Below are 113,933 nucleotides of genomic sequence, written 5' to 3' on the forward strand. Positions count from 1 at the left end.
TTAATATTAAAATTGACGAGGAAAAAACAATGATAACAAGAAAAAAATATCAAAATTCAAATTCAAAAGATTTTAAGGTGGTAAGAAATGTTTTCCATTTTATATGACTTTCGTGCCCAACCGTTAAACAGAGAAATGATGCTCTAGGGAATGAAATGAGGTCAGATGGGAAAACATTACTCCCCGCTACGAGGTAAAGAAGTTTGTTTGTTGAATGGTACTGAGATATCTTCTCTACTTGGTACGTACTTGTCGATTATGAACTGGTTCGAAGAAGCATCTCAAACACCTTCACCTTACCAGGGAGCCATAGCGCGACACGAGCTTCAAATTTACGTAGGGGAACTATGAATTGATTCTTAACTATCTGTTATCATTTAATTCCAAAACTCATAGGAAAGAAAAAATAATTACTGATCATACCGGACCAAGTATGTTAAAAATTATTAAAACTCGTGAAAACATGACTTTACAAAAACCAAAATTCGTTTGTAGGCATTGAGAAAGCTATGATTATGTTTTCCGTAAAAACATTACTCGCTAGTTTTGAACTTATTTTTGTCAAACGTCACCCTTTTACCGATCAGCTTTGGTAGTTTTGTGTTACGTTTTAGCTGTTAAGAGTTCATCATGCGCAAAAGGAGACTGACGTCCGGTTTTCCATCATAAAATCGATGTTAAGATCTATCCTGATGCTCTAATGACATTTCCGTTCGAGAGAGTTCGAAACTGAAATGGTGGAATATTGACATGTGCCCACTCTATAGCAATAACGTGAGAATGGCTTGCGCTGATTTTATTTAAGCGTAACTTCTTCCTTCCCTCCTTCAAGATAGGAGGTCAAACGTGAGGAACTGTGCACGTTTAGATGCAAATTCGACAGACGTACGGTTTTTGTTTATCAAACTATAGCTTAGCTTAGCCTTAGGGGAAAAGGTACTTCCTTTATCGGGCTGAGAGGGATTTGCAGTAAACGTTTTTAAAATGGTTGTAGCCCTCGATAAATCCATGACCCTCCTATTGTCAACAAGGGAAATAAGCTCAGTCAAAATAAAGATAAAATATTTTTTTGGCAGTTTTCGGATTTGATATCGTAAAATATAAAATATTCTCTCTTGGCCGTTTTATCCTGAACTTAGCCTACGGCTTCGGTAGATAACACGACCTTGGTCTTGATAATTTACGATCACTCCTCGCTCAATTTCATCATGATAATTGTTCATTACTAATGGACACACTGGCCAGGGAAATGGGATAAAGTAATTAAAAACCGTAAGTATAAATGCTAAATGTGAGAAAGAGATAAAAAACGAAAATCCTCCTCCTCCAATTTTTTTTTTACTCCTCCTCTCTTCCCGACCTTCCCCTACTCCCTCCCCCTTCCCTCCCCTTCCCTCCCCCCTAAATTTAGCTTTGCTAAAACTTAAACATTTAGTGACCACTGAATTCACGAGACAGCTATTTTTAGACGATTGTAACATTTACGAAAAACATCTCAAAAACGAATTCCAGATGATAAATATTGAAATATTTGATCAGGAGACACCACACGACGAGAATGAACCAATCACATCTATTCCTGGTGCCCAGTCTCCCGCACTTGTTTATAATGTTCAATGTCCATTTTAGAACATTGCTAACTTCTTGAGATGAGACTCTTTCTTTCTAATCTATCTTTTCCGCGACGTTTCACATGCATCTAACCACTTATCAAAGATCCATACGAAAAAATCTTGTTGGCAAGTCAAGCTAAGTTACGTTTTTCCCGATCAGACTCACACTTATTATGTGTTTTCATTCAATTAAGATGATAAATTTATTCACTTTTTAAGAGGTTGTTTTGATGGTTTTAAGTTTCAGAGTCGTGGGTAATAGACAGCCACCCACGTAATACGAAAAGGTTGAACTGCTGAGTCAAATCGGTGATGACGAAACGTGATATGGTATTCACGTGGCTTATTTCAAACGTTTCACAATATGAATGGTCTATCTTCATCAGTAACCTGCTAAAAGATCACTTGTTCCCAATACATCAGGGACGGCAGCACTATGATTTGAAGGGGAACTAAGGGGCACCTTTTAAAGACCGGGGAGGGGGGGGGGGGGGTGGTTTCCTTCGTAACTCAACTAAACCTTAGACAACAAACAATTTCATTCTCGTAAAAAAGGGGGGCTATTAAAATGAGTCAGTTTTAGCAAAGCATAAATTTAAAGTGCCGATAAATCAACAACCATGATATAGCAAATGACAATCTGCTTTACTCGGACATTTAGTTCTCTTGTGTCTTTTCATGGTTTGATGTTAAAGATTTTAAAATTAATCCATCTTTTTTGGCCGAATTTTGAGCACAATTTGCACGAGCTAGCAGGCCCCCAAGGAGGTTAATCACGTGATACTTTTGACCAATCAAAAACGCTCATTTTTTTGCAATATGGCGAACACAAAGACAGAAATATTCGTAAGTTCCGAGGAAGTAAAGAGTTGGTGCTATTATTCAATCTCGTTTCCAGAATGTGATGACTTTGCACGTCTGTGTGCGTTAGAAAAAATGTGTCCAGGATGAGGTTAGATAAAAAGTATCTTAATCAATCACACAACTGAAAAGTTCGATCAGGTTGTAACCTTTTATTAATAGTCCTGTTCCAGTTTTAAGCTTACATATTACTTTCTTAATTCTTGTTATAAAACTGTTAATATTTCTTTTATTAGCATTATCGTTATCTTACTAGCCAATGGCTAGGGGGTCTTTCATGAGGTCCTTACTTATAACATGAACTTAGCATACACATTCACACAAACACGACCATGGTTGTCTGATTCAGAGCTTCCAATGAGATCCTCTCCGTACCAGATCCTCATCTGCTTGTACTTGGGGAAGTAGAAAGGCTGGGCAAAGTCGGTAAAGGTGATTTCTTTGGAAGAGGCGGTGTCAGCGAAGGGAACTCGATACCAGTATCTTGGACCACTACATACAACAAATTAAAATCAAATAAGAAAAATCCCTTAGGCTTACATAGCATAAATTATAAGAGAGAATTCTTTTCGTATTCAAGCGGTGAGCGCCAAAAACTATTTTCTTGAAGAAAGGCTATTGTACAAAGCTAAAATCTTGTTATTCAGAAAGTTTAACTTGTTTGGAAATGGAGATGACCGATGAAAGTGGAATCAAAGTGTTCTGACCCAAAGCAAAAATTTGAATCGAAAATGAGGTTTAGGCCTTCATTTGCTTATTTCCTATACATGATTTTCTATAAAAAAGCCTGACAAAGCTACATTCTAACACAAATGCAACAAAACATCTTTGTACAATTGAAAATACCGACTTCAAACAAGGATTTTATCATAGTACATCAGTTTCTAACTGTTAAAAAAAGGTTTTGAGTGTTAACCCAAAACGAAAATTGGGAACAAAACTCATACGAAGGTCTAGTTTTTGGCGCTTTTTGCCATTATTGTTCGTTATTGAAAAACATTTCCTCATAATGTGTAAGTAGTTTCAAGGATAAGCATACCCGATGTATTGTTTCTTTGGAAAGATGATTTGGTTGAGCTCATCTGTTACCACCGCATTGAAGGCATTGACTTTGAAAATACTGCCGATATTGGCGCATCCCCAGTAACTATTGTGGGATGAACCGAAAGTGCATGCGATGTTGCCAGAAACGTGCTTTAGTTTGATCGCTGCTACCAAACCAGACCTTACGTAGTTATGGAAAGAGCCGAAGTGGTCACCTCGGGTCTTGAAACAAACGACGCGTCGATTCATCTTAACCCAACCACTGATGCAGGAGTTTTGGATACCTGAGTAAATAACCACGTTGTGCGTCGTCATCAAAATATTAATCGAGTAAGAAGTTATTTGGAAGGGGGAAAAACTACTTTATTTAAGGTGACTGGCTGCTTTTGGGCAAAAAAACGTTTTCAAATTACGATCTTTTAACGTGAAATTTAATGTTGATTCCAAATATGAAAAGAAAAATGGGGTGTCCCTAGCTTGTTTTCGAGATAATCAGCATTTAATGGATGCCTACGCGGAAGGTTTTGGAAGAAAAATTGCGCCACGGGAAGTAATCGCAGGAAAAAAAGCTGAAGTTTTTTCAACTAAGCTCATAAAAAGTATAAAATTTCAGAGTTTTGCTCTCTTGAAGTTCAAAACGGGTAAAGTAGACAGTCACCTTAAAGGATTTCAAAGCTTTGATCCCCTAAATAAAACGCATGACTTTTGCTTCATCGTAGTTATCATCGTTGTTTTAAAAAAATAAAAGTAATTTATTGCAAGTCAGTTGAAAAGATATACATATGAAGTTACATATACACGCGCCCAATTGCAACTGGACCATTTTGGGCGCTGACTCTCCAGTTAAAGAAATAAAAACACGTAATGATCCATCCATCTCCAGTACTGAAAACATCACTATAAGTTTCCAGTAATTATCTTGTTTATCTCGTACTTACCCTCCAGTGAAAGGAAAACAGAGGACAAAATCAAACCAAGACAAAGAACACGGCACGAAAACATGTCGTTATCAGTAAGATTGTAGGAGCTGATCTGATATGACGATCACGAAATTCAGTATTATTTTATAAACCTAAATTAACTACTATCAACAAAAAACATATTCTATGAAATATTTTATTTGTTTAACACTATGCAACACGTCTTTACTTGAAAATGTGTCAAGGTTCATTTTCTTTTTTCCTCTTACTACGTACTGTTTAATAAACGAGCAGGAGTGTTTTATCGGGTATAAAACACGAGGCGTAGCCGAGTGGTTTTAGACCCGATAAAACACGATATCTGCGAGTTTATTAAACGGCTTAAAAAACTCCTGATGTATGTTCTCATACTGTACCGAATTCTTTACGAAATGAACCAAGTTTGATAGAGAAAATCCAAGTTAAAGTTTATGCAAATGAAGACGAATCTATATCAGATATAAAACCTCCTTCATGGTCATGATTTCTATTGTGTTTCCTTCATGAATTATTAATGAGTTTTTTGTGCTGTGCCTAAGTGTGGAATACTTCTATGGGAGAGTATACGTAGCGACTATATGACATTCTACCATGAAATACATCCCTTCCAAGGAAAACAAACACTTGATCGATCGATAAAAGTCAATAAAATACACAAACTGGACGACAAACTCGATGGAGATTCAATGTTTTGGCTGGTTTCAGGTGCTTTCAAGATGGTTTCAGGTCGTTTCAGGTCGTTTCAGGTCGGTTTAGGTGGTTTCAGGTGGTTTCAGGCCGTTCCTTGTTTTAGTAACAGTACCCGCACGAGTTATATGTTATTGTATTAACTAAAGTAATAATTTTTGTTTTGGTTAGCTAAACGTATCTATTTCTAGTCGAATATTTTTATGAAAAAGGGATTTTCATGCCGAAACCTTCAACGAGTGGGTGGACGAGGAATTTACTGCGTCATAATTTACATAGAGTACTCACACGAGTTTTATATTAGTTTATTTATAGTTCCTTTCACGGTTTCCGACGCCATATTGTTTGGGCAGAAGTGTAGGGAAAGAGATACGTTTTTCGTACTATTTCCATTCTGAGGTTACCCTGCGAGCAAAGTCTCCTTTACCTTCCCCCGAGTGAGAGAAAGGAAAGAGTCTTCTTTCCTTTCTCTCACTCGGGGGAAGGTAAAGGAGACTCTGCTCGCAGGGTATTCTGAGGTAAATTTTCGAGACCAAACTTTTTCTGTAGATGGAGAATCTTCTGTTCAATAATGTTTTGTGTGGTGTTTTTGAGCCGATGGAGCCACCATAACACTGGTTCTCAGAGAGACGGAGGCTTGCTTTGGGGTTTGCGAACAAGACTCGTTTATGCTGGTTCAATTTGACCGTAAAAAATATTCAAACCGAATCCACGGACTTTCTTCCGTTTTACAATGACTAAATCCCAAATAGTCTTGTACTCTATTCAAAGTATCCAATGTGCACAGCACATTTGACACGTTTTCCCGTGTCAAAACTTGTCAATATTATTAAACATCTTTTTCGTTGAAGGGAAGAAAACAGTAGTCTTAATGGGCCCTTTTTAATTTTGTCTTGAATGCGAAGCTAACATGAAAATACAAAAGAAATGCCACAGATTCCAGCATCGAGAAAAAAGCGTAATTTCTTTTGTATTTCCACGTTAGCCTATGGTTTTAATACTGATAAAAACCTGGCTAAGTACTAGTGGTTAGAGTGGTTTTCATAAACCCGTGAAGTACGTCATGTACACTCCCTAGCATATTAAGCACTACTTCACTCTTGTTCTTTTGCTTTTTATTGTACTTGCTGACTATTTATACACTTAAAGTATACACTAGTATAAAATAGTGCTAATGAAATATATGAAATATATGTTTTATTAATTCTATTAGATTGTGTTTATTCATTTTAAGCTTGTTTTTTCTTGAATTGTTTAATTATTCGCTAGGTAGATCTTCTTCAGTTGACTTAATTCACTTCTATTTTTACATTGTTTAGTCTATTACGATCACTAATTAGACCCTAAACACCCCATTCACACCTAAACGAGTTTAGTTAAAATATGTTTTCATTAGGAAAAAAATTGAGAAACTGCAAACCTACAATATAATGAAACTTTCTAAAATATTGTCAGAGCAAGACAAAGAATAGTTTACATGCATTATTTCACCAAATATTGTGCAGTGTTCGTAGATAGTTTTCCAAACCTGTTTAGTTAAACCACTTTAAAACATGTTTAAGCCTTGGTGTGAATGGGGTATAAGTTTAATATACACGTCAATATATTCAAGTCTGTTCTCAAAATCACAATATTGTGGCAAAATTAAAGCTGAAATGAAAATGATCGAAAATTAAATAAATAGAAAGACGGTGATAGGCATTATTTGTCAGCTTGAACGGAATTTAATAAGTGAAAACGAAAATAGGATACACCGTTCTCATAATGGCTGAAAATGGCACGAAAACGATGTCAGCCAGTCATTTAGTTCACAATACAAGATATAAAAGTACATTAAATGCGTTTATAGAAGAAAAGTATGGAAATTTACCTGTTGTTTTGAACTGCACGAGCAGCCTTGCTCAGCCTTGCAAGTCAGCCATTATGAGAACAGTGTATATGAAAAATAATCCTTTGAAAGGTAAAAAAAAACCGGGATATATAGCTCGATCCATTATCGTCATAAGTACCTGGTGAGGAGGGCATGAAAGACTGAATAGGTGGTGTACGATGACGTAATTTGTTTTGATCAAGGACATGAAATTCTTGGAAATTCAAGCAATAAACAAACAAATGTCAAAAGTGGCAAGATCCTATCGCTTTGGAAGATATCTGAGAATTTGAGGACAAATTTCTTGATGGTTTCCAAGTTAACATCGTGAAATTTGACAGTAAATGTATGTTGGTTGGCAAGATATTGCCAACCAACATGGCATTTACTGCAAAATTTAGCAACTTTAATTTATTATATCTCCTGAACTAATGAAGCAACTGCTCTCAAATTGATAAATATTATCAACAGTTATGACTTCTTTATATTTCTTAAGTCCAATCGTTTATGGCTCAAAAGCTGATTTTTGGAAATGTAAACAGTACGGACGCCTATACAGTCGACTTACATTTACTTAATAGTATACACCTATTTCGAAAATCGTTGTCGCACCAAGAGCCTCATGTAACAAGCCGAGGTTCCAGAGAACTGATTTATTCTTGGTTCATGCAAGTGACTATAGCTCTCCACTAATTATCATCTCAAGCAGCCTTGCTTGGAGCAATGTATGAAGTCAATAAATGAAAATGCACCGCATGAATAAACTAATTACAGCTAAAAGTACCGGCGTTCTCTGCGGTCTTGGCTTGTTGCTTGAGGCTTTTGGTGCGACAACGATTTCCGAAATAGGTATATATAACATACAAATCAATGTCAAGAGCTAAACAGTTTGATTCTGCATGACATTTTCTAATTTTATTTTATTTCTCTTTTTCTTTTTCTTTTTCTTTTTCTTTTTCTTTTTCTTTTTCTTTTTCTTTTTCTTTTTCTTTTTCTTTTTCTTTTTCTTCCTCTTCTTCTTCTTCTTCTTCTTTTTTCTTAATTTACACAATTGTAATAGTCGAATTTTCAAGACTGTGAACTTACTTCAAGTCGGCCACTTTCTCTTCGGTTCACTTCCATATTCGATTACTCTGAAGATGAAATTTGAGGTGAAAAAGACAAATTGGACTTGAAGCCAGAAGCTGCGTTCGACTTTAGTCAAGAAAAAGATAGTTGAGTGGTTCAGTCTCGTTTTATACAATTGTGACATAGGTTAATACCATGCATCTAGGTGCAATTCATTTCGTAAGAGTAAGCTTTGTTTTTTCAACTCGGTTGGATATCATAGGTTAATACCATCTATGACAAGATAATATAATATTTATTAATACTTAATTGGCAATATGAAATTGAAAATCTTAAGTTTACACGAAATAAATATATACATATAAGGACATACAAATATATAAAAATGAAAATATATATAAAGAAATAAATGCACTATATATGATAAAATCTATTAAAAATTTAAGGATCAGCGTCCCAAGTCCTAATACAATAAGGTAAAAAGCTATTTTGAAAACGTTTGGTATTGCATTTCATCAGTGGAATAGACCTAGGGTATCTTAAAGCATACCTATGATGAAAAATATTTGGTAACAGGTCCTGAATACGATCTGAGTTAGAAAAAAAATAGAAGCATAAAATTTACGTGTGAGTAATTCCCTACGTTCATTAAGAGTAACAAGACCAAGCTCATGCAAACGTTCATTATATGAGAAAATTGGTAAGATGATCTTGGTTGCTCTCCTTTGAATCTGTTTAGCCTGCGTAGCGGCCCTCTGGTAGGGAATTTTGGGCGAGAGGAGAAGGGAGAGGGAGAGGGGACTGGGGAGGGGAAAAGGGGAGGGGAGGGGGACTGGGGAAGAGGGGGAGGGGAGCTAGGATCTGTTCGACTTGATCCTTTAGCTTTTTCTAGAAGGACAAATTCATTTGTGAGAGTAAGCTTTTTCCTTTCAACCGGTAGGATATCATTAATACCATCTAGAAGGACAATTCAGTCAGCTTTGTCCTTTCGGAGACATGGGAAAACATTCAAGTAGACAGGAATCAATTTATCCGTTTCTCGGTTCCCGCGCAAATAAACCCTTCCGGACCCTGATTTAGGTTGCAAATTTTTATCAACAGTTCTCAACTAATTTTTTAATTATTGCCTATATTTCTTGATGGAAGCGTAGAGTAAGTAATGTACGTATGTATACAATTCATTTATAGCTGTTGTATGCGGTATATTTTAATTATTGATTTTATTAGCCAACATGATGTAACCTCTTCCTTACTTATAACATAAACTTGGCATACACATTCACACACACACGACCATGGTTGTCTGATTCAGTGATGCCCTTCAGATCCTCTCCGTACCAAATTCTCATCTGCTTGTACTTGGGGAAGTAGAAAGGCTGGGCAAAGTCGGTGAAGACGATTTCTTTGGAAGAGGTTGTGTCAGCGAAGGGAACTCGATACCAGATAGAAGGAGCATATCTGCAAGATATATAAAATCCGGTCGCATATAGTAGTGCTCAGCTTTTCATATTAGGCTGAATTATTTGTCTACATAATATTACCCAATCTGGTTTGTCTTTGGAAAGATGACTTGGTTGTGTTGATCGGTCACTACGGCATTAAAAGGGTTTGGGGCTAAACCCTTATGGTTTGCACATCCCCAGTAACTATTGTAGGCTTGACCGGTAGCGCATGCGATGTGGCCAGACACGTGCTCTAGTTTGATCGCTGCTACCAAACCAGATCTTACGTAGTTCCGGAAAGAACCGAAGTGGTCACCGCTGCCTTGGAAACAAATGTTGTGATCGTTCATTTTCACCCAATCACTGACGCAGTAAGCTTGTACCCCTTAAAAAGAGATATTTTGCCGATGTTAAAAAAAAAACAACACTTATTGGGATTCAAGAAAAGTTGAAGGTAGATCGTTTTAGTTAAATCCAACCACAGGGAGCTCAAATTAGATAAAAGTGAAAAGATAAATGAAATCGGAAAAATGGAATAACTTTATTTCTTGCAGGGAAACCGCAACAGCTAATGCCAATTACTGCGGACCCTTATCAAAATAATAAAAGTCAGTGTCTTGTCATGATCAATACATTTAGGAGCAGCACGTTAAAGGACTAAGGAGATAACGAGCAAAATTACGTTTTTAAAACAAATTGATTTCCATGAGCGAGGATCGTCTGGGTTGTATGAGCACAGAAGAAGGGCTGAGATGCAGTACTGGAAAATGTGTCTTTTAAAGAAAGATAGTGGTAGTGTTAGCTGACGTAATTCCTGTGGTAATATGTTCCAGACTCTAGTGACCCTAATCAAATGATCTCTGATATGTTGAGGTTTTTTTACAAAACGGTTTGTGGAATTTGGTGCCACTGTTGTTGTTTCTTTTTTAATTTGATAGAGCAAGAAATCAATTGCTAAATAACTGCTTTATATATAATCAAACACTTGGGTATCTCGGACCTACAATTCTTTTACTTCTGCTCAACTTTGATATATACTTACCTATTCCATAAAGAAACAATGCATTCAAACTGATCCAGACAAACCTGCGGAACAAGAACATACTGGACATTATAGCAGAAGCAGAACTCAGTATCTTTTCTGAAGGAACTGATCACTGGTAGACTTTAGACTCCGTTTTAGGTACTGCAGTTATCAGTCCCAAAACATAACATGTTTTTTTTCTTGTCAAGGTGTACGCGTCAACCGAACCTGCGTTAATGGCAATACAATCAATTTATTTATTGTCATTGTTAAAACGTTTTGAGCCTAGAGAGTTGAATATCGTAAAAACTTGTTTTTTCTTGTCTATGAGTAGTCTGTGAGTCCACTCCACTCCACTATGTCCTCGTAATAAAGTGGGCTTTTGGGCTAGCTCCCTTAGCTAATTTTTTAAGTTTTGTCGTAACACTTTGCGGGGAGGGGGAAGAGGGAATGAAAAAATAAAACCCCCGCACTTAGGAGGGTCCCAATGGGGTCAGTAGTTAACTGACAATTGGCTCAAACAAAAAGTAAACCGACAAAATTATTAGTATTATTTAATTCTTTTGGTTAGTATTGTGGCCAGCGCTCGTAAAATAGACCGCCGTTTTCTTAAGGTGCGTGCGCGTCCAATTTGACGGGCCACAAAACTGAAAAACGCAAATCAGTAAAATTGAGAAGCCAGTCTTATATTTAAAGAGGAGAATAATCGATTCGATAATTTTTTTATTGAAAATGTAATAGAAATGTATGATAATTCTCATTATAAAGCTCCTGTTCTGGTGTAGTCTCCCTCGCATCCGTTTTTAGTGTCGGTCGTCACGCAACGCTCGAGAGAGCGTTGCGTGACGACCGACACTAAAAACGGATGCGAGGGAGACTAGTTCTGGTATCGTGGCCCGTCAAGTCCCTTAAATTTGGATGCGCACGCAACCTTGAGAAAACGGTCTTTTCCCTGGATGTGAAATAGTCATGGTCTAATGGAGTTCACATCCAGTGAAAGGACCTTTTAGATTATGAAAAAGGTCCTTTCAATGGATGTGAAATAGTCATGGTCTAATGGAGTTCACATCCAGTGAAAGGACCTTTTGGATTACATATTCAACTGGATAGTAAACATGCGTTGACATCCCGCCTCGATATCATTACGAATTACTGCATATCAGATCTAACTTCTTCAACTTTTTTTGAAACCAAAGTAATCTCCTGTGAGTCTGCCTTGAAGCGCAGTTACAAGTGGCATATTTGTTCCAACATTTCCAACAGTTCCAACATTTGATGATTTGACAGTCCAAATTGGCCTTCGATTTCGTACTGGCATACCACTTCTAGTTCTCGATCTTGGACAGAAGCGATCATCTTATCTGTAGGATCGCATATTCATTTCATTACCACGACGTATTCATACAAGTCATTTTTAAAGCTTTACAAAGTTTTAAATGTCGAGTGTCTTTCACCTGATAGGAACGTGTCTTACACAGATATCTAAAAAAATCAAAAAATAAATAAATAAATAAATAAAATAAAAAAAGAGAGAGAGAGAGAGAGAGAGAAAATTTGGGGAAATAAAATAGAAAACAAAAGAAAACAAAAGAAAATAATAATGACAATAATGAATAAAAGAATTGAAAACGAAAATAACCAAAAATATTTTAATGAAACTGGAAAAAAAAAAGAAGATATTTTTTGAAAAAAAAAGAGAAAAAAACACTTGAAGAAAAAAAAAGAAAGAAAGAAAATTTACAAATAGAAAAAACAAAGAGAAAAAGAAAAAATAAAGGAAAAAAAGGAAAAATTTATAACAATGTCTAGAATAACACTATGGCTTCAATGGGCCACCATACAGATCTTTCAGCTTGCGCTTTTTTTCTAGGAAATTTTGTCTTTTTAGTGAACCATCAAAAAAATTACTTGAACAGTGTTGGGAACAAGCCAGTCAAGCAAAAAATGAAATAAAAAAATTGTATGATACACAGGATACGATGCTTTTGTCTGATAGCCTGTGTGTCTACTCCCTCTCCACGTGGACGTCAATGTCGGGCTCCCTGTGGTTATATAGTTTGACCTAGTTCACAGGGCCCTATCCACATATCCACATTGAGACGAAGGCCCTAGGAACGAGATTGTTTGGTTTTGTCAGTTTGCTTTCTTGTCTGCTGCTTGTGGGTACAGGGTTTTGCAGAACCAAGAATTATATTTTATCTGGGAATTTTTGATCGAATTTTCAACTGCTGATAAACTCAATCCATACTTAGCATGTCTTTGCAAAAGATTTCTCATTTTTTTGATAAAATTCGAGGTCAAAACGACAAACAACTTGAGGAACTGCGTATCCGTGTTCGACAACTCGCCAAAACCTGTTCACTTCGTAAGTTTATTGAAAATTTCTCAAACAATACTCTTACAGAAGAAGAAACTATAGTCTTATCTAACTATTTAACTTGTGGTTTTTTCTTTTCAGAAACAGATTTATCTAGAGAGAATTTGGTGGTTTTTATCCAGGATATTTTCTCTGGTATCACCTCATGGTTCGCCTTACAAGAAGACCAAGTTGACCAGATACTGGACCAGCTACGACGAAGTTTGGTAAGAATGAAATAAAATATTCTTAATCCCTATTTCCCGAGAAAATGATTGGATTTTTATAAGTATATTTACAATTTATAATTTATTTATTTAAACTCTACTAGTTTATGACAGTACTATTTTCATTGCAGGAAGGCCACGCATTTGACATGGATGTCTTTATTGCATGCTGGGAATTCTGGCTGAGGAAGGTACAAAAAATTTTGAATTGGTTTCTGAGAAATTTTGCCGTAAAGAAGTGAAAATGGGTGTTCTTTATATTTAGAGCATCAAAACATTAGAATGATGCCATTACAATGACTGGCCTGTGCTAAACTCATGCATAGAAAGGCTGCTTGTGTGTGTCTACCCCAAACTTATTGCACGCAACGTTGCATGCAACAAATCTGAAATTGAATTGCGCTCTACTCTTACAACATTGAGTGCAACAAATTTCATCATGTGAACATTGCTGCAACATTACCTGCAACATTTTGAAATTTCCAGCCAATCAGCTTGCATAAAATTTATAACTGCTGACCAAATATCTTAACATAGCAGACTGACGCAAGCATGTAACATTGATTTTGTTGCAATGTGTGTCACCCCAATTAAAATTTGCTGCTTGCAATGTTGTGTGCAATGCTGCACCGTGTGTCAGTACTGTCAGGAGTTTAGAAAACATTTACACAAAACTTGTAACTGAATTTGCATTCAATATTTTTTAAGCTACAGTGTACAAAAATACATGGGTCTCTAATAGTATTTTATTTGATATAGGATGGCACTAGAAAAACAGCTCTTATTGTGGTAGACATACAAAATGACTTCATTACTGGTAGTTTAGCACTCAAGAACTGTCCAGCAGGACAAGATGGCTATGAGGTCGTTCCCATCATTAACGACATCCTTAAACAGGAACGCTTCGATTTAGTAGTCTATACATTAGATTGGCACCTGCCTGACCATTGCTCATTTATTGACAATGTGTCTCTGTATCCACTGGATCCATCTAGTCCTGTATCGGCTGAAGATGCAAAGATATATGATACAGTAATCTACTCAAAACCAATAGTGTTGAAACAGAAGCTCTGGCCATCTCATTGTGTGCAGAACTCTTGGGGTTCAGAACTACATAAAGATTTGAAGGTACCTCATAATCATTTAATGGGGACCTTTATGGGGACACATAAAAACAATGGCTTAAGTACGTTTTCAGAATGGTTCTTTGTGTGCATGCCACCCGGGGGGGGGGGGGGGGGGGGGGGGTGGGGTATTCCCCTATATTCACTATACGGGTACATGCCACCAAACAGGGTATAGTTTTTAGTGATTCTACTATAGCTCTGGAACAGGGTATATGAAATCATGCTCTCTCTTCTCTGGAACAGGGTATCCATTTTCGCAATACAGGAACAGGTTATGGTTTTCAACAATCTTGCTCTGGAACAGGCTGGGTATGAATTTCAGCGATTTTACTCTGGAACAGGGTCAGGGCTCAGCGGCACATCCCTACCCTAAATGGGCAAGAGAACTCCCCCCCCCGGGGCATGCCATTGTCCTTAGTGTTGCCCTTCTTTCAAAAGCTAGGATGGCGAAAAGTTTCTACCAATATTCTAACCAGGACAGGGACTCCAAAGATGATGGCTTGCACACAAAGAACCATTTTGAATACTCTAGCGTCATCCTTTTGGCTTCTTTGCCCTCGATGCTTAACAATGCTTAAGGTGTCTAATATTGCTGACAGTCAATAATAAGTTACATGTATTTAGACGGCCCTAAAGTTGGTCAGGATATGAACAAAAGAGCATGAACAAGCCAAAGCCTCTTTTTTTGGAAAGATTATTTTGTCACTGGTTTCCTCTATAGGAAAAGATGTCAGTGTATTTTTTTAGAAATACCTGTTAATATTAAGCTTATCTACAATTTATTCATAATGATATGATTCTATTATAGCCTCCAGAGAAGAGTACTATTGTGGTTAAGAAAGGCGATTTATCATATGTTGACAGCTACTCTGCATTCTGGAGCAATGGACACTACTGTACGACAGAACTGTTTGGGATTCTTCTTAAGCATGGTATTACAGACGTCTATGTCTGTGGCTTAGCCCTGGATTATTGTGTGGAGTTCACTTCAAGGGATGCGACACAACATGGATTCAATACCTTCGTAGTGGAAGATGCTTGTTGTTTTATTTGTGAAAAGATGTGTGGTGATACCAAAATGGAGTTCAAGAAGGCTGGAATAAAATTGATGAAAAAAACAGATGTAAGTTTGTTGGCTCTCCCCCCACCCTCACCCCCACCCCTCTTTTGTTACTTCTCTTTCTCCCTCCCTTCCTATTTCCCTCCCTTTCTATTTCATCCCTCCCTTTCTTCCCTCCTACCATTCCTGCATTCCTTTTGCTCAACATTGACCAGGTTTGGTTAATAAATCTTTAATTCCCTTTGATGTTGAAGAAGCTTTTTTTAACAGTGTGCAACATTTTGTGATTAATGCATATTTAGTGTCAAAATTACTTTTTGTTTTAATTTGTATTTCAGCTTAAAAGCCACTTAAAACAGAGTTAATCTGAAATTCAAATACGTGTTATTCAAAAATGGTAAGTAAATTCATGTAATTTAAGGATTAAATACACTGTGTATAGTGACCCTAACCTATACACATCTAGTTTGCAAAATAGACTTTTACTGAATTTGCTTTTATCACAAAGCAGGCTCCAGAATCAAATTAAGTTTAGACTTGATGTGTTCATACATTTACTGTATTTTATGAAATAGAGGCTTTGCACCATCACGTGATGGCAGCCATGACAGGGGGTATAACAATAGAGTCTTTCTCCCCTGGGAAACTGAATTCTTTCTCATGTAAATCAGATTAGACCAGAATCAATTGTTCCTGTCATGGCTGCCATCATGTGATGGTGCAAACCCTCTATTCAACCTTGACTTGGAACTATTGTTTTGTGGTCACTGTGTGAATTCGAAAAAAAGTTTATTGCTTAGGATACATAGCTATAGAGTACATATAGCCTGAGCCATTATAATCCGATTAAATCCCCCCACCCCTTTCTTCCTATTACCCTTTTGATGTTATTAAATGTATATTCCATGAACCATTCTAATTATAGGCTTTCTTTAGATGGCAAATAAATGATGGTTTTTCATCAAAAATTTATTAATCATGTAGAGTAAGTTGTACACAAGCCGAGTAAGTTGGTTGCATTTGATCTTGACACTGTCTTAGAATTACTTAAATGAATAGTTTTGCTTTTAGAATAATTGGTTCACTAAGCTAGGGGCACCCCCTATATTGTGAAACAAAATCAAAGATGTATACTGTATAATCACTGGGGCAGAACAAGGAGAACTAATTAAAGCATATTAAAGGGCTACATACAAATAACAGCTGGTCAGTCGCCAGTAATGATGACCGGCCAAATTAGTTTTAGCGCAGCCATACCTCATTTCTGGTTCTTCAATGCTACTGGTCAAAATGACCGAAAAGGTAAAGATTTGACCAGACAAGTTCCAATTCAGGCTGGACAGATGACCAGCTGTTATTTCAAGCCCTGTATTACACTCTTAGTTAGCAATTGTTTCACTGATATACAGTCTGTATGACGCACTGCACTCTACAGTCCTTATCAGCTGGTGATTGCAACTAGAGTCAAAACCAAACTGGTGTCCAGAGTATCCTATAGAGTAACTCACAATATCATGGGGAAATACTGTAGCAAAGGCATGCAATATTCAATGGCTTTGCTGGTATCGCAACAAAAAGAAAAGAAAAAAAAGAAAAACCACTTGTTGATACTATAGAAATAACCAAACTGTGGAACAGGCTAAAGTGTTAATTTTTATGACAATTGCCTATTTTTGTATGATTTCCCCACCATTGTCATTGATAAATTCAAAAAAATTCCACATGCCTGTGATCAAATTGGAGCCAAATTGTTGGCATTACAGAAACTTCACCTGGGCTGCTTGGAATTTATTAATGAAAATGGGCTGGACAATCATACTAAAGTGGGCATGACTATCATACATGTAAGAAAACTTGGGCCAATAGACCAGTTTCAAATTCCAAATTACCGCTGTGTTCCTTGATTACAGACTCATTTGCACAGGGTTAGCCTCGAATCAGTGTTTAAATATTCACAAGTACCAACAGAAAAGTAAAGAATGCACAACTTCAACAATACAAACATTTTGAAACTCGATGGACCTTGACTGGAACACGTGAATATTCTGCACAAACTCGAGGCTAACCCTGTGCAAATGAGTCTGTAATCAAGAAACACAGCGGTAAATTTGGAATTCGAAAGGGGTCTATTCCACAGTTCCGTGATATTCTTAGTACTTACTAAAACATAAAATGACCATGCATAAAAGAAAAGGCAAGAAGAGACTATGTTCTTGTACTAAAAAGATTACTGGATTGCAAGGTTATAATTTATAATTAATTTATTATATTAAATTAGATGGAAAATGCTTACAAGAATGTTGTTAGACTGATAATGACGATGGAATTACTGAAAATCTTCTAATATTAGTCTTATCAACATTTTTTGTTATTTAAATTTGGTATCCCATAAATGTTTAGTACTACAGCTAAATATCAATCATAGTCTGATGTCTTTTCAAATACAAATACAATTAAATAATGTATTAAATAATATTTTGTTGAGTGTATTATAAACGAAAAACTGCACAATCTTCTCATACAATCCAAAATTTATAGATATTTGTGATGTTTTGAAAGTACCCAGATTGGACTCTCCTAATATAATAAAGGCTAGTCCAATTTTAAAAACTTTCAAATTGTACTCCAGATCATGACATTTCCTATACAAGCTTTGCTGGTTTGATTAAGAATCATCTAACATGGCTGCTAGAACATCTTCATGATTACGATGTAGAGTGCTCACACTAAATCTGTGAAACAAATACTAATTTTTAGCACTACATAGTGATAATTAAACAATAGGAAACAAAGGATTCTGTATGAAATAGTACTAATTAGTACTATTTAATGTTCACCGTTTTAGTAAGTGCACTCTACAAAGCCATTCATTAATAAATATACTACAGTGTATTTACAAATTAACTTTCATCATTAATTATTAGTATAAATAATTAATAATATCAGTTTTCAAATATTTAATTTTTGAAATGTTGTGAATTAAAAAAACGTGTTGTAGCATTCTGCCTTATTTTCAGCTTATCACTATAATGCTAATATATATTTTCATGAAATAAAAGCTTATTCTTGTAAATAAGTGACTTAATAGTAAGGTGCATACATTATCTAACAGTTTCTTTCCTCTGGTTCTCTGTATGTGAGATTCAAGGCTGCAAAGATATCTCTCTCATTGGTAGCTTCAATTGACTGTGGAGGCTTTAAAGGGATAGTTCAAGGGTTAATACATTTATTATGTCAACTTAACATGCAGGGAATGATTGTAGGCTCTCAGCCAATAAGCCTTTTCATAGTTTAAGAATCGATTCCACTGCGCATGCGATTTTATCCCAAATTTCTCACCTTCTTTTGTCTAAACCTTCTTTTGTTCTTAATTAAACAAAAGAAGGTGAGAAATTCAGGATAAAATTGCATGTGCAGTGGAATCGATTCTTAAACTATGAAAAGGCTTATCAGAAAAATTGTGAGTAAAAGGTAATAACAGACTGGGATAATAGATATTTTCTCCATTGGACTATAATTATTATATATAAACAAGTAAGTTTAGTTTCATGGTTTAATAAATAAAAATAATTCTACATGGTTGGGGTATTACTAAGAGCAACTGACGATAGAGATATGTGAATAATTGTCCAAGGTCTCTATTATGATTGCAAGATAACTGCTGTAACCTTTCAAAATGTCACAGGAAACTTGTAAGGCAAAGTAATTTTAGAGCAATCCTCAACTGCTAGAGTGCAAACAATATATCCGTAAAACACTAATTACTAAATTGTTCAAAATAGTGCTAGTTAAACAAAAGAAAACAATATAATAATTATATATTATATTAGCATAAAATAGTGTAACTAGTTAGTTTTACTAATATTTCACAGATGTATTGTTTGCACCCTAGTATTGCCACACCCTGTAAAACACTGGAGCCCTCCTCCAAATAAGATCACCGAATAAATTTAATACATTCAATCTACCACTGATCATGAAAACTAACCGTTTTGCTTCTATCCCAGGCTCCATGATTTGAGACTGCAATATTGAGTTCTTTCGTTGCATACAGTCTTAGAGATCTGTTAAATTGCTGGAAAGGATGGATTGGTGATCCAATAACTGTATTAATACTGTGTGACTAGTGCAGGGAAATTCACCATTACTATACCCACAGGGAGCCCACTTTGGATAAATGTAATAGACAATAATAAAATGCTAAGAAAGTATTGATAATACAAGTGAATGTGTCCCAAGGGCAGATCCAGCCAAAATTTTAGGGGAGGGGGGCTAATTGAGCAACACAATGGAAAACAAAAAAAAAGCATCTGATTCTTCAGTTTTGTTTTGTTTTGTTTTCTGAAGGGGGTTTCAGCCCCCCTTTGCCCCCCCCCCCCCCCCCCCTGGATCTGCCCTTTTTTCCTTCTGTCCTATGTTATACCTGAGGACATGAAAATGTTCTGTAGCTAATGTTAGTGCATACCTTAGATCCTGTCCAACCCAGGAGAGTCCAGGGGTACTGTGACATAGGTGCAACAATAAGGTCCACACGCCTGACCAGGTCAGGTGTAACCTCTTTCTTTTCATCACTAGTGTCCATTTTGAACATACAAAAACAATGATCATGCTGGTCCATTACACCTCCAACACTAAAATACAAAAGATAAGCCAATGACAATAGGTTGAGAAGAAAATAACAAAACTTAAAGCCATAGACATTCAGGAAAACAAAAGAAAAACACTGTAAAGAAATTCTATACCTACGTTTTCTTTTTGTCATCTGTCCTGTGAATGGGAGTTTTACCAACAGAGATATCTTTATGGACAATGTGACCCTTTTTTGAAAAAAAACGAAATGAAAATAAGATAAGAATGGAAGAGAATAGAAGAGAGATGAGAAGGGAAGTGATGGGAGAGAAGAAAAGGAAAGGATGAATTAAGCTAGAGAAAAAAGAAGGAATGTGATGCAGAACATATTAAATGAAAACAAATAAGAAAAATGTTCACAAATAGCAATTAAATTCGTTTACTATGAATTTCTCTTTCAGAGTTGCATTCTCTACTAATATATGGTTATGGCATATTTTTTCATTTCTAAATCAGATCACGTCACTCTTGAAAATAAGATTCTTTGTTTGAGTTGTATCCATATTCATGTGTCTTCTGATGCATAACCATTAAACAAAGAAATTATACTCTAGAGAATGACACTGGTTTGAAATGGGAAAACAGTGGATAATTTCCAATTTTATGCACTCACCAGGTGTTCTAGTCTATCGACCAGTTTCACTAACAAATGTGAGATTTTGTTATCATCTGGATGTGTGATTAGAAGGTCAACATCATGACCTGAAGTCTTTCCTCTGTAAGCAAACAAAATGGAATCAGATGAATGCTATGGGTGTCAACGATCTAGGCTTTCATTTCAGAAAAACATGCCTTGGTCATGCTTCCAAATGTCAAACATCCTTTTGGTCTTCATTCCTTTCTTCACATTTCAGCTTCCTTGTGATAATTTTCTTTCCCACAAATTATCAAAATGATGCCGAAACATGAAAAAAGGAATGCAGACTAAAAGGTTGATGCTTATCAGCAGAGTCTTAAGCATTTGGAAGCATAACTGAGGCATGCTTTTCTGGCGTGAAAACCCAGATTGGTGAAATCCACGATAGTAGAATCAGTCCTAGAATAGGAGAATGACACATGATTTTGATTTTCTAATCATTCTGCTCAAGCTAAATGGGTTTATTATAATTCAAGAAATTAATTTTACCTTCTGTATCCACCGACAAGTTGAATTGTACACCCTGGCTCCAAGTCATCCAGCTACAGAAGAAAAAAGAAACAAAACAAAAAAATTATGAAACATTTGCTAGTCCTGTAATATACATTTTTGAACTATCTCTTACAACAAGAAAGATTTTAGTTTTTAAAGATTGTAGTATTTCTTTTTTTCTGAGTTCCTTTCAGAGACCATGAATGATAAAACATTTCTATGAGGATTAATATTTCGACATAAATTTCAAGTATTAATAATGGATCCATTACTTGAGTCGTTACTAATTGTGTTATGGCATCTGCTTCTGATCTGGAAACACCATTGACCACACTCTCGTAAAATCGAATACCTACAAGTTAGAAGTATCTGGCTGTTATTGACAAAATGAAAGCAAATCCAACCTTATAGCAGAGTTTCATATGCAGAATCCAAATACGGCGTTCGATCAATTTGAATAACTATTGTTCTGGACTCTGACTAGCAAAAACGATTTTCACATTTATGAGAGGCTAGTCAGTCCAGAACTGTATAACAATATTATAGTTATTCAAATTGGGTGTCATATTTTGATTTGTTGTATAGCATCCATATTGTAGTGCAAATATTACTGCACTTTGATAACATGGACAATTTGAAATGCACTTGCAGTTAACATAACAAAGGCTACCAAGGCGATAAAAAAATCGAAACTGGTTCGTAGCATCTATATAGCTTTAGTTCTGCCAGACAAAACTCAACATTGCCTGGACATGGTCACCTGCAACAAGATTACAGAAGGCTCCCACAAAGCTCTTTTGCCAGCAACACTTTCAGGGGCAGATCCACTCACACAAACAAAAAGATGTGCTAATGACCAAAATCATTTGATATCTAGATAAACTTTCACTTGGTTTATCAAACATTTGTATCAAAATGCATAAACTCTGAGGGTTTTCAGCTTTGTATCATTGACACGGCCATAGTTTACCTGTACTTGTCATGAGTTTAGCCTAGACCTTTACCTTGGGCATAATGTTTTCCCATTTCAGACCATGTGTCATTCTCTAGAGTATCATTTCTTTGTTGAACAGTCATCCATGATAAGACACAACCCAAACAAAGAATCTTATTCTCAAGAGAATACCTGACACATGGTCACTGAAATGGAAACACTGCTATACGCCCAAGCTGAAAAGTTCTAATATATCCCACTTAGAGATATCCTACCTACAAGCTGTTGGTTAGTGACTTTCAGCGTCTTGTCTTTTAAGGCTTGTCTAACATCTTCGATTGATCTGTAACCTTGTTCAAACCATTTACGACCAGTGGCTGGACCACACCCATATACAGGAGAGAAATTCTAAAAAAAATTTGATTTAAAGACAAATTATTTGCAGAAAACAATACAGGAAATATATAGAATGAATTTGGTTCCACTAACCCAATTAAATGATATAATACAAAGTTGGAGAACTTTTAGAAAATTTAAAAACGAACCTCCATTGCATGAAAAAAGTCACTTTTTCGTATTTCTTCCACCTCATCACAAACGCCTTTCTCAAGTATTTCCTATGCAAAAAGCAATAACCTTTAAATAATTTTAAACGTCTATGAATTAACGGTTTTCTTCTTACACATATGAATGGCAGTTATGCACTAGTCAACTGAAATCCACGACCCCAGGAAAAAGGGATGGATTTACTGTATAATTAACGCGGCAAGACAGGGCTTACTGTCAAACCAGCTCATGCGTTCCTGCCAAGGTTCAAACATTTTGATGATGTTTTGAGCTTCAAAGCGAGATGGAAATCAAGCTTGTAATAATAAAATGAATCTTTGAACCTTGAGTAGGAAGGTATGAGCTGGTTTGACTGTAATGTGCATTTAACAGCGTGAATGCAAGGGGATACGGTTTCAACAGCAAATCTTTCTCCTGTGGTCGGGAGAAGTGTTAAATTTCGAGTTTATTTTTTCTTTTAGAACAAAAAATGCTATTAAGTTAAAGTGTTATAACATACCTGAATAACTTTTCGGCTGTGATTTCCTAAGTGACTAAGCTTTGCTACCTCGACCATCTTTTCCACCTTTCTAAACAGGTGAGAGAAAACAGTTCGCTTTTATGTTTTTGTAGTTGAACTAATTTATCAGCCATGTTGGATAGCACACTGTGCTGAAAGATGATTTCGTATGAGAAACGATACGGAAAATTAGCAGCCTTAACGTATCTTACCATATAGCGGTAACTACGCGTTGTGATTGGATGAATAAAAGCGGTTTTCGTATGAGGAGGGAACGTGATAGGAAAATTCGTAGCCGTAACATATCTTACGTATCCGTAACTACGCGTCGTCACGCGTGGTTGGATGAATTAGAGTGGTTTTTATTCGTACGAGTCGGTGCTGCAGCACCGTGACTGTGCTTTCTGATTGGATGAATTACTGGTTGACAATGGGAAGGCATTTTAATGTTATCGTGTACGCGTTGTAACGGACCGCAATGCCGTACGTTTTCCACTCATACATTAACCATTCTTATGGGAAGTTGTCTTAATGTTCCGTCATGTTGTAATAGGAAGAATAAAAACAATTTCACTTTACCGCCACGTTTGCTTGGTTCTCTTTTTAAGCTCCAAAAATGCTTAGGGCCGGTTATTTTATCCTCATGCTTTGCGCGCCGCGCTCACCGTTCAGCTGGAAAGTATTTTTTATTTCTTTTTTAAAATACAAATTACCATAACCGTTGTTTTGGATAGCTATGGCACCCCATGCGTGCTGTGTGCTCTCATGAAGCACGCGCCTTTAATCAAACAAAATGCGAGATTTATAACAATTATTGTATCTTATATCTATAAATATAAATGAAAATTGACATACTTTGGTAAAGATTTCAAACTACAAGCTGCTCTTCGGAATGCTAAGGCACGGATATCCCTCTGACTGCTGTCTTTATAAATTGCATGACGTTCAAGGACTTCTAAAGCATCCTGCATCAATGCATAACATTAATTAAGAGGATCACAGTTTTCAGAATTGGGATGCATTGTGTGCATTGCGAATGATCTGCCTTTGGCAAAGGTGAATTATTATATATGATAATAGAATACTACTTACTGTGAATATCTTATTTGGATGATTCAGAGGGGCAGGTCTCTGGCAAATATACTTCACATCCTGAACAAAACGTAAAATAGCTGACACCAGTTATTTTCATTTGAAATGTACACTATAAATGGTGTTGATACATGATGATGATGAATGAGGGTGATTAAATGGTGATGATACATGATGAATGTGGGTGATTAAATGATGATGATGGCAGTGACATGATGATGATACCTGATGTTGATACATGATGGTGATACCTGATTATGATGATACATGATGATACATGATGATGATACATGATGATGATATGTGATGATGATACATGATGATACATGATGATGATACATGATGATGATGATACCTGATGTTGATACATGATGGTGATACCTGATTATGATGATACATATGCACGATGATACACGATAATACATGTGCATGATGATCATACGTAATCATGAGCGGCAGGGCTATACAATCAAGAGCCAGAGGCAAGTGATTGTATGGGCAATACAACATACAACAATTTTGAATTCAATATATGCTAATTAGATACGACCACTAGTGCTGTATCAGAACAGTATAGATCCACTAGTGGTTGTATCTAATTAGCATTTTCATTGTAAGGTTTGTATCAGGTTTACATGATATTCATGTGACCCGATTTCTGTGTTGCTGGATTGGCTTCAACCCTCATTAATTTTCCATGAAATTTACAAATGATAATACATGAAGATGATGATACATACACACAATGATACATATGCCCTATGAACATGATGTATATTACAGACTGCAAACAACATACTGTCATTGTAGCCAATGTATCTTACCTTATTACTTGATGGCTGTTGATCTGAGGGTTTATATTCTTCTTTTGGATTTGAATATTTGATTCTGTAACTTTCTGTAATGGTGACAGGCTTTCCCTTGGTGTTGCATGCTGTTAGCCCTGAAATGTAACAATTACAAGAGCCTAAAAGGTTAGGTTCAAGAATAGTTAGTTATTCTAGACTAGAATATCGGCATATGTTATACGATTTAAACTATGAAATCAATTTAAACAGAACTTACAGTTTACATTCACTAGTTCCACATTTTCTACACTTTTTCTGTGAAAATAGAGTGTGATCAAAATTACCAATCATTGATTATATAACCATCTATTGAGTTCCTTAACAAGCAATATACCTTTTTAGCTTTAAACATTCCAAGTTTGAGTTAGCAGTGCCCCTGCTTAGGTATAGATCCAAGCCCAGAGTTTGGTTGCATGGCATGGTTTGATCTGTAAGTTTTAGTCATGCCCTTATGTTAGCCTTACATTTTACTTTTGTTTGATCGTGCATAGACATGCAGGATTGATAATATCACTCAGTCTTATTTAATAGCCAGATGAAGCTTCCATTTTTAACTACATGTAGTAGAGGGCACTGGCCAGTTCGGACACAATTTAGCCATAGATTTTATTTTTTGATTTTGCAGCTGGTTTTTAGGGGTGGTATTACCCGATTAAAATATTGCCTAGATATTATTAACGACTAAAAGATGGAACCCAAACGAAGCTCTGATAATTGATTTATGTTTTTAATGTTATCAAGGATAATATTTGTCGATTGAGGGATGGTTATTTTAATCGCCCCACATCCTAGGTTTCCTATGCTAGGTTTCCGATGCTAGGTTTCCGATGCTAGGTTCACACCCTAGGTTCACACCCTAGACTCACATCCTAGGTTTCCTATGCTAGGTTCACATCCTAGGTTTAAAAAAAATAATTATATGTGAAAGTGGCTTAAAGAAATAGTTATATTATATATTAGAAATGTTCTCGGAAAACAGATATAAGGAAAAAGCTATAAATAATAATAATATGACAAATAATAATATGTTGAATAGTATAATGGACGAATCAGTACCAGAAATTGATCTACCAATTTTAAAACCGGTAAAAGCTACAAATATATCTAACAAAAATATGATCAAAACAGTTACAGACAGTGTTCAGAAGCAATTAAATGAGTTTGCTGACTGGATCATATCATATGTTCCACCAGATGTTAAGAAACCAGCCAATAAACGTTTGGATGATTTGAAAAACGAGGTTAATAATATTTATAAAAGTATGAAAAATACAGGTGATGTGCAAAAGGAAATGAATATTGCATACAAGAAAGAGTCAGCAATGAAGGGTTTTTTATCGTCTTACAGGATCAAAGGTGAGGAAAAGATTGATCCTAAATCGTTTATAGAAAAGTATAAGACCACAGTTATTAGAACGGTTGAAAAACATCAAAAACCAATAAAAATGAAATTAGTACTAGAGTGTGTATTTTATAAAGAGGAGCATAAAGAGATTGTATACACATATGGATATTTTCATAGTAATATAGTTATTATTGTACAAGCTACGAATATAGAAGATGTTTATGAAACATTGACAGGTGATATATTAGAAAAGATTAGTAATTTCCAAAATAGTGGATCGGGTTGGATATTCAATAAAGTGGAGAATTTAGATATTCATATAGATAAATATAAGCCTATGACAGCAAAATCTTATATCCCATTACCAGGAAAATTGAAGAGTAAAGAGGCTATTGTTAATCCTATTAATAAGGATAATGAATGCTTCAAATGGGCAGTTACAACAGCTTTATTTCCTTCTCATAAGAATCCAAATAGGATAACTAAAGCTCTTAGGAATAATAGTGAAAAACTATGTTGGGATGATATCGAATTTCCTGTTCAGCTGGATAAGATTACTAAATTTGAGAGTAATAATCCAGGATATCGAGTAAATGTGTATAGATATATTAATGAGTCTGTACCTATTAGGATAAGTGAGGTTGAAAATGAAGATAGTAAGAAAACGATAAATCTACTATTAATATCGAATGAAGAGACTAATCACTATTGCTGGATAAAAAATATGAGTAGGTTAATATCATCTCAAATAACTAAAAATGGTCATTGTAGGTATTATTGTGAAAGGTGTCTCAACTCGTTTAAAACTAAAAAGGCTTTAGGCATACACTATGAGTATTGTAAGAACCACGAGGCGGTTAAAATTACATTACCAAAAAAGGGATCAACGATCTCGTTTAATAATTATAGGCACTCTATGCGAGTCCCATTTGTCATATATGCAGATTTTGAATGCTTAACAGAGAGTATCGATACATGCCAACGAAATGATGAAAGATCATATACTCAACAATACCAAAAACATAAACCATCTGGTTATTGTTATATGGTAAAATGTTATGATGATAGTATATATAAACCAAAATTGTATAAATATACTGCTAAGTCAGAGGATGAGGATATTAGTCAAAAATTTGTAGAATCGATAGAAAATACTATTAAAAATGTTTATAAAAGATATCATTACAATAAGAAGGTTAATATGACGGACAAGGATAATATGAATTATGATAAAGCTACACGATGTCATATTTGTGATGAGGAGTTGAATGGTGATAAGGTATTAGATCATGACCATCTTACAGGTAAGTATCGAGGTGCAGCACATAACGAGTGTAATTTGAATTACAAGATACCGAAGCATATACCGGTGATATTCCATAATTTAGCAGGTTATGATGCGCATTTATTTATCAAAAATCTAGGTTCTACAGAAGGGAAAATAGATTGTATTCCCAACAACGAAGAAAAGTATATTAGTTTCAAAAAGGAGATAATAGTAGATACATTTGAAGACAAGAGTGGTAAGGTTGTTAACATTAAACGTGAGATTAGATTCATTGACAGTTTAAAATTTATGGCCTCGAGTCTAGATTCATTAGTTAGCAATCTAGAGAAGAAACAGTGTAAGAATATGAATTTTTTCTATGAGGGTAAAAAGCTTGATCTATTACTTAGAAAAGGTGTTTATCCATATGACTATGTTAGTACATTAGATAAATTAAATGAAACATCTCTACCCCCGATAGAAGCATTTTTTAACAAGTTGAATAATACACCAACTACCATAACTGATTACGAACATGCACAAGAAATATGGAAAACATTCAAAATAAAATCTATGAAAGAGTATCATGATTTATATCTTAAGAGTGATGTCATCCTATTAGCTGACGTGTTTGAGACGTTCAGAGATGTGTGTATGGAGAATTATAAGTTAGACCCATGTTGGTATTACACAGCTCCGGGACTATCTTGGGATGCTATGCTGAAAAAGACAAAAATTAATCTTGAGTTGTTGTCAGATAGTGAAATGCTATTAATGATAGAATCTGGAATAAGAGGAGGGATCTCAATGATTAGTAAACGTTATGCACAAGCTAATAACAAATACATGAAATCGTTCAATAATAAGGAAAAGTCGAAATTCATCAAATACCTAGATGCTAATAATTTATACGGATGGGCTATGTCGCAGAAGTTACCATCCCGCGGGTTCAAATGGATGAATAAACTAGAGCTCAAGAATTGGAGAAAACACCCATGCATACTAGAAGTAGATTTAGGTTATCCAGTTGAATTACATGATCTTCATAATGAGTATCCATTAGCACCTGAGAGACTAGTTATTAATAGAGTAGAAAAACTTATTCCTAACCTAGCTGATAAGACGAAATATGTAGTACATCATGAGACGTTGAAATTGTATGAAAGTCTTGGATTGAAAATAACGAATATCCACAGAGGTGTTACATTTCATGAGTCTGAGTGGTTGAAACAATATATTAGTCTTAACACAGAACTCCGTACGAAGGCTAAAAATGATTTCGAAAAAGACTTTTTCAAACTGATGAACAATAGCGTTTTTGGGAAGACAATGGAGAACATACGTAACAGACAAGACATTAGGCTGACAACGAATGAAAAGCAGACAGCAAAATTGATTAATATGCCTAATTATAAGAAAAGAACGATATTCTCAGAAAATTTAGCTGCTGTTCATATGGGTAAAACAGAGTTAGTATTCGACAAACCCATATATGTAGGTATGTCAATACTCGATCTTTCGAAGAATTTGATGTACGACTTTCATTATAATTATATAAAACCAAAATATGGTTATAAAGCAAATCTACTATTCACAGATACTGACAGTCTTATGTATGAGATTGAAACAGATGATTTTTATAAAGATATTGAGAAAGATATAGAGACAAAGTTTGATACAAGTAATTATCCAGAAGATCACCAAGGAGTAAAACAAAGGGTTAATAAAAAGGTTATTGGTATGATGAAAGATGAGACAGCAGGTCAAGAGATTACTGAATTTGTAGGTCTTAGAGCTAAGTTATACGCTTATAAAACAGATATTGAAGAAGCAAAACGTTGTAAGGGTGTTAAAAGGTCTGTCGTTAAAAGGGAGATATCATTCGATGACTATAAGGAATGTCTATTTGAGGGGCAACAAATTATGAGGAAGATGAATGTAATCAGGAGTCATAAGCATCAAATATATACGGAAACTGTTAACAAAGTAGCATTATCGAGGGATGATGATAAAAGAGAAATAGAATCAGATGGTATCAGTACTAAGGCTATAGGCTATAGAAATATTGATGAATGACTATATGATCGTGAAAAAGGTGAACTAATAAAACGTTATGAGGGTGTAATTGATAATTATGATAGAATAGCTTCACAGAAAGTCGATAAACCAAGTAAGACAAGCAAATTATATTAAAAAATTTGATATACAAACATTTATTTTTAAAAAGTTGGTATACAAAAGTTGGTAATGAAAAAATTATCGAAGTAAGATCTCAAAAGTTGTGACGTCACGGCACAGCTGTGCCGGTCTACAATACATTACTATAGATGGATAGGTGGGAGCATAGTATCTTCAGGTACGACTTGTAATTCTTCTCTGACGAAATTTCTTTTCGGTGCACCATCAGAGAGGTAATATAATACAGGTTGATTAGCTGACACAACAGTTCTCGATATGTCATATATTTTTAATGACCATACAGGGTCTGTTGCTCTTTTACCACCACCTTCCAACTCACCAGGTTGATAAAGATATCTAACTTTCACACCTGCTGGTAATCTTTGTTCTAATAATCCAACAGGTCTTTCGTAATTCACATGATTTTCATGTACTTCTTTCAGCTTTATTCCTTCGATAGGGGCTTTTCCAGTTATTCTCTTTACACCACTGTTTATACCACGTATGACAGCTGGTAGTCTTTCGACCCATTCGCGAGATCTTTCATTCTTATCCATTAACATTTCTTTTGCATACTGGTGACTAAATAGTTTCTCTGCAATGGTTCGATTAGCACGCTCGACTAATGCTTGGGATCTATGGTTATTAGCTTCTGATCTTTGTACTTTAACAGATTTATTTTTCATTATTCTCGTAACTTCACCCATGAATTCAGTGCCTGGATCAACGATAATTGTTTCAGGATATTTCAAACGTCTGGAGTATATCTTTTCAAACCCTCTGGACAACTCTGTTGAGTACTATATCAACAACCACAAGAGCATATTTGTATATCTTTCGTTTCACTGTATCATGAGGTAGAAATAGTAAGTCTGCCTGATGTATTTGATTAACTTTCTCAACATTCCAATGGTATCTAGGAATATACTGTGGTTTAGGTAAATATATCTGCCATAATGCTTGCTTTTCCAACCATTTTTTCACAACTTGTTTTTCAATATTAGTGACGTCGACTAGTTTATCAATAGCTTCATAACCCTTCCAGTAACCTTGTGGGCTGTAATAATGGTTTGATAATTTTTTATTATCCATATAAGTTATATAAAATAATAATCTTTTATAATATTATATAATGAGTCAATCAATAAGCGAGGTCCTTGATATTAATAGAGAGACAAAGAAGGCATTTGCTCTAAAAGCCGAACGAACACTTCACCGTGTAACCTTTAATCCGAGCAGCGCAAATCCAGGGGAAACGTTGTACGTTCACATCCCAAAATTGAGCGAAAATATGGTCTATATACCTGGAAGTGTAGGTCTTATTTTTAATCTTACCTTAACTATGGGGCATGCAAACAACACTTTGGTTAATAACATTTCCAGAAACTTAGTGTCGCGTATGAGAGTGCTTTATGGGGGTGAAATCTTACAGGATACGAACCGCATGGACTTATACCAAACTTACCATGATTTATTCCTGATGAAAAGGGATCGTGAAAATATGCTAAGAGAGGGAATTTCCTCTGCGAATATGAGAAAGCTAAGAACAGCCGCGGGGGATAAATCATCCACAGATCCAAAGGAGGTTGCATTAGCTGGCATCTACAGCAAAAAATATCGTTTAGCCATTAATCATCCTATCTTAGACGACCACGGTGCTTTTTATCCTAGGGCGTTATCCAACACCATAACATTCGAAATTACCCTGGTAGAGAGTAAGAATATTGCTATCACCAGTGACAATTCGAAAGAACACAATTATAGCCTTTCTAATATTGAATTGGAGTATGAGTGCATTCATAGTGATTACCTTGCCAAAGAGGCGCTGTCCAACTATCAGGTAGGAAAAGGATTCTACTATGAAAACGTGCTACTGCATAAGACACTTACTATTACCAAAGCCAAAGATTCCGTGATTAATGAGCATGTTAATATTCCAAGACGGTCTATGACGGGAATTCTAATGTTGTTTACAGAACCTTATGTCGTTGGTGCAAGAGACTCGGAAAAGTTTGTTTATCCAGCTCTTACTGGTGTGAATATCAACGTAGATGGCATGCCTAATAAGCTATTTAGCAAAGGAATGCTAGAGACAGACTTTTGGCCTGCAATAGTGAAAAAGATGGGTGTAACTGATAATATCACCCAAAAAGACTTTTATAATGACAAGTTTGCTCTATGGATTGATCTAAGAACGTATTACGATAAGGAGCTTCATGGCTCCGGCCTATTGTTGAACTCTACAAAAGATGGAGTTAAACTAGAGCTCAATAGAACAGCTGCAGGAACTGGCAATATTAATTGTCACATGTTTGTCGTTGCTGATGCTGTTATGGAGGTTCGACATCCAAATTTGAAATTATTAATGGAGGCTCAACATTCAAATTCGAAATCAATAATGGTGGATCAACAGGCAGATTTGAAATCAATTATGTATTAAAAATTAAATTACTATTAATAATATATGGAAGAGTTAATAGATAAATTACCGTTTCACTGTATCATAACAGGGCCTACGAACTCAGGAAAGACTAAATACCTGATAAGTCAATTAAGAGGTGTATATAGAAATGTTTTTGAATATATAGTATTAGTTTGCCCAACTTATATAAAAAATAAGACGTATCAAGGGTTTGGTAACAACGACCCAAGGTTTATTATTATAACACCAGACGCTAGTAATGTTGATGAGATTAATGATATTTTATCAGATATAACAACTGTTTTTTCAGGTTATAAGACATTAGTTATTCTTGACGATTGTGCATTTAGTAAAGATCTCAAACAAATTTCGAATAAATTTATTGAATCTAGCATTTAGCGGAAGGCATGAGAATATATCAGTATGGGTTCTTACACAACAGCTGACAGCAATTGCCAAACCATTTCGTGAAAACGTTGGATGCATCATTAGTTTCTTTTCTCCAAACAGGTTATCAAATCAGACATTATTCGACGAATATGGTAGTGGATTAGATACAGAGCATAGAAAACATTTTATGGAAATACTAAAATCGGAAAAATATGCTAGAATTTGTTTCTGTCTTCGTCACCCATTTCATACATATGTGGATATACCAAATAGCATAAAAAGGTAAAATATTAATATAATATATATAACATGGAATCAATCCTGGATCAGTTTGCAGATAATAAACTAGAAACAATACCCGAGGAACCAGAAGTAAAACCTATCGAGGAAAAGAAACCTGGTAAGAAGAGGAAAACAGCTGATAAGAAAGATAATAATAGCGCAGAGATAGAGGAAAAACGTGAACAATTATCTATTTTATCAGTGCTCGGTACAATCGAGGCATACACAGGTCAGAAGATGAGTCTAGGAGATGTTAAAAGATTACCATCCAAGGATGTTGAGAGGTATTACAACCGATATCAAGTTATAATGGGTAATCAAGTTACTGGATCATTAATTGACACAAGCATTGAGGTTGCTGCTGAGATAGCTAGTTATGCACTACCAATCGATGATAAGGAATCACTATGTTCTGATCTTAAGGGTAATCCAATGGTTAGACAAGAGCTTTCTAATGTAGCAGGGTATATCGTTTTAAAAGGCGGGCGATTTGTGGCTCTTGGAAGTGGGTTACTCCAAATTATAAAACACATAGATTATAAAACTTTGGTTAAAAAGGAGGAAGGACCAACTGATGAAATTGATATGGATAAGTATATTAATGAAACTGTTGAGAAAACTCTTGAGCATTGTTGAGCATTGTTGAGCATCTCTTGAGCATTTGTTGAGCATTTGTTGAGCATTTGTTGAGCATTGTTGAGCATTGTTAAGAAGTCTGTTGAGCATTTGTTGAGCATTGTTGAGCATTGTTAAGAAGTCTGTTGAGCATTTGTTGAGCATTTGTTAAAACTATATATAAATATATAAATATAATTATATATTATAGCAAATGTCTGAAACTGATAGTGAAAAAATTGATCAAATTACAAAACAACCAGAACAGAAACTAGAACGTACCAAGGACCCTAAAAGGGTAGCCGCTGGTAAACGCCTAGCAGCATATCATAAAAAGGCTAAACAAGCTCTTAAACAAGAGAAGGGATTGGAACCTGTTGATGATGAAGATGTGGAATCTTCTAAATGGATGCCGGAAATATCACTAACAACAGCATTAACAATGGTTGGTATCGGACTAACAGGTTTGGATTTATATCTTAGATATCGAAAGCATAATAATTATGAGGTTAATACACCACCTACTAATCTAGACGAAAAGCCTAAATTACCAGCTCCTTCATCGATGAATGAATTACAATTATCCCCTAAACCAACAAAGCCATCCAAAATCCCAGTACCTAGAATAGGTATGGAATAAATTCATATAAAAATAAAAATAGTTATTAATATTATAAAATAATGTCAAGTTCAACTGAAAACAAATTAGTGAAAACCACCATGGATGCTGCAGTAACCGTAGGGATTGCTGCTGGAATTGGGTATGTAGGTAAGAAAGTCATGAAAGAATCTTTTATTAATGACCCATCAAGTTCCTTGTCTAACTATGGGAAATGGGTTTTGGTTCTTGCTGGTTCTATGTATTTGAAGGACTATCTCGAGACTAAAAAGATTATTCCAACAAATTTGTAATACTGGTATAAGAATAATATACTATATAAGAATATATATATAGATGGCAACAATAGCTGTAATGATAGCTGGAGCTGTATTAAACGCTACAGCATTTGTGGGTGGTTCTTATTTAGCTAAGTCAATTGAAGGAGGCTCATCAAAAGTTGATGATGAGAAAATAAGACATGACAAGGCTCTCGAAGAATATCAAAGACAAATGGGTGAGTATGAAAAGAAAAGACAGGCATACCAAGACTGGTTAAATAAGGAGTATATCGATAAGAAAAACGCTGATGAAGTTTTGGATAATGCAGATATGGCGTTTAAACTATATAGTAAAGCTCATCCAGATGTTAAATTCGATATCGAGGATAAGCCTACGTTTAGTGATTATTATAAACCAAGTAATAAACAAAAACAGTATGAGATGATATATGTTGGTGGCGGTATGTTGGGTGCTGGTTATCTAGCATCGAAATTCTTGTAAATTTATATAAAAAACTATTTAGTATATTAATATATATTAAATGGAAGCAGGTGGAATTGACTTTGATCCATTAACCCTAGAAGGGGAAGCGGATATAAATAAGACAATCGTTGATGAATATGATCAATTGATACCAAGTGAGGATGAAGGCGGCGAAAGTTTCTTTTCTAGAATGAAACAAAAATTTGGTAAAAATTATAGGTATGCTATCGAACGTATTAATGATATTTTTCAGCTCAAAAACAAAGGAGAGGATATTCCAGCCTATATGGAGCTTAAGAATATAGAGGAGTTTGAAGAAAACCAAAATAAGATTAGAGAAGGTGAAGTTAGAATTACAGAAGCTGAAAATAGAATAAAAGAGTTGTATCCCAACTGGGATCCTAAAAAAACTCCATTCCTTTTCGATTTAGATGAATTTGGTCGAGTAGAAATAAGATTAAAAAATAGAATAGACTCTAAAATATACTATCTAAATGACCTAAGCAAAGCACCCAAAACAATAACTGATAATCTAGGACCATATATTACCTATATTGAAGAGTATAAGATGATTAAAACTCAAATTGATGGATTATTTCCTGAAAATACTATCGATGATGATACATTTAATCTTCGATATGGTAATAATAATAGGATTGAAATTAGTGTAAAGGGTAGTGTAAAGGGTAAGGACTCTTGGCATAGCATTTATAAAAATGATGGAACATTAAACAAAAATATGCCTAATATAACCAAGAACGCCTTAGGAAAGGAAGCAGATACATTATTAAAAGAGAATAATGATAATATTGATAAAAAAGTTGAACTAATATCCAAGTTGGAGGAAAATATAGTTGATATTAATGAAGATGATACTACATCAGTTATCACAACAAAAGAGAAGACAAATGAAGTGATAAACCAAAAAATCAATGAATTGCAAGAAGAAATAGAACAATTACAAGAACAGAATGAAACAATAGAGGAAAAATTGCCATTAAGAGAACATGTAAAACAAATAATAAAACGCTATGGACTTACCGTTACTGGTATCGCTTTAGCGGTTGGTACCATCATTGGTGTTATAATTAATAGTTTGAAAAGTGGATTAACTACTGTTGCTAAAGGTGTTGGTAATGGTTTGAAGACTATTGGCAAGAAACTAGCTCAAATACTACCCGGCATGGTTGGAGCAATAGCCTCTTTTTTATTTAGAACAGCTGGGGAGGGTTGGCTTTCTTGCTAAGAATGCATGGCTGCTCATAGTTGCTGTTGTGGTGTATATTGTAGAATCATATAAAAAGAAAAGATAATTATATATTATATATAAATGACAATATTACACATTGATAAAACAGTAGCTGATAACACTATTTGGTTTGATACCCTGATTCAAAAAAGTAAGCAGATATCACTAATATCTTGTAATTTCGTAAATAAGATGATGAATCTTAGTAGTGAAGGAACCATCTCAGATTCAGAAGGTAATGTACTATTAAGAATTCCGAAAGGTAATTACTCTAATGTTACTCAAGTAAAGAGTATAATTGATAAAGTGTTGTTTATTGGTGAAAAACCTGCTAGCATAGAGGGAAACTATCTTATCCCAAGCGTTGATATTAAACTGAATGATTCATTAGCAAAGCTATTAAATCTCAACACTAATCTCAAAGCAAAATCGAGAAATGAAGTAAAAATATCTAAAACCCCAATTGCTATATATATACATTGTGGCGCTATTGATTCAAAACAGGTAATATGTAGCAATAAATATTCCCAGGTGTTGGCTTATATCAATACAAAAAGCCTCAATGATACAATAAGCTACAATCCAGAGCAGTTGTACATACCTATGCTAATCATGGCTATATCAATAGTATAAGAGTATGGGTTACTGACACTAATAATCAATTAATCAAGGATGGTTTATATCCAATGCATCTAGTATTGGAAATCATATAAAAATAAAATAGTAATTATAATTATATAATGACTGATTATGATACGATTTATCCTGAGATTCCTCAACCATCTGGGGAAAACTTTCGACTTCATAAAGTAAATATGGTTCTATCTCAGCTTGGTAGTGAGCTTAAGCATTATGAACATGTTAGAAAAAAATATTCAAGAGTAAGATCATTCTTTCATTCAACAGCTATAACTACAGGAACCCTAAGCGGATTATTCACAGCTTCTGGAATAGGTACTACCCTAACAGGGCCTGGTGTTGTTGTTGGAGCGCCTCTAAGTGCTGTTGGGGGTGTTCTAGGACTGGTTTCAGCTGGTTGTGGTGTTATGACGAAAAAACTCACTAAAAAGATCTCAAAACATGAAAAGACTATTCAACTCATCAAATCGAAGGAAAATAGTATAAATGATCTCGTGTCAAAAGCATTACATAACAATCATATAGATGAGAAAGAATTCGAACTTATCATGACTGAGCTCACTAAATACGAAAAACTCAAATCGAGTATCAGACGGAAGAAAAACGAAAATCTTTTAAAAAACGATGTGGATGTGAACAAGTTGAGAGAGGAATTGAAAAAGGAGCTTGTAGACCAACTCGTAAATCAAAGGAAATAACGATTTCCTTCAACAGAGATCCATTTGGGGGGTATATGTATAAGGTCAGATATGATAAAAATATAAACGTATAAAAGTTTATCTCTTATATAAATTATAAGAGATGAAGTGGGTTGAATTTCAAAAAAGATATCCAAACAATATCGATCAGCGTTTCATAGAAGACAAGAATGATGATGTTCGCTTTTTATTCAATGGTGATTATTATGACCCTTTTAATAAAGATGGTAGTCTAGTAAAGACTCTTTACCAATACCCCCAGTATAAAGGCCACCGCCATGAACCGGAAAACATAAATGATTTCCTAGGTTCTAGATTCCCAAAGGCGTTTCTAACTACTAAAAAGACCTATCCAATTCCAGCTGTTGGGTTATATGATAAAGCATATGATATTAAGAAAATAATAGATCCTCTAAAAATATATGTAACTTCTTCACAAAGCTTCTCTGCTAATATTAACGATGTGTTTCAATTAACACCCCCGACAGTACAAAATGTGAGCGATTACACTACATGGGCGGAAGAGCCGAATTTTAAATATTGGTCTCAACAGCTTAATTTCGCATGTTGGTGTGCAACGAGTGGTTGCGGTATTAGCTATGATATCATAGAACCTGATACTCAAATTGGTTCTATCCTAAGGTTTCATGTGATATATACAATAAGATGCATTCTAAATGATCTCAAAGTTCCACTACCGTGGGATAACACATTTGTATGGTATGGTACTAGATATGATAAGAGTGCTTTAATGACACTGTGTAATGAGTTTGGTATAGATCCATCCAACCCAGATTTCAGATTCAAAGGTAAATCCACAAATGAAGATATGTTCAATTTCCATTATAGGAGCCCTTATAAAGATAGTTTAACAGCATATTATACATCTACTCATAAGGATAGAAGCCAATATAACTGGTTCGTGCCTAAAAATGGACATGGTATAACAAAAGCTGGATTGTCACGATTGAACCAGAGTATAGAAGCATTCGTTTATTGCGTTCTTGGTTCGCAGGTCAATACTAGATCGTCGATCATTGGCGATTCAGGTTCAGCCAAAGAAACTCAAGATGTATTCTTAAAACTGTTTCAAGACTCAATAATCGAAAAGGATATTTCCAAAAGTATTCAGAGATATCAGTTCGCTATTCAAGAGGCAAAAGTAAAACTAGATTTAGCTATATCACCAGGTTGTTGGTTGTTACCATCTATTTTAGTAATAAATACTGAATCCACTGTTGGGTATAATAATAAATTACAGAGAGCTACAAACAATATGAGTTTCGGTATAAATAATATAAATAACGAAACTAAATCAGTTGGTATAAAAAAGCATAATATGGGTGATTCAAAGGTTAAATTACCACATCAAACCAATAAACCTGAAACTAATAATAAAAAACCAGATACAACTGATAATTTCGATAAACCTGTTATAAAACCAACCCCATCTATCAAACCAAAACCATCTTCACAAACACATGATACTAACCTAACAGCTATTACTATCGTCATTGCTGGTTTAGCTTGGTATATGTTCCGTTAGCCTGAAATGGTTTAAAGTAATGACTATTTATTTATAATGTCCCTAATAGGCACAGTATAAATATTATGCTGTCTTTACTATCCTATGATAGTCAAATATATGAATTATTTCTGACTATTAGTATTCTTCTTTTTTGGACGTTTGTTAGCAGACTTATTATAATCTTCTGGTAATTGCTCTTTTTCTATATACTCAAATTTATATCTATGGTTATCTCTTTTTGAAATACCAGATTTACAATTATTTAATCCTTCACATACCATCTTAACAATTCCAACATTTATCCCTAAATACTGTTGCACTGCATACATACTACCATAAAACGATTCCTTATTATCATCATCGATATCAATAGCTTTAACATATTTCTTATTCCTATGATTATTCTTAACAAATGAATAATCTCTACCTTTAGCAGATTTCATGCAATTCTGTTGTTGTGTTACTAGTTGTAAATTACGCAAACGGTTATCTTGTTTATCACTATTAATATGATCAATAACTTTACCATCTTCGATTAACTCATTATAACATTCCCATATAAATCGGTGTGAATAATATAATTTTTGAACAGTTTCTCCATTCTTCCTAACAGCTACTCGTAAATATTCGTTATTCCCAATTAACTCTTTCATAGTATTCATCCTAATTATATTGAAAATCTCACCATCTTCACTACCAGCATACCTATCATAAACTGGATGCATATTATATGATTTTCCATCGATAATAATTTTATCTCTCAATTTTTCAGTCATAATTAATATATGTTTTATTTCTTTAAGCCACTTTTATATATAATTTTTTTCTTTTTACTCAGCATAGGAAACCTAGGATGTGAACCTAGCATAGGAAATAAGTTTTTAACAAGCATAGGAAACCTAGCATAGGAAACCTTAAGTCTTTAACCTAGAACAATTTGGATTCCATTTTTGTCTCCCATTTTTGGATTCCATCTTTTAGTCGTTAATAATAACCAGACAATATTTTAATCGGGTAATACCACCCCTAAAAACCAGCTGGAAAATCAAAAAATAAAATCTATGGCTAAATTGTGTCCGAACTGGCCAGTGCCCTCTACTCATGTACATCTTGTCATTGTTACTACCTTTTGAGTGCTTCTAAGATCTTTTCGGCACTGTCATACTGACTGACAACATGGGTGACACTTCCACTGGAGAGTAAAACAAAACAAATAAATATAAGATGAGTGTTATTTTTGAAAAAAAAAAGGGAAAACATTTATGCCCAAGCTAAAGAGGTCTATTGGCCAGTGGCGGACCCAGAATGATTTGTAGGGGGGTAACTGTTACGTAGAAAGGCATTACACAGTGTCCTTTTTAGATCCTACCTTTTATACTTTATTCTTATATTATTCGACTCCAAAGGGGGTATCTAGTCACCCAATTCAACCCCCCTGGATCCACCCTTGTTTGCACTTAAGCATATGTACACAACAATAAATCATATATAGTCACGCAATAATTAAGGCAATCCTTTCCCTTGTATTTCAGGTTCATTTTGTAGAATGTGTGGTCCCAGAAAATATCCATATGCCACCATGGAAGGAATCGGAAATTCTCAGAGGGTGGGGGGGTCAGAGGAAAAACGAAATTAAAAGGTTGGTTTATAAGGAAGAAAATTAGATATTCCAGAGGCCAATGGGGGAAACTTTTTTTCAATTTTCCTCCATGGTGGCAGTGTACGTGTGTATGGGTATTTTTTGGAACCACACAATTAAAGAAAGTGTAGTGAATTAAGCCCAAGCCTCATCATGCAAAATTCGTCGATGCTCGCTAACAGGGATATACAAAACAAATCAGACTTTTTCTCGAGAGAAATTGTGGCATTTCTTTTGTATTTTCATGTTATATCGTAATAAGGTCAATTTTAAGAAGAGTCTATTGAGCCCATGCAACCACTAAGATTCGCCTTTCAAATATATAATTATTACTATATACTATACTAAATATTCGTCACACTGAACTTCAGGAAAATTTCCTAACCTGAAGCTCTCCTCGACAACAAATCCTTTCTTACAAGCAGCCTTTTTCAAAATATCCATTCTTGTTTTCTGTATTCTTTGTGGCAGGATATAGATCCGTATATCAGGATATTTAACCTCATTTATCAAGTGATCTTCAAGATCACTCCTCTTTCTCTTTAACACAGATGCCATCTTGTTGTTCGACAATATTATAGTTCACTTCCGCCACAGGCAGCCCAACCTTAGTTTTCATCAAAGCCATTTCAAGTACTGATATTAATGCAAATAAACAAGAGAAAATAACGAGTGGAGTAAAAATTCTTGTCATGAAACTTTTCCCTGGAGACATTTTTAGATCGAAAAAATAAACTTGATTTTTCCAATCGACCTTGAACTTTTTGTTTATACACCTAATTGAAAAAACGTCGGGTTTAAAAACGAAGCTAAGACCAAAGGGGAGCATGGGAAGACAAACAATTATGCTAATTTCATGCGTATTGCAGTTTTCCCTTCCTGTGCGCATTTTATGCATCATGGCTTTGGCATGTTGTTAATCTAGGTCGACCGACTTTGCTCTACTGTGCATTTTTACATGTCTATACTCGACTTTCACATCCCCATAATCCTTTGCGTCTTTGGGGGTTAACCAGAGGGTAAAAACCCACTTATTTTGCTAAAGGCTGATCAGACAATGTTGAAAATACCCTGTTTGGTATCTAAATATAAAATGAAGAAGTAAAAAATGGTTCCTGAATAAAGCTAGATAAAAAGTATTTTAATCAATCACACAACTGAAAAGTTCGATCAGGTTGTAACCTTTTATTAATAGTCCTGTTCAAGTTTTAAGCTTACATATTACCTTCTTAATTCTTGTTATAAAACTGTTAATATTCCTTTTATTAGCATTATCGTTATCGTACTAGTATAGCCAATGGCTAGGGGGTCTTTCATGAGGTCCTTACTTATAACATGAACTTAGCATACACATTCACACACACACGACCATGGTTATTATGTTCAGTGACGCCCGTCAGATCCTCTCCGTACCAAATCCTCATCTGCTTGTACTTGGGGAAGTAGAAGGGCTGGGCAAAGTCGGTGAGGACGATTTCTTTGGAAGAGGTTGTGTCAGCGAAGGGAACTCGATACCAGATAGAAGGAACATATCTGCAAAATATATAAAATACTGTCGCATATAGTACTGCTCAGATTTTTGTAAGCTAAATTATTTGTCTATATAATATTACCCAAGATCTGGTTTTTCTTTGGAAAGATAACTTGGTTGTGTTGATCGGTCACTACGGCATTAAAAGGGTTTGCGACTAAATCGCTATGGTTTGTACATCCCCAGTAACTATTGTAGGCTTGACCGGTAGCGCATGCGATGTGGCCAGACAAGTGCTCTAGTTTGATCGCTGCTACCAAACCAGATCTTACGTAGTTATGGAAAGAACCGAAGCGGTCACCGCTGCCTTGGAAACAAATGTCGTGATGATTCATCTTAATCCAATCACTGATGCAGGAGTTTTGGATACCTGAGAAAAGATTCGAATGTGCGTCGCCACATCAAAATATTAACAGGGCAAGAAGTTATTGGGAGGGGGGGGGGGGGGGGGGGGGGACTATTTTATTTAAGGTGACTGGCTGCTTTTGAAAATGAAAATAACTTTTTTTCTAATTTACGATTCGTTAAAGTGAAATTTAATGCTATGATTCCAAATAGGAAAAGGAAATGGGTTGTCCTAAGCTTATTTTCAAAAAAATTAGCATTCAATGGATGCATTCGCGCGAGTTTTAGTTGACTGTTATTTCAATTAAGCTTATACTAGTCGTTACATAATGTAAGTGAAGTGCTGCGGATATATGCAAGACCACATTTTACCAACAACCGGCACCAAGAGACATGAAAACATTCATCAACAATACCAGACTAATAAAGTTGACAGTGTTCATTTAAATGAGCTCGAGGGGCAGCATAGACGATCAAATAACCCCACAAAGTATTCTGCAACCCACAACGAAAACGTGCTTTCGACGTAATGCGCGTTTCCTCTTATGAAGAACTCCGCAATCCATATGTACTGCAGCCGAGCCGAGTATTTACCAAGCATTCTAGATCTCCGAAGACACGCTACGATACGACCGATGCCCGAGCATATGCGGAGCATCCTCCGAGAAATCCGGCTGGACCGACGCCGTGATCCAAATTCGAGATTTTGCTCGCATACAGTCCACAGGGTTCCCAACATCCAATAACTGTTGTGTCGAGTTTAGTGTTGCTGCTCGCAATACGACTTCGCAGCAAAAACGTATGGAGTCTCGTGCAAAATTTAAGAGGGTTTTGCCTTCTTTGAGTTTAAAACATGTAGGGTAGGCAGTCATCTTAAGTAATTTATTGAAAGTCAGTTTAAAAAAAAAAGCGATATGAAGTGATACACGTGCCCAATTGCGACTGGGTAATTCCCTTTTTTGCGCTGCGCATTTTTCTGCGCATGCAACTTAAAGCATGGAACTAACAAAGTTTAGACATTTTTCTTTCGGAAACTAAATATGAAACATGCTCAAAACCAATTTTCACTTTTTCCTCTTTTTTGAGTAGAGAAATTACGATTTTTATCTGACTCGCCCCAGTCCCCAGTCGCTTTCGACTATTTTGAGATGTTTTTTCCAAGATAAATCAAAAACGAGAATGGTGACCCCCAATTTTTATTTCAGATCTTTGATAAATGCGATGCTCGTAATTATGTGTGGAAATAGGAAGGAAAGTTTATTGGATAGATTTTGAAATATTTTGATGGGAATAGTTGACGTGAAATTTTTGGACGTTCGTAGAGGCGAATATACCTGCATTTTTCACTAATAGTTCAAGAATCATAGTCATCAAAAATTAATGACTTTGATGGATTTAATAGTATAGATTATCTAGTAAACTTCAAGTATTAAGTACGTTTTATTATATGAAAATACTTTAATTTAACTGTGAATAAGAGTTCTTGATTACAGCTTCCGGTTGCTACCGCATTTCACTATAAAACCCATAAATTGACATATTTGGAAAGCATATCTAGCGAAAAAACGAGAATGGTGACTCCATCTTTTTATTGCAGTTTTTAAATGTCCATAACATAGTTAATGTCCATGCAAAGTTTCAGGACAAATTTATTGAATTATTGAAAATAAAGGCATAATGATCCAGTAAAAACATCATATAACTTTTCAGTCTACTTATCGTGTTTATCTCGTACTTACCCTCCAGTAAAAGGACAACAGAGGACAAAATCAAAGCAAGACAAAGAGCACGGCACGAAAACATGTCGTTATCATTAAGCTGTAGGAGCTGATCTGATATGACGATCACGAAATTCAGTATTATTTTATAAACCCAAATTAACTACTATCAACGAAAAACGTATTATTTGTTTATTTGTTTAACTCTATACAACACGTCTTTACTTGAAAGTGTGTTACTGATCATTTTCTTTTTTCCTCTTACTATCTTAAATTATTTAAGCATCTTTTTCATTAGAGGGGGAGGGGGAGGGGAAGGGGGAACAATAATCTTGCACTTGGAATCTCTCTTGGCGACGTCCTTTCGGGTTATTTGAATTGGCCACGACCCTAAGGAAAACTTACTGAGTACCTGGCTAAGAACTAGTGGTTATAAGACAACAAAACAAGTTAACTGCATTTTTTCTTCTTTGTAACTGAGAGTTATCCCAAACCATTTTAATAGCATCATAATGACATAATGTGTTTATTCATTTAAACTTGTTTTTTCTTGCCTTATCTAATTATTCGCCAGGTAGGTCTTCGTTAATTTCTATTTTTACATTGTTTAGCTTATATATTACGATCACTAGTTAGACACTAAGTTTAACATGTGACACGCCAGTGAGAATTAATGATATATCGAAAATTAAATAAATTGAAAGATATGATACCATATATGATTTGTCAGCTTGAACCAAGAGATATGAACTACTTAGTTTATTTTCTCTTGCTTGAACAGAATTAAAGGTAAAAACGAAAAAAAAGGGGGGGGGGGGGAAGGTATTATAAAATGACCAAAAGGGAAAAAACAACATGTACACCTTTTTAATAAAAACGTCGGTCGAAGGTCTGAAAACTGACACTGAGTAGCACGATGCAAATTGTATGATGTATTCACAGCCAAAACACTAAGTTTTCTTTTAGATTCAAATATGAGGCATGACCTTTGATTTTTCGTGTTTTAGCCATGAGAAAACATTTCTTCTCAGATCGCCCATTTCAGATTGTGCCGGACCGACTATAACGTTTTTGTTTTAAAATAGGTGTATAAAACTGGACCTGGTCATATAACAGCAATCCTGAGTAGTATTCGATGATCGTTTTTTGACGTGATGATAAAACCAAACCAACAAAAGAAATCCTTCCTGGGGTCTGGGGAAAACAAGGCTCTCGGTGTCCTCTTACTAATGCTGGACGTGGTGTTAGTGGAGGACGTCCGTCTACTGATTCGTCAGATGGAAGTAGAAAAATACGTTCCTTTTGGGAGTAAGGAGCTTAAATATTCAACTCCTTGGTGTTTCTCCAAGTTGGTCCATGCTCCTGCAGGTATGCGGGAATGATATATGGTGCTAATTGGAGAGACTCCATTCAGATGATCGTTTTTTGACGTGATGATAAAACCCAACCCAATAAATAAAACTAACCTCTTAGGTCTGAGGGAAGGAAGGCCTTGGTTTCTTACTGTTTCAGGAAGAAGCTTATTTAGTGAATGATGATGACACATGGACTTTTAAGAGGAAGTCTTTGTTCTGAGTTCATTATTTCAAAATATGTTGCTTTTTTCATCAGTTGGAAGTAGAAAAATGTGTTAATTCTGGGAGTATAAGGAGCTTATTATTATACAACTCCTTGGTTTTTCTCCATGGTGGCCCATGCTCCTGCAGGTAGTTTTATATTTTATCTACATTTTCAATAAATTTTGATGAAAAAATCTATGAATAACAAAACACAGAATTTACATGCAAAAAAAAAAAAACCTTTGAAAAAATAAACTTCATGTGCACCAAGCTAGAGTTTCAAAGATTTTTTATGAATTTCGATGATTAAATTATTAAAAAACATTTTTTTAAAATTAGTTTTCTAGTTATTTTACATCTTCGATAATTTTTCGAATTATCAAGATTTGGATTCATCTGGACTTTAATTTAGTAGGTATTTGTGTTGACATATTTTAGATACGGTAAAACCCTGCGTATAAGAACCTAGATTTTTCCAAAATATTTTTTTGAAATTTCAGCCAGAAATGGTTCTTATGTGAAGGGTGCTTAAAATGAAAATTTCAGCCTGAAAGGTTCTTAAATTTTAGGTTCTTATACACGGGGATTTACTGATTGTGTAGTTCCAGAAATTATCCATCCACCCACTCCTCTTCATGGAGGAATTTTTGGAAATTCCAATTTTCTTCCATTCAAACTCTGTAATTTTGTTTTTTTCTCTGACCCCCCTCGATTGATGGTGAAGAATATACTGAAGTTAAAAATACTAAGGAATATTAGAGGTGAGGCATTCAACTTGTGTATTAGTCTAATATCTATTGAACGGGCTTAGTGCCTTCACTCTATAAGCACTTCTGTCTGTCACATTTTTTCTCCTTACTTTTCTTTCTTTTTTTCTTTCACTCTTCTCTTCTCTTCTCTTCTCTTCTCTTCTCTTCTCTTCTTCTTGAAATGGTACTCGCCCTACCTTGTTTGGCAGACTGGTTTCATGAAATAAGGAAACATCTTGCTGAGCAGAGTATATACTTGTGTAGACTAGTTCTCCTGTACAGCAGTGATCAAGATTTAGTAGTTTTACTATTTGGCTTGACCACCTTACTACTGCCTATTGGGTTATTGTTTTTGCTGCAGAGGAGTGGGGCACACCACCTAAAAATACCCCTAAGATGGAAATGTATGGAACACACTTGTCTCAAATAGTGATTATTAACGAACTATAGATCTGACCTCAGGCTCGTGGGTTGGGATGATGAAGCCCGGTATAAAGCATTTGCCAAATTCTTCAAGGTAGGTTTTATTGTCAATATCCATCATAACAGAAACTTTACAAATAAATATAAAGAACCTCCAATAAAATGATGAATGACACAATTACGCTTGTCTAAGGCTGTGAATAGCGCAGCGCAACCGTGACGTCATAAAAAAGAAGAAAAAGGCGAAATTCGGACAAACAAAATTACAAGTTTACTTTCAGCAGAATTTTAGTTTACATGGGTTATTATTGTAACTTTAAGTAAAAATAATAAAATCGGTTGGTATAATCCTCGTAGCGGTTAAACAGAATGCAATGTTTGTCCGAATCTTTAAGCTATTTTTAGAATCAGTGTGCTGCGCTATTCTAGATGTTACTGAAATGCAAGCTGCGCATGCACAAGGTTTGATAAAGGGTGAGATAAATGTCTGAGATTTGTTCTAGAGTTCATATATTGTACTTTTCTGACAACAGTACGGTGCAGAAAGTACTTATTTGAGGGGTTATAATTGTAATTAGGGGAACCATGTTTAATGATTGAAGAGTGAGTAATGGCATAATTGTCCAACTCTTTAATCATAAAAGAGGTTTTGGTGATTTGTTTTTCTCAAAAAGTACAAATAAAGTCTTAAATAATGTTTCTATGTTTTTCTTGTCTTCTGGTGTGGAGGAGGGCGGGGCTCACAACCCCGGCATGCGGTCGGCGTCCTAGTAGGACCCCTCCTAGCTGATGACCACCACACTTGACCCATTGCACTTCCTGGGTCAATCACTGGTGAGATGGCCAAAACAAAAAGACTATGTACACTGTGTGCTTTAACATGGAACGCTGTTGAATAAACGTACGCAGGTAGAAAAGAAGGAAAACGAAATTGCGGCAACATGTAGGATAATAAGTAGGAATTGCGAAAATTAAAAATAACGGTAGTGCGCGCCTCATACAGAATCTAGGCAACCTATACAAACCTACAACGACACAATGAAATTTCACGTATCCCACATGGAAATTCCTTGAATAGGTTTTGTTATGTGCCGCATGCTAATTCCCAAGGGATTCCATATATTCCCAAATTCATTACGTATTTCTTACGGCCGCATTTTCCATTTGTTCGAGCAAGAAAGGAAACTTGTACAAAGATTGTACATCCCACATGGACCACAGTGGTGGTATTACCTAGGTAGTTGCATTTTTATGAGACGGGGAGGTTGGATGGGGACGAGGAGGATCCTATATGGATTTTCATCCACTTTTCCAAGATCTTCCAATTTTTAAGATCCTTCCTTGCTGGATATCCAAATTTATGTGTCTTCCATGATATCTCCCCTTACAGAATATTACGATAAAGAGCTAAAATAAAGATACTTGCTCGAAGAGAAATCTTGATAAATTGTACGTCTCTAAACAAATTGTACATCCCACATGGACGACTGTGTTTAAAATATAGAGAAGAGAGGCATCTGCATGGGGAGGAGGAGGGGGTAGATGGAGGACGAAATGATGAAATGAAAATTTGGCTTCTAAATAGAGACATTCTAGAGTGTCTCTATAATAGACACTTAGTAAACATCCAAGATTGTTAATTAGTCTTTTAGGGTCGGATCAAAAGTACCCCCTTTGAAAAATTTTTTAAAAAATTTAAAAAATGAGGAAGTTAAGAATCAGAGAAAAAAAAATCAAAAGAAAAAAATCAAAAGAAAAAATGTTAGGGTTAGGGTTAGGGTTAGGGTTATGGTAAAAATCGTTAGGGTTAGGGTTAAAGTAATTGTGTTAGGGTTAGGGTTAGTGTTAACCCTAACCCTAACGAATTTTACCCTAACCCTAACCCTAACATTTTTTCTTTTGATTCTTTTTCTTTTGATTTTTTCTTCTCTTTGATTCTTAACTCCCTCATTTTTTTATTCTTCAAAGGGGGTACTTTTGATCCGACCCTAAAAGACTTATTAACAATCTTGGATGTTTACTAAGTGTCTATTATAGAGACGCTCTAGAATATTTCTATTTAGAAGTCAAATTTTCGTTTCATAATTTCGTCCTCCATCTATCACCTCCTCCTCCCCATGCAGATGCCTCTCTTCTCTATCTTTTAGTCACAACTGTCCATGTGGGATGTATAAACCCTCATTTCATACATGTACAAATCCCGTCTTTTACACGCGGACACTTCATTCAAGGATCCGTATTTTGCCTTCAAACATACTTTCTGGACCGCATATATGAAAGGCCATTATTGGAGCGTTGAGGATCAAGTAAGCCAGCTTTTTGGATTCGTTTCCTGGAGAGGCGGAAAATCCATATAGGATCCTCCACGTCTCCACCTACCTCCCCGAATGCTCCAGATTCAACTACCAGTATAATACCAACCTAACTATCCTTGTGGGATGTACGATTTTGTACAAAAAAACGCATTTTGCGCGAGCAAGGGCCAAGCAATAACATAAAATATCAATTGAAAATGCATCCATTCCCATGGGAATAAGAGTGTGGGACATAACAAAACTCGTTGACGGCTTTTCCATGTGGGAAGTGCTTTATTTCATTTCACGCGTCTTGTCGGCGCGCAGAACTTTCCAAATTAAATCTACTTTTTCAGCGCAGGGAAGAATCATGTTAAAAGTGGAGAAGGGCTGGAGAAACTTAAGAAAGACTGGTTGTATTTTCAAATATATTTCGATTATAGCTCATTCAAAATCCAGTTTCCACGTTGTTCTCATTCTAGAAAAAAAACAATCAATACTCTATCTCTACTCTATCGTTTATTGTTATCATCTACCTTTTACAAAAAGACGTCAATATGCCTCTCGGCACTGTCAAAACAATCATACCCAATACTACACCTCTTTACCTTGGGCATAATGTTTTCCCATTTCAGCGGACCACGTGTTATTTCCTAGAGTATCGTTTTCTTGTTTAAATGTTGAACATTATTAGAGACAATGATATGGTTAAAACTCGATCAAACAAAAGATCATTTCTAATGCAGGCGCCAAGCAAAGCTCACAGCCTACCACAGTTTGTGGTTTTTCTTTTTGTTTAAAGCGCATAGAGCAGATTTGGATAGGCGCTATATAAATATTTATTATTATTATTATTATTATTATTATATTATAAAAAATGGTCTGAAATGTGAAAACATTAAACCTTAGATAAATAGAGGATATTACATGGGCGCGCGGAGATACGAAATTTATCTTCGAGTGTTGAAAAGATCTCTCACGAGTGAGCGCAGCGAACGAGTGAGAGATTTTCAACACGAGAAGATAAATTGCGTATCTCCAAGCGCCCATGTAATATTCTGTTTATTATAAAATTATCAATGAAGTATGTTTTGGCTTTTTCAGGCAATTCTTTCCGTATATTTTTGAATAGCCATCGCAATGGTGTTATTTTCACACGTGAAAATAACATGTTATTTTCACGTGTGAAGATATCAATTTTACGAAATAGAGAAAAATAGATATTTCATAGGTAATTATATAATAATATAATCTATTGTTACCCTTGAACGTGAAAATGCCCAAACCGTTATTAATCTATTCAATTGTTTAATATTGAATTCGCTACTTTTAATTTTTTTAAATAGAAACTAAAAACTTACAAAAATTATTTTAAATGCTTTGTTTCTTTCTTTTACAAATCAAAACATTATAAGGTTTTATTTATTAATAGTATTATCTTCTAGTTTATACTAGCATATCACTCATTATCTAAAATAATTTAATTGGAAATAGGAAAGCCATTGGTACTCATAGATTAGCAATCTTTTTTCCATGTGGGACGCGATAATTAATTCATTGATTTCTTAGCTTTTCTTATACGCAGATGCGCAAATGCCAATCACATCCACTGAGTTAGATCAATCCATTCCCTTTTGTTAATTTTGCGTGGCGTTTGACTAGTAGTGCGCTTAATTTCGATTCATGACTAAAATTATGAACGACTATTTACTTCAAAACAACAACGCAACGCAAAACTTTCAAAAATCTTTAAATTTACATTTATTATTTGTGCCAACGTTATATATCATGCTTCTACAAAAGATATTCGTTAAACAAAATAAAGTTTGGCTTTTAAAGTATGCAAACCAAAAAAAGGGAAACATATAAAACTATATATTAGTTAGAGCCTACCCTTAAGGGCGTTGTCTTTTCTTTTTTTTTAAAGAGTGACAGAAATCACCCTCGCTCGATACCTTTATGATACAATAGACCCCTCGCCCCTTGCTTTGACGTCACATGAAAGGGGTCTAAAGAAACATTATACATAATTTGGTTATAAGAATGGTTAACATTCGGTCGCGAAGTGACAACGTTTGAGACCTAAACCTATGGAAATATAATTTCTGACGTAATAGCATATATCTTAACATTACATGTTATAAATCCTAATGATTAGCCATTCCGAGGTCGAAGGAAAAAACTGGAGTTGACATTGAAGTGCATTTTGGGGCTGTTTTAAAGGCATATTTCCAAGATGGCGTCTATTTCGTCCCTTAAAACAGTCCCACAATACCCTGCAATGTAAACTCCAGTTTTTTTCCTTCCACCTCGGAATGGCTAATAAAGTAACTTGTTACAAAACAATTTGATTTTAATTTTCGTCGTTTCTATACGGTTACTGAACTTTTTCCTGGCGTTGTCTTTCTTTACGCTGTAGGAGGAAAATACGTACAGAAGCTTGGTTATTAAACACTCAAAATAATGTAACGTTTTGTATTCTTTTTATCGCAAGTAGAATGGCATAAACAAATGATCCTTATATATTTAGGCTACCATCAGTGGCTGCCATTTTAAAGTCGTTAACATGGGCGGATCCAGGATTTTTTCAAAGGGGGGGGTTGTAGCATTGGTTGAGGTACTTGTTTGGCGGGAGAGTAGCACAGGGTTCCCAAACGGAAGTAGGTCTTATGATAATAATTATTTGCTGCAGGCAAGCATGGTTGTTTTTAGGTCCCACACACGGTATAGAAAAAAAAAGCGAGCAAAATGTGTTCGGCACCCCTGTTTTAATAAAACTCGCGATGCTGTTAGTGTTGTCATGAAAATAATAATAAAAAATCACGATTGCTCTCATAGGGGGGGTGGTTGCAACCCCCAAAACCCACCCCTAGATCCGTCACTGGTTAATATTTATAAAGAGGAGTTTGCAAAAAAAAAAAAGAGCGGTTTTCCTATGAGTGGGAAACAATATTGAAAATTCGTAACCTTTCTAGCTCTTTCTGTAACCGTACCGTATCTTAATTAGCGTAACCGTAACTAAGCGTTATGATCAGATAATTTACTGGAAGACAATGGAAAGTAATTCCAGTAATATCATGGTATCGTGTAGGTGCTTCTTCAGCTCCGTAAAAGTCTTCCAAAAATCCACGGAAGTTTAAAAGCTGAGTGGAGTCATCATATTTGCACTTATTGTGATTATGATTATGAAACAACTAAAACTGTAAAAATCATAAAAAATATGTAATACAGAAACCTTTCTCGATGCATTGTGATTCTTCAATGGTACTTCTCTGCAAAGTTGTCTTATCTTGATCACATTTAAGACAGGTGACTTGACCTGGTTTGGGCTGGTATGTTCCAATGGGACATGGCTTACATTCTCCTTCTAGGTTTTCTTTAAATTTTCCTGGTGGACATTGGACTAAAAACATAGTTTATAAGACAACAATTTCAATGGTCAGATGATGATAAAAAACAACAATGATGATGATACATGATGATGATACATGATGATGATACATGATGATGATACATGATGATGATACATGATGATGATACATGATGATGATACATGATGATGATACATGATGATGATACATGATGATGATACATGATGATGATACATGATGATGATACATGATGATGATACATGATGATGATACATGGTGACGATACATGATGGTGATACATGATGATGATACATGATGATACATGATGATGATACATGATGATGATACATGATGATACATGATGATGATACATGATGATGATACATGATGATGATACATGATGATGATACATGATGATGATACATGATGATACATGATGATGATACATGATGATGATACATGATGGCGATACATGATGATGATACATGATGATACATGATGATGATACATGATGATACATGATGATGATACATGATGATACATGATGATGATAAATGATGATGATACATGATGATGATACATGATGATACATGATGATGATACATGATGATGATATATGATGATGATCCATGATGATGATACATGGTGATGATACATGATGATAATGATACATGATGATGATACATGATGATGATACATGATGATGATACATGATGATGATACATGATGATGATACACGATGATGATACACGATGATGATACATGATGATGATACATGATGATGATACAAGATGATGATACATGATGATGATACATGATGGTGATGATGATACATGATGATGATACATGATGATGATACATGATGATACATGATGATGATACATGATGATGATACACGATGATGATACATGATGGTGATACATGATGGTGATACATGATGATGATACATGACGATGATACATGACGATGATACATGATGATACATGATGATGATACATGATGGTGATGATGATACATGATGATGATACATGATGATGATACATGATGATGATACATGACGATGATACATGACGATGATACATGATGATACATGATGATGATACATGATGATACATGATGATGACACACGATAATGATGATGCCTAGCAAATTTATTCATAGTTTCTCTCGTTTTTGGTACTTTGTCCTTAATAAATAATACACTTACAGCACTGTAATTCAGAGTATAGAATTTGCGTACTGCCATGAACTCGATCGTCATCCGCTCTTTATATAATTAACGCAGGAATTTTAATTGTTAATAATAAGTGACCAAAGAATATTTACCACACATATATCCATTGTCATCTAAGTACTGACCAAGAGGACATTCTGGGCTCACATAAAAAAGCTCGAGGGTATTTGCAAGACCAATGACGGATGCTCTTGGATTAGCTGTCGTCAATACCGTTCCGTTTAAAGCATGCGTCAACCTTTTCAGTTTTCGAACAAGATTCAGACGTGCATCTGCAAACACCTCTACTATCTCATCAGCTTCCTGGTCGTTTTGATTGAAACGAATCTCATCACTGACATAGAAAAATATTCTTGCAATAGACTTTGAAATCGGGATGTATTTCATATTTGAAATACTTTTTATCGGGACACCCACTGTTGTAGTTACTAAGTTTATCAGATGATTCTTCAAAGTTATGTCCATTCGAGTGGGAATATGCAAAACGTTTTCTACCTTACAGCTCGTGTTAAGCTTAACACAACCATTTGTAGCATTGAAGATAACAGCAATTTTAGGATTGCTTGGTGTGGTTTTTAACACATCTAGCCTTGCTTTTCTACTTGCAGCTGTATAATTCATTCTTTCATTACGTATGCTTGCCTCACAATAGTAGTATCCACCTTTTTCTACTTTATCTGGAACTACGTACAACAGATTACCGTTCTCGTTGGTCAGTTCCACATACCACTTAGAAAAGAATGGTTGAAAAAACCATGCAATATTTGGCAAATCTCTCTGATGCAAAGGTTTTGCACTGGCCACACACGAGAATGTAACCCCTGACTGCTTGTTCAAAGGAACTTGTACATCTGTTGGATGCTCGACAATTGTTGGCTTTTTTTGTATGACTAGCGCAGTTATTCCTGAGAAGGTACTTCCCTTGTGATTTGCAGCTTCACATCTGTACAATCCTTGACTGGTTTCATTCAGTAATCGTAATTCAAGATCATCACTTTTGTCAGAAACCTTTAAGATTGTATTATCCTTTCTCCATGTATAAATCACTTTTGTCTGGCTTTTTACATTACATGGAATCGTAATGCTTTCTCCTATGAGGCGCTTGATTTTTCGGTGCTGAGTCGAAAGCATTTTGGGCTTCTCACCACAAAGGATATTCCAATCATTCATTTTGCTTAGAAGTAACAATAAGTTAGGCAATTTCGATTTGGCCTCTTCTGTCGATACGTCTTCTTCTAGCAGTTCCTTAATACCCTTAACAAGCTTGAGTAAGACACTTCGTATTTCTTTAGCTTGGGCATTACTTTTCAAAGGCTTGTACATTTCGTCTAGTACCTCGCCAAATTCTTCAACGCAGTCAATGGCACCAGCGCAATCTTTCATATGACGGATTTCTGTCATGTTCTCGACAAAATTCTTCCAATCATTTATGATTTCGTTCCATGACGTCGTTTCCAGTTTGCGTCGCTGGGCCTTGTATAATGATATTAGCTCGTTGTAGCTATTCACCAAAAAGGCTTCAGAAGATGAAGACTCACTGGGTCCTCTGAATTCGTGAAGGGAATTTAGTTCCTTTGCTATATCACGATCGTGTGTGTATTTAGAATCTAACAGACGTCTTAGCGATATTAGTATGTCACGAAAGAAGTGGCTGGCGTTTTGAGCCATTACACATTTATCATGTTCCAAGACCTCTGATACGTTCATGGCATTTGAAAACTCCAAATTAGCTGATATCGATCTTCTTTTTCTTGATGTTTCGATGGATTGTGCAAGTTTTTTAATGACTGATTTTGTAGCTTGTTCTATTGATAAACTAACATCCTTAAAATCCATGATAACCTTGAATGTTAAGTCAGGTCCATCTTTAGTTGTTACTGTTCCTTTTAAAGGAAGGCGCGACTTTGACAGCGATGATGTTACTGTATGGAAAGATAGGGATGATATTCGAAAGGGTTGCCCAAAAATAGTCTTAATCTTGAGACCTAAACGTACTCCCGGAATAGCTATCAATTTAGACAGAGAATTATTTTTTGTATTAACTTGGGCAATAAGTTTTTTTCGAGAAGCATCGACAGGTTGATGGGCTTGGAATGCCGTTTGTTCTGAAAGTTTGGCTTTAGTAAGCTCTGATTGAATGCGAATGAGTTCTTCTTCTGCGCTTTGCAAATCTTTTAGTTCTGCAGAATATCCTCCGAGTAGACTTTGCTCTATATTGAAGTAAATCTTTCTTACGTTCAAGCATGTCTGGATCTTAGATAGACAATTTGGATCCTGTATTTTTACGCACTTAATATCTTTTCTACAACAATGTTTTGGCTCGTGGAAACCATTCGAAGTTATACTAACAGGTCTGGAGTTACTGCAGTGCCATTCGCGTACTACTACGTTTATTGCATCAAGTATTGGGATTTTTTGCTCATACCTGAGCGCTTCAGTACTGCCAGATTCTTCAACATACTTATGATTGCAACCAGAGTTCGCAATGGCATTGACAAATCCCTTAGCCATACTGAAGCCTAATCCATTTGGTATAGCGTTGATTACACCAAAAAGGTCCTCACTTATTTCTTTCACCTTTTCGGGGAAAAGATTTCCCAATACTTTTGGCATGTTTTTCAGTAAACCATCCACTGTCATATTTGTACCACTAAAGACACCAACAACCCTTCTGGTTACATCTACGAGCTTTTGGATTTTATTCAAACCATCTTCGCCAGTGATACTCTTGAAAATGTCGGTTACATTTGGAAGAGAAACTGGAAGAAGTAGGTTAAGAAGCTTTTCAATTTTAGGGGAAAATTGGTCTTTCAACTTTTCGCTTATTAATCTGCCGATTTCAGGTCCTCCTCGCAAGGCAGGAACTTTTGTCTTCATTTCTTTGTCAATATCAAAATTTGCCAAGTTCGGAGAAAGACCAGAGATAACACTGTTTATATCTACATCCCCAAACATTTTTAGGACAGGAATCGCATTCTTGAGAATTTCATTCACGTCGAACTTTCTCTCCAAATTAGGAAAGGCTGTCGCAAAAATACGATTTACGTCGAAATTTTTAATCATAGGCAAAACACTCCTTATCATATTTTCAAATCGTAACTCTCCTAATCTTGAACTATTGACATCAACTGTTATCATACGTCGTAGTTCAGCTTTGATTAGCCTTTCCAGATTTAGGCCTCTTTCAAATCCAGCAAAATGTTTCTTTAAAGTTGTGTGTAGATCAAAGTCGTTTTCTCCCATGACACTTCCAATCAATTGATTCAAATCAATATCATCCAAATTCGCAAAGTTGGATTTGAAAGCATCTGTAATTAAACTGTTGAAGTTTGATGACCGAACAAGGTTTAGAACTACGTTTTGGAGCTGTTTGACCTGCTCATCAGTACCATGAAGTTTACTTTTGATGATCTTGGCGATATCGAACGTTTTCAGCAATTCGGTGTTCAGCTTGAAAGATGTCATGTCGTTTAAGTTCTTTTGAATAAGCTTTGTGATATTTTCTATTGACCTTAATACCGGCGAATGCATTTTCAGAAATCTATCAAGGTCGACCTCCTTTCCCATTTGTGGTATTGCTTGCCTTATCACCTTTTCAAAGTCAATTGGCTTTTTCAGTCTTTGAGTTTCAAGAACAACATCTCTTAACAGAGTATCAAAGTTGAACGATTTTTTAAATTCTGGCACGACTTCATCCAAAATCTTATTAACGTCAAAGTCAGGTGAAAGTGCTGGGAAATACTCTTTCAATATTTTATTCACGTCAATTGTATTTCGCCTTAGGATATACTGGCGAAGAGCCATGTTCATACTGAAGTTTTTAGGCAGATTTGGAATTTGCTTTCTGAGCTCAACGTTAATGTCGAAGTCACTAGGTAACTTGGGGTTCTCTGCTTTAAGGTATTCATTGAAGTCAGGGATCATAAATTGATCGTTCGAGGCGTTATTCGACAGGAACAAGTTTTCCTGAAGGCTTCGTTTTTTTCTTCCCAGACCAATAAAACTTAATACTGATGTAATTGTGCCTTCCAGAAAAGCAGTAACAAATGACTTGCATTTGCCTACGTCTCTCCTTATAGTAGGAGTGGTCATGTAATCAACCATGTAGGAAATCACGGTAGGAAACAATTTGGGGACCATCGTATTGACAGTAAAACAGTCTTGTTTTTGGTATGTAACATTTGCTCTCTCCCAACACACGCCTGGAACGCAGACGTTTTTACATTCTGGCTTGCATTCTATTAGATTGCATCTTGTTGCGTTCTTGAACTGTTCTATTTGATGCGCATGTCTCAGGAAAACGTCGTCGAATTTTTCTGAGTATTCAGCGTATTTAGTAATTGCTTGCTTTTCCAACTTTTCAAAATGGATTGTCTTATTTCTTGCCTCATTAAGCCTTCCCAGCGTGGATTTCACTAGTTTTGTAACATCTTGTAATTTAGCAATTTTGTCTTCTAAAAGTTTCTTTGCCCTTTTTATCCTATTGTCTGCTCTTTGAACCAATATGATAGCATATTGGTTGATTGAGTTTTCCAGCATCCTCGGAAGTTGAGAGCCCTTACCCATTTTCCCACTTGCGTTGAAAACTAATAAATCCCAATCGTCAACCTTTGAGGTATAAGCAGTCACGTTTATCACTGATTCGAACTTGTTGAAAATATTTCCTTTGGCTCTGAATTTCACTTCATGGTTTGTAATGTTAAGGATGACTACCTTTTTCATTCCAAACAAGGTAACCATAGCTTTAAATCGCATACTTTTTTTTAGTGCATCCAATTGTATTATTTCTCCCTTTTTGATCTGGAAAAGTCTTCCAAGCTGAACATTCCTAGATGGCGATAAGTGCAAAGATGGTACGATGTTATTTTTAGGTAGTGCAAGTTTACTTTTCTTCGTTTGGCAAGAGTTCGAGGTTGCATCATTATTCGCAGTTATCTTTGCCCTCACATTCAGTACACATAACCAGCCTACACAGACTTGTGACAACATGCCAATAGAAATACCATTAAAGTTTTGAATGACAGGGGATCGCTGGGCATCATAATCTAACGACTTGGAAGCGTCTAAGTCACTTTTGAGGACTTCAAGTTGATTTTTTATTATTGCTGCCTTTAAGCGTAAAGAAAGTGTCGACATCAATGTTAAGATTTTCTCAATTTGGTTTTTCAAGCTTTTAACTATATTTTCGAAGTGCCTTGCTTTCTTGTTTTTTAGAATTCTGTTATTCTTGATTATAGACTTGGCTATCGTTACCAAAGTATTCATACTGTTGGCATATTTTTGAAGTTCTGCTCCATCTGCACTTAATTCGGGCGCCTCATTATGGATATTTAATGAATAGATCTCCTTAGCAGCATATCCCAAAACCTTCAGTTTCATTATCAGCCCTGGTGGGATTCGTATGTCGGTTTTACCTCCGCCTTTAATGCTGTGGGTAATATTAATGTCCATTGCGTATTTGTTGCTTTTCGAATTCCGAAATGGAAAAATAAATGGTGACAGTCTTGAACCTTGTAGAGGATTCTTTGATGATTCTAGCTGCAGCTCTATACCCTGGTGTTTTTTAGGGCACTGCTTTTCTTGTTCCCCTAATTTCAGAACCAATTTCACAAAGGTTAATAATTTAAGAAATAACAATAATCTCAGAAAGGGCGAGCAGAACACTTCGACGATAGAGGAACCTCTAGCCAAAACAAAAGGGCCTTTGCGGCACTTTGCTTCGCCCATGTAGTGTATATATGAAATATAAATGGATATTATCAATTACTTTCATTAACACAACATTTGACAAAATAAAATCTTGCATGACTTACCACCAAAGACGAATTTTCCGGAAATTATTTTCGAGTTGAAGTTCATTAATGTTTCATGAGAATCTCCAATTTTAAGCAGGGTATTCATCTGGATCATACCTTTGGCAGAACCCGATAGTTTACAGGTAAATTGTCTGGAGAATAGCTAAAAGAACAATGAAAATGGTAGTGAGTTTTATCACTTTAAGAGATATTTGATGATATTGTACATTGTACCCACTATCTCTCATCTTTGATTGGCTGAGAATTTTCCTGTAATTCTCGATAGCGTGTAAACTATATATGATAAATGCATCTGCAATTTTTCCTGTAGAACACCTAACCTACGGCTTCGGCAGATAACACAGTCGCACGGCTTTGATAAATGATAAATCTCAACCTCATCCAATATCTAATTGTTATAATTGTTGATGTCTATAATATTTAAGTAAGACAGATTTTGAAAATGTACTTATAATGAAAATTAACGCTAAAATCCGACGTTTCGTTATTAAACCTTGATAATGGAGTCAAGATGACTCTGAAACGTCGGATTTTAGCGTTAATTTTCATCATAAGTCTATAATATTATTTTTCAATATCTCACCTCGCTAGCGCATCCAGACTTCATAAAAATATTCCCTGAAATGTTAAAAGCAACTTTGACTTGAGGTCCTGATATGCGAACTTGTGTTTTGCTCTTCATCCATACGTCAAAGTGACTATCTTTAGCTTTTGCTGATGGATCCTGAATTCCAAGACTTGATATGCTAAAATTCCATCCAGACTTGTCCATGTCCCTAAATATTTCAATTTGATGAAATTTTTTCCGTGCTTTTGATGAGAGGCCAACAAATGTTTTACTTTGACAGACATCAAGGGCCAAGCAGACACGCTCTTTTGATTTGAACGCTTTTGTATCATCGCCGATTTTAGTAGTGAATGCTATGCTAGGTTCGAAGAAAATACTTGAAGGAGATATTGGAAGCTGTTCACACATTCCTGATCCATCGCTCATGGGTTTACCTACACTGACCATTAGGTTGGTAACATCAAAGACGTCATTACTTTGATCAAGCTGCAACTCAATCCACTGTGGCAGAACACTTGACAGAGACTTAAAGATGTTTTTTGGCAAGGCATCATTTTGGATAAACTCAAACAAGTAATTTTTTTTCATAGGAGTGGAGTGACATTTCCCATCTCTTACGAAGGACAAGTCACTACCAGCTGGTACGTTTTGAAGGGAGGTTTCTTCGATCTTACTAAGTAACTGTTCCCTTGTAAAAGAAAGTTCATTCAAGCTCGCTCCGAAGAGTGAAATGGGAATGTTCAAGCTCTTAGTTCGTAAGTGAACTATACCTTCAGTTGATGTGGCACTTGGAGTACCCCAAGGAAAAGTTGAAGTTAGACGTGCATTGCATTGGAACAAAGATTTTGGCAACTCATGACAACCTTCTGGTAGATTCCCTTCCGAAATCTGAAGGCGGTTGTATACGTTATCCTTGCTGACACTATCGGGACCAACAAAGATCGTGTTCTCCTCTGGAGCCTTAAAAAACTTTGCATCTTGACCGTCTATAGTATATGCAATAATGTGCAGCCCTGGTTTTTTGGGAGTAAGAGTGAATGCTGCCTGTCGAGACAGTTTTGAGATTCGTAACTCACTTTGTGGTTTCACCAAGATTGCTCGAGTTGATCTGATTGTAACTGTTAACTTGTCCTCGGGCCGTGCATACAAATAATACGCTTTAGATTCTTTATTAACTTTTAGTCTTTGATACGTGGGCGTGGTTATGATACCCGTTTCACACTGTGGACCTTCAAAGCCCGTGTCTTCACAGTTACAGAAAAAACCCTCTTCTCCTTGTACAACACATTTTCCACCATGACGACATGGGTTGGGTTGACAAAATTTCAATTCTGAAAATTTAGATTCAATTTTAAAACCCCTATTAATTGTTAAATTAGATCAAATATAATTGTTCTTCTAAAAGGGAATGCCCCATTCACTGCTATTTCAACAGACTCTTCGAACTTAACAAAGCATGTAGGAAAATAATTAGTAATACCACTTACTTGAGCAGGTAAAGTTATTCAAATTCCAGACCGCAAACTCCGACGAACTATCAAGCACACATGCTGCTATACCAAGTTTGTTTCTGTACAACCCTTTTTCACATTCCAGTGAACATCTTGAGTTTAATACTTTTTTACATGGTAAAACAACCTCGGCATTCTCTGGTGCGGAAAGCTGGGTACATCGCTTAACTGAGAAAGAAAGAAATCATCCCCAATTATTAACTCAATGATTCTAATTCCAAGAATTCCCAAGTCCATTCTTCAGGACGAAAAGCACGAAAGACTTCCGAAATTTAATTCGGCTGAAACTTCAATGGAGTAATTTTTAAGAGTTTAATCATCACTGGTTGAAGTTTTTTTCTTTATGTTCTATTGGAAAGTATTATATTTTTATGAATTTTTATAGGTGTATGTGACGTCATACACGACACTAAGCATTGCTAGTTCTCCTTTAAAATTACTAATCACGTCAAAGAGAAAGTACAAATTAACATTATCTAATTTTCACTGAATTATATCACTATGCTACCACCACGCGTACCTTTACATACTGTTTTTGTGCCATCCCACTTCCCCGAAGAAAGGCAAGTTCTTTCTCTTGAACCAAACAAGTCATATAAAGAATCACACTTTGTAAAACACTTTGATCCAGTAGAAAAGCCATTGCACTTCATGCTACCATGAACAGGATTTTCGATAGACTCACATGGAAGTGCTAGTGATTGAATATAAATATATATATATATATATATATATATATATATATATTGATGATGAATGCATTAAGCTAATTGATTTCAAATTCTCATGGAAGTGTTAATTATTAAAACAAAATGTGTAATTTTTGAGAAATATATTAAAAGTATTAATTCAAAATTTGCAGACTGACCTCGACAAGTTCTCTTATCTGCATTTAGTCTGTAACCATGCCCACAAGAGCAGGCGTATGAACCAATGACGTTGTGGCAATTTTGATCACATTTGTGGGCCCCATTCTTGCATTCATCCACATCTACAGAAATACAAAAGTATCGCATTTCGAAACACTGAAAAAACTACAGTTCTAAAGAAATAAAAAATAGAACAATGAGGCTGCCACACCTATGCAAACCTTTCCTGATGACTGTAAGCGAAATCCGCGTTTACACGAGCAGATGTATGAGCCAACAGTGTTCACGCACAGCTGCTCGCAATCATTGCTACGGACGCATTCATCGATATCTAGGAAAAAGAAATAGAAATTCGTCAGCAACGAAGAAACTATGAAAAGTGCGTTTTACCTTAGCTTACTCTCTTCAAATGGAGATTTGGCGCAGGGCTGACAATCAACTAGTAAAAGCAAGGTTGTTATAGAAGCTAGAAACAATAACCTGTGCTAGCGGCCTTAAGCGCCTCCTGGTACGAAGAGCATATAATATTTTTAAAGTACCTGAGCAGCGAAATTTGTCGTTATTTAAAGCGTATCCTTTTGGGCACGAGCAAAAGTAGCCTCCTAAAATGTTGTTACACTGCATTTGGCAAGGGGTAACCAGACTACACTCATCAACATCTAGAAATTAATAATAAAATGATTTTAAAAAAATTAGTTCGTGTTATTACAACTCGCCGAGGCATATTAGAAAAGAAAGATACAGCTGGCACAGCGGTCTGCTTGCGCTGTGAAAGCGCAGCCTCTCGTCGCATGTGGTTGTGGGATCGGAGCACCTCTCGTAACCCTACATCTCGGTCCTCTCCTGTGCTTTGAGGGTTTTTCAGCGGGTCTCCGGCTTTTCTTCCTTCTGCAAACCAACTTCTAAAATTCCAGTTATAATTAAATCTCCGAATGCTTTAGTCATGTCAGGGTATAGCTCAGGGGAATGAGCAAACACATTTTATTTCCGTTTTTTTGTTGTCTCTATAGTAAAAACTTACCAATACATCTTCGACGATTTGTATGTAGTTTAAATCCCAAACGACATCGACATCGAAAGGTACCATAAGCATTTAGACAAATTTGAGAACAACCTCCATTGATTGTTGAACACTCATTAATGTCTGTAACATAAACATGTTTATGGAAATTATAAGACAAAATATGGTTGAGGTTTATTATTCTAATAATTATATACTTATAGTTTATGTCTTATAATATTTAACTATATTACAGTGCGGATATTCTAACCATGAACACTTCGAGGTCTTTTTGACATTTTTTCAACATTTTTCAAACTTTATTTAATGCGTTATCCAATCACGACAATCGTTAGGAGTTCTATTTTTAGCTTTCTCATGGGAACTACTGAAAAACTAAATCACATCAATTATATCGTGTGTTCTGATTGGATGATGCCTAAAAGTTGTTTCATTCCTTTTAAGAAGGAGATCGCTGATTGGATAGTTGTAAAAGTGTAGAAAAAATGCCAAAAAATGTTCATGGTTAGAGTGTCCGCACTGTAATAATATAATAATGATGATGATGATGATGGTGGTAATGATGATGACGTATAATATGTCCTCAACATGCATGTCCTGAGAATGAATCGTAATTAATGAATCACTTTTATTTAAACACGGTAGTTCCATAAGTAAAGAAACTAGTTTACATTAAAGCCGTATATAATGTAAAAGTTACTTACATTGGAATGATTGAAATAACATAAATTCAATAAAAATAGTTAAAATTAATTGACAATTTGCGTGGCTGATAATAATTCATTTAAATTTTATATTGACGACTTTAAGTTATGAGGTAGTGAGTTCCATGTCATCGCACCTCTATATGAAAATGACCCTTTATAGTACACGGTCTTTGGGACACGAGGAATCTCGATGTTGAGAGAGAGAGAGAGAGAGAGAGAGAGAGAGAGAGAGAGAGATTATACCTTTACATTTGGTTCCATCTTCTGACAGTCTTAAGCCTCTCATGCAATCACATGAATAGGACCCTAATGTATTGTAACACCTTTGTTTGCAGTTGTTTGTAACTGGCGAGAGACACTCATCGATATCTAAATATGGAATAAAAATATTCCTGGTTAATGTGCTTAGGGAACCTGTATTTTACTATGAAATGATAAAATTCATGCGTTTCTGATTATCATGGTGTGTAATTTTGTTTGAAATTCAGCTTCAGGGGAAGAAAACATTCTTCTTTTCCTTCGAAAACTCAGAGAGTGTTTCCTGAAAAGAAGTCAGTGGGGAGAGTCGGACGGGGGTTGGGATTGTTACACGGGATATTTCACGATGATTGATCGATATAAAATGCGTGCATAGTAAGAATAGTACAAGAAAAATTTCTATAGAGAACCTATCACTTCTTCACTGGTTGAAGCATTATGTATTTTCCACAAACTACATAGTCAGTGGGGACAGTTGAATGGCAGGTAGTAAGTATTGTTACATAAAATGTGTAGTACTATTGCGTGAGGCATTCAAGTATTTCGTCCACAAATAACTATTAATAGTGGATACAATGTCAAAACAAACATGAAACATTTTTTAATATTTATCTTATTATAGTATATATTTCATGTATTTATCGCAATTGTAATTACTTTATTTATATATATATATAATTATCATTTTTGTAAGCTTTAACGTCTGTTTAAAATATTTAATAAAGACCCTCATTATTATTATATATAAATAATTCCCCATTAATGTAACATTAATCTACAACAGTTTGATACCTGCACAAAGTGTAGAATGGATGAGTCTATAGCCCTTTCCACATGAACATCTATAGTTTCCTATTGTGTTCATACATCCTGCTCCACAAGTCTTGGGAGTTAGGCCATTGGCACATTCACATCGCGGTTCTTTAAAGTTTGCGCATTCGTCCAAATCTATGAATGCCGAAGAAAAAACTTACAAAATTACACGGTGAGCGTTGTAAAAATGAAAATGATTGACTGGCTTAAGCCCTTTAATAGCCCTTTCTACTCATGAAGACATTTCAGAGCTTCCTTGAATTCGATTGAAGCTGAGAACAGAAAAAAATTACGTTGGCGAGACTCGTTCCCATGCAGTGATTCATTATTGATGTAAATCAAGCTTTACAATGTTCCCTCCTTTCAAAATTACTATTGCATAAGTCTACCTTTGTCTTATTTTGCTCCATAATGCATAACTATTACAGACCACAAATTGCTACAGACACGTCTCCCCTGGTCACCAAAAGTGATGAACAACCAAATGAAGGGGATTTATCTGAGCTGGAACTAAAACCACGGGTTCTTGCATTGTTTAATACTTACCTATACACATGTTCTTGGAAACTTCATCTGGAATGTATCCTTTTCTACAGCCGCATACATACGATCCTGGGGTGTTAGTACAGACGTGCTGACAATTACCATTCGACTGATAACATTCATTCACATCTAGAAATAAATAAATAAACAAAAACGCTGTATTGCTCTATTTTGCAATTTCTTTGGTATACCTTTTTCACCAAATTGACCCTTATCATCACTCAAAGTCAATATGTTTTATGACAAGAGCACGAGAATTGGAAAGTTTGTAAGAGATGGTTGTGAGCCCCTTTCCCATGTCACCTTGTCTTCCGCTATGAATTATTCAAACCAAAAACCACCGTTTCCGTTCAAAAACAGCCCCTTTCCTAAGATCGTCCAGTGTACAATACTATATGAATACATAAGTAATTACCTCTTTCACACATATAACCTGACCATCCAGAAAAGCATTTACATTTGTCTGCCCCAACGCATTTTCCATGTTTGCATCCATGCCTACAAATAGCTATTCGTAACGAAAATAACGGAATAGATTGATTATGAGACATTAGTTAACAATGTTCGCGGGAAACTACAAAGGAAATTTTCTTTTATGTATAGATAGAGAGATTAGAAACTGAAGATCGTTCTTTACATAATGGCGTCTGTTTCGTATTCTTCTCCATTGGGAAGAAAAGTATTCTTTTATTTTTTGCTTCCATCCATCCATCCATCCTTCTTTCCCTCCCTTTTTTTAAGGCACGATGACACGAAGCAAATTTCTATGCAACTGGTCTCGCAACGGCGTTGCGAGGTAATGGGTAATGGCAGCATGTAACCTACAGCGCAATTGAAAAGGTTACAAGTCGCAGCAATTGTACATGTTTGCGTCTCCGTCGCACCGTGTAAACACTCATTCAACTTGTGTCGCAAGTTGCGAGACAAGATGCAGAGAAAATTGCTCCGTGTAATAGCGCCTTGCTTGCTGGCTTGCTGGCTTGCTGGCTTGCTGGCTTGCTGGCTTGCTGGCTTGCTGGCTTGCTGGCTTGCTGGCTTGCTGGCTTGCTGGCTTGCTGGCTTGCTGGCTTGCTGGCTTGCTGGCTTGCTGGCTTGCTGGCTTGCTGGCTTCCTTGCTCCCTCCCTTCTTTTCTCATTGTTTCTACCAACAACTTCGTTGAAAAGAATAGTTATATTTTCTGAATCATATAAAGTAACATGCACACTTACGTTTATTGCAGATTTTTGAGTTGCCGAAAACAGTTGCTTTCCATCCATAACAACAGTAAAGACTGTCAACTGGTTTTGCTACTGTTTGAATAACGTACTTGGACCTTGTTGCTATCCTGAATCGAGAATATATACGTCATCAAAATAGTAGTTTATATACCATAAATATCATCACTGCCTAATTATCTCTAACCGCAATCATTTTTTTATTATTCAAGACAAATGGAGAAATCATCTCCATCATTCAACGCTGTCTAATAAATTGAATAAAAAAATTCACAGTGATGAATAAATGGTTATATGATTAATAATCATAAATGATTATGAACGGATACTATGACTAATGTCACATTAGTATAATCGCCCGATTTATATCGAAATACCGTACCTGCTTTTAGTGCAACGCCATAAGCCAAAAATCCCACATGAGGTCTGTCTGTTGTCTCTGAAATGAGACACTTTAAAAACGGAAACAGGCTCATTTACTATGATCGTTTTTCTGCAAACGTTTGATCTGTAAGAACATAATATTTAAAAACGTCGTCAATCAGCTACTGTGAACATGAATCTCACTTTCCCTCTCGCGTAGACAAAAAAGTACCTCTTTCATTGCAGAGCAAAAATTCAGGTAGATGGTTACCAAGGAGGTGGTAGATGGTGCTGGCCATAAATTAACAATAGAGCGGGGATTGCGTGGCCCCTCAACAATCAAGGTTAGTTATTGACTACTTAGGACATTTGCACGAAGTACTAAGAATGACGATAACTCACTGAGTTAGGTAGACTAAGGTGAGCTTAAACTTGCATGACCGTCAACTTTTGGAAACCCAGCAGTTGCCAGTTCCATATGTAGTACTGATGGTACTCGTTTTCGTAATGAGCAACGATAAACGCTTCGAATCAAACACTACCTTAAACTTAAATGACAACAACTTTCTAAAAAGTGCCCAAATTACAAAAAGCAAACAACCATTTGAATCCCCTTGAGAAAGCCTTGTCTCCTCATGCGAGTTTTCTCATTTCAAATCAGGTTTTTTTTTCTTGATTTTTATTTTTTCAAAGCCCCTCTTAGCGCCTCTAACACAAGGACGTACGTGCTAGCCCTCTTTTGCTCAAAGATCATATCTGCCTCGCGCTTCGCACTTGCACTAGGCATAAGTTTAATGAGTGCGACTCGGTGCAAGTCTAGTCGTTCTGTATGCTTTAAATACTATTTCTGTTTACTGCTTGAGAGATACATAACATGAATAAGACTCCAAAAAAAATCTTGAAATGAGGAAACAATAGCTGACAGTAGCTGGAGATAAAAGTCAATACCTAATGATAAATTGAAAATTGTCTGTTACTGATGATATCTAGAAGGTTGACGCGTTAATAAAGTTTGTATCAGTATGTATATATTATACATAGTTAGAACTTGGTATTATTGCCAATATTCCATACCCATGTGATTGAAATCCATTCATGATAACTTTTCTGGAACAGACTTGGATTAAACAGCAAACCAAGAATAAACCAAGAAAGATAATCCTAATCTTGAGCATCATTTTTTAACAGATGATAAATTTCCTTTCCTTTTGCAATTGCAGTGCAATCAGGCATGTATTGGTAAACCGTGCATGTTCACCAATTGCAATTTCTCTTTTTAACTTTGGACTAATATTGATATATGAGAAGGTATTTATAAAACTTGACAATTCTCCAAAACAAATTCAAAACATTTCAGGTTATTGACCCCTTCGATTGAAGTATTCGTTGTGACGAAGATTAAAAACAACTGGCTTTGTTGCATTGACCTTCATACACAGATTGGGTTCTAGGCTGTCTGCATGATTTGCTTGCACGCCGTGAAGAATCCAGTCAACTAATTTAGTTGTTTTTTTGTTGTTGTTGTTGTTTTCAGATTTTGAAACACGTGCACAGGTGAAGAAGAAACAGTTATAGAACAGTTTAATTAAATGGTTAAAATGTCTGCGTTATTTCATTTATCAGGCTACTTTTAAATTTGCTTTTTGGTCTGTGTGTATATGGGCGTAGGTTTCTTTTTTTCTGAAATAAGCGATTAAGTTGACTTGCAGATACGGAACTGTGCCAAAACTAAGAGCCCTGACTCGACCATCCATCTCAGTGTTTAAACTTGCTAGAAACGTCTTTAACAGACATGTAACAGGAAAAAAATACCATGTAATGGGATCAACTTGACCATTTGAAACATTACACTAATCTTAATCTCAAACCTGGCCTGTGGCCTGAACAACAACTAACGTCGGCTTACGCCTTTTAGTTAAGTGCCAAAAAAGGTGAAAATTTCATTTTTTTAGCTTATGTATTCTCAAATATCGAATGTTTTGGTATCATACTACTCGTGTTGCATTTTTGGATGTTCCTTGACCGGAATTTGCCTGAACGTAACACTATTATATAATAAGGAAAATTTGCAAGTAAGCAAATTATGAGTAATCTCATCATTTATGTATGCGTATTATGTATAACTGAATAGTAACTTTACATGTTCATGCCTTGAATGTTTAACTTTACTACTTGGTTAATCGGCATACGTGGAAATATTTACCGAAAAAAAATATCATGACTCACAATGCTATACGAAAAGCTACCTTGGTATATATATTTGCATTCAAAAACAAACAGGCTTTTTCATTCTCAGGCCTCGGGCACTTTGCCTTTTCTATGCATAAAGACGTTTTCAAGCGGATAATCAGGATCCCGGCGGGATCAATATAATAAACAAATGCTTTCATGCATCTTATTATCAAATTGCTAAGTAATAGATCAAAAACGAGTGCGAGTGTTTGATCAGGGCATCAAAACACCCAGAAACCGATGAAAGCACGAGGTCGTAAACACGAAGCACGAGTTTTTGAACTTACTTCTCAGTCTCATCATAATTCATTTGTTCTTGAATCTACTGAGACTAAAAAAGTGAAGAGTGTCTTGATCCGTTCTTGATCAAGTGTCAAGGTGCGTGCATGTGACTACAATGCAAAGTCGCCATTGGCCATTGCCCTCATAAATTATTAATGAGTTTGAGAAGTAATTTTACGAACCCTGCCATACGAATATATATATATATATATATATTAACATAAAGAGTTGCTTGAAGTGGAAAATTCACTGTATGTGTACTAATCAGTCCTATTTATTTATTTTTATTAACCCTTATTTCTGACAAAGAGCTCAATCTTGGCTCATGAACACAAGCTACTAAATCCAGTTCCTTTAGTCATTGATGCTCAGCGCGAACTGTAAAACAAAGATATGAAACTAAGATTACTAAAATTGCAAGATTTTTTAAGATTATTAAAATTGTATAAGATTTCTGAAACTTTATATAAACAAAAACGATAACAGGTAGCAACTTAATTACCTCCGAAATGGTAGACACTTCCTACGGTCTGGTGCCATGCGGTAGCCAAGATTACAAAGACAACGATACGAGCCGTAGAAATTTAGACATCTGTGATCACATCCACCGTTGTTGTCTGCACACTCGTTTAAATCTAGAAAAAAATATCAAGACATATATATTTTAGTTTCAATTCCATTCAAATAAATTTTAATTTCATAAGAAAATCAATACATCGAAAGATTGGTTATAAAGATGATTACGTCTTTCATACCCTTGCAAATGCTGTTCTTCTTATCGTACTTGAATCCTTTAAAGCACGAACATTCATAGCTTCCTGGTTTGTTGACGCACTTGTGTGGACAGTTGTTAGTAATGCTGGACAGACATTCGTCTACATCTATCAATACAGAAGCAAACCGATACATATTAATAGCCATAGCACATAGTGTAGCTCAAGGACAACTTCACTAACCAGTGCAGGTGTTAGGCCTGTTTAATTGGTACCCTTTAGGACAGACGCATTTGAAGTTACCAATAGTGTTCACACATGTTGCATTGCAATGTGAATCTTTGCTAGCGCAAAGACAAAGAGGTTGCGGAGACATCTTGCATTCATTGATGTCTAAATATAAATAATGTACATATATATATTTAGTATAGGAATTCGTACGATTTCAAGTACAATTCGCAATTTATAGGTACGAGTGATGTTTTGAAAGTTTTTAAAATTGGACCAGCCTTTAGGCGAGTTCAATTTGAGAACTTTCAAAACATCACGAGTATCTATAAATTCCGAATTGTACAAGAAAATTGTGCGATTTTTTGTTCATAATACACTCAACAAAATTGAGCAACTTAATTGTTACTATACAGATTAGAATTTGGGATTTAATTGTACTCATCTTGTCCAATCAGAATCGAGTAATTTTGTAGAGTGTATTATAACAAATGTAATTGCTATTTAGATTTAACTACGTGGTGAAGAGCCACTAGATTTTTGGAAATGCACCAGCTGCAGCAAAATTGCATTGGATTGGTTTTGTTGGAATTTGATTTCTCGTCATCATATTTGATAAATACGATAACTTATGAATACATGTACGATTCGCCTACCTAAACACTGTGTGGGATCGTTAATATCAATAATGTAGCCTCTTCTACAAGTACATCTTAGCGAGCCTTCCGTGTTATGACATTCCTGTTGACAACCGCCATTCTTGATATAACACTCGTTGATATCTTAAGGAAGAAAGAATTGGCAAAAGGATTTTCTAATCGATTATACATGAATCTCTTTCTTAGTTGTATTTTAGAGTTACCACTTACCTTCGCTGCATGTATAGCCTCTCCAACCTCGATCACAGTCACAGGTATTTGCCGCCACACACTTGCCATGTTTACATCCATGGACGCACATAGCTTATTGTTAATAATCAATGTTAATAATAATAATGATGTATAATAGTATAAGGTTGATATTTTTGTCGTTTATAATATATGATACAATCAGTTTACACTCAATTGCAGGAAGGTTGTAGCATACATTTATACATATATACAAATACCTAATTAGGTGTAAAAACAGTGAAAAAAATGAATAACTCTTTAACCGTTCCTTCATAATTTAAAAAAAACTTTTCGAGATGTTGTATCCGTATAGAAAATGAAAAATATGATTTGAGCGTAATGAGATGTTATTAAATATATATTTGAGAAATTTTAGGCTAAAAAAATGAAAATGCATAAATAAATAAGCTTAATTAATGTCCAATATTTTACAACCTTATGTATTTGACGTGTCTTGCATTAAAAAGCCGAATAAAAGTATTTTTGTTAACTTTCAATATATACACAATCATATTCTAGGATTTTTTCCATTTTTTCCCATCTCATTAGACAATTGTATATATGCACAACTGTATACTACAACCTTTCTGCAATCAAGTGTAACTATTCCTTTTGGTTTTTATTGTCTTTTAATTTATTTGTTCTCATTTCTAGTTTTGCTTCTTTTTTTCTGAATGCTGTTGGCTGCTGTTGTAGTTATAAAAGATACAATTAGGCATGGAGTATTACGATTAAAATCGTGATACTCCATGCCGCTCAGTCAGTATTACTCACGTTTTAAGCATTCTGTTTCATTTTGGCCCATTTTCCCCCATTGATGACAGCAGTCGAGAGAATAGCCGTAGAGTTTTTGCACAGTCAGTTGATAAAAACTTTGCATACGAATTCTAAAGTTGTGACAATAATTTTTTATAATTAATTAACCTTTTATGATGCAAAGATGAGAGTATGTGGACCGCGTAGCACTAATGAAATAGTAGAAGATAATATAGGTAAATTGTAGTGCTTGGGAACGAGGTTATTCCGGGCGAAAGCCCTTGGAATTAAATTCGGAAAAATTAATTTCCGACCTCGCTGGGATTCTCCCTGGGATTTAATTTTTCCGAATTTAATTCCAAGGGCTTTCGCCCGGAATAACCTCGTTCCCAAGCACTACAACTTACCTATATTATCTTCTAACCTTTTATGACTTGAAACGTTTCTCTAGTATCGTGTAATGACAATGAGAATTTAATAAAACCAAATCATCCCATCCTTTAATTCATCTTAATTAATTACAAGCAAGCCATAGCAATTCAAATTGAATACTTGCCTCGTCTTTGTGCAAGGCCTGAACCTCAACCAGCCAATGAAGCTGTAACATGAGGTATTATACCTCTCTTTGTGCTCGCGTTGTCTTAGAATTTTTATGTTTATCGTTTTAGTGATAGGGTTTTGGCAGACGTTGGAACTGAAAAAATACAAGGTGTTTAAAATACTAGTTACCGCCTGTAGTTTTCTGTTCGATTTCTGAAGATTAACGAAAAATACAACCAAATAGAAATACCTAAAAAAGACTAAATAATACTTTTTAGTCGTTCTTCAGTGTTAGAAAAAATAAAAAAAATAATACGAGTTTTTTTTCAGTATCATATTGGCTATGCATTGTACTTCTTACCCGTTTATATCCAAACCATTGCTTTGGATAAAGTCCGGAAATGCAGAAGTTGTATAGTCAAAACATACGAACACCAAACTACAAACAACCATTAATATTTTGACCGCCATGCATAGCTTCAACATCTTCGATGGTTTTGTTAGGCTTGTTATATTTATTTTAGATAGTGCCTGAATTCGGAAGATCTAAGAGAGGCAAATATCTTGATGTGCAGTGGAGGGAGCGAGTCTAGATCTGCTGCAGAATCTCCTTGCCTGACTTGCCAGCCAAAGTCCAGAGGCCAGTGTTTCAGTGTTTAAGTATACCAAGAGAGCATAAATAAGAGAGGGAAACTTCTTAACGCGCGCACCATGTACATTCCCGGTTGGGCTATTTTTGGTAACCGGATGCAGTTTAAATTGCGAGTATACACAATTACAGAACCTAAAACTTCCATTACTATTTGACCTTGAATTGTACCTATATCAATTCACTTTAGTTTGGTTCGAAATGCGCCAAGGCGTGTGAGGTAAGGTTAATGAGATGAATCCTTGCCAAGACCAAACTGGTAAAAAAATCCTATATACAAGCTAGCTAGGGGGGGGGGGGGGGTTAAATTCCTTTCATTTTAATTTTTCTCACCCATTTTCAAGGGCTATTAATAGTAGATTAGGTTGGTAAATGAAATGCATGAAAAAATACATGATGGGCCTTTTGCAACAGTAGATCACGTGACCCTCATCCCCGTAAAAAGAGACGTTATGTCAAAATGAACACCAAAAATGGAAAGAGCACCTCGATATTAGTAGGAAGGCAAAGTTTCAGCTTATTACATTATGCAACATCTAACATATTTCCCCACACAAATCCTTATAAAATATTCGATTGTTGTCTCTAGTTGTCAATTTTTCTTAAAGAAATAACTTGGAGTTGCAAAGAAGCAATAATGAAGGGGCTACAAACGAACTGATGATCAGTCGACATCAAAGGAATCTGGATCAATAAAGCCGTTTTTCACTTGACACCAAACTAATATACAATGATTCACCAAAAATTAATCAAAAAATAACAACAATCACTAGATCATTGGAAAATCGCAATATCATCGCCTTCTGATTCAAATAAGCCCCTGCGCATTTCTAGCTAGTTTTTGCATGTCAATTGAAATTTGATCCATATGTCGTGATATGTATATATATTTACTTGTCTTTCTTGGTTTTTCTTAGAACCGGGGTGTCGTCTGAACGGACGCTACATATACTCATCAGGATTATAAACAAGTACTCAAAAATTATCAGGATTGCGTGATAGAGGTTTTTAAGTATGCACCGCCGGTTTTTTTTACAATCATTTGTCATTTTTGTTGTGGTCATCAGTTTTCACAAAAGTAAAGTCAGTAGTTCAACAAGGTAAGCCGTTCAAGGATCAAAATCTAATGCGCCGCCTCTCACCAATGCGGCCCGAGTTCGAGTCCTGTCGATCTCGATGCCGTATGTGAGTAGAGTTGTTTGTTGGTTTTCTCCTGTGCTTCGAGGGTTTTTCTCCGGGTTCTGCGGTTTTCCTCCCTCCTCAAAAATCAACTACTAAATTCTAATTCAATCAATAAATCTGTTGTGATTGTCCTACGCTATGATACAACAGCTAAAGCTTTATTTATCTATATTCTCTCTCTCTCTCTCTCTCTCTCTCTCTCTCTCTCAAATCTGATGAATTCCGCAAGGAACTTAAATTAAACTTGCCTAATATTTCTTTGAATATCCATGTTAATCCTAATGATTCATGGAAAGAATGGAAAGCAAATTTTCAAAATATTGCTGACAAACATGCACCCTCTAAATCTAAGAGAGTAAGGTGTAAAAGCTCACCTTGGCTTACATCGGAATTAATGAAATCTATTTTTGCGAAACACAAGCTTCACAAATTAGCTGTATTGTCTAACTTACCGGATGACTGGGCTGCATATCGGCGATTAAGAAATGTTACAAACAACTTGATTAAAAAAGTAAAATCTGATTATTATTATTATGATAAACTAAATTTAAATTCCGGTAATCCCAAGGCTGTCTGGAAAACTATTAACCAAATTTTGAATCGAAAAATGTTTCAAATACCATTTCTGAACTCAAAATTGGCGACACGAAATTGTTCGCTTCAAATGAGATTAGCAATGCGTTTATTAACGAACATTTTGCAAGTATAGGGTCCAAACTTGCTTCTACATGTAAAACCTCTGAAGTCAGTTTCGAAAGTTTTATCAGACCTGTTAACACAGAATATAAGCTTAATGAAATAGATGAATCTACTGTATTAAATTTACTACAAAAACTACCCACTAACAAATCTAATGGACTTGATAATATATCAAGTATCTTGCTTAAAGAAGCTGCCCCGGTAATTTCTAAATCTCTTTGCGATATTTTTAACCAGTCTATTCAAACGGGAATTTTCCCTGAAGATTGGAAACTTGCAAAAGTCACTCCAATTTTTAAAGCCAATGAACGTTCTGACCCTAGTAATTACCGACCAATTTCCGTGATTGGTACTATTGCTAAAATTTTTGAGAGAATCGTTTACAACCAGTTTTATGATTATCTCGTGTCTCATAAAATTCTCAGCAAGTATCAATCAGGGTTTCGCTCCCTCCATCCCACTGTCACAGCCTTACTTGACTCTACTAATGAATGGTTCTTAAATCTCGACCAAGGACTTTTAAATACTATAGTATTTCTTGACCTAGCTTAAGGCTTTTGACACTGTTAATCATGCTATATTACTTAAAAAACTATATCTTAATGGTGTCAAAGGCTCTTCGCTTGAATGGTTCAGTTCTTATCTAAACAATCGGCAACAGAGATGTTTTGTCAATGGTAGTCTTTCTGATTCTTCTTTTTTGACCAGCGGCGTTCCGCAAGGAACGATCCTAGGTCCATTATTATTTCTAGTTTATATCAATGACCTTCCCTGTTGTCTAAATTTTTCATCGGTTCGTATGTACGCTGATGACACGAGCATCTCTTTTGCTGCCAAAACCCTACATGAACTTGAACCAGCTATTAATGATGATTTGAGTAAAATAAGTACTTGGCTTTTAGCAAATAAACTTAGTCTAAATGTGACAAAAACCGAGTACATTATCTTAGGGTCTCACTTTGAGCTAAATAGCTTAGTGCGCAAGCCGTACATCCACATTAATGGCTCAGCTATCCCCAGAGTATCATCTAGTAAACTTCTGGGAGTCCATATCGATGAGACATTAACTTGGGATGTTCATATTGAACATATTTGCAAAAAATTATCTTCGGCTATCTATGGGCTAAAACGCGCAAGACCTTTTGTACCATTTAATACTCAAATCGTTATCTATAATTCTTTAGTAGAACCTCTATTTAATTATTGCTGCGAAGTATGGGGTAATTTAAACAAAGAACTTGCCGAAAAACTACAAAAACTGCAAAACAGAGCAGCAAGAGTCATAACCCAGTCAGACTATGATATTAGATCTGTTGATATTTTACAAAGTCTTGGCTGGGAAAATCTTGAGCATAAACGCAAAAAGGCTCTTGCTGTCTCTATGTTCAAATCTGTGAATAAGCTATATCCCTCTAACATATCTGAGGGGTTTTCGCATGTACATGAAAAAACTTCTTATAATTTAAGAGAATGTACTTCAAAACTATGCCTACTTCACCCCAAAACTGAATTTCTAAAGCGCAGTTTTAACTATAGAGGTGCTAAACTATGGAACTCTTTACCTAAAAATCTCAGAGAAGCCAAATCTATTAACGACTTTAAATCCAAACTAAAAAATATTGACCTGTCTGTCAATGGTCTATAATTTTTTCTGTATGTATTTTATTATTTATACAATAGCTATATATATATATATATATATATATATATATATATATATATATATATATATATATATATATATATATACATTTCTATTTATACTATATTCTAGATCATTTTAATTCTACACTGAACTATCATTTTTAAATCACGGCTCCCTTGTAAAACAAATGTGATAATTTGAAGGAATCCCGGTTATAAATAAATAACAGTTCAGTTCAGTTCAGTTCTCTCTCTCTCTCTCTCTCTCTCTCTCTCTCTCTCTCTCTCTCTCTCTCTCTCTCTCTCTCTCTCTCTCTCTCTCTCTCTCTCTCATATCTGTGCGCTTGATAAAGGAAGGTGCTCCAATTATTATTAATCCCTTAGTTAAGATTTTCAATCAATCTATAGACAGTGGTATTTTTCCAAATGACCTTAAACTCGCCAAGGTAACTCCTATTCATAAAGCAAATGATAGAGATGATTTAAACAATTATCGCCCTATCTCAGTACTTCCTGCCATTGCTAAACTTTTCGAAAGAATTGTCTTCAACCAGTTATATACTTATCTTAGTTCAAATAACCTGCTCTCTGAAAAACAATCAGGTTTTAGACCACAGCACTCAACGACTACTGCTCTGCTGGAACTTACAACTGAATGGCTTACAAATATAGATGAAGGGAAGATTAACTGTATCACCTTCCTTGATTTTACGAAAGCGTTTGATACAGTTAATCACTCTATCCTTCTCCATAAATTAGCTAATTACGGCATTGCAGAAAATTCATTGAAGTGGTTTAAATCCTATTTAACTGAGCGAAGACAGAGATGCAACGTGAATAATACATTATCTACTATAAAACAAACCCTTTGTGGAATTCCCCAAGGGTCAATCCTAGGTCCATTATTATTCATATTGTATATTAATGATTTACCAAATAGTGTACATTTTTCAAGTACAAGAATGTACGCGGACGACACAAGCCTCACGGCTTGTAATACTTCCGTAAAATCTTTATCTGAGCAGATCAATTCTGATATTATTAGCATATCCAACTGGTTGATGGCAAATAGATTAAGCCTTAATTCAACAAAGACTGAATATATGTTTATTGGGTCTGACGACAAATTACGTCAAATAAGTTCCAAACCACATGTTTACCTTGAAGGTAAACAAATCGCACGTGTCCAAACAGCCAAAACCCTGGGGGTTGTAATCGACCAACGCCTGTCCTGGGCTGACCATGTCGATCATATATGTAAAAAAGTTTCATCAGGCCTGGCTGGCCTTAGACAGGTTCGTGATTACGTCCCCCAGGAGACGGCGATTGCAATATATAATTCGCTGATAACTCCTTGGTTTGACTACTGCGATGTGGTTTGGGATAATTTACCAAAAACATCAGCTGACAGACTCCAAAAAATGCAAAATCGCGCAGGCCGAATTATAACTAAGAGTAATTATGAAACTAGGTCGCGCGACATTTTAATGTCTCTAGGATGGGAAAATCTTCAAAACAGGCGGAAGAAACATAAAGCCACAATAATGTACAAGACTTTGAATGCTCTTGCACCTCAAAGTTTAAGAGACCGCTTTGAGTATCAAACTACAAAATATAATTTGCGAAAGGGAGAAAAGTGTTTAAAATTATCGAAACCAAACACTGAGTACCTCAAACGTGCGTTCTCCTATGAAGGTGCAAAAGCATGGAACTCTTTGCCTTCAGATATTAAGTCAGCTAGAAGTATAAGGGAATTTAAAAGAAAGCTTTCTTCTGTTGGACTCTCATAAACTTTTTTAGCTGTCTAAATTGTATTCTTATTTAACTCGACATTCTTGTAAAGCAATTTTTATATTGATAGAATTTTTTTCGAGTATAAATAAAGTATCACTCACTCACTATCACTCACTCATTCTCTCTCTCTCTCTCTCTCTCTCTCTCTCTCTCTCTCTCTCTCTCTCTCTCTCTCTCTCTCTCTCTCTTATTAATTCCCGTTAGGATTTCAGTTAAATTACATGCAGAGCTTAAGACTTAAACTATAAATCAATTTAACCAACTAGGACAAACTAACTAACTACAAAAAGAAACACGTTGAAATACCTGCCCAAATAAAGAGAGTATACACTTATTTCAATAAAGTTAGTCACCAAAAACCTAGATAGCTGAGGTCACTGAGCATCATGGGAAACTTTTCATATCAAAAAAGCATATATATACGAAGCTTTTTTAATACAAACTACAGCTCGATGATGCTCAGAAGAGATGAGACTGTAAATGGTAAAAGATTCGCAAGTCCATGAACAGTTATCGAGCGGTTGAACGTGTAAAATGAATCTAACCATAATCCTTGTCGACCTCAGCTTTATAGCTTTTCAGTTGACAAACTTTATTGAAATAAGTGTATCAATATGATGCTCTATGTCATCCACAGCTATATTTATCAGTATGTTAGCCAATGCATAGCCACTGTGATTATAGCAGTGTCTACGCGGTTGCCACTGTCGCAGCTGTCGTTAATTTTTAATTTTCACTCAATGTTGCATGCAAAACGGACAGGTTCGGCTCAGGATAAACCTCTAATTTTACCCCCGCAAAGGGTACTCCCTTATACAGTATATTCGGGGATGTTTTTGTGGGGGATTTTGGTCTTAGAAAGGGCATATGATTTCCCATGATATTGTCTTGTACAGGGTCATCATTCTTGGATACGCGTTAACGGTTTAACCAATAGTTAACTCTATCAGTAGCGTTTCCAATTCTTATATGAGGTGTTCATTTTAGACCCTTTTTTCCGAAACTTATGTTTTTGCTGCCATATATTCTTGTCTTAGTCTTAGATAGTCTCCCTCGCATCCGTTTTTAGTGTCGGTCGTCACGCAACGCTCGTTGCGTGACGACCGACACTAAAAACGGATGCGAGGGAGACTAAGTCTTAGACCAGGGTTTTCGGATCTCAGCGGCATATCCCTATCACTGAAACACCCCTAGTACCTCTCCCCCGAGGATCCATTCACATTGCGTACCGTTGTGTAAAAAACTTCCAGGTGATCTTAAATAGTGACTTAGAAATGACGTCACTGCAAAAGTGTGGTGTTGTGAACCTGTGAAAATATGACCTGCGAAAATAAAAACATGCCTGCCATTGCAATAAAAACTGATATGAGACACATGAATTATTGTGTCACTGTTATCAAGCGCGTACAACTAGGAACGTTATTTTCTTTTTATTGGTGGCCTCAGAAGAAAGCGGGAGTCTCTAGGTAAAACCATATTGTTTCAACAGTCACTGCCAATTTGAAGTGGATGGCTTGAAACTCATAATTTCCGATCGCGAGGCCGGGTCGCGAGGTAAAGTGACACCTCAGGTTTGCAAATTCGGCTATTTTTTCTCAGCGGATCAGCTGGAATTTGTAACTGTCATGAATCTCTTGTTTATTTAAGAAATGGTGGTACAAATTGCGTGAAATAATAATTTTCTAGTTACATCTTTTGATGGTATCTTTTTTATAATCGCTTAGTCACCTGTGCTCAACAAATTATTATGTAACAACGTACTATTCAAGAAGGACTACCGGATGGGGTTACAGGACATACTATACTTCATGCGGTTTCCTTTGGATGAAGCGATGTGCACGTTCTGTGTAAGTATTGTATATTAAGATTAGGTTAGACATGGTTGGAAGGAATCGAATAGTACTAGTTGTCGATTATCCTTATTGTGGTATATATCATATGACATCTAAACATGTTTCATCATGTTTAAGTTTTGGGGTCTAAGCCGGCCGACTTAATTAATATTAAGAACTTAAAATTACCTACTGACCTAATGACCTACTTATTTACTCATATAATGGCATCACTTTGCTTGAATCTTGAAAAAAAATAGCCAATTAATGAGTAGAAATCAAATCGAATGGCGTTTACTTTAAAGCTAATGTTTATAACTTCAGAGGTACCAGGAGAGTCTACTATGTTCTCGAAACCTCTCGTGCAAGTAGAAGCAGATACTACTGTTGCTCAGGATGGCGATCTGGATTGTATAAAGACTGCTCAATACGTAAGTAATGTATGCTCTATATTTCATTTGTCTATCTACGTACGCCCATATTTTGATTATTAAATGTACTTCAAAAAAAAAAAAATTAGAAATCCATTTTTATATGCTCCATCTTTATATGCTTTATATGCTTTATAAACAGCTATTTGCAGAAGTGGTTGTGTTCATGGGAATTGCACATCCCCAAACACATGTACCTGTAACAGCGGATGGACAGGAAGCAGATGTAATATAGGTAAAGTCTCCTGTAATCTCTTGACAATTATATCATTTATCAATCAATTATATTAAGGATACTAAATTTTAAGTTTAGAAAACAGGGAATACTAGACATTTTGTACTTTTTTTTTTTGTTTTCATACTCAATGTTACTGTTTTCTCATTAGATGTGAACGAGTGTAAATCCTCCATCCATGGATGCCAGCAAGAATGCATTAACACTGTTGGCTCATTCATTTGTAATTGCAATAATGGATACATTAAATCATCTACAAAAACCTGTCGAGGTTGGTCAACAATAACTGTGTAATATAAACTGATAAGTATAAATCCAATAATGCATGGTCGTTGTAAATTATTGCATGAATAAATTTCAAATTTAGTTACGATGGATCAGTTGATCAGGTAGTACTAAGGTGTCCCCGATTAGTGTTGCCACCTGTGGAACGCTAGAAGTTTAAACACATTAATAAAGTTATTGATTTGATTTGATTTAATTGAACTTGGTTTTAAATTATAATCTCCGTCTCCTTGTTGAGTCCAAGTATTTTATTGCAGATACATATATAATGTTTTGGTAAAATGACCAAAACAGCACAAACTTTAAGTCATAAATCATCAAACTAATGCCCTGAAAAAGCAAGAAGTATTTTACCAAAATAACGTTTATTCACGCCATGCTCTCTATATTTAAACAGATCAGGATGAATGTACAAGGAGCCCATGTACTTGTGCATCTCGTCAACTCAGTGTCGACGTCTGCAATGCTACTTGTATCAATAGCCCAGGAAGTTATCAATGTTCATGTTCCAAAGGGTTTAAGACAATGACGGCAAGACGAACTATTTGCGAAGGCAAGAATAATTATATAGATACATTGGATTTAAATAAGCCTAAGACTTGCTTTGAGAAAATTCGTCACACTATTGTCTAGAAGTTTAATACAACAAAATCAGCATCATCAACAATAGAAACACAATGAAAAATCATCGGGCAGAATTCTATTGTTCTATGCGACATGAACTTACAGTTGAATGATTTTCAAAGATCGGTATAATTTCACGAATACATTATAGGATATGCATCATTAACTTATTTTCGCTAACACTGATTGGCTAGACCAAAGACAAAGAACTGTCAAACGCAAATGATTGACAGCATTGAACTCCCTTGAGTCATATCAGGGTAAACATTTTGATTGACATCACTTGATACATAGTTAATATTAACTATTCTTGATATGACTAGGAAGAATTATTCGAATGATAGTCAAAGTTTCAATGAGTGATCACATGAATCATTTGTTGTGTTTTTCTTGACAACAGAAGTTGAGAAGTAAACTAAAGCGACTTTAAAGATGAGAGTATGTGGACCGCGTGGCACTAATGAAATAGTAGAAGATAATATAGGTAAGTTGTAGTGCTTGGGAACGAGGTTATTCCGGGCGAAAGCCCTTGGAATTAAATTCGGAAAAATTAAATCCCAGCGAGAATCCCAGCGAGGTCGGAAATTAATTTTTCCGAATTTAATTCCAAGGGCTTTCGCCCGGAATAACCTCGTTCCCAAGCACTACAACTTACCTATATTATCTTCTACTAAAGCGACTTTATTTGGGTTAAAGTCAAAGTTTCAATGAGTGATCACAGGAATCATTTGTTGTGTTTTTCTTGACAACCGAAGTCGAGAAGTAAACTAAAGCGACTTTATTCGAATGATAGTTAAAGTCTCAAGGAGTGATCACAGGAATCATTTGTTGTGTTTTTCTTGACAACCGAAGTCGAGAAGTAAACTAAAGCGACTTTATTCGAATAATAGTTAAAGTCTCAAGGAGTGATCACATGAATCATTTGTTGTGTTTTTCTTGACAACCGAAGTCGAGAAGTAAACTAAAGCGACTTTATTCGAATAATAGTTAAAGTCTCAAGGAGTGATCACATGAATCATTTGTTGTGTTTTTCTTGACAACCGAAGTCGAGAAGTAAACTAAAGCGACTTTATTTGGGTTAAAGTTAAAGTTTCAATGAGTGATCACAGGAAACATTTGTTGTGTTTTTCTTGACAACCGAAGTCGAGAAATAAAAAACTTAAGCGACTTTATTTGGGTTAAAGTTAAAGTTTTCAAGGAATGATAACTTGTTGTGATTTTTACTCTTTGCACACGCCATTAAAAGCCTTTGTGTCCCTTGTTATTATGATGCGCTTGGTGGTTCCAGTAGGCGGAGCTTGTGTTTCTTTTGGAGGCCGCGGTAGATTTAAACCACTCTGATCAGAATGCATTTCGCTATCTGTTTTCGAAAAATTCCATTTAATGGCAAAAATATTTATGTAAAGTCAATGAAATTTCGCAGAGGTAATCCTTCAATGTCTGGAAACATTTCCCATATGAAAACTTTTTGACTTCTTAAGTGATTGTAGAAATATGAGCTAAATCATCAGCTCTTTAAAAAATCTTCATACTTCAGTTCGTTCATATAGGCAAACTTTAAATAGCATTTAATGGCAAAGATATGCGATTTTTCAAGTTATTTTTTTCGGATCTTGCAAGTGGAACTCTAGCACTACAAAAGCCGTATGAAAACTTTTTAAGTTAAGTGCTTCTTCATGCCAGAAATAAGCGTTTTTGATGACAACTACGGCCATTTTGGCCTATTTTCTTTGTAAATGAGCGCGAGCAATCGAGCTGAACATTTGAATTTGGCGCTTTTGAGCTCATAAATGTCCCGGATGTGACGCCCCATTCTGCCCGATGTGAAAACAAGGTGTATATTCTTATTTTAGTTCGGTAGTAATAAATAAAATTCATGTTCTAATCTACAAGAAAATCAGTCACACAAAATACAAAGCTTAGGATTATATTTTCTACAATATTTATCGCATTTTATTTATTTGTTTCATTGATATAACCCGATTGGTAGCCAGAAGAGCACGGTGACCCATAATGCATTTTGGTCATAAATGGTTCCCTTTAATTTAAAAACCTATTATAAAATAATTGGGATACTGCGCGCGCTATGATTGGTCGAAAACCATGTTTGATGAGAGTATCAAAACACGCTATCGTCATTTTTAATCTATCGCGCGCGCTCATTGGTCAGTTTGAATAAGACGGCACGTAGGGAGAATTTACTTAGACTTTGCTTTTTTTCGATCTTTTCGCGCGTTTGCTATTTTATAAAACAAATCAAAAACAGTTTTCTGTGTTTGATACTCTGATCAAGACACTTTGGATGTTAGGAGAACACTCGAGAAGCTGGAAACCACTCCGCTATGTGTCGTGGTTTCCTACGCTCCTCTCGTGTTCTCCCAACATCCCGCGTGTTTTGATCAGAGTATCAAACACGGAAAACTGTTTTTGATCTGTTAAGTCAAAGATGTCATTACAGTATAACTAAAATGTTTCATGTTTTTTCTTTCTATTGAAGACGTAAATGAATGTTCTGGTTACAATAATAAGTGTGGGAAAACACAACAATGCGTCAACACGTTAGGAAGTTACTATTGTGTCTGTCCCCATGGATACAAACTCAAAACAAATCAATCGTTCTGTGAAGGTAAGCCTCACAGGTGAAACTGTTGTTGAGCTTAGACGTTTTTTTTTTTTTGTTTCTTTTTTCCTATTTCAGACTACCTGTCATTCCCTAAAATGTTATTTTTTTGTCTAAGGGGGAGGGGGGGGGGGTCTTGCATGATTTACCAGCCACGGTTGCTATGGAAATAATTAAGATCTGTAAGAGGTTTTTATTGTTATTTACGCTCATATAAAAACCAATTTGTGAAAAGGATCGTTTTCTGAGATATGTGATGACGTCATCACTCAGACGTAATTTATGACGCCTTATTTCATTAAAAAATAAATAACAAGCGTGCGTTTAACACAAAAATAAGGTAAATTATAGCCGAGATGAATTGGAACAAAGTTTTAACTTATTTGAAAACAAGTTAAAATTACGCCAAGCATTATTTTTGAAACGGTGAAAGAGGCCGCCAGGCTGAAATCATATTCAAAAACTTAGAATTGAATATTTTTCCAATCGCTTAACGTAAAGTAAAACCCATGCTTAACTTTGTAATTCATCTCAGCTATAATTTTGATTATTTTAATGCTTAGGTCAAAAACTGATCAAATGTCACAAATGTATGAACGTAAAACTTAAGAAAAACCTCTTAGATTTTAATCTTTTCCATACAGCAACCGTGTCTGGTAAATAGGTTAGACTCCCTAAATGGTTGTGCTTGAGAAGAGATGAATATGGATACAACTTAAACAAACAATCATGTTATTAAGAGAATGAAACGCGATCTGAAATCGAAAAACATTACACCCAAGCTAAAAGGAATGGATCTATTGCTTATCATCATGGTCATCTGTATGCCATTGTTCTCCAGCAAATTTAGAACATATTCTTTTTTTACATACTTATCTAAAATTATATTTCTTAAATAAATTGAAATTAAATTAAAATTCAGATGTAAACGAATGCAAGACAAATAATGGCGAATGTGAACATAATTGTACAAATACCCCTGGTTCAAGACGATGTACGTGTAGGAGGGGCTACCGTTTGGATAGTGACGACAGGTCATGCAGTGGTGAGTAACTCTTTCTTTGTGTTTTCACGACGTATCGCAATGTCAACTTACATTTTGCTTCTGATATATCTTTTTTTCCCTTAAAGAAATAAACGAGTGCCGCGAAGGTATACATAGATGCCAATACGGATGTAGGAATACCAGGGGAAGCTTTACATGTTACTGTGGTCCTGGATACGAACTGAATTCCGACAAAAGGACTTGTTCAGGTACCTTTTATCGTATTCCCCTTTGCAGCTCGGAATAGACAGACGACTTGCACTATAACAGGTCACGCGACCCTACCTATCTTAAAACCAGCAGCTGTGTCAAAATGAACATTAGAAATGAAAAGAGCACCTCGAGATTAGTAGGGAGGCGGGATTTCAGCTCATAACAATCGAAACAGAAGAAATGTCACTAAGTACAATATTTAATATATTTTATGAGGATTCGCGTGGGAATACGAATGCGTATGAAGTACACTTTAAGACTTTAGAACCTTGAAAAAGTTTGAATTATTCATTATTAAAACTATATTCCTGCAGACATAAACGAATGTAGGCGCTATAAAGGTAGATATGTTCCATTATCTACCTGCCAACAGTTGTGTACAAATACAGATGGAAGTTATACTTGTGGATGTAGACGCGGGTTTAAGATCCTGGAAGACAGGAGAAGTTGCGGAGGTTTGTGTAACGAATTGTCATCCTATGTTTTTAAAAGTTTATAAAAACCTTTTTTAGAAGATAAATAGTTCAACTATTTATTTATTAGTTTTCGCTTAATGCTGATAGAATATTTAAATATGATTTTCTTAGATGTCGACGAATGCAAAACGTGGTCACACGGGTGTGGCCAGGAATGCATCAACACACTTGGAAGTTACAATTGTAGCTGTAAGGCCGGATATAAACTTAATTCAGATGAGAGATCATGTAGAGGTAAGTATTCGTATACGCACTTCATGCGCAGTAACGTATGCAGTGACACCTCCTTAGAAAGTAAATTAGATTACTAATTTCATGCCTTTGGGTGCATATATCTTTCCACTAATTTTCTGCTATTCTAGAAATTTATGAAATTACTGCGCATGCGGATGTGGAATCAAAGGTGCTGACAATTTAATCAAGTAATATCATATACCTTTTTATTTTAGCTCTTCCTTGCGAAATTATTAAAAAACCCTTGTATGCTTCATTAAACTGCTCCGGCACAACAACTAGCCATTTCTGTTGGGTTTCATGTTATCATGGCTACAACAGAGAGGGTCCACAGAGAGTAACCTGTATGCCTAACCAAAGATGGAGTGTTCCTCAACCCACATGCCGACGTAAGTTGTCTTACTTCATAACAAAGTACAACATGATTTTTATAATAACAATGTTTTTTGGTCATTTTATAGCGAAGTTATGTGGCATTTTATCTCCTCGACCCAACGCAATTGTATCTCTTCCCTGCTATAGACACTTTCGTTCTTCCTGCGATATGCGATGTATATCTGGATACTATTCATCTGGAAGCAGTAAAGCAACTTGTGATCTTACGGCAGACCAGCAAAATGTTGTCTGGAAAACTGATTTCGAGTGTTTTTGTAAGTATTTAACTCGCCCAATTAAACATTCTCATTGACTACACGATATTAAAGTTGAAAACGCGAATACCTTGGTTCTAATTCAAGAGTTTCAAGACTGTCGATTTACATTTTTAGATGTACGAAACTGCAAGCCCAATCCCTGTCGTCATGGAGGTATTTGTACTTCACTGTCATCAAAGGATTTTCAATGTGACTGCTCCAATACTGGGTATGAAGGGAGACTATGTGAGCATGGAGTCATTGACATTCCATTGTTTCCGAAACTAAAAGCAAATCTCCCATCTCCATACTTATCTCTCCAAGCTAAACCCTCAAAAGAGATCAAAGTATCGATAGTATCAGACGACGATGTAGTCGCAGAACCTAACGAATTGCCAATAACAGGATCAAGTACCAATGCATATTTTACTTTGAAAGCCCAACGGCCTGGTTTCAAGTCGATCTCCTATTACATTCAAGGAGAAAACGAAGAAGACTACCAAAAACCAGCAGATAGCATTCTTTTTGTGACTCCAGAACTTAAACCGGAAACAAAAAGTATTTTCGCTGAAAATCCTACCCTTGAAGACGAATTACCAATAGGGTGCTACATGACAGTGCTTGACAACGATAAATGCTCTGCAAAACTTTCCTCCACGTTGCCATGGAGCCAGTACACAAATCAAGAACAGGTATCGACACAAGGAATAGTGCATTTAACGACTAAGGAAGGAATATCCACTCCTTTGTCCCTAATTGGGTATGACTTTCCACTTTCGTCTGATAGTATACTAAACAAGGTAAAACAATTCCATCATGGTAAGTTAAACAACAATGCTAAATTGAACACATCTGCCGCAAACATCTGTAAAAGCACAAAAATAGGCTTACCTGGAATATTGGAACTAGTTGAAAATGATGTGTTTGCTACCACTTTCTTTAAAGTATTTTCTAAATTTACACCATCATGGATGAAGATTTCTAGCAAGGACGAGACTTCTGTTTTTGACATCAAAAATATTCACGCCTTGATTAATTCCGAATCCAACGCCTGCTCTTCGTTGTTCGATTCTTCAAATGTAATAACATATGAACCAAATATTGGCTCAATTTTTACATTTGACGAAGACATCACTTTACCAGACGAGAGAGGCTTTTGTTATGCAATCGATGTGTGTACCTCAGACGTTGGCTTCGCCCTTCCAAGTGAGAGTACAAAAGCAATCAAGTCATCAGCACTTTTCCAAGACATGAGGAACGCTGGCTGGGATATTGGCCTTACCGGTGCCATCTTTCCTAGGAATGGAAAAGCTACAGTTACCATTGGGCAGAGTTTATGGAATGGAAGGCAGTTAGAGAATCTTAAATTACATGAGTATAAAGTGTTGCTTAAAGGAAGAATAAACATCAAACTGGGAAACAAAGAAAACACAACCATTTCTTTAGCTTATCAGGGAGACATATTCATAAACACAGAAAACCTTGAAAAGGTAATTAAAACGAACTTGATTTTATACTAACCTGGAATGCACTTGGTAACCGGTAACTTGCAAAATTATCTCCACAGAGTTTTCATTATGGATTTGAACGGGAAACTACCAGTGTACTGAAAGGAAAAGCAGCCATGAACTTGACTACAACCGTCTTCGACAAGCAAGTTACCATACACCTTCCACAAAGAGAAGTCGTTGGGAAATCTTTATTAGGAGGTAAATGTTTCGCTTTTTATTACTCTTGAAATTTCCTTCCTCTTACATTTGCATCAGAGGCCGCGTCAAATAAAAGCATTATACTAGTTTCGGAAACTTGGGCATGCATGCAAGGGCTGTCCTGTCACAATATATAGTTTATTGTCTAAGTAACTTTTTATTGTTTAAGAGGATTTTTTTTTCAATAATGAGCAATAATGGCAAAAAGCGCCGAAAACTAGACTTTCGTATTAGTCTTGATCCCAATTTTCGTTTTGGGTTAACTCTCAAAACCTTTTTTTAACAATTAGAAACTGATGTACTATGATAAAATGCTTGTTTGAAGCGGTGTTTTCAATTGTACAAAGATGTTTTGTTGCATTTGTATTAGAATGTAGGTTTGTCAGGCTTTTTTATAGCGGAGCTCCCGCGCGGGCCAAAGGCCCGCGCGAGCGGAGCACCATACTTAAGAAAAAATGGTAAACCATCGAGTTGATTTTTCATGGCTTGGCTGACGTCACTTCCGTCCGTCCGTCCGTGTACACAACACAGGAATCCCGCTTGATGTCAAAGTAAAACTACTCACTAAATGCGGCTCTCAAATGCACAGGAAAAAATCGCTTTAGGACAAGTTATAGATCAAAAACAATTTAAAAAAAACTTTCATGTAGTCAAAGATGGATCAAGAATTCAGGTGTGTGTTTTTAGCAAACAATCGTATATTATAATTTTTTTTGACAAGCATTTTTCTCGACGAATCGGACAAATCAAAGACTTTCTCTCACAACTTTTTATATTTTCTTAGATAAGCTTAATTTATTTAAATGCTGGAGGAAAAATAACACGGAGAGCATATTACGACAATAAATATTCGTCCTTTATTTGGTTTTGTACATCTTTAACAATTCGGTTGTTTTTAACCAACTATCGTATGTTTTTCGTTCAAGAAAAATTCAGCTTTGTTCGCCTCCTATCGCGGGGTCCCATCGGCAAAACAAAGAAGACTTTCATTCAATAATTTTATATAGATAATTTATTTAATTATTGAATGAAATATAAATTTACACCAAATATTCAGCTGTTTATTAAGCGGTTCGAGCAAGTATGATTATAAAAATGAGCATAAATTTGTGTTGTTGAGAGATGTTATTGTATAGACCTAGACTTTGGCTTTAAAAAGCTAAAAAATATTCAAAAACATTTAAAAACGCCAATTTACTGACAAGAAATTTGTCATTTTGTATTTTGCCTTGCCTTATGCATTAATTTCTATTTTGTCTCAGTTGTTCTTGTCAAGTTTAACTGTAAACTTCGTCTCGTTCTGTAAAAGACGTAATTAAAGTCAGCTTATTTTCTGCTCACCTTAACCAGTTTTCAAGTCTGTTTTTTGGTCTTGATTTGCCCTAAATCTCCAGATTTTCGATTTCAATGAAAGACATCGGAGGTAAATTTCACTAAACTTGATATTGTGTTGGATTATCTGGAGTTATCTTTCGTTTTTTTAATTAAAAGAGATTCAAAGCCTAAAACTGTCGGCCTTGGAAAACTTTGTCGAAGAATCTTCCAAGAACAAAACTAGCCCCTGGGGGTGGTGGTGAGTTGTGTACAAAATTCCTAAGTGGGAGAGTATACTTGCGCAAAGAAAACAAAGTAGTGCATTTCGATTCGATTTCACTGCATGGTTTTTATTATGGGAGAAATTATCTTCATCTCGAATAAAAAAATAATTGAAGATTTTTTTCCCCGATCTTATTTTTACCTTTCAGTTTCATTCAAATTGTTCTCCCTGTGACTTCCGTATCGGGAGCTCCGCTTTTAGGCAGTGCCTAAATATATATATTAGAAAATACATAGGAAATAAGCAAATGAAGGCCTAAACCTCATTTTCGAATAAAAGTTTTGCTTTGGGTTAACACTTTGCCTTCCACTTTCATCCGTCACCTCCACTTCCAAACATGTTAAACTTTCTGAATAACAAGATTTTAGCCTTGTACAACAGCCTTTCTTCAAGAAAATAGTTTTTGGCACTCACCGCTTGAATGCGAAAAGATTCTCTCTTAATTTGATAAAAAAAACTATGTTATTTCTCAGGTGCAAACAAACCAAGGAACTCATACAATCATGGTTGGTTCATTGTTTGGAAGAGGGTTTCTAATCTACTACAAGGAACACCTTTCAACCATGTGGTACATCCGAAGAGAAATCAACCTGTTTTTGTCACATTGGAGAACAAAATACAAGGAGGAAGACAGAGAGAGATCACGAATTTAAAAGAATATAACATCATAACAACCCTACTAAGATTACTTATTCCGCAAATGAAAAGTCTCCTCAAAAACCCCAAACTGATTCTTTTGCTGAAAACAGAAACCTTGGACAAATGGGCAGCCGACATCAACCATGCAGAAACTCTTTCAAGGGATATTCGTAGCGCTATGAGCGGTGATTTAAGTACTAGCCTTAGTCTAAACAAGTTTTCGTCTTTAATAACAAAGCTAAGAAATCGTATACGTAACGTTAAGTCAATTTGCCGAGTTATTGAATCAGAAGTTAAAAGCAGGTCTTTCGGGGATGTTCCTTTGATAGTGAACCAAGCAAAGAATTTGAAAGATGATATTCCGAAGATCCCCAGTGTTCGCTGGAAGCGTTCTGCGATGATAGTGAATTTCAGAAAATTTAGTCTTCTTTTTAAAGGCAAAATGTGCTCAAAAAAGACTTGTTTTGATGACGTCAAGATAATCCTTGAAAGCACTTCTCCAAAGATTCTGGATATCAATGTCGACCATCACCAAGAAAAATATAACCTTAGTTTTGTTGTTGAAGGAAAATTGACCCAACCTCTTACATTAGGTTCTGTTGCGGCGTTGGAAAAAGATGATCGTGTCTTCTTAGAAATTTACAATGACACAAAAGCAAGTAGACTGTCTTTCAACCCGAAAGTCAATCTATTAGGGATACAAAAAGTGGTTACTGCAGTGGTAAAACATGATATTTTATCGTTCCAAACATCAGGCCTCATGTTTGGCAAACATCAGGCCTCGATTAACGTAAGTGCTAAAACAGAATATCATGACTGGTCTTTAATCCAATACCGCTTACAGGGAAGAATGGACTTGAACTCTAGACTGCTGCAAAGTCTTCAGAAGAAAATTAATAATCATGCTAGAGAGGTTGCAAAAAAAGCAACCCTACGAATTAAGAATGCGGAGAGCGAAGCAAAAAAGAACAACGACAACCTTCGAAACTTCACCGAATTGTTGCGACAGAAGTTTATAACATACGAAGACCTGAAGCAGAAAAATGGAAGTCAATTCGCGCTTTTGAATGCAAACAGGATGAGTTATAAGATGTTAAAAGATGAAATTTATTCAGGTCTTTCTGAAGATGACGAGGAGCGTGCTAGACAAAGATGCCCACTAATGGAATGTGGGAAAATATGCTCCATGATTAATGTTTGCAGCTATGAGAGGAAAAAACGTAATATTACTTACGATGAACCCAATTGCTTAGCAAAAGAAAAAACGATCGAAAGGGAAAAAATATTACAAGAAAGTGCAAATACTTTTTACGTCAAGCCAACTTTTGTGACCCAGTACACTGGAAATTGTGGGTCTGGAGGATTTTTTACAACAATAGCAGACGCAATTACTGGATGTGACAGAACTTATGCAGCGGTACGAGGAGAAGATGAAAAGGTCCCATATACAAGAGTTTGGCTTTCTAGAGTAACAGAGAAGATACCTGTAAAAGTATTTGATTGCTCAAATCCAGTCTCGAAAATTAAGGTCGTAGATAGCTATGAATTCTCCTGTGAGAAAACAAAGTGTGTAAAGGTCATGAATTCAACATGCTTTGCAAAAAAACTGGAATCTTGTAAAATTTACAATAATCAAAATTCCGAAAAGCCGCTATCACAGTATGAGAAATTCAAAAACGAACAGTTTAAAAATCTAAGTCGACTTGCAATTTTACGAGACATCGCATACATTAACCTGAAAAAAACACAAGCTAAACTTGATAAATCGAAGAAAGAACTTGACATAACCAGAGCGCAAAAAAAGCAATTGGAGAATGCTAAAAATGAACTAGATTCTGCAGTTACAGAAATAAAAAGCATCCCAGATGTCATTCTTGGTTTGAGAGTGTCAAGAATTCTTGAAAAACACCGTGATAAAAAAATACTACTGAGCGTGGCAGATTTAACATTTGATGAGACAATTACCGATGACCAAGCGAATCTAAAAAATCAAATGCCAATGACCATGACAGTGAAACCAATAGATGGAAAACAAAGGAAGTTGTCAGTTGTATTTGATTTCGACAAGGAAGATATTTCAATTTACAGAGTAATTAAACAATTCATAAGAGAATTGTACGAGAAGAAAAGAGATGCGACCAGGAAGAAAAGATCCATTCCCGATAAGTTTTTGAACAAATTTATTACAACTGCTGAAAACCAAGTCGACATGCAAAATGTATGGAATAATCATCGTCGTTGTCTGAAATCAAGGAATGCAAATCTTTTTTATACAGATGTTTTCAAGTCTCTTGACCAACTTATTCATGTTAGAAAACAAGCTGAACAATCCAACAAAGACAACGTCAATAAACTCGTTTCACTGTACAAGACCTTTGAAAAAATTACGACTGTAAAAGCTAAAGGAAAAGGAAATGATAATTCGAAAACTGTACTGAAGTCATACTTGGAGTACTTTACATTACTTATAAACGAGAAACAGAATTTTACGAAGTCTTGGGAAGATGTTTTAGTTATTTGGAAAACCTTTCTGGAAGGGCTTACCAAAGAGAGATCCTTTTCAGAATGCGCGGGCTTCCAAGATTGCCTAGTCAGCATTGCTGAAGATTTGAATGATCTTTATCTCTATGAAAGTGATTTTTTTAGGGCTAATGAAATCAGAGGAAATATATCTTATGTCAAGGACAGTATCGTTGATCTGATCTCTAGAGACTTCACGTCGAACGATTTTAAAACTAAAGTACTAGATCTCAAATCCCACTTACACCATACAGAAGACACTAATGTCCTTTGTGGAAGAAAACCAGAAATTACCCTTGTATCAAGTAGGTCTAAAGTGGTGGTAGAGAACGAGACTGTGACTCTGTTCTGTAATGCTACTAGCGATACAAAAGTGACTTACCAGTGGAAACACAACAATGAATCACTTATCCAATCAGAGAATGGTTTGTTGACTATACGAAAGGTTAATACAAGTCACGCAGGCTCCTACAAGTGCAAGGCGATCAACAGAAAAGGTTTCGCTACATCCAATGTGACCATTATTTCTGTAAAAAGCAAGCCAAAGATAACAGAGCATCCCAATGACACTAACGTGTATACAAAAGATGGGAAGGGGTTTTTGTTAGTATGCAATGCAACAGGCGACCCTGAGCCTGATATCGAATGGTTCTTCATTTCTCAGTATCCAAACAGCTCAGAAATCAAGATCTATAATGATAATGGAACTTTCTTGTATTACAAAAACCCCACCACAAATTTCTCTGGATATTATTATTGTATTGCCCGCAACACTTATGGACGGGCAGAGAGTAAAAGAGCTAGGGTTTGGGTCCTAGACAGTTCTCCAGGACAACCAAGAATTGAAGTTAAAATGAATATTACTAAAGCATGCAATAAGCAAAATATTTCGTTGGACTGTTCGAAATACCGCAGGGAAAATATTCATCAAACATTGGCTTCTTTACTGAATTGTTCATTATCTCAGATTGAAAACACAAGTTATGTTTCAGATGGCTATGGAAATTCTACTGTAAGTTTTCTATACATCAGCTACAAACCCATCATCGAAAAAATCGATCGCGATCACTCAATCGAACCAGTCTTTGAAACGCTTTTGGATTCATTTGCCAGAAAGCGAAAACAGCTCGTAGAAGAGTTACAACTGCTATACCATAGAATGAAGAATGAGACTACTTCTTTAGAAGAAGAAATTATTGACCCAGAAAGTCTACTTGTGCGAGGTGCTCCCCCTGGTTGTCCTAGAAAACAAGAACCTCATTCTAATGGATTTATGTGTGGTAAGTCAGCCAGTTCCTAGTCCAATTGTCCATGTCTTTGCTAATTAAACTAGGAAAATCATATGTTTTTCGAGAAGGGATCATTTGATCTTCATGATGTTGCAACAAATATCTTATAACACCCCTCCCCCCAGGCGTTAAACAATGACCTGTCCCTAAGTGGCCGTTGTACCATTGGTATTTAGAAAAATCTTCTCTAAATATATAACAAGAGACACAATTTATCTTAACTTAAAGTTTTATTCTTTTGAATATTGCAGTTAATTGCCCACCTGGATCATACAGAAGTAGTAATGGTCGTTGTATGTCTTGTCCACTCCAAACGTATCAGTATAAACAAGGACAAACTGAGTGCATGCATTGTGAAGATGGATCACAAACAGAAACTTTAGGGACAATAAGTCCAAAAGAATGTTTTAAGATTCGTAAGTATTCACTCGACACACCTTCTTGCAATAGCGCAGCGCAGCCGTGACGTCATAAAAGCGAAGACAAAGGCGAAATTCGGACAAACAAACTTACAAGTTTACTTTCAGCAGATAACTTTCACAGCCGATCGCAGTTGATCTTAGTTTACATGGGTTATTATTGTAACTAAGTAAAAATAATAAAATCGGTTCGTACAATCCTCGTAGCGGTTAAACAGAGCGCAATGTTTGTCCGAATCTTTAAGCTATTATTAGAATCAGCGCGCTGCGCTATTAAGATGAGACGTAATGCTGAACTAGCCGTATACTTTGTGATAGATGCAAACAGTTTATAGGCGGCTGGGCAATTTTAAAAGTGACTGTGGTGGTTGGGATTAAAAATAGCTCGTGCCGAATAGCAATGAATTAAGCAGACAAACAGCTGTCTACTTTTTAGAATCTGGCGAAAGATTAAACTTATTCTTAACAGAGGTCCTTTTAAAACCCCACTCGGAAAATCGATTACGTAATTAAGTTAATAGAACAAAGATGAATGGTGCGCACGGGAATCACGATTACATAACTTTGCATAATTTTCGCAACGAAACACCTTCCAGTAAATCAAAATTTATACTAGGTTTTGCTTTTGATTTGAATTTGTTTTGGCTTTTTAGTACCTGATGCGGCGCCAGTCATCACACACTGCATCCCCTTAAGTTATGACAGCGCAAGGATCACGTGGTCACCGATACCTGAAAACAAACGAAACGGAATTATCCGGGGCTACAAAATCTACTTCAAAGCAGGCGTTGGAGAGAAATGGCAGAAATGGCAAGTGCAGACAACAAAGTCAGTTAGCGTGACCAGCTATGATATCACTGGACTGAAGCCATCTACATGGTATTGCTTCAAGATGTCTGCTTTTACAAGTAAAGGAGAGTATCGGTTTTGGAAAGAGTCCGAGTGCTGGATGATAAAAAGTAAGTAAATTCTATGCTTCTTGTACTATACATAACATTTCTTCTTCAGCAGTCCATCTGTTTCGATAATGACTGTGTTTTGAGTTTTTGAGTTTATCTTTGGCATGCGAGTACTTTCCTCCGCGCGACAAAATTGCACATAGGGCCTTCTGGCAGGCGCGTTAGTGGGCCACAAGGACCGCGTTGGATTGTCTGTGTCGTCCGTATCAATGGTAGTATCTGTCAGCAGACTGGTCTGGCATGGAAAGTTTGCGTTCGTGGGCTTTCGCATATATACAAGTATATATACAAGTATATATACAAGTATATATACAAGTATATATACAAGTATATATACATAAAAATATAGTACAGTATATAATATAATATACTTGTATACATATATATATTTGTGTGTATATAGTAAAGATTGGATTAAAGACGAAACATGTTCACTGTAACTCCGAGTTTCGTGCTTACGCACTCATCAGACAGACTTTAATGAAACATATTCCTATTACTGTGATATTTATATACAAGAGGTGTAATGATTATTTACAAAAGAAGTATTGTTCGGAAAGGAGTTAATTAGCTAGGCCTGGATTTCTATTGTTCATCAGATAGAACTTGTTTTCATGTCGGCATTTGGAGATCAATTCGGATCGCTTGTTTAAAAGAGTGTCGCTGTTTGCTTTGATGATAAGTAGCTTTTCTGTTAAGCACAGGTCACACCTCTTAGAAATGTTGCTGTATGGTCTGGCTGAAGTGATGATTGTCCACGTAATGATATAAAGAAGATCAACAACTCCACGAAAGCATTCATCCCAGCCGACAAAACAACCAACTACTACGAACTCGACAAGAATATACACGATAAACTTCTCACAAACAGCATAACATCGACTTACAAGAAAGCGAACGAAAACACTATTCACACCATCAACTACGAAGCACAGAATATTGCAACCGAACTCAACATTCAAGACAGAACAGAAAGCATGGCAGAACGACAGGCATTCATAACCTTAAAAGACCACAAAGACAACTTCCAGAACAATCCCACCTGCAGACTTATCAACCCAGCAAAAAGTGAAATTGGCCGTATAAGCAAACAGATCCTCGACAATATTAACACAACTATAAGAAATAAAACTACGCTAAACCAATTGAAAAACTCTTCGTCCGTAATCAACTGGTTCTCCAACATACCCAACAAGCACCAACATACATTCGCTATCTTCGACATTGAAAACTTCTACCCTTCCATCACAGAGAAACTTCTAACAGACGCATTGTCCTTCGCCAAGAAATACTGCACAATCACGGCCAGAGACATTGACATTATTATGCACACCCGCAAATCACTACTATTCAACAACGGCACTCCCTGGATCAAGAAGAAAGGCAATATGTTCGATGTTACCATGGGGAGCTACGATGGCGCGGAAATCTGTGAGCTAGTCGGTCTATTCATCCTCAACAAACTATGCGCTAAATACGGGAAGGACTACATAGGACTATACAGAGACGATGGACTTGCTGTTTTCATGAATACATCAGGACCACAAGCAGACAGAATCAGAAAGGACATAACGAAACTATTCAAGCACCACGGCCTTAACATCACCATACAGACGAACCTGAAAATAGTTAACTTCCTTGACGTAACCTTTGACCTGGCAAACGAAACGTACTGCCCCTACAGAAAGCCTAACGACCAGCCATTATACATCAACACAAAGTCGAATCATCCGCCCAACATAATCAAACAACTACCAGACGCCATCAACCGTAGAATATCCAACATATCCTGCAACAAGACCGAATTCGACAAAGCCAAACCCATCTATGAACATGCCCTGAATTCCAGCGGATATACCAAAACCCTGACCTACAACAACCATAAATCATCTACACATTCAAAAAGAAACAGACAACGGAACATCATCTGGTACAACCCTCCATACAGCAAGAATGTACAAACCAACGTCGGAAGCATCTTCCTGAAGCTCATACACAAACACTTTCCCAAGCACCACAGATTTCACCGGATCTTCAATAAGAATAATATCAAAGTGAGCTACAGCTGCATGGAAAACATGAAAACCACCATTACCAAACACAACAAGAAAATCTTCAACACCGATACCGATCCCGCCACCACCTCTGAGAAAACATGCAACTGCCGTAAAAAAGATCAATGCCCTCTAAACAACAACTGCCTCTCCTCCAGCATCATCTACAACGTTCATGTCACAACAAACGAGGACACTACTGGGAAAAACTACATTGGCCTGACAGAAGGAACATTCAAACAACGATACACTCAGCACAAACTATCTCTGCGAAATAGAAAATACGCTAACAGCACCGAACTTTCTAAATACATCTGGGACCTAAAAGATAACAACAAAGACTACAACATAGAATGGACAATCATCACTTCAGCCAGACCATACAGCAACATTTCTAAGAGGTGTGACCTGTGCTTAACAGAAAAGCTACTTATCATCAAAGCAAACAGCGACACTCTTTTAAACAAGCGATCCGAATTGATCTCCAAATGCCGACATGAAAACAAGTTCTATCTGATGAACAATAGAAATCCAGGCCTAGCTAATTAACTCCTTTCCGAACAATACTTCTTTTGTAAATAATCACTACACCTCTTGTATATAAATATCACAGTAATAGGAATATGTTTCATTAAAGTCTGTCTGATGAGTGCGTAAGCACGAAACTCGGAGTTACAGTGAACATGTCTCGTCTTTAATCCAATCTTTACTATATATCTATTGCTCTGCATCCCTACGCATCGAGCACTGTTTCAACAGTATAGACCACATTACATACTTTGTTATATTTGTGTGTGTGTATATATATATATATATATATATACCGAATCACTATAACTCTGACAGTTAAGCGATATATATACATACATATGTATCCCCCTTTTTGCTATTGTCTTTCCTTGAAAATCCAGGTAAGACAATAGGGAAAATGGGGATATGTATATATGTATATATATCTTAAACACGTCATAGTTTTAGGGATTCGGTGTGTATATATATATATTCTTTATTATATGTCTTGTATTTTATCCTTTGTTAGGAGCATAGAGACCTTATGTGTTATGCGTCTTTAAGAAATAAATTGTTACTATTTTTATTATTATTATTATTATATAATATTATTATTATATTATTATTATATTATTATATATTGATATCCATACCATATGATATCCATACATACCGAATATGCATGTCATTACATACACCTGGAAATAAAGTTTCTCACAGATAATTATTTGTATATATTCCAGCACCATCAGGATCAAAAGGTTGAGTGAAAAAAGAGCAAGAAACTAACCGGTAGGAGCTGGTTTAGCAATATCAGTATCAGTATTTTTGGCCAGCCCAGTTCAGTTAAACAAATTAGATAGTTTAAATTAAAATTTGCTTCGAAGTTTGAATACAGCACTTTTTTTTACTACCATGGTGCATGCGCAGATTATATTATATGGACTGTAAAAGGTAAAGCGATTTTCGCACTAAACCTTACTTAGCTTAAAAACGTAAAGAAAAGCGCATGCAATGTATTATAGCAAATATAACTCTTTTTGTTTTCTTGATTTTGATTTTATATGCCTTCAGCTTTCAAATGAAAAGCAAATCAACTCAATCGGATAAGAGTTTAGGTGCTACAAATTAAAATGCTCAAAATCGCTGTCGGTATTTAGGTAGCCTGGAGTAGGTAGGCTTGGCAAAAAAATTCCCGGTTGAGGGCAAGTTAAGTTTCCAACGTTAACATAAAAAGCCTGGTGATTTGCACTTAATAAATAAATGTTTGTAATAGTAACAAAATTTTGTCATTATTATAACAATAATGACAAAATTACAAAAACGTAGATACAAAAAATCATAATACAATAGATACGAGACGAACATTATATTATGTTGTATATGAGTAGAGTTGTTTGTTGGTTCTCTCCTGTGCTTCGAGGGTTTTCCGGGTTCTCCGGTTTTCCTCCCTCCGCAAAAATCAACTCCTAAATTCCAATTCGATCATGGAATGAGGGCCACAGGTTTGTTAGCCACCGGCTATTAAGTGCTACCCTCGTGAAAAAAGGACGATTTTTTTTTTAAAAATTATAAAAAGTTGCCCTTCTTCTTTACTTCCTTGTTTTGTTTTGTTTTGTTTGTTTTTTGTTTTGTTTTTTGTTTTTTGTTTGGTTGGTTGGTTGGTTGGTTTTCTTTTTTCTTTCCGTTTTGTTGTTGTTGTTGTTGTGTGTTTTTTGTTTTTGTTTCTTTTTTTTGGAGACTTTCCGTATAAACAAAAACGAAAATCGAACTATATATTATTGTAATTAGTCGCAATTGCGCAATCCCTTTCTTGTTCTTTTGCAACCATCTCAGCTGGGAGTCACACCCAGTCCTCAAAACCACATATTTTAAAGAGATGAACATCTAGAAAAAAATTTGTAGTCCGCGTGCATTAACACACCACTGAGTTTATTTGGTTGCAAAAGAAAAATAAGAGACCCAAGATAACAACCAGATCCTCACCAAAGCTAAACAATGCACCGATCATGTTTTAATGTAAAACGTTTTCTAATAAACACTAGAGCTAGAAAGAATGACTTTTGGCCGAACGGTTATTCGTAATAATCGTCATCAGAAGCCAGTTTCCTGAATGGATTCTTCCTAATACTTGTACCGAGTGGAAGAATGTTAACCGGAATCAGTCATGCTGGTTTCAATGGCAATTACTTCCCCGCTACGCCACGTGGAGGCTACCGTTCATCGTAGCGGATTTTCCCACTCTGTATAAACCAACAGAGGGGTGTCCAATTGGGGTGTTGTGAAGCCGACAAATCACAAGCAAGCCTTAGAAGAATTCAGGCAAGGTAGTATAGACTGCCTTAAGAAGCAAACACTAAGTTTTCAGGGGATCATCACCATTAGCTGAATACAAGCGGTACCAACTAACAGCGGCAAGGTAGGGGTTACTCCACAACTAACACTCAAAGGCGCACACACACTCGTCGCACGCGCAATCGCAAAGCTTTATTTGTTTCTTTATTTCGTCATTTCTTTGTTCGCAACTGTCTGCCTGATTACAATCATTCTAAACTGTCTAAACCACAAGAACACATGCTGCCGAAACCGAAATAAAACCAAAAAGACCTACTGAAGAAACATAAAGTATCGGAAGTAAAGATCGAAGAAAAAAGTAACTTAAACCTCATGTGTTAATCGAATGGATATATCAGGAAAATATCCAGATAAAACGTCAAAGCAAAGTATCGGAGAAGAAAAAAAGATGTAAAATGATCGAAAGTAAAACATAGCGTGAAAAGTAAAAATATGCCTTATATAAAAAATGCCGGGCCGAAAAAATGCCTAAAAAGCCAATTGTTTAAATGGATGCCGAATAAGAAGATAGTACATATTAAGGTTTAAAGACTCACGGTTTTCTGACCACAACAACATCACCTTACAGACTCGATGACCAGTCTTCATTTCCAAGGACAAACGTAGGGTCTTGTAACCATAATTGATCTGGAACCATAAAGGTGAGTATATTTTTCCATGACGAAGAGATACCAAGGCGTGGTCTGAAGCTAAGGCCCTATAATGAAATAACCCTCTATTTAAAATAATGAACTTGATTAATACGGATATTTATGCCTAGAGTGCAAACGCCAATTATATGAAACAGTATCAGTATCAAATTCATTTTGCACTAAATATTACAAAATGTCGGTTGTACATGTTGTTTCAGTTTATGATTAAATAAGCTATTTGTTACTAGATAATGCTAGATATATAGTAAAGTTTCATGAATTTACTGAGTTTTCGAACTCAACGACGTAAGAAAAGACTTAAAAAATAGATTGAAAATGTCCTTACATGTTAAAGAAATCCACTCCAGAGTCTGCAGGAGATGTCCAAGTCCTGTGTACTCTGCTTTAACCCTGAATAAAGAAGAAAACATGTGTTATTTAGTTGTATAATGACTATAATATTATCAACAAGATGGTATAATCAATAAAGTACTATGAACTTATGAGTTTAGCTAGACTTACATTGAATACTTTATCCTCAAACGACAAGTAGACACTTGAACTTACACACTAAATAATCAGTAAATAATCGTCAGTAAAGAAAAGAAAGAAGCAAAATGAGTGAACGTATATATTTCATCTTGATTGTTGTACTTGTCAGTATTTGAATTCACTTGCAAAGTTAATATATCAGCTGTTCATGATGCTGGGTTTACATTCCAGTTGTCATGGAAATCATATCTTTATTTCAAGGAATATTTCTGCATCTGTATCTAGAATGGTTTGAATCCCTAACTAATAAATCGTTTCAAACCTTTCCACACGTCTCTTCCAATCTACAATTATACTGAAAATACATGTCAGTAAATATTTAAATGATCTTTACACACCAGACAGCATCATATAATCATTCAATTAAATGTAACATAAATGTGAAATGAGTAAGTCAAATATAGGTTTGGTGTTGTCGTTTTGTCATTGTTTTGTGTTGATTGTTTTTAATATTTAAGTTTAACAAAGATTACAATAAGAATTATTTATAATAGTTTTTGATGGAAGTTTAACTTTTAATTTAAGTGCAACCCAAACCTCGTTTACACAGTTATTGTTATATCTTCCTGAAAAAAAATTAATAAAATTCAGTTGTTTTCCTTTAAAAATCTGTCATTCCCATTCGCACTCCAAAAAACGATGATCTCCTTCCTTCTCCCAAAAAAAAATTATTATACGTTATAATCCCATTCCTTTTTTCAAAAAATAAAAAAAATTCTCATTCATTCTCCAGGAAAAAAAGATGTGTTTTAACATGGGTTTGAATCCCATTCGTTCTCCAGAAATAAAAGATGTGTTTTAACATGGGTTAGAATCCCATTCGTTCTCCAGAAATAAAAGATGTGTTTTAACATGGGTTTGAATCCCATTCGTTCTCCAGAAATAAAAGATGTGTTTTAACATGGGTTTGAATCCCATTCGTTCTCCAAATATAAAAGATGTGTTTTAACATGGGTTAGAATCCCATTCGTTCTCCAGAAATAAAAGATGCGTTTTAACATGGGTTAGAATCCCATTCGTTCTCCAGAAATAAAAGATGTGTTATAACATGGGTTTGAATCCCATTCGTTCTCCAGAAATAAACGATGTGTTTTAACATGGGTTTGAATCCCATTCGTTCTTCAGAAATAAACGATGTGTTTTAACATGGGTTTGAATCCCATTCGTTCTTCAGAAATAAACGATGTGTTTTAACATGGTTTTGAATCCCATTCGTTCTCCAGAAATAAAAGATGTGTTCTAACATGGGTTTGAATCCCATTCGTTCTTCAGAAATAAACGATGTGTTCTAACATGGGTTTGAATCCCATTCGTTCTCCAGAAATAAACGATGTGTTTTAACATGGGTTTGAATCCCATTCGTTCTCCAAATATAAAAGATGTGTTATAACATGGGTTTGAATCCCATTCGTTCTTCAGAAATAAACGATGTGTTCTAACATGGGTTTGAATCCCATTCGTTCTTCAGAAATAAAAGATGTGTTCTAACATGGGTTTGAATCCCATTCGTTCTCCAGAAATAAAAGAAGAGTTTTAACATGGGTTTGAATCCCATTCGTTCTCCAGAAATAAAAGATGTGTTTTAACATGGGTTTTGAATCCCATTCGTTCTTCAGAAATAAAAGATGTGTTTTAACATGGGTTTGAATCCCATTCGTTCTTCAGAAATAAACGATGTGTTTTAACATGGGTTTGAATCCCATTCGTTCTTCAGAAATAAAAGATGTGTTTTAACATGGGTTTGAATCCCATTCGTTCTTCAGAAATAAACGATGTGTTCTAACATGGGTTTGAATCCCATTCGTTCTCCAGAAATAAAAGATGTGTTTTAACATGGGTTTGAATCCCATTCGTTCTTCAGAAATAAAAGATGTGTTTTAACATGGGTTTGAATCCCATTCGTTCTTCAGAAATAAAAGACGCCAGCGAGCCCGTTGTGCCCGCGGACATTTGTGCCTGTCATGCGCGCGCGCCCGCGCCAGTGACGCCTGTTCATTACTGTTGTTATTGGTCGGCCATCTTGCGACTACGTTTCATTATTAAAGCTTGTTCATTCGTTTACGTCGTTCGTCGTGTTTACTGGCGTGGTGGCAGCGATTAAAGGACCCACGAACAACAGTATAAATACAACGATCAATAGCAGAAGTCTCGTAACGAGCCAACCTGTACGGTGGTTGGAAAACGAACAGCAAGAAACGTACACAAGAGCTTACGAAACACATTCACACGGCCTCATCAACAATCACCCAAACCATCGACTCCAAAAATGACTTCAACAAGAGCACCAAAACAATGGACACTGACTAAAAACGAGACAATCACTTCCTTCGAAGCATGGAGACAAAACCTACAGTATACATTATCTCTCGACGTAAATTTCGCATCCTTCCTTGGTGATACCGTGACGTGGCTAAAGAAATCTCGAGGCCCTCTAAGAGGCTTTACTGATGACGGTGAAGCAGTCCCTGTCGCTAGACGTCGAACAGCACAGCAAAAGTGTACCCATCTGGAGTTGATGCTTGGCCAAATCGCTAATTATTGCCCAGTTATCTCTAGAAATTCAATTGTCAAGAACTCAACATCTATCAACTCCATCTGGCAAATGATTCGCATGCATTATGGGTTCCAGTCCACCGGAGCACACTTTATCGACTTTAATAACATTAAACTGGAACATGACGAACGCCCAGAAGACCTCTTTCAACGACTGATGTCCTTCGTCGAAGACAATCTCCTCATCGCTAATGGCAATATCACCCACCATGGCGAGATTATAACCGCCGACGAGGAATCAACACCCAGTCTTGAAAATATGATCGTTCTCACCTGGCTTAGACTAATCCACCCGGACTTACCAAACCTCGTAAAACAACGATATGGCACGGAACTTCGCTCCAGAACCCTCGCATCGATAAAACCAGAAATCTCCCAAGCGTTGGACTCACTGCTTGACGAACTACGCACAGCCGCTGATTCCAAGATACTACGCGCTACAGCGTCAAAATTTAGATTCCCTGCCTCACGTGAACCAAACAAATTGCCAAACAGTCGCCGCCCAACGACTTCCAGACGCCCCAGGTCATGCCCACTATGCAAAGAAGCAGGCCGCGCAGATCAACAGCATTTCCTAAGTAAGTGCCCTTACTTACCTCCTGAGGACAGACTCTTCCTCGCCAAGACTCGCTCGACAACCAACTATGAAGAGGAAGTAGAAGAAGACGACGATAACCTAGATCTGTACGCACCTGATCAAGTTGACAGTGAAGCGTCAGCCCTTCCGTCCGCACGTTCCATCTCCCGAAGGGTCAGCACCAGAAGGTCACCCCTACTCAACGCCTTCTATCGACAACACCCAGTGAGACTGACCCTCGACACCGGCGCCGAAACCAGCATGATTAAAGCGTCCGTTGCCCAGACACTTGGTCTTACCGTCGAAAAGTCTTCCCAACAAGCATTGCAAGCCGATGGTACGACACCGCTGACCGTTATTGGCGAAGTACACGTCCTGCTCTCTCGTTCCAACAAGAAACTCGCGCTCGACGCCCTCGTAGTAGAGGACATAGATGTTGACATACTCGCTGGAATACCCTTCCTCATCGCGAACGACATCTCAGTTCGCCCAGCCACTCAACAGATAACTATACAAGGCTCCGAAACCATCTTGTACCACACCGATGAAAAACACAGCACTCAGGCTCACACCATACGCCACGCCACGTCGTATGTGTTACGTTCATCGTCGCCCACCACCGTTATCTGGCCTGGAGATTACCTAGAAGTTGACGTCCCCCCCGAGCTGGGAACTGACAACACTATCGCCATTGAACCCCGTAGTGATACGTCCCAACTCAAACGCCCTCCACCCAGCGAAAACCCATGGCCCCAACCACGAGTCATAGATACAGTCGGAGGTAAAGTGCGAATTACCAACACGTCCGACGAACCATACACCGTCCGACGCCACGACCACATCTGCTGGGCCCGCCCAACCGTCCCAGCGACTCCTCCCGAAGCGGCTCCACCCTCAACACTCCCCGTTACAGAAGTAAAGCCTACCCCGCCGTCCTCAGGCAGCGTAAGTCTAGATCCAGACAAGCTACTTACAAGTTCCATGCGTGACCAATTCCAGAAGGTCCTACAGAAATACGACAACGTCTTCAAACCGGACATTCCAGGGTACAACGGAGCAGCGGGCCATATAGAAGCCCGCGTAAACATGGGACCGGTACAGCCGCCCCAACGTAAAGGGCGCCTTCCTCAATACTCTCGAAACCAACTAATAGAGCTGCAAGAGAAGTTTGACGAACTGGAAAGAGACCAAGTCTTCCAAAAACCCGAAGATATCGACGTGGCAGTAGAATACCTGAACCCCTCCTTCCTCATAAAGAAACCCTCTGGCGGTCATCGCCTCGTCACTGCCTTTGCAGACGTGGGACGGTACAGCAAACCCCAACCATCACTCATGCCAGACGTTGACTCCACACTACGCACCATTGCACCATGGAAGTTCCTGATAAAGTCTGATCTCAGCCGCGCCTTCTACCAAATACCCCTTGCTAAAGAATCCAGGAAGTACTGCGGCGTAGCCACACCATTTCGTGGCGTACGCGTTTACTGCCGCTCCGCAATGGGAATGCCCGGCTCAGAAACAGCACTCGAAGAGATGATGTGTCGAGTACTTGGTGACTTCATCCAAGAAGGCTGCGTGGCAAAGATAGCAGACGACTTGTACTGCGGAGGAGCAAGCCCCGAAGACCTTCTACCTATCTGGGCACGGGTCCTGGAACAGCTTGACAGGTGCAACCTTAGACTCTCACCAACTAAAACGGTCATCTGTCCAAAGTCCACCACCATATTAGGATGGGTGTGGTCCCAAGGCAAACTATCTGCAAGTCCTCATCGCGTCGCGGTTCTTGCATCTTGTCCTCCTCCAACTACCGTCAAAGGCATGCGCTCTTTTATCGGGTCCTACAAAGTCCTTAGCCGCGTCCTACCAGAGTGTTCCTCCCTAATCGACCCCCTCGAAGGCGCAATCTCGGGTCTCCAGTCACAAGACAAACTTACGTTGAACGAAAGTCTTCTCCACAAGTTTAAAGCTGCTCAGCAGGCCCTCACGTCAACCAAAGCCATCGCTCTACCACGTCCATCCGACTCCTTATGGATCGTAACAGACGGCTCCGTAACCAAACGTGGCCTCGGAGCAACACTATATGTGTCCCGTGAGAACAACCTCTATCTTGCCGGATTTTTCAGCGCAAAACTCCGCAAACACCAAGTCAACTGGCTGCCCTGTGAAATTGAAGCACTGAGTATCGCCGCGGCCGTCAAGCACTTCAGCCCGTTTATAATACAGTCTGAACACCGTACTTGCGTACTCACTGACAGCAAACCATGCGTCCAAGCCATCAATAAACTCTGTCGCGGCGAATTTTCCGCAAGCCCTCGGGTAACATCATTCCTAACTACCGTTAGCCGATATCAAGTCACGTTGCAGCATTTGGCCGGTACGGCTAACCTCCCTTCAGACTTTACGAGCCGCAACGCTCCAGAGTGCCAAGAACCAACATGCCAGGTGTGCAGTTTCATCAAAGAAACAGAAGACTCTGTCGTCCGTGACGTGTCCGTTCAAGACATCATCGACAACACCAAGTCACTTCCATTCACCACGAGATCAGCCTGGCGAGAAATCCAAAACGGATGTCCCGACCTCCGCAGAGTCCATGCCCATCTGAAACAAGGAACTAGACCCTCGAAGAAACTGACTAACATAAAAGACATCAAACGCTATCTAAACGTAACGTCCATCTCCAAAGACGGCATTCTAGTAGTCAAACGCAACCAACCTTTCACCCCCTCATCTGAGGCAATAGTAGTACCACGGTCCGTACTTGATGGTCTTCTCACAGCTCTCCACGTTCGTCTAAACCATCCATCTCGCAACCAGCTTCAGATGGTTGTACTACGCCACTTCTTTGCGTTAGACATGAACAGTGCCCTAACCAGGGTATCCTCGTCATGCCACCCATGTGCCTCCTTACGGAAGTTTCCAAGTTCTCTCGTAAACCAATCATCTGAAGAACCACCCGACGTCGTCGGCATATCCTTCGCTGCTGACGTTATCAAACGACAACGACAAGCAATCTTACTACTCAGAGAGTGTTCGACATCCTACACCAACACTTGTTTAATACAAGACGAAAAGTACGACACCCTGCGCGACGCCCTTACACGCCTCATTGTGGAACTACACCCTTTGGACGGTCCAAGAGCAGTCATTCGAGTAGACCCTGCACCAAGCTTCTTATCTCTTAGCAACAACGACGGTCTAAAACACTTGAACATTTGGCTCGATGTTGGTCGCATAAAGAATAAGAATAAGAACCCAGTCGCCGAAAAGGCTATTCAAGAGCTAGAAGAAGAGCTTCTGCGACAGGAGCCCGGAGGTGGACCCATTACTTCTACTGGCCTCGCACTAGCAACAGCTCGTCTCAACTCTCGCCTACGCCATCAAGGTCTCTCCGCTCGTGAACTATGGACACAGCGCAGTCAATACACCTGTGACCAACTCCCACTATCTGACTACCAGAATATAGTAGCGCAGCACCAGAAGAGGTCCACTAACCATCCCCACAGCGAAAAGTCCAAAGACAAACACGGAGTTGCCGCACCTCAGCCACAGATTCGAGTGGGAGACATAGTTTATTTGATCGCTGACCGCGACAAACTACGTGCTCGTGACCGCTACATCGTTACAGAAGTGAGCGACCCTTGGTGTTACATTAAGAAGTTCACCGGATCCCAACTTCGCGCCACATCATACAAGGTCAAGCTATGTGAGTGCTATGCCGTTCCCGCTCCCCTCGCCTCCTCCCACACTAGTACTCAAGTAATCCACAACGATGCCGACGAAGACTTCGCCACCGTAGACCCAACGTTAGCGTCAGAAGAACCAAGTCCACCAACACCCCCATCGGAACTTATCCGCCCATACGAAGTTGACTTACCAAGCTGGTGTAAACCAAACAATCAAGACAACGCATCGGAAGAAGACACCAACACAACCCCAGAAACAACTGAGCAAGACCCACCACCCTCGCAAGTCACTCTCACCGTCCCACTGCCCATCAACAACGAACTCAGCAGCGAAGAATCCCCCTCGAGACCACAACGAACACGCAAACCCCCAGCCTACCTCAAGGACTACTTCCTATATTGAGACATTATGCGACCTGTAGATGTATGAACCATAATAACTTTGTTATCCAGTTAATTAACAGAAAATAAGGAAGAAGAAGATACTGCGCCAGCGAGCCCGTTGTGCCCGCGGACATTTGTGCCTGTCATGCGCGCGCGCACGCGCCAGTGACGCCTGTTCATTACTGTTGTTATTGGTCGGCCATCTTGCGACTACGTTTCATTATTAAAGCTTGTTCATTCGTTTACGTCGTTCGTCGTGTTTACTGGCGAGATGTGTTATAACATGGGTTAGAATCCCATTCGTTCTCCAAATATAAAAGATGTGTTTTAACATGGGTTTGAATCCCATTCGTTCTCCAGAAATAAACGATGTGTTTTAACATGAGTTTGAATCCCATTCGTTCTTCAGAAATAAACGATGTGTTTTAACATGGGTTTGAATCCCATTCGTTCTTCAGAAATAAACGATGTGTTTTAACATGGGTTAGAATCCCATTCGTTCTTCAGAAATAAACGATGTGTTTTAACATGGGTTTGAATCCCATTCGTTCTTCAGAAATAAACGATGTGTTCTAACATGGGTTTGAATCCCATTCGTTCTTCAGAAATAAACGATGTGTTCTAACATGGGTTTGAATCCCATTCGTTCTTCAGAAATAAAAGATGTGTTTTAACATGGGTTAGAATCCCATTCGTTCTTCAGAAATAAACGATGTGTTTTAACATGGGTTTGAATCCCATTCGTTCTTCAGAAATAAACGATGTGTTTTAACATGGGTTTGAATCCCATTCGTTCTTCAGAAATAAAAGATGTGTTTTAACATGGGTTAGAATCCCATTCGTTCTTCAGAAATAAACGATGTGTTTTAACATGGGTTAGAATCCCATTCGTTCTCCAGAAATAAAAGATGTGTTTTAACATGGGTTTTGAATCCCATTCGTTCTTCAGAAATAAAAGATGTGTTTTAACATGGGTTTGAATCCCATTCGTTCTTCAGAAATAAACGATGTGTTTTAACATGGGTTTGAATCCCATTCGTTCTTCAGAAATAAAAGATGTGTTTTAACATGGGTTTGAATCCCATTCGTTCTTCAGAAATAAACGATGTGTTCTAACATGGGTTTGAATCCCATTCGTTCTCCAGAAATAAAAGATGTGTTTTAACATGGGTTTGAATCCCATTCGTTCTTCAGAAATAAAAGATGTGTTTTAACATGGGTTTGAATCCCATTCGTTCTTCAGAAATAAAAGATGTGTTATAACATGGGTTTGAATCCCATTCGTTCTCCAGAAATAAACGATGTGTTCTAACATGGGTTTGAATCCCATTCGTTCTTCAGAAATAAACGATGTGTTTTAACATGGGTTTGAATCCCATTCGTTCTTCAGAAATAAACGATGTGTTTTAACATGGGTTTGAATCCCATTCGTTCTTCAGAAATAAACGATGTGTTTTAACATGGGTTTGAATCCCATTCGTTCTCCAGAAATAAACGATGTGTTTTAACATGGGTTTGAATCCCATTCGTTCTTCAGAAATAAACGATGTGTTCTAACATGGGTTTGAATCCCATTCGTTCTCCAGAAATAAACGATGTGTTTTAACATGGGTTTGAATTCCATTCGTTCTTCAGAAATAAAAGATGTGTTTTAACATGGGTTTGAATCCCATTCGTTCTTCAGAAATAAACGATGTGTTTTAACATGGGTTTTGAATCTCATTCGTTCTCCAAAAATAAAAGATGTGTTTTAACATGGGTTAGAATCCCATTCGTTCTCCAAATATAAAAGATGTGTTTTAACATGGGTTTGAATCCCATTCGTTCTTCAGAAATAAAAGATGTGTTTTAACATGGGTTTGAATCCCATTCGTTCTTCAGAAATAAAAGATGTGTTTTAACATGGGTTTGAATCCCATTTGTTCTTCAGAAATAAAAGATGTGTTTTAACATGGGTTTGAATCCCATTCGTTCTTCAGAAATAAACGATGTGTTTTAACATGGGTTTTGAATCTCATTCGTTCTCCAAAAATAAAAGATGTGTTTTAACATGGGTTAGAATCCCATTCGTTCTCCAAATATAAAAGATGTGTTTTAACATGGGTTTGAATCCCATTCGTTCTTCAGAAATAAAAGATGTGTTTTAACATGGGTTTGAATCCCATTCGTTCTTCAGAAATAAAAGATGTGTTTTAACATGGGTTTTGAATCTCATTTGCTCTCCAGAAATTAAAGATGTTTTATACATGTGTTTGAATTCTATTCCTTCTTTACAAATCAAAGTACGCAAATGATATTAGATATCAATCCGACTAACGTTGATAGATATTAGCAAATAATATCATGAACCGGAGTAACGATAAACCACGCAAATATACCATATATCTACAGTACGCAAATAATATCATGAACCGGAGTAACGATAAAGCACGCAAATATACCATATATCTACAGTACGCAAATAATATCATGAACCGGAGTAACGATAAACCACGCAAATATACCATATATCTACAGTGCGTAAATAATATCATGAATCGGAGTATAGATATACCACGTAAATATACCATATATCTACAGTCCGCAAATAATATCATGAATCGGAGTAAAGATAATCCACGCGAATATACCATATATCTACAGTGCGTAAATAATATCATGAATCGGAGTAAAGATAAACCACGCAAATATACCATATATCTACAGTACGCAAATAATATCATGAATCGGAGTAAAGATATACCACGTAAATATACCATATATCTACAGTACGCAAATAATATCATGAATCGGAGCAAAGATGAACCACGCAAATATAACATATATCTACAGTACGCAAATAATATCATGAATCGGAGTAAAGATAAACCACGCTAATATACCATATATCTACAGTGCGTAAATAATATCATGAATCGGAGCAAAGATAGACCACGTAAATATACCATATATCTAGAGTACGCAAATAATATCATGAACCGGAGTAAAGATAAACCACGCAAATATACCATATATCTACAGTGCGTAAATAATATCATGAATCGGAGTAAAGATAATCCACGCAAATATACCATATATCTACAGTACGCAAATAATATCATGAATCGGAGCAAAGATAAACCAGGTAAATATATCATATATCTAGAGTACGCAAATAATATCATGAACCGGAGTAAAGATAATCCACGCAAATATACCATATCTACAGTACGCAAATAATATTATGAACCGGAGTAAAGATAATCCACGCAAATATACCATATCTACAGTACGCAAATAATATCATGAATCGGAGTAAAGATAATCCACGCAAATATACCATATATCTACAGTGCGTAAATAATGTCATGAATCGGAGTAAAGATAATCCACGCAAATATACCATATCTACAGTACGCAAATAATATCATGAATCGGAGTAAAGATAATCCACGCCAATATACCATATCTACAGTACGCAAATAATATCATGAATCGGAGTAAAGATAAACCACGCAAATATACCATATATCTACAGTGCGTAAATAATATCATGAATCGGAGTAAAGATAATCCACGCAAATATACCATATATCTACAGTGCGTAAATAATATCATGAACCGGAGTAAAGATAAACCACGCAAATATACCATATATCTACAGTACGCAAATAATATCATGAATCGGAGTAAAGATCCACTTAAATATACCAAATATATTGGCAAT

At 36.3% G+C, this 113,933-nt stretch overlaps 11 protein-coding genes across 17 annotated transcripts; 6 read left to right on the plus strand and 5 right to left on the minus strand.

Annotated features, from left to right (window-relative positions):
- Nucleotides 1-2,611: 2,611 nt before the first annotated feature.
- Nucleotides 2,612-4,571, minus strand: LOC116307672 (uncharacterized). Its single transcript, XM_031717946.2, has 3 exons — nucleotides 4,457-4,571; nucleotides 3,514-3,802; nucleotides 2,612-2,966 (listed from the first exon to the last, which is right to left on the minus strand). The coding sequence occupies exons 1-3, from the start codon at nucleotides 4,518-4,520 to the stop codon at nucleotides 2,765-2,767; spliced, it is 555 nt and encodes a 184-aa protein (XP_031573806.1). The 5' UTR covers nucleotides 4,521-4,571; the 3' UTR covers nucleotides 2,612-2,764.
- Nucleotides 4,572-9,291: 4,720 nt separating this feature from the next.
- LOC116307667 (uncharacterized) lies at nucleotides 9,292-10,767 on the minus strand. The gene is made up of 3 exons (XM_031717939.2): nucleotides 10,587-10,767; nucleotides 9,644-9,929; nucleotides 9,292-9,560 (listed from the first exon to the last, which is right to left on the minus strand). Exons 1-3 carry the CDS (start codon nucleotides 10,654-10,656, stop codon nucleotides 9,356-9,358), a joined length of 561 nt encoding a protein of 186 aa, XP_031573799.1. The 5' UTR covers nucleotides 10,657-10,767; the 3' UTR covers nucleotides 9,292-9,355.
- A 1,913-nt stretch (nucleotides 10,768-12,680) lies between these two features.
- On the plus strand, nucleotides 12,681-40,603 carry LOC116307669 (uncharacterized). 5 transcript variants are annotated; one of them, XM_089039187.1, is made up of 7 exons: nucleotides 12,682-12,933; nucleotides 13,027-13,151; nucleotides 13,283-13,342; nucleotides 13,911-14,279; nucleotides 15,087-15,401; nucleotides 15,677-15,735; nucleotides 40,545-40,603. In XM_089039187.1, the coding sequence occupies exons 1-6, from the start codon at nucleotides 12,822-12,824 to the stop codon at nucleotides 15,701-15,703; spliced, it is 1,008 nt and encodes a 335-aa protein (XP_088895313.1). In that variant the 5' UTR covers nucleotides 12,682-12,821; the 3' UTR covers nucleotides 15,704-15,735; nucleotides 40,545-40,603. The 5 variants fall into 5 exon arrangements, with proteins under 5 accessions (XP_031573804.1, XP_088895313.1, XP_031573803.1 ...); XM_031717943.2 differs by lacking the exon at nucleotides 40,545-40,603 and adding an exon at nucleotides 16,264-19,549; XM_031717942.2 differs by lacking the exon at nucleotides 40,545-40,603 and adding an exon at nucleotides 16,275-19,549.
- On the minus strand, nucleotides 18,397-41,247 carry LOC116307670 (DNA-directed DNA/RNA polymerase mu). 3 transcript variants are annotated; one of them, XM_089039185.1, is made up of 16 exons: nucleotides 41,037-41,245; nucleotides 40,139-40,204; nucleotides 25,254-25,291; nucleotides 25,013-25,131; nucleotides 24,189-24,248; nucleotides 23,952-24,061; nucleotides 23,097-23,166; nucleotides 22,576-22,647; nucleotides 22,306-22,438; nucleotides 21,369-21,448; nucleotides 21,094-21,146; nucleotides 20,581-20,683; nucleotides 20,085-20,155; nucleotides 19,804-19,969; nucleotides 19,327-19,413; nucleotides 18,397-18,533 (listed from the first exon to the last, which is right to left on the minus strand). In XM_089039185.1, exons 1-16 carry the CDS (start codon nucleotides 41,207-41,209, stop codon nucleotides 18,444-18,446), a joined length of 1,491 nt encoding a protein of 496 aa, XP_088895311.1. In that variant the 5' UTR covers nucleotides 41,210-41,245; the 3' UTR covers nucleotides 18,397-18,443. The 3 variants fall into 3 exon arrangements, with proteins under 3 accessions (XP_088895311.1, XP_031573805.1, XP_088895312.1); XM_031717945.2 differs by lacking the exons at nucleotides 40,139-40,204; nucleotides 41,037-41,245 and adding an exon at nucleotides 25,371-25,666; XM_089039186.1 differs by lacking the exons at nucleotides 18,397-18,533; nucleotides 19,327-19,413 and having other exon boundaries at nucleotides 19,831-19,969; nucleotides 20,081-20,155; nucleotides 41,037-41,247.
- On the plus strand, nucleotides 29,104-29,724 carry LOC148905916 (uncharacterized). Its single transcript, XM_089038844.1, has one exon. The coding sequence runs from the start codon at nucleotides 29,104-29,106 to the stop codon at nucleotides 29,722-29,724; it is 621 nt and encodes a 206-aa protein (XP_088894970.1).
- Nucleotides 30,959-37,484, plus strand: LOC148905917 (uncharacterized). The gene is made up of 3 exons (XM_089038845.1): nucleotides 30,959-32,155; nucleotides 36,304-36,382; nucleotides 37,054-37,484. Exons 1-3 carry the CDS (start codon nucleotides 30,959-30,961, stop codon nucleotides 37,482-37,484), a joined length of 1,707 nt encoding a protein of 568 aa, XP_088894971.1.
- Nucleotides 37,588-39,030, plus strand: LOC148905918 (uncharacterized). Its single transcript, XM_089038846.1, has one exon. The coding sequence runs from the start codon at nucleotides 37,588-37,590 to the stop codon at nucleotides 39,028-39,030; it is 1,443 nt and encodes a 480-aa protein (XP_088894972.1).
- A 574-nt stretch (nucleotides 41,248-41,821) lies between the features above and the next one.
- LOC116286648 (uncharacterized) lies at nucleotides 41,822-44,414 on the minus strand. Its single transcript, XM_031693205.2, has 3 exons — nucleotides 44,267-44,414; nucleotides 42,265-42,552; nucleotides 41,822-42,184 (listed from the first exon to the last, which is right to left on the minus strand). The coding sequence occupies exons 1-3, from the start codon at nucleotides 44,328-44,330 to the stop codon at nucleotides 42,072-42,074; spliced, it is 465 nt and encodes a 154-aa protein (XP_031549065.1). The 5' UTR covers nucleotides 44,331-44,414; the 3' UTR covers nucleotides 41,822-42,071.
- A 5,358-nt stretch (nucleotides 44,415-49,772) lies between these two features.
- On the minus strand, nucleotides 49,773-73,948 carry LOC116286652 (uncharacterized). The gene is made up of 26 exons (XM_031693215.2): nucleotides 73,562-73,948; nucleotides 73,217-73,354; nucleotides 72,679-72,791; nucleotides 71,884-71,976; nucleotides 71,671-71,796; nucleotides 71,030-71,179; nucleotides 70,829-70,954; nucleotides 70,576-70,708; nucleotides 68,634-68,738; nucleotides 67,579-67,704; nucleotides 67,191-67,306; nucleotides 66,397-66,489; nucleotides 65,985-66,110; nucleotides 65,418-65,573; nucleotides 64,611-64,736; nucleotides 63,661-63,783; nucleotides 63,179-63,298; nucleotides 62,851-62,970; nucleotides 62,639-62,761; nucleotides 62,291-62,464; nucleotides 61,747-61,938; nucleotides 60,275-61,590; nucleotides 59,689-59,833; nucleotides 53,968-59,463; nucleotides 52,506-52,673; nucleotides 49,773-51,683 (listed from the first exon to the last, which is right to left on the minus strand). Exons 1-26 carry the CDS (start codon nucleotides 73,684-73,686, stop codon nucleotides 51,679-51,681), a joined length of 9,834 nt encoding a protein of 3,277 aa, XP_031549075.2. The 5' UTR covers nucleotides 73,687-73,948; the 3' UTR covers nucleotides 49,773-51,678.
- Nucleotides 67,699-100,856, plus strand: LOC116286653 (uncharacterized). The gene is made up of 20 exons (XM_031693217.2): nucleotides 67,699-67,903; nucleotides 74,767-74,949; nucleotides 80,893-81,015; nucleotides 81,325-81,431; nucleotides 81,574-81,666; nucleotides 81,818-81,937; nucleotides 82,349-82,504; nucleotides 85,073-85,201; nucleotides 86,118-86,240; nucleotides 86,327-86,449; nucleotides 86,768-86,908; nucleotides 87,041-87,163; nucleotides 87,379-87,552; nucleotides 87,625-87,813; nucleotides 87,931-89,285; nucleotides 89,363-89,504; nucleotides 91,575-95,540; nucleotides 95,801-95,965; nucleotides 96,622-96,927; nucleotides 100,235-100,856. Exons 2-20 carry the CDS (start codon nucleotides 74,864-74,866, stop codon nucleotides 100,255-100,257), a joined length of 7,644 nt encoding a protein of 2,547 aa, XP_031549077.2. The 5' UTR covers nucleotides 67,699-67,903; nucleotides 74,767-74,863; the 3' UTR covers nucleotides 100,258-100,856.
- Nucleotides 100,857-104,990: 4,134 nt separating this feature from the next.
- Nucleotides 104,991-110,374, plus strand: LOC148905919 (uncharacterized). The gene has a single exon (XM_089038783.1). It carries the CDS (start codon nucleotides 105,297-105,299, stop codon nucleotides 110,244-110,246), a length of 4,950 nt encoding a protein of 1,649 aa, XP_088894909.1. The 5' UTR covers nucleotides 104,991-105,296; the 3' UTR covers nucleotides 110,247-110,374.
- The last annotated feature ends 3,559 nt before the right edge of the window (nucleotides 110,375-113,933 follow it).

Source organism: Actinia tenebrosa, unplaced genomic scaffold (assembly GCF_029948245.1).
Source record: "Actinia tenebrosa isolate PJP-AT-01 unplaced genomic scaffold, QUT_ActTen_1.0 PGA_scaffold6__47_contigs__length_16458017, whole genome shotgun sequence".
NCBI classification, from domain to species: domain Eukaryota; kingdom Metazoa; phylum Cnidaria; class Anthozoa; order Actiniaria; family Actiniidae; genus Actinia; species Actinia tenebrosa.

Coding starts and splice junctions, on each gene's coding strand:
- LOC116307672 (XM_031717946.2), bottom strand. CDS start 4,520: ATGTTTTCGTGCCGTGTTCTTTGTCTTGGTTTGATTTTGTCCTCTGTT. Junction 3,803..4,456: donor TGTTTTCCTTTCACTGGAGG/GTAAGTACGAGA, acceptor TTATTTACTCAG/GTATCCAAAACTCCTGCATC. Junction 2,967..3,513: donor CCAAAGAAACAATACATCGG/GTATGCTTATCC, acceptor TGTTGTATGTAG/TGGTCCAAGATACTGGTATC.
- LOC116307667 (XM_031717939.2), bottom strand. CDS start 10,656: ATGTCCAGTATGTTCTTGTTCCGCAGGTTTGTCTGGATCAGTTTGAAT. Junction 9,930..10,586: donor ATTGTTTCTTTATGGAATAG/GTAAGTATATAT, acceptor TCTCTTTTTAAG/GGGTACAAGCTTACTGCGTC. Junction 9,561..9,643: donor CCAAAGACAAACCAGATTGG/GTAATATTATGT, acceptor TATATCTTGCAG/ATATGCTCCTTCTATCTGGT.
- LOC116307669 (XM_089039187.1), top strand. CDS start 12,822: ATGTCTTTGCAAAAGATTTCTCATTTTTTTGATAAAATTCGAGGTCAA. Junction 12,934..13,026: donor CGCCAAAACCTGTTCACTTC/GTAAGTTTATTG, acceptor TTTTCTTTTCAG/AAACAGATTTATCTAGAGAG. Junction 15,402..15,676: donor AATTGATGAAAAAAACAGAT/GTAAGTTTGTTG, acceptor TTTGTATTTCAG/CTTAAAAGCCACTTAAAACA.
- LOC148905916 (XM_089038844.1), top strand. CDS start 29,104: ATGGGTAAAACAGAGTTAGTATTCGACAAACCCATATATGTAGGTATG.
- LOC148905917 (XM_089038845.1), top strand. CDS start 30,959: ATGAGTCAATCAATAAGCGAGGTCCTTGATATTAATAGAGAGACAAAG. Junction 32,156..36,303: donor TGTTTGTCGTTGCTGATGCT/GTTATGGAGGTT, acceptor CAAAAAAGTAAG/CAGATATCACTAATATCTTG. Junction 36,383..37,053: donor AACCATCTCAGATTCAGAAG/GTAATGTACTAT, acceptor TTCATTCAACAG/CTATAACTACAGGAACCCTA.
- LOC148905918 (XM_089038846.1), top strand. CDS start 37,588: ATGAAGTGGGTTGAATTTCAAAAAAGATATCCAAACAATATCGATCAG.
- LOC116307670 (XM_089039185.1), bottom strand. CDS start 41,209: ATGGCATCTGTGTTAAAGAGAAAGAGGAGTGATCTTGAAGATCACTTG. Junction 25,132..25,253: donor GGAACTAGTGAATGTAAACT/GTAAGTTCTGTT, acceptor GTTACATTTCAG/GGCTAACAGCATGCAACACC. Junction 19,970..20,084: donor ACAGATGACAAAAAGAAAAC/GTAGGTATAGAA, acceptor TTTGTATTTTAG/TGTTGGAGGTGTAATGGACC.
- LOC116286648 (XM_031693205.2), bottom strand. CDS start 44,330: ATGTTTTCGTGCCGTGCTCTTTGTCTTGCTTTGATTTTGTCCTCTGTT. Junction 42,553..44,266: donor TGTTGTCCTTTTACTGGAGG/GTAAGTACGAGA, acceptor ATCTTTTCTCAG/GTATCCAAAACTCCTGCATC. Junction 42,185..42,264: donor AAAGAAAAACCAGATCTTGG/GTAATATTATAT, acceptor TATATTTTGCAG/ATATGTTCCTTCTATCTGGT.
- LOC116286652 (XM_031693215.2), bottom strand. CDS start 73,686: ATGTTGAAGCTATGCATGGCGGTCAAAATATTAATGGTTGTTTGTAGT. Junction 66,490..67,190: donor CTCAAAAATCTGCAATAAAC/GTAAGTGTGCAT, acceptor CGTTACGAATAG/CTATTTGTAGGCATGGATGC. Junction 62,971..63,178: donor CGACAAATTTCGCTGCTCAG/GTACTTTAAAAA, acceptor TCTTTTTCCTAG/ATATCGATGAATGCGTCCGT.
- LOC116286653 (XM_031693217.2), top strand. CDS start 74,864: ATGCACCGCCGGTTTTTTTTACAATCATTTGTCATTTTTGTTGTGGTC. Junction 81,938..82,348: donor ATCTACAAAAACCTGTCGAG/GTTGGTCAACAA, acceptor ATATTTAAACAG/ATCAGGATGAATGTACAAGG. Junction 87,553..87,624: donor TCCTCAACCCACATGCCGAC/GTAAGTTGTCTT, acceptor GTCATTTTATAG/CGAAGTTATGTGGCATTTTA.
- LOC148905919 (XM_089038783.1), top strand. CDS start 105,297: ATGACTTCAACAAGAGCACCAAAACAATGGACACTGACTAAAAACGAG.